General features: G+C 34.3%; 15 protein-coding genes and 3 pseudogenes across 17 annotated transcripts; 9 read left to right on the top strand and 9 right to left on the bottom strand.

Moving 5' to 3' along the window:
* The first annotated feature begins 1908 nt into the window (after positions 1-1908).
* On the top strand, positions 1909-4410 carry LOC129895311 (uncharacterized). Its single transcript, XM_055971012.1, has 6 exons — positions 1909-2056; positions 2166-2279; positions 2406-2705; positions 2829-3283; positions 3380-3688; positions 3880-4410. The coding sequence occupies exons 1-6, from the start codon at positions 1909-1911 to the stop codon at positions 4408-4410; spliced, it is 1857 nt and encodes a 618-aa protein (XP_055826987.1).
* A 9518-nt stretch (positions 4411-13928) lies between these two features.
* On the bottom strand, positions 13929-15314 carry LOC129890473 (acetyl-CoA-benzylalcohol acetyltransferase-like; annotated as a pseudogene).
* Positions 15315-16921: 1607 nt separating this feature from the next.
* Positions 16922-18440, top strand: LOC129890467 (vinorine synthase-like). The gene has a single exon (XM_055966017.1). It carries the CDS (start codon positions 16965-16967, stop codon positions 18324-18326), a length of 1362 nt encoding a protein of 453 aa, XP_055821992.1. The 5' UTR covers positions 16922-16964; the 3' UTR covers positions 18327-18440.
* Positions 18441-22587: 4147 nt separating this feature from the next.
* LOC129895305 (acetyl-CoA-benzylalcohol acetyltransferase-like) lies at positions 22588-23553 on the top strand. Its single transcript, XM_055971006.1, has one exon. It carries the CDS (start codon positions 22588-22590, stop codon positions 23551-23553), a length of 966 nt encoding a protein of 321 aa, XP_055826981.1.
* A 641-nt stretch (positions 23554-24194) lies between these two features.
* On the bottom strand, positions 24195-27760 carry LOC129882719 (2-alkenal reductase (NADP(+)-dependent)-like). The gene is made up of 5 exons (XM_055957145.1): positions 27402-27760; positions 26177-26354; positions 25473-25639; positions 25074-25156; positions 24195-24795 (listed from the first exon to the last, which is right to left on the bottom strand). Exons 1-5 carry the CDS (start codon positions 27624-27626, stop codon positions 24417-24419), a joined length of 1032 nt encoding a protein of 343 aa, XP_055813120.1. The 5' UTR covers positions 27627-27760; the 3' UTR covers positions 24195-24416.
* Positions 27761-31564: 3804 nt separating this feature from the next.
* Positions 31565-33313, bottom strand: LOC129890456 (polygalacturonase-like). Its single transcript, XM_055966011.1, has 4 exons — positions 32851-33313; positions 32491-32780; positions 32150-32378; positions 31565-32047 (listed from the first exon to the last, which is right to left on the bottom strand). The coding sequence occupies exons 1-4, from the start codon at positions 33286-33288 to the stop codon at positions 31829-31831; spliced, it is 1176 nt and encodes a 391-aa protein (XP_055821986.1). The 5' UTR covers positions 33289-33313; the 3' UTR covers positions 31565-31828.
* A 6741-nt stretch (positions 33314-40054) lies between these two features.
* LOC129890450 (polygalacturonase-like) lies at positions 40055-41581 on the top strand. Its single transcript, XM_055966006.1, has 4 exons — positions 40055-40544; positions 40628-40917; positions 41030-41258; positions 41357-41581. Exons 1-4 carry the CDS (start codon positions 40110-40112, stop codon positions 41573-41575), a joined length of 1173 nt encoding a protein of 390 aa, XP_055821981.1. The 5' UTR covers positions 40055-40109; the 3' UTR covers positions 41576-41581.
* A 602-nt stretch (positions 41582-42183) lies between these two features.
* On the bottom strand, positions 42184-44400 carry LOC129890440 (polygalacturonase-like). Its single transcript, XM_055965998.1, has 3 exons — positions 43948-44400; positions 42941-43230; positions 42184-42647 (listed from the first exon to the last, which is right to left on the bottom strand). The coding sequence occupies exons 1-3, from the start codon at positions 44392-44394 to the stop codon at positions 42197-42199; spliced, it is 1188 nt and encodes a 395-aa protein (XP_055821973.1). The 5' UTR covers positions 44395-44400; the 3' UTR covers positions 42184-42196.
* A 2525-nt stretch (positions 44401-46925) lies between these two features.
* Positions 46926-49654, bottom strand: LOC129882713 (probably inactive leucine-rich repeat receptor-like protein kinase At5g48380; annotated as a pseudogene).
* Positions 49655-49761: 107 nt separating this feature from the next.
* LOC129882703 (probably inactive leucine-rich repeat receptor-like protein kinase At5g48380) lies at positions 49762-52266 on the bottom strand. The gene is made up of 2 exons (XM_055957123.1): positions 51050-52266; positions 49762-50836 (listed from the first exon to the last, which is right to left on the bottom strand). Exons 1-2 carry the CDS (start codon positions 51908-51910, stop codon positions 49931-49933), a joined length of 1767 nt encoding a protein of 588 aa, XP_055813098.1. The 5' UTR covers positions 51911-52266; the 3' UTR covers positions 49762-49930.
* Positions 52267-55244: 2978 nt separating this feature from the next.
* Positions 55245-57396, top strand: LOC129882696 (60S ribosomal protein L9-1). The gene is made up of 3 exons (XM_055957111.1): positions 55245-55698; positions 56951-57073; positions 57188-57396. The coding sequence occupies exons 1-3, from the start codon at positions 55324-55326 to the stop codon at positions 57272-57274; spliced, it is 585 nt and encodes a 194-aa protein (XP_055813086.1). The 5' UTR covers positions 55245-55323; the 3' UTR covers positions 57275-57396.
* Positions 57397-62774: 5378 nt separating this feature from the next.
* LOC129882688 (cytosolic Fe-S cluster assembly factor NBP35) lies at positions 62775-66749 on the top strand. The gene is made up of 3 exons (XM_055957098.1): positions 62775-63001; positions 63110-63211; positions 65549-66749. Exons 1-3 carry the CDS (start codon positions 62965-62967, stop codon positions 66469-66471), a joined length of 1062 nt encoding a protein of 353 aa, XP_055813073.1. The 5' UTR covers positions 62775-62964; the 3' UTR covers positions 66472-66749.
* A 935-nt stretch (positions 66750-67684) lies between these two features.
* Positions 67685-72134, top strand: LOC129882669 (pentatricopeptide repeat-containing protein At2g03880, mitochondrial). 3 transcript variants are annotated; one of them, XM_055957079.1, is made up of 4 exons: positions 67685-70162; positions 70279-70444; positions 71182-71295; positions 71416-72134. In XM_055957079.1, exon 1 carries the CDS (start codon positions 68182-68184, stop codon positions 70144-70146), a length of 1965 nt encoding a protein of 654 aa, XP_055813054.1. In that variant the 5' UTR covers positions 67685-68181; the 3' UTR covers positions 70147-70162; positions 70279-70444; positions 71182-71295; positions 71416-72134. The 3 variants fall into 3 exon arrangements, with proteins under 3 accessions (XP_055813054.1, XP_055813062.1, XP_055813046.1); XM_055957087.1 differs by having other exon boundaries at positions 71182-71499; positions 71743-72134; XM_055957071.1 differs by having other exon boundaries at positions 71182-72134.
* Positions 72135-82287: 10153 nt separating this feature from the next.
* LOC129882656 (ankyrin repeat-containing protein At5g02620-like) lies at positions 82288-88306 on the top strand. Its single transcript, XM_055957047.1, has 3 exons — positions 82288-83369; positions 84714-85123; positions 86948-88306. The coding sequence occupies exons 1-3, from the start codon at positions 82910-82912 to the stop codon at positions 87806-87808; spliced, it is 1731 nt and encodes a 576-aa protein (XP_055813022.1). The 5' UTR covers positions 82288-82909; the 3' UTR covers positions 87809-88306.
* A 1009-nt stretch (positions 88307-89315) lies between these two features.
* Positions 89316-96821, bottom strand: LOC129882664 (type I inositol polyphosphate 5-phosphatase 12-like). The gene is made up of 12 exons (XM_055957059.1): positions 96342-96821; positions 94999-95353; positions 94216-94468; positions 93267-94071; positions 92307-92431; positions 92014-92098; positions 91667-91832; positions 91524-91564; positions 91178-91445; positions 90663-90786; positions 90225-90588; positions 89316-89932 (listed from the first exon to the last, which is right to left on the bottom strand). The coding sequence occupies exons 1-12, from the start codon at positions 96696-96698 to the stop codon at positions 89366-89368; spliced, it is 3510 nt and encodes a 1169-aa protein (XP_055813034.1). The 5' UTR covers positions 96699-96821; the 3' UTR covers positions 89316-89365.
* A 4958-nt stretch (positions 96822-101779) lies between these two features.
* LOC129882648 (vacuolar protein sorting-associated protein 20 homolog 2-like) lies at positions 101780-106423 on the bottom strand. The gene is made up of 6 exons (XM_055957036.1): positions 105971-106423; positions 104277-104429; positions 104026-104178; positions 102820-102903; positions 102124-102289; positions 101780-102039 (listed from the first exon to the last, which is right to left on the bottom strand). The coding sequence occupies exons 1-6, from the start codon at positions 106070-106072 to the stop codon at positions 102014-102016; spliced, it is 684 nt and encodes a 227-aa protein (XP_055813011.1). The 5' UTR covers positions 106073-106423; the 3' UTR covers positions 101780-102013.
* A 1820-nt stretch (positions 106424-108243) lies between these two features.
* Positions 108244-112653, top strand: LOC129882634 (la-related protein 6B-like). The gene is made up of 10 exons (XM_055957014.1): positions 108244-108982; positions 109423-109504; positions 109613-109707; positions 109857-109928; positions 110274-110353; positions 110443-110539; positions 111046-111093; positions 111180-111248; positions 111790-111933; positions 112015-112653. Exons 1-10 carry the CDS (start codon positions 108422-108424, stop codon positions 112330-112332), a joined length of 1566 nt encoding a protein of 521 aa, XP_055812989.1. The 5' UTR covers positions 108244-108421; the 3' UTR covers positions 112333-112653.
* Positions 112654-113680: 1027 nt separating this feature from the next.
* LOC129882640 (probable uridine nucleosidase 2) lies at positions 113681-118492 on the bottom strand (annotated as a pseudogene).
* Positions 118493-122728: the final 4236 nt, after the last annotated feature.

The raw sequence follows: 122728 nt of genomic DNA, 5'->3' as shown, positions 1-122728 counted from the left end.
CCACTCCCTTTTTGGCTAAACAATGCAGTACTTTCCATCAGTTTAGGAAGGCATGATTCATAGTTAGTGTGTGCTATGTTCCTTTGACTTTCATGATCCATGACAAGGGAAAAGGCTTTGTTAAGAGTTGGAGTTGGAGACTGCATCAAAATCTGTCCTCTAACTGCAGAGTAGGTTTCATTTAGTCCCATTAGGAACTCTAGTAACCTTTGATACTCATAATGATCTTGAAACTTCTTAGACTCAGGACATGAGCAACCTGGACAAGGCATAATTGAATCATATTCATTCCACAAGCCTTTGAGTTTTGTATAATAATCTGAAACTGACATAGTTCCCTGACTTAGACCATGAATTTCTTTATGGAGTTTATACACATGAGCTCCATTTATCTTGTCAAACCTTTCCTTTAGATCACACCAAACCTTGTGTGCATCTCCTCCATACACCACAGTTCCTAGAAATCTTGGTCGAACTGCATTCATAATCCAAGAGAGGATACAGCATTACACTTCTCCCAAGCATCAGAAAACTCAGGTCCAAACTTAGACTTAGGATATCTACCATCAATGAATCCAAGTTTACTCTTGCCTATTAATCCAATTCTCATTGATCTACTCCAGATCGCGTAGTTCTCTGAACCAACTAGTTGAAGAGAAATTAATGAGCTACCTGGAGTATCATTTTGATGCAAGAAGAGAGGATGATTGTGATCAATATTTGGTATTACCAGCTCAGATGCTGTTGTGTTTGAGTTGAAGTTCTCAGCACCTAGTGTTCCAGTTGCAGCTTCACCTAGATTCACCATTGAACTTGCTTCGAAACTGAAAGTGCTGAAAATTGACTACGACTCAAACACCTTTCAAAGATGAGCACCTGCACTTCTCGATTTTTTTTCCCCAGTACTTAACTATTTATTCCAGGAACTTACCAAATGCTCTGATACCATGATAACTTCAGTGATGGAGTCTTGTTAGACGACTATATGAATCAAGACGAGTTAGACGAGAAGGAAAAATGGAAGTCGAAGTAAAGAAGCTGTAGATGCAGCAGAAGAAGAAGAAACAGAGAAGATATTGCAGAGAAGAAGAGAGGTAGAGAGAAGATCACATTGCTATCAAATGATCACATTATGCATACACACACACTTCATGTGGTGTGAGTGAGTTGCATTTATAGAGTTTGAGTAGTTAGTTACAAGTCACTATCAACCTACAACTAACATCTAACAAACTTCAACTAACTTCTAACAAATTATTAACCATGGTAGCTTGCATATGGTTAACAAACACATTATAAAAAATAAAAAAGGATCAGTTCCAGTAAGATTGAAGCGATTTTTATTTTTTTGAGATATAAGCATTGAAGTGTGTGATCATCAAACACCCTTCGCCCGCAAGTCCAGAACACGACATGTCTCATGCGTGGACAATATAATATGTGTTAATCTAGCAAGCTACCATGGTTAAAGAGAGGTTAGAGTATTGTTATAAGTTGTTAAAAGTAGTTAGTAGGTTGTTATGATCAGTGAAAATGTAGTTAAATGCCAACTTGTTTGAGTGTATAAATACTGTACATATACAAGTTAGAAGTATAAGTGTATGTACTGATGAAGTAAATAAAATAGCTTTTCATTTTTTCAAGATATTTTTCTCTCTATATACTTTTCTGCTCTTCCTTCTCTCTACAACTCTCTTCTTCATTCCTCTGTATATTCTTCTTCACTCTTTCTTCTTCTTCCTCTGGCAGTTTGCCTCTTTTTTCTTTCAGGTCTAACTCCATTGATAGAGTTATCATGGTATCAGAGCCTACAAGGATCGTAGGGTAGAAGAAGAAGATCACAATCGGCGATCTAGACTCCAGTAGAAGAAGTCAAACTGCAAGCTACGGTTTAAGTTGTCAATAGAGATGTATACAGCTGAGGCTACATCAGGATCGATGGAAATTGGTGATGCAAACCTAAATGGAGCACATGAAACCGCTGGTCCAACCAGCTATGAATATCTGATTATAGGTCACAATCACCCTCTGTATCTCCATCCGAATGACACTCCAGGTAGCTCTCTAATCTCCCTTCAGCTCACAGGCTCGGAAAACTATACCATTTGGAGTAGGTCTATGCATATTTGAGTTGTTTGACATATAGGAAAAGTGTAATACTGTAGTTTTGTCCTGGATAATGAATGTTATTACACCTGGATTATTGAGTAGTATTGTTTATGCTGGTGATGCACACAAGGTATGGAGTGATCTGAAAGAAAGATTTGACAAAATTAATGGTGCACATGTATTTTAACTGCACAAGGAAATTCATAGTTTCACTCAAGGAACTATGACTATTACAGAATATTACACACATCTGAGAGGGCTGTGGAATGAGTTTGATTCTATCATACCGTGTCCAGGGTGTTATTGTGCTGAATCAAAAAGGTTCCAAGAACACTTTGAATACCAGAGATTGCTTAAGTTTCTTATGGGACTGAATGAGTTCTATTCAACTGCTAGAGGTCAGATATTGATGCAGAATCCAATTCCCAACCTAAACAAAGCTTACTTTCTGATAGTAGATCATGAAAGCCAAAGAAACTTGGCAAGTTCATATCATGAAAGTGTTACCTCTAAAATGGTTGAATGCACTGCTCTATTCAGTAAAAATGGGGGAAATGGTCCTAATCAAGGTGGCAACTTTGGCCATCAACCAGGAGGTGATGGCAACCCAGGAAGAGGGTACTATGACAACCAATACAAGCCATAAAAATTCCAGAAGTTAACTCTTATGTGTGAGGTCTGTGGCTACAGGGGACACTCTAAGGAATAATGTTTTTAAGTGAAAGGCTATCCAGTTGGATGGAAGTCAAAGAAGAAGAGGGAACAATTCAATTCTAATTCATATGCTAATCAAGCTGAGGTTACCCAATGTGGAGGTCCAAATTCCACAGGTGACACACCTTCACCTACAGCCTTATTCACACAGGATCAGTACCATCATATCCTGCAGATGCTGGCTAGAAGAGGTGAAAATGGAAGAGAACACTCAGCTAAAGCAGCTACAGCAGGTAGTGCTCTATCTGTTTTAGTCTCTAAATATGTAGATAAAAGTTGGATAGTTGATACTGGAGAAACAAACCATATGATTTCTAATACTGAACTTCTAAATAACTTTCACACTGTATCACCATCTAAAAGGAGACAAGTAATGTTACCCACTGGAAATGTTGTGTCAGTCTCACATATTGGTAGTATAAACATTCTTGGGAATCAATCCATTGGAAATGTTCTATTTGTACCTGACTTCAAGTGTAATATTCTTTCTATATCACAACTCACCAAAGAACTCAAATGTATGGCAGCCTTCTTCCCTAACTTTTGTGTTTTTTAGGATCTCTTCAGTGGTCAGGTCAAGGGGATTGGTAAAGAGGATCAAGGGCTCTACATTCTGAAGGAAGGTTCTCCAAAGGCAGAAGTCAATGGTTGTTCAACTCAGTTCCAAGGTGTAGCTCCTACAAACTCCACAAGTAGCAGTGTCATCCCAACTGGCAGACCTACTACAACTACTCTATGGAATCTAAGACAAGGCCATGTACCTGTAGATATAATAAAGAAATCATCCAGTATTGAGGTTCTAGATAATGAATATTCTACTTGTACAGTTTTCCCACTTGCTAAGCAAACTAAACTTCCTTTCCCAGTAAGCTCTCATGTGTCAAATATTGTGTTTGAACTTGTCATTGTGACATTTGGGGTCCCTATAGGGTACCTACTCATGATGGAAAGAAATACTTTTTGACTGTAGTTGATGATTACTCCAGGTTTACTTAGATTTTTCTTATAGACTCTAAGTCTGACACAATTGTGGTGTTAAGAAATTATTTCACACAGGTTCACAACTTATTCTCCACAACTGTGAATACTCTGAGAACTGATAATGGCTGTGAGTTCCTTAGTATTGTATTTCAGAACATGCTGTCTACACTTGGCATTCTTCATCAGACCACTTGTGTTTATACTCCTCAACAAAATGGAGTTACTGAGAGGAAGCATAAAACTATCCTGGAGATGGCCAGGGCACTCAAGTTCCAATCCTCTGTACCCTTAAAATTCTGGGGTGAGTGTGTCACTACTACAGTCTACCTTCTTAACAGAATCCCCTCAAAACTCCTTCAGTTCAAAACTCCATTTGAAATGCTTCACTTACATTCCCCTTCTTTAGCTCACATTAAAGTCTTTGGTTGCCTTTGCTATGCCACAGTCCCACATATCCTTGACAAATTCTCTCCTAGAGCCATACCAGCTGTCCTTATGGGTTACTCCTCATCAAAAAAGGGGTACCTCCTGTATGATCTCCACTCTAAATCCTTTTTTGTAAATAGATATGCAGTGTTCAAAGAAGATATTTGTAACACCCCCTAAATATTATTGATTCATGGATCCTTTCTTTCATGAAGTCCAAATAAATTATCAAAGTTTTCTATTTAATTCAAGCATGAAACTTTATGGATTTTTCATATCATGATTCCAAATGCATAGATTATTAAATATATGAAATTTAATTACCTATCTTATATTAACTTATATTGGCTTTTAAATGCATTAAATTGTTGATTTATCAAAAGTCCTTATATGAAGGCATGAAAAGATTTTGATCATGTTCTAAAGTATTTTGATCATGTTCTAAAAGTATTTTGATCATGTTCTAAAAGTATTTTGATCATTTTCTCTCATGCCTAAAGATTTTGATCATGTTCTAAAGTATTTTGATCATGTTCTAAAGTATTTTGATCATGTTCTAAAGAATTTTGATCATGTTCTAAAGTATTTTGATCATGTTCTAAAAGTATTTTGATTATGTTCTCTCATGCCTAAAGTAATTTGGGCATAACTTTTCATAGGATGGTCCAAATTAGGTGATTCAAATTTCTTAATAACCACAACATCATTACCTACAACTTTCATGAAGAACATATCTTAAGATTCGGATTTTAAGTAGATCAAATAAATTGATCTTTGCAAGATATAGTGCTGTGACGGAATAGAGTGTTTGTAGAATAAAATTCATATCTCGATGTAGAATGCTCCAAATTGGATGATTCTTGAAATAAATGAAACTAGACTTCTATATCTACAATTCTTATGAAGACACCAAATCCTAATAAGGAATTTATCTTATTCAAACGCAGCTTCGAAAACAGATATTTCGTTAAAAGAGATTTCATCTCACCTACCATAGAAAGATCTAGAACCATTTGACATCATCCATGACATCAAAATTCTCCATTGAATTTTCAAGATCATCCTTTATGATTATGTTTATTTATTGTTAGGTCCCTCCTCCACACCTATAAATACCCACCTTATTTCCTCATTTTATTCACCAAGCTTTCTTAAGCAACTCTTCTCTCTATATACTTCTTTACTCCTTCTCAAATATAGTTTTAGTTTTAGTAGTATAAAAATACTACTCTGGTGATTCTTATACTCCGGGTAGTACACAAAATAAACCGGCGAGAAGAAAAGGCTAGGGGTCCAAGAGTATTCCAATTCGAAGTAAAGCTTCCGATTTAAGGTATGTAAGGCTTTCATAGCATTGGATTGAGTTCGTCCATGCGCCCAATATTTAAATTTATTATAATTGAGTTATAGTTGAGTTTTATCCAAATCTTGAATTCTAAAAGAAATAATTCTTCTTCTATTGAGTTTGATATATTTATGCATTAATATTATTATTATTATTGTTATCTCTCATATTATTGGAATTATTGTTCATGGCTACTTTCCCATGAATCCTAATTGATTTGATTTTCATGAATATTTTTACACATATTTTGAGTAAAGATGTTGGCTTTTTAATATTTTCATTGATAAAAAGAGTGATATGAATTAATACTATATATGTATTTTATTGAGTTTTGAAAGAGCAAAAGAATTGAGTTTAAATGATTTTTTGAGTAAATGATGTTTTGAGCAAGATGTTTTGATGAGATATAAATGATGTTTTCGAAGTATAATAATTGATGAAGAGGTAATGAGATGAGTTTGATGATATAAATTAAAGTTCAATGAGACTAGATGATGAGTTTAATATGAGCACATATTTTGAGAGTAGTATTGAGCACCGAGTTGGGTAAGAGTTTAATTGACTCAAACCCCAGAACTACGTAGCCAGCGTAGGATGGAGGCTATGCCTCTTAAGTCCCAAAAAGAGGACTTTGATGAGTGGATCCAAGATGGTGATGTCCTTTACCCTGGCAAGGTATTGGATGGATGTGGCAACGACATCGCTTCGTTGTATCATCGCTAGCTCATAAGTGATGGTTGTCGGTTAGAGAAACTCCCAATTGAGTAAGCATTGCTTGTTACTATTATTTTTATTATTATATTTTAAACTTGCATTACATATTGATGTTGAGATGATGTTGAGTTCTGAGCTGAGTTTTCTTGAGAGAAGTTTCTTGATATTTGTCCTTACCTTCCTGCCATTTTACATACTCGTACATTCCACGTACTGACGTCATTCGACCTGCATCATTTTATGATGCAGATACAGGTGTTAGAGATCCTCAACAGGCGCTTCGTTGAAGATCATTATTTTTCAGCTATTTGGTGAGTCCTTCTTATATTCGGAGGAACTCTTTATCCTTTAATTATTGTTGAGTATTATGTTTCTTTTAAGGTAGCCATGGATATGTCATTGGCACCATCTAAGAGTATTAGAGGCTTCATAGACAGAGTTTAATGATGTAATTGGAGTAGTTCTCCTTTGAAACTACTTCTTCTAAAAAAATTTCTTCTTTCATTAGATGTTGTTAATGGAGAGCCCATATAAGTATTCTTATTAAGTCTTCCGCTGATGAATGAATAAGTGATGAGACCAAGTAGTTCTCTCAGAGGCCAGAGATGGTTTCTGAGTGCCGGTCACGCCTAGGGTACCCTCTCGGGGCGTGACAATATTTTCCCTTTCAAGGATGTCCAAGTATTCTCTAATCCCCTATTTCCAGTTCTCACACTTCTAGACTTGTTTTATCCCTCCCCACGGCAACACTCAGAGTCCATCCAACCACCTTCACCTCCTGCATCACCTCCTGAGTTCCAATCTCAGCCTCCTCCCTTCCTGTCCCACCCAGAAAATCCTCTAGACCTAGTAAGCCACCATCTTGGCTTCAAGATTTTATCACCACCTCTATAGGAAACTCTTGTTCCTATCCTAATGGAGACTTACGCGGCGCGAATGTGAATATAGTTGGACTCCAATGTATGTACCAAACACCAAATGGAAAATCAAGAAAATAAAAATTTAGATCAATAGAGTTATTTAGTTTTGTTCATATCATGCCTGATCTCCTTGAAAATAGTTTAAATTTGATCTAATGGTTATTTAGATGTGTAGAGAGAAGGTTGCAATCCCTCATTTCTTAAATAAATTTTTGGATTTGAGATCTTAAAATGAATTATTTTTTTGGTAGATTTAGCGCAAATCATGTAACAATAGTCGGTCATTAGGTATCGAATGCTTAAAGATAAAAGAAAAATATAGGTTGGTTCTCTTTTTGTTGTTGAAACCGCTTGTACATATCCAAAGAGCTTATGTAATATATATTGTCAGTGCATTTTTTTTAATATTATCAAATCATCTGTACTTGTTATAATAGGTAATATATTTTTATATTAACAATATATATAATTTAAAACTCGTAACGATATTAAAGACTAAAATTGTCGAATGGCAAGTTGGGCTAAATTTGGATAGGACAAATTATGTTGAGTTAATAAATGAGCATGTTATTGATCTGAAATGGTTAAAATGCGAGTCATAGTTCAACCCACCCAATTCTTACTAGGTTTTAATTATTTGTTTGTTCTTTTATAAATTTTTAGTCCCTAATAAAGTTATTTTATTATGGCTAATACAAAATATCAAATAAAAAGATATTTTTTAAAATTATTTTGACAATATTTTTCAGGAGTCAATTTAAACAATATATAGTCATTTACATAAATAATGTAGTATATAACATTAATTATAAGTTTTAGTACATGTTTTAGTTTTATCAAAAATAGCAATATATTTTTATCCGAAATAGTAAAAAAACAAAAATATTTTTCTCTTTCTTCCCCCCTTCTCTCTCTTTCCTTTTTTTCTTTCTCTCTCTCTCTTTCTCTTTCTTCCCGCCCCCCTCTCTCCTTCTATTTTTTTGGTACGATTTCTCTCTCTCTCTCTCTCTCTCTCTCTCTCTCTCTCTTTATCTTTCTCTTTCTCCATTTTTTAAAAATACGTAATAATTAATTATCCTAATTTAAACTTAATTTTGGATTGGATATTATGAAAATGATGATTTTACTATTTTTTAAATTAGATGATTTTTTTTATGTAAATACATATATAATGCATTTCTAACACAATAAAGAAAATAAATAGAAACGATAATTGTAATATATTTTGAATTCAATATATTATTCATATCATAGGAATGTTTCAATGCACGTGGTGAATATATAACTAAAATATTTTTAATACAACAACATATTTGGTTAATAAGAGAAAAAATAAAAAATAATTATAATAAATTTTGAATTCAATGTATTATATTATAGGCATATTTTAATGCACGTATTGAATATATAACTAAAACAATTTTAATATAATATAATAATATATTTTAGCACTGTTAATAAGAGAAAAAAATTAAAATTACTATAATATTTTTTTAATTCAATAAATTATACATATTATAGGCATGTTTCAATGCATGTGGTGGATATATAACTAAAATATTTTTAATACAATAATATATTTCGTTAATAAGAGAAAAAAATAGAAAATAATTATAATAGATTTGGAATTCAATATATTATAATTAAAATGTGGTGAATATATTATTAAAATATTTTTAATACAGATATATTATTAGTATTATATGTGAATTTCAAACATTTCAATTTTATTTAAATTAATTTACATTGTTAAAAATGTATTGAATTAATTAATTATTATTTTTAAAAGAGGGAGAAAGAGAAAGAGAGAGAAAAAAGGAAACAAAAAAGAAAAGAAGGATGCAAAAGAGATGCAAAGAGAAAGAGAGAGGGGGTAATTGAGTGATTTTAGTTATTAATTAAGATAAATATGCTAAAGACTGTAATAAAAAAAGTACCCCAAAAAACTACCCATGGCATATAGACAGTTTGTACCTCCGCTCATACTTGAAGTAGTGCCCCTCTGATTACCTCTAGCTGGTGGTGCGGTGGTAGAATGTTGGGCCCTGTTGTCCCATGTCGGACACTCCCTCTGAAAATGGCCCACTTGGCCATATTTATAACAGCCCTTGTTCCCTTCTCTACACTCTCCCAAGTGGAGCTTACCGCACTTGCCGCATGGTGGTTTTTCCCTCGAACCTTGACCCACGCTAGCCTGGGATTGAGAACCCTGAGGTCTGAAATTCTGGTGACTCTATCCCTGCCGATCATACATGTTCTGTGGCATAGGTGCACTTGCGGTAGATGAGGCATAGTTGGAAGGCCTCTTCTGGAAGAAGGACCTGTTGCCCTTGTTTTGCCTCTATTCATTCTCATGTCCGGCTGATTTTGCCTTCTTGCTCAGATGCTCCTCCTTGTCCTTCCTCTTCTCATCCACCACATGTTGAGCATACACCATCAATCTGGAAATATCCATGTCAGAGATCAGCAATGCTGCCTTGCACTCTTTCTTTACATGTTTTTTCAGTCCGAAGATGAACTTTCTCATCTTCGACCTCATATCTGGATCATTTCTGGAGCATATCTGGATAGTTGGATGAACTTCAGACTGTACTCCTTAATGGTCATACCTTCTTGTTTCAGATTCACAAACTCCTTCACTTTCGCTTCCCTCAATTCTCTGGGAAAGAAGTGGTCAAAAAAGGCTCCCTCAAATTCATCCCACATAGCAGGTTCAACATCCTCACCTCTACCTTGTTCCCATTGGTTATACCAGATCTTTGCCACATCCTTGAGCTGATAAGACACCAACTCAACCCCTTCGATCTCCGTATCATGCATAGCTTTCAAGATTTTCCACATCTCATCAACAAAATTTTAGGGGTCTTCATCAACCTTAGTCCCCGTGAATGCCGACGGATTCATTCTCAGAAAATCTCTAATTCTGTTGGCAGCGGACAGCTCTTGGGAACTAGAGCTAAGAGTTGGCGAATTCTGATTATCAGTTCGGGCAGTTACTAATTGAGTGAGCATAGCAATCGCTCCTCAAAAATCTGCTTTTGAAGTTAGTGCAGGCGGAGTAATAGACACTTGAGGTGCCTCCGTATACCTCATAGGTCGGTCCTTAGCCCTCGATGGGCGTATCTCTGACTGTGGCATCTTTGCATTATCAGTGTTTCTCTGGCTGGAAGTACGCTTGGGAGGCATTATCTGCAATGTATAAATGCATGAATTAGGAAGGGAGTTTCATAGAATTTAACTCTATCACACGAATTTAGAGTATGAAAGAAGTGAAACAATTCTTAATGTCTTATAGCCTCCTGATTATAAGTGTGGTGCACAACACACCCATAAGTAAGACTCTACTAGACACAGCTTCATAGACTCCCTAGGACTCTTGAATTTTGTGCTCTAATACCATGTTTGTCACTCCCCGAGAGGATACCCTAGACTTGGCCGGCACTCGAAAGTCATTTCTGACCTTCAAGCGAACCACTTGGTCTAGTCACACTTTCATTCAATCACATTCTATCAGCGAAAGGCTCTACCATAGGAACACTACCCATGATCTAGGGCCAATGGCCAAACAATATCAAATCGATAACTAGCTAGAATAAAACTAGTCAAAAATGAACAATCAACATTTTCACACTCTAGTCTATGAAGCCTCTATTAACAATCCAAAGGTGCCAATGACAAGTCCATGACTACCAAAAGTCAAAATAAGGGGAAAAAAATCAAAACTACAAAGAAAAATCCTGGTATCCTCTGGAAATAGGGAGGACTCACCAACTAGCTAAAAGTAAGTAGATCTTCAACGGTGCGCCGGTTGATAATCTCTAGTACATGTCTTTGCATCATAAAATGATGCAGGCCAAATGACGTCAGTACGTGGAAGGTACGAGTATGTAAAATGGACGAATGAAACAACATCAGAAAAAATCAAACCAACTCGGAATCTCAACTCAGAAAGAAGAACAACTCAATCAAGTGTTCTAAGTCTAAACAAGAATATGGTTTAGACGGGACCAATCACATACAATTCAACCCAATCCAACTCAGAGTACTATCAAGACTTATATGGGAGTTTCTCTTATCCGACAACCATCACTTATGAACCAGTGATAGTACAACAAACCGACGTTGTTGCCACATCCGTTCATACTTTGCCAGGGTATGAACGAATCAACCAATCATGGATCCAATCCAATCAATTCCTATAATGCCAGGACAATAATTTTGGGGAAGCATCCGACTTTAATGGTTCAATCCCCTCCTATGTTTGGCGACGTAGTTATTGGATTCGAGTTATTACTTACTCTTACCCAATTCGGTGCTCGATACTCCTCCCAAGACTCAATGCTCATAAAACTCCATCCAATCAACTCAATCAAATCATATCAACAAGTCTCATTTAGAACCTTGTCAACTCATCAACTCTATCACAATCAAGATTTTAAATCAACAATTCAAGATAAGCAACATATTTAAAAAAATTAGCATCTTTATCATAATCAACATAGTTAAGAAAAATTAACAATTCATGTTCGACCTCTCATCTCAACAACTCATACCAACATGTAGCACCTCACTTTCTATACTCCACAACATCAACATAAGAAAATTTAGGTTAATAGATGAAAAGGACCTATTTGGACCTAACTCTATCAATAAACTCCATTTTTATGAACAATCAATCTCAAAGAAGATGTAGGGCACATGGGTGGACTCAACCCATGCTTTGAGTAGCCTTACATACCTTGAGAAGACTTGAAGAAACCTTGTTGTTAGGTCTTCAATGGAAGGCTTGAATTCTTGAAGTTCTTGAAGCCAATCCTTGTTGGAGATGGATTTGAAGGAGAAGAGAATGGATTTTCTAAGGCTTTTAGAGAGAGGAAGGGACTGAAATAATGGTCCAAAAATGTCCAAGGTTAGTGTATATATAATTTAGGGAAATGCCCAATTTTCCCTTTCTCCAAAAATCTGGAAAAACCGGCTAAAACTCCCCTAGCACTATAGTGGCGCGCTGCGCCACTGCAGTGCCAAGTCGAGTATAGGCTTAAAACCTGCACATCTGCTAATGGCGCTTCGCGCCAAGGACCAAACTACTGAGGCTTTTTCCAAGCGCTATAGTGGCGCGTCGCGCCACTGCGGCGCTAAGCCCAGGTTTCCTGCAGTTACAACCCAGGCCTAAAATTTCTGCAGTACTAGTTCGTCTTAGGATAGTCATAACTTTTGACTCCGAACTCCAAAAATTACAATTTTGGCGGCGTTGGAAAGAAGACTCGAAGACCTTTAATTTAATAGGTGATGGACCACCCATATCGTCATATTTCAAAAGATATGGTCGTTAGAAGTTGACCCCTTATATGGACTCATTCTAAAACTTAGCTAAGACGAATTCTTTGGACTTAGCTTGGTCTTAGGGATCCTTTATGACCCACATCACCTCTAATGCTCTTCAATTACTTAGGAACTCATCCTAACTCCTGCATACACTTCACAATAGTCGAGTTCGATCCTACACGTATACGAAGAAGGGTCCGAATCTTAGTGAAGAATTTTAGGGGGTGTTACATAACCCATGAATATTTTGGTGATATGACTTTCGGTCATTTTTTATTCGAAACCTTTATGGGACCCTCCGTAATTACCTGATGGAGTAGTACATATAGCCTCGGCATGATGCGCGACGTATTCATAGCATTTAGGGACCATACAAACTTTTAGGATAATAAAGATATAGATATACAATTATTATATACGACTATATACATATTATACATAAAAAGTGTGCTTTCAATATTATATGACCAAGAGAGTAAAAAATTGTACTCATATTGCAATATCCCTGCACTAGCAAGGGCCAATAGATAATCAATCGAGCACCTATAGTGTGATTCATTTAAATTCTTTTCTCGTAATCAATATTCTTCCAATGAACTATCCTTTTTTAAATAAAAAAAACCAACAATAATAATTCAATACATATATACATATTCAGCCATCCTATAAATGGTTAGGTCTGAAAAAAACAAAGTGTACGCAAATTTTGTTTCTATTTTATAAGAGAGGTATATTGTTTTCGATATATCCTTGACCACAATTCAAAATATGATTCAAAGAATTATGTAGTGTTTAAATTTCATAATTGACCATTTGAAAACTAACCTTGAATATGAAATATGCAGTAGATATAGTAATTACCTCCATACGTAACCATAGTGCAACCTTGCCTTAAAAATAACAAAAACATTGTATGTTTTCAATATTTAACCAAAAATAAAAGTGAAAACTTTAACTATGAAGAAAACAAAATAAGAAAATTAAAAAAAAGTATCTCACTTTAAGAATTTCCCTCCGATACAATTCAAACCCAAACGAGGTTCAGGTATATCACCCAACAACACACCACCGTTATAACAGATTAAAATACACTCGTTAATAATTACAAAAATAATTATACAGTTCGTATGTATAATTAAATTAAATTTATACCAGGAGACTTTTGACATCTTTTACTTCGAGTTCACTTTTAGTAAACAATTTATAAGCATCAAATTTGAATTAATTCTTCTTTAATTTCATCAGATTCGGGTTTATCTCTTATGATATTAATGCTATGAATTCCAGGAACTCGAGCTAATTGAATAACACATTGCCCTACTATGCTTGTAGCTACATTTTGAACAATTGTGTCCCATGTATTTATCGAAAAAACTAATTAATTTTAAATCAAATTAAAATAATTAAACATGTTTTTTTTATTTGGGAATTTAAATGATAAACTTGGTTTTAAAGCCATATAACTCCACAGGCTTATTATGAAAGTAACACAAAAAGACGACTCTTAGGGACCTAAAACTCAAAGAAATCCTTGATATCAGTGTCACATTCAAATAAATGCATATTAATTTGCTTCAAATCCCATTTCCACATTCTGCGTCATACAACTAGCAAAACTCTCCATGTCTTGACCCAAAATGCATGAAACATGGTTTTCCCCAACCAAAATCAGCTTCTTGTATAGGAATCTACACAAACTTGAACTTGCGTACATGTCAACTTCATCAGTACTATTTCGCCAGTCTTATGCTAGGAAACTTCCATTATATGTATTTGCAACGGCAGACACTACGTCCTCTGGTGAACTCTTGTTACAAACAATAATAGTTTCCTTCACCGTATCGCGAAGTAATGTCACTAATTCGTACAACTCGGGCATCTTCTTGTTGTGATCCCAGGTACGAATTTTACAGGGATGCCAATTATAAGATTCTCGAATGATTTTTCTACTTGAGGTAAAGAAATCAACCTAGTTCGCAAGTTTACTGACGCCCATTAAGAAACGTCTTAGATGTCCGTGTTTCTTCTTTGAAACAATGAGGGCTATGATCATTTCAACTCTTGAGGGCTTAAAGCATAAGTGATCCACAACTTCTTCTTAGTCTTGAAATGGAATCTTCGTTGATGTGTAGCCTTTTGGATTCTAATGCAGTATCCATACGATCTTCAGGAGGAACACAAGGCAAGAGAAGTTTCGATAAATCTCTTGGTGAGAAAACATGATCCAAATTAAAGCTCATGAAATCGATCTTCTCTATAGGAATCTCCATTCTGCACACTTTGGACCACTCATTAATAATATTAAAAGTTTAGTAACCATCCATTGCAATTATGTGCACGTGGCTCATACATAGAGCCAGGCTACCACACTCGAATTCTGTGATTTGGATAATGACAATTGGTAAGGTGAACAAGTTGGATTCATCTACATCCTAAGTATTTTGAGGCCAACAAAGCAATGCAACGTTGACATCCTTGTGTGCTTTCTCAAAAAATTCATTAAGTTTACTATTTACCTTTGCTTTTACGAATTTAACCCCTTGGTTTAAAAGTCTAGATAAGGATTGCTCAAATTTTTCTTGATCATGAGTTGCATAATTATAAGTGTTCTTGGTAAGAGGAGGATAGAAAAGAAAAAAGGTATATGTTCCAACTTAGATATTTGATCAAAGAAAGATAATTAATTTGTAATTTTGTAGATGATTTGGAGTTGGTGAAGATGGTTTTATGAATTTTGTGGACATGATTTCAACTTCCATGTTTTCTTTTTGAAAAGCCATATATATAAATATAGCAAAAGAGAAATTAAACAAAGAAGTGAAGAAGGCATACGTAGACGCACTCCACTCTTCCCCTTTATATAGAAAAAAATATGGGCTGTAAATATGATATCCAAAGGAGTCACTATTAGAAGAAGGATTTTTTTATGGTGAATCAGTGAGAAAATTATGCTATAAAATATGATTTTCTTACTCAAACGTAATATAAAAATCTTTTATGTTGTGAGTGTAAATGTTAAACTATTAATACTGTTGATTCAGGTACAGTAACATTGCATGGCTAAAGGAATATCAAGACCCTATTTCAAGCACATAATATGTAATTTAATTAAAAATAATTTGAGACAGATTCATGATTTGAAGTTTATAGATTTTAAGTAATTGTTTTTTTGATCGACTGGATTTCTAATAAATTATTTAAATATATTAGGAATTTTTTCATAATCCATTTAAAGTGCTCAAACAAATGTCGATCACGACTCGCGTGATAAAAAGGACAAGTCAAAAAAATATGTGTCCTTACACTCACTTCGTTTCAATTGATGTAATGTATCTATAAAGCATATTATTAAAGATAAAATGAGAAATAAAATTATTATTAAATAATTAAAAAGAAATGATCAAAATCCTAACTATCCATTCTCACCAATCATTGTGGTTTTTCTATTTTAAATCAATCTTTTCTTGAAACGATAACAATGATAGGTGACTAAGTCCAAATAATATATATATATATGGTAGGTAGGATTGAGCAGGACAAGCTCATGGTATAATTAACAATGCCATATTATTGAAAATGGAACAAATAATATTGTAAATATAATAAAAAACATAGTAATATTATGATTATTATTTTTTACAAAAATTAATATAGTTCTAGTTTATTGTAATAGGATAAATTTTTGATCGTATTACAAATTTGATATAATATAAAAACAGATACTCAAATTTAGCCTCAATTAATAAGTAAACATTTTAATTTTTAGAATACACATCTAGACACCTCAACACTTCAAATTTGATATTACACAATATATAAAATGTATTGGAGGTCAATTTTTTAATTTAGGACGTTCAAAATTCACCTTACCATTCGGAGCTCATCCAAGCACTATATTTTTATTTTTAAAAATTCCTTAATGAAAAATAAAAATCTTAAATCTGAAGTCACGTTTTTCAAGGAAGAAGACCTTACATCAATCAATAATCACTTGTTTCAATCCTACCTACAATGCATATATATATATATATATATATATATATATATATATTATTGGGACTCAGTCTCCTACCATGGTGACTTTTTTTAAAAAAAATGATTAGAAAACAGGAAAACCACAATAATTGGTGAGAATGGTTTAACGTAGGATTCTGATCATTCATTTTTAATTATTTAGTAATAATTTAATTTTAATTTTTTTTTATCACGTGGGGCGTGATTTTTACATTATGTTCAATAAAAAATAAGTAAAATCATATTTATGACATAAATTTTTCACAGATTCGCGATAAAAAAAATACTCCTTTGAATATCATATTTAGAGCCCATATTTTTTGCTATATAAAGGGGAAGAGTGGAGTGCCTCAACATATATCTTTCTTCACTTCTTTGTTTAATTTCTCTTTTGCTATATATATATACACACACACATGGCTTTTCAACAAGAAACATGCATGGAAGTTGAAATCACCTCCACCAAATTTATAAAACCAGCTTCATCAACTCCAAATAATCTACAAAATTACAAATTATCTTTCTTTGATCAAATAGCTGATTTGGAACATTTACCTCTTGTTCTTTTCTATCCTCCTCCTACCAACAATACTTATAATTATTCAACTCATGATCAAGAACAATTTGAGCAATCCTTATCTAGAGTTTTAACACATGTTTACCCCATCGCTGGCAGATTATCCGATGACGACTTGATATCCTGTCATGACCAAGGGGTTAAATTTGTAAAAGCAAAGGTAAATAGTAAACTCAATGAATTTCTTGAGAAAGCATACAGGGATGTCAACTTTGCATTGCTTTGTTGGCCTCAAGATACTTGGAATGCAGATGAATCCAACTTGTTCACCTTACCAATTGTCATTGTCCAAATCACAGAATTCGAGTGTGGTGGCTTGGCTCTATCTATGAGCCACGCGCACCCTGCAATGGATGCTTACTCAACTTTTAATATTATTAACGAGTGGTCCAAAGTGTGCAGAATGAAGATTCCTATAGAGAAAATTAATTTTATGAGCTTTAATTTGGCTCATGTTTTCCCACCAAGAGATTTATCGAAATTTCTCTTGCCTCGTATTCCTGAGGAAGATCGTGTGGATTCTAAAGTAGTAGCCAAAAGGCTATACATCAATGAAGATTCGATTTCAAGGCTTAGAGAACAAATCGGAGAGTTATGCTTTAATCCCTCAAGAGTTGAAATGATCATAGCCCTCCTATGGAGGGCTTTCATCCGTGCTTCAGAAAAAAGGCATGGTCATCTAAAACGTTCTATAATGGGCGTCCCAGTAAACTTGCGCACTAGGTTGATTTCTTTACCTCAATTAGCAAAATCGTTTGGGAATCTTGTAATTGAGGCCCCTGTAAAATTCATACCTGGGGTTCACAACAAGGTGCCCGAGTTGCACGAATTAGTGACATTAATTCGCGACACGGTGAAGGATACTATTATTGCTTGTGACAAGAGTTCACCAGAGGACATAGTGTCTGCCGTGGCAAATATATATAATGGAAGTTTCCGATCACAAGAGTGGGGAAATAGTACTGATGAAGTTGACGAGTACACAAGTTCAAGTTTTTGTAGATTTCCTATTCAAGAAGCTGATTTTGGTTGGGGAAAACCATGTTTGATGCATTTTGGATCAAGGCATATTCAGTCTTGCTGGTTGTATGATGCAGAATGTGGCAATGGGATTTGTGTGCAACTGGATTTGAAGGAAGTTAATATGCATCATTTATTTGAATTATGTCACACTGATATCAACGATTTCTTTCAGTTTTAGCCTAATTACATCTCTAGGGTTGGGAATTTTTTTTTCTTGTTATTATTGTTATTGTTGTTGTCATTTTGGATTTTGTAATAATAAAGTTGCATCCGTTATTTTGTCCCAACTTAATTTGTTGGAGAATATTTTATTTTTTAGATATCAACGATTTCTTCCAGTTTTAGGTCCCTAAGAGTCTGTTTTTTTCTTTCTTTCATAACAAAGCTTCTGGAGATTGAGGTCCACAAGTGGTACTTGTAGATACTGTATTTGAGACAGTTGTTTAAATTTCTTATGATATGCTTCTTGAGTACCCTTGTTGTTTTAACCAAATGACCTTCGTGTGATTGGTTCCACAAGTGGTACTTCTAGATACTGTATTTGAGACAGTTGTTTAAATTTCTTATGATATGCACCTTAAGTACCCTTATTGTTTTAACCAAATGACCTTCGTATGATTGGTTCCACAAGTGGTACTTCTAGATACTGTATTTGAGACAGTTGTTTAAATTTCTTATGATATGCTCCTTGAGTACCCTTGTTGTTTTAACCAAATGACCTTCGTGTGATTGCGTCCTGGATTAGCTACTCCTTGTGTTCATTTTTATTTATTACATTTTGCTTCTTGATAGTAAAATTATATAAACTTAGATTAATATTTTAAGATGTATTTTTTTTTAGAAAATATGAATTTGTTAGCGAAAAAACTAAATGTTTATCAGACGACGGGCCTTTTCCCCTTGAGAGTACTTATATCTACCCTTGAAATTCAAGACCAGATGAAAGAAAATATGTGATTTTTATTAAATACTATATAATTTTATATATACGTGTAATTTAAATATTATTTAATTAATTGTATGTGTCAAGAAACTAATATAAGAAAAGTTATAGCCAATGAATTTGCATTTTAAATTCAAATTTATTCTTAATTTTTTTAACTTTATAGAATAAATTCTATCTAAATATTTTTTTAAAATAAAATCTAAATATTTATTTTAAAAATATAATCAAATACAACTCTAATTATTTTCATGGTCAAGGTAATTAATACCCATGAAAATAATTCAGTTCTCAAGGTAATTAATACCCATGAAAATAATTCAGTTCTCAAGTTAATTAACATTATCGAGGCAAGATTTAAATGCTGGTGGGTGGGAATACCTAACGTCCTCACCGCTTCTCTGTACTCAGTCTTAAATTATGTGCCATATTTTTTTTATACTTTTTTTATATAAATTATTAATTAGGAGAATAATTACTATTAAACATAAAATTAAAAAACAAAATTAATGTTATCTTAAATTTTTTAAATAATAAATAATTTAAAATATCTATTTTTAAAAAATTATGATAAATATTTTGAATCAGAGTTTAATATTTAAACGTGGTATGTGGGAAGTAGTACCTAACTCCCTATCAAGCATGTTCATGTTTATTTGAAAAAAACATTGTTTTTGAAAACATTGAATTTATATCGGCGAAATTCATCGGTACTCTCCTAAAGTTGGCATTAACTTTCACTTAGACACCTCAATTATGCGTTGTTCATTTTAGACATCTCAAGTAAGATTTCGATGTGTCATTTTGACACTTTTCTGACAATCACGTAGCATATATATATATATACAATCACCAAAATATATTAAATGTGTGTAATGTACGTCAGCGAATTAAATAAAGACACGTAGTATATATATATATATATATATATTATTATTATTATTATTATTATTATTATTATTATTATTATTATTATTAGCTCCAATGTACGTAAGAATTGCACATGATTTTCATGTTAGAATATTTCCGTAGAGATTTGATTCTGTTGTCTGTTGCAAATATGTTTTTTTGGAAGGCTTTTCAGTTTTCACGTGATACATATATTGTTTTAAGTTTGAACATTTTAATTTTTAATCGAAATAATTTATAATTATAAAGGTTGTTTATAATTAGTAGGATCCATAAGAATAGTTTTAAATAGAAAGTATTAGTAATAATTAGTATTATTGATATTAATAATGCTGAAATTATTTCGTATGCATTGTTTGATATGATGTATTAGAATTAACATGCATTGCATAATTTTTTAAAAATTCTTACAAAAATTCCTTCCACAAATACGATATTGGAAAGGATGTAAACAAGGCTTTGAAGGGCGTAATTGAATTTTTAACCATGCTAAGCCATGCGTTGATAATATCATGATTTATCCTATATTAGTTATGCATAATATAATATCAAATAGAGTGTGTATCATTACTTATACATACGTCAAAAAAGTACTGTATCAAACAGGATATTAATAATATACAGAATTAATACATGCATTTATTTTAATACATCCTACTAGGGCTGTACAAGGCAAACCGATAAACCGCACCAAATCGATAAATCGAACCAAACCGGAAAAAAAACTCGACTAGTGGTTTGGTTTGACTTGGTTTGGTGTTTGGAAAAAAAACCCGACCATTATAAGATTGGTTTGGTTTTAACTAAAAAAGTCAAAACTAACCCAAACCGACCCGATTATAGATATACTACTTTTAAATTATGTTATACATAAAAAAAATTATTAAAATGTAATTTATAAATATTTTTAAAAATTTTTCATAATTTTTGTTTTCTTTCTTACATTTAGATTTGGATTTGAGAAGCCATCTAAATAATATACAAAAAGAGCTCAACTTATAAAATTATATTATAAAGTTAAAACTTCAAACAGTGTTCTGCCTCCATCTTATATATTGATATTTTGTACTAGAACTTTTTTAAGAAGCACTATGTATTTTTTAGATACTATGAAAAATCCAAAAAACCAGAAAAACCCAAAAAAATCCAAAAAATCCGAGAAAAATTGATATCGAAAAATCCGACTTTTATTAGTTTGATTTGGTTTATAGATTTAATAACCCAACACAAATAATTTGGTTTGATTTATAAAAAATTCAAACCAATCCGATCCATGTACACCCTACATCCTACCAAACGACATCGGATATTTATGGTTAACAGTTTTACTTATTGATCGTCAATTTTAACACATGTAGTATTAAACTGCTAACGACACCAATAAATAAAATATATGAGATCGTTTACTATTTTACTTCATATATTTTTCTTTGCACGTTTTAAAAAAAATATTAATTAATAGATAATTTTATTAATTGTTTTTGTTCATACTTTGATCTCAATTTAATATTATCTTCTTTTTCACCACATTAATCTCTCTCCAAATTTATTAAGCGTAAATGTGCAAACTAATACTCCTCCCAGTTCAAGTTATTTATCTGATTTTAATTTGACACATAATTAAAAAAATAAAGTTTTTTTTTTAATTTTGTGGTCATAAATATGCTATGTAGAATGTTGAAATTATAGAATTGTCAAAAAAAATAATAAAGAGATATTTTTTTAAACAAACTAAAAAAAAGTAAGACAAATAAATTAAAATGGAGAATATAATATTATATCTTAACAATTATTTTTAGTAAACACGATAACTAAAATGGAGCAGAGTAAGAAATCATTTTCTTTTACCCATATGGTAGGTGCCCTGAAGAACTCATTTCCTCAAATTTTTTTGTAAGGAATTGTTTGATATGAAATATAAGGTATAATAATCTTACGGATAAAATGCATGACTTTTTATCCTATAAATTATTTCATATATATGATGGAATAACTTATTACGAAATAATTTATTGTGAAATAATTAATTTCAAAATAACTTGTTCCCAACCAAATAACTCGTAAAAATTAACAAAAAAACCAACATTTTCCCAATATTATATATTATATTGCAAACAGAAAGCAGTTTACACCTATCAACTTGTCTCTTCAAACTTATAAAGTTTGGTCTCTTTCCCTCAATATTTTTGTCACATCAAAAAATGGATAGCCTTTGTGTTAATTTTAGTGACCAAATTCAAGTTATAATCATGTCCAAAAAACTCATAAAACCATCCTCACCTACTCCAAATCACCTCCAAAATTACAAATTATCTTTTTTTTGACCAACTAGCTGAGCAAACACATGCCTTTTGTTCTTTTTTATCCCAAAAACAACTCTAAAATTACCACTAATTCTATGATACAACAACTTGAAGAATCACTTTCAAGGATTTTGACTCATGTTTATCCTATTTCTGGTAGATTTGATGAAAACAAATATTCAATTATTTGTCAAGATCAAGGTGTTACATTAATAAAAGCCAAGGTCTATCGTAGTATGGACGATGAATTCCTCCAACAAGCACACACCAACTAGGATTTCGTCATGGAATTTTGGCCACATGACATTAAGATCGTGAACGCTACTAATTTGTTCGTGACACCAATTATGTTTGTGCAAATTACGATTTTTCAATGTGGGGGAATTGCGTTATCGACAAGCACTTCCCACCCTGCAATGGATGGATGGACGAATTTTACCTTCATATACGAGTGGTCCAAAGTGTGCAAGTTGGGAATCCCAACTGAAAAAATCAATTTCATGAGCTTTGATTTGGCTAACATTTTTGGACCTAGAAACATAACATTTTCAGATCAAGCAAAACCTTTGAACACAAAATTAGTGGCCAAAAACCAAATTATGGATGAAGTCTCTCTATCAAAACTCAGAGACAAATTAACAAACTCTGAAGCATTATGCTTTAAGCCTTCCAGAGTTGAAATGGTCACCGCGATTTTATGGAGGTCTCAACTCCGTGCTTCACAGGCAATAACAGGGGAAATAAAGCCTTCAGTAATGTCATTTCCCTTGAATTTACGCGGTAAACTTAAATACCCCGAATCAACTAATCCTTTTGGAAATTTTATTATTGACATTCCTATAACATATGATCCTAAAGGGAATACCAATATGGAATTAAAAGATTTCATAATATTAATAAGAGAAACAATGCAGAAAACTCTTGATTATTGTGGTGAAACTTCATCAGCAAATGAAGTAATTGAAATGGTGGCTAATTTATATAACAAAAATTATGAAGGAAAAGAATGGGGAGCTAATGATGATATTGAGGAATTTACTTGCTCAAGTTTGACTAGGTTTCATATGCAAGAAGCAAATTTTGGATGGGGAAATCCAAAATTAATGCATTTTGGATCAAGAAACAATCAAGTTTTTTGGTTGTATTCAACACAATGTGGTAATAGTATTGGTGTCCAAATGGATCTGAAGGAAAAGTACATGGACTTCATTCAACATGACCTAGAATTCCTAGCTTTTATCAAAGTTTAATTTAGTGTAGGGAGTAATAGATTTTGTTATTTCTAGTCAATCTTTTTCTTTAATTTTTCTATGTCTATGTAGTGTAATTACATTTTGTGATTTTCAAAAAACACCCTTATTTCAAATCATGTCATCAATGATAGAATCAAATTTTTTATAATGGCGATTCAAAATATAAAGAAGTCAATGAGATTTAATATCTACTACATAGGCATAAAAATGGTTTTGACCTTATATATTATTGTACTTTTTTGATGAAGGAAATTTAGTTAAACCCTCTCTCGATAATTTAGTGTAGGGAGGAATAAATTTTGTTATTTCTAGTCAATCTTTTTCTTTAATTTTTCTGTGTATGTAGTGTAATTACATTTTGTGATTTTCAAAAAGCACCCTTATTTTGACCTTCCATTTCAAATTGATGACGCAGAATCAAAATTTTCACAAAGGCGATTCCAAATATGAAGAATTTAATATCTACTATATATGCATAAAAATAATTTTGACCTTATATATATAGTATACTTTTTTGACGAAGGGAATTCAATTGAACCCTCTCCCGATACTCTAACTTCGCCCATGCTTGTATATAAAAGGATCATTCACTATACAAAATGTTACTCTGCTACTGATGAATCCGCCATATTCACGACTTTTTGCCATTCAAAATGTCTTCTTTTATTGCAACACAAAGTTCAGTAACCACAAAACTCATAACAACTTTTGGTCTGTACAAACTTAGCATACTTGATAACATATGTTTGTATGATAGAGAAAACACATCAATCTTGATGATTTCTACAACAAAGTCATTTGCTGGTATTTTCATTACATGAGGAAAATACTTTCCATCGTACCAAACACACTCTATAAGTTTATTCACGAGCAACAAGCACCAATTGTTTTCCAACATTTCTACCAGAGAAGAGGCCGACTAGAGCACCTGGTGCACTTTCAATGCCTTCAGCTATATCCTCCACATATTTTACCTTCCCTTCTTTAATGTGTGGAGTAACCATTTCGACAAACTTTTGGTATAGGGGAAAGTAATCAACAGCCAAAAATCCTTGCATACGGAGTCGTTTTGAGATGAGGCAGAACAAGTTGTGAACTCCTTCATTTTGCTCGAGGTTGTATTGTGAGATCATCCCACATACAGCAATTCGTCCATGGATTCTCATGTTGAGAAGAACTGCGTCAAGCATCTTTCCTCCAACGTTTTCAAAGTAAATATCGATTCCATCAGGGAAGTACCTGATTGATGTTCAGACATGATATAATTAACTAATTAAAAAGTGCGTTCTCTATAACAACTTAAGCTATTGGATGAGATTGTCACATATTTCAACAGACTAAATTAATCAACATTTGGTGAGAAATATATGTTATTTAGAAAAACTAACATCAAAAGAACATAGAATACCATGAAAAAAATGTTTAAGGAGAAAGGAATAAATTCTAGCTTCTAATTGAAGGAGAAAATGTCATTTGTGAGTCTATATATCTCAGGAAAAAAAGAACATGACATTTACCTTTTCAAAGCAGCTGATAAATCTTGTTCCTCTTTATAGTTAAATGCTTCATCAAAACCAAATTTGTTCTTCAACAGTTCAACCTAAAAACATGAAAAAACAACGAAAACATTTAGATGGACCTCAAATCTCTCACTTGGAGAATGGTGTTCTTGAAAATACACTACAGGTCATGCATTTAATAAGCAACAAACATCTTAAACTAAACGAGAAATGATTAACAATGGAAAAGGAGATATCTTCCCTGCTGATTCCACTGTTAAGAGGAATGAAGGGGCAACGAAAGTCAGTTTGACATTAGTTAACACAAATATCATCAAGATCCGAACAAGCTTTGAAATCAATCACATTGAGCAGATCAACCATTTTGGTGAAGAGCATTTCCTGAATAAAGCTTACCTTTTCTTTGCTTCCAGCACTTCCAACAACATAGCAACCTACTAGCTTAGCGAATTGTCCAACGAGCTGGCCAACAGCTCCAGATGCAGCGGACACATACACAGTTTCTCCTTTCTTTGGGGAGCATAGCTCATAAAAACCTCCATAAGCAGTTATCCCGGGCATACCTAAGAATACAATTATATTGGTTATTTTTCTCCCTTTTTACACTAAACATTTTCAAATTGTTTGTCTCATGTGTGAAAAATAAACAGCAACGGATCTCAAAAACTATCAACTCAGAAGTGCAAATTTGGAAAGAAGACATTGAGAAGAAAAAGAAGAATTTTCCAGCTTGAATATAAGTATGAACTACGACAAGGAAAATCAATTCTTCAGACCTTAGAAAGACAAACACCGGATTGTTATTATGTAACACATTATAAAAAAAGAAAAAAGGATCAGTTCCAGTAAGATTGAAGCGATTTTTATTTTTTTGAGATATAAGCATTGAAGTGTGTGATCATCAAACACCCTTCCCCCGCAAGTCCAGAACAGGACATGTCTCATGCGTGGACAATATAATATGGATGTCTAAAAATGAATAAACAGTCTAACAATAAGTACTAACATTCTCAAAATTATGTTTAAAACTCCAAGACTTTAGGATATGGAATACGTCTCCACATGGTACTTCACATGATGTTCTTGACGGAATAACTTACCTAGTATTCCTGTATAGTAGGAAAGAGGCACATCTGTATTGTGAATTTTGAAGAGAGTCTCAGGAGCCTTGATGATGCTGTATTCTTCCCATCCAGTTATTCCCCAAACTAAATCATCTTTCTTGAATTTTGGATGAGCTGAATCCACAACTTTAGCCACTCCAAACCCCACAATAGGCTACGCAACATAAAATAAAAAAGGTTTCAATTGCCATTAATGTAAAAATTATAGAAGACATAATACATAAACAACCACCTAAATTTGGTCTCGCCTGCCAAGTAAGCACTCCAACTTTGAGAGTGCACATCTAGACATATCAACTAGGTCTCAACGGACAACTAAACACTTCAACTTGTCTTCACTGCGTTTCATGGACACCCGACGCTAATACGGCACATAAATTTTGGAAGTGTCTAAATGATCTGTTTGTAAGTTGGGAGTGTTCAAGTTCAACTACACAGTAGAGACAAGTTGAGGTGTTTAGAGATGCATACTCAAAGTTGAAGCGTTTACTTGCTAGATGAGGCCAAGTTTGAGTGTCTGTTTATGTATTCTGCCAAAATCATAGAATCTGAAAAAGTTGTCATCCTTTAAATTGACTTAAACTTAAAACAATAAAGAGAAATATCTATATCTACCAACACAATAGATATTGGTTTACCAACTATTTAAATTACTTCAAGTCATATCATTTATCAAGTTAATTAGTTACTCTTAAATGAAGCAACATGATCAATAAAGATTCATATAATCAATCTCCACTTGAATTCGGGCTTCAGGCATTGTTATAGTTGTCATTGTTGTATTAAGTTAGTTGTTTTTGCACCATATATCATCACAAGTTCAGCAGAATCCAGTAACTTTACCTCTGACCTTAGCTTGTATTTGTGTTTAAAAATCCTTTTTTTTTACCCCTTTTCTAGAAGCTCCCCGTAGTCACTCAAACCCACAACCTTAGGATCGGAGATGGAGAGTGCTTACAATCTAAAACCTTCCATAAACTCAAAATTTTAACTCCAACTCTGACTATCACAATCAGGGACGGAGCTAGAGTTTTACCTATGAATTCAGCACAATCTAAGTAACTTTGGTCCGAAACCTTATATTTGTATTAAAAAATCAAATAATTTATATAGAACCAATAAAATATCTATTCTAGAATTCGGAACTCAAACTCAAATTTTTTTGATAAAAAAAAATAAAAAAAGAGGAATTTAGACTTACAGAGCCAGGAATAAAGGAGTCGGTATAGCTGCCTTCCATTTTCTTCATACGAGGTCTCATATATGGGTCACAAGACAAGTAAAGATTTTTCACCAAAAGAGTGTTGGAATCTTCTGGAATTTTCAATTTGATAGTGCTGATCTTCAATTCCATATCTGATTCTTTAGGGAATCCATTTACATAATCTTTTAGTAAGATCTGTTTGTTACTAATCACTTCTCCCATTTTCACTCTGAATTTCTTCCTTGTGAGTGACAACACACTCTCTAATTGAATTATTGCTCTCAATACGATTAGGTGCTTTAACTAATGGCCGTCTTGTTCATGATGGGGATAATGCCTTGTGGGGTTCTTTATGCATGTACAAAATTTCTGACTTTTTCTTCAAAATCAAACTTTTGTGAAAGTAAAAGAAATTATTAAAAAAATTAATGTGCATACCAACTTTTTTTTATTTACAAGAACCCGCGCATAGCAGAAGCTTTAGTGAATCGGGCTGCCCTTTATAAGGTATTTTTAATTTATAAACGGCTTAAAATAAATTCATCTAAATAAGTTTAACTATTTATTGGGTTTATTTTAAGCACAAAATGACTTTAAGTTGATCAGTCAAACACTCAAAAAAAGCTGAAAACAGTTTATAAGCATCTTATAAACCAATTCAAACGGCCTATATATCTCAATGTTAGCTAGCGTTTGATCCAAATTTCTAAATATTTTTAATAAGTGTAAAATTTTGTTGAATGTATTTCTCCATAAATTTTTTAAAGAATATTTGATTATTTTTCTTAAATTTTTTCTCAATTTTTTCTCAATAATACTTGTGACCAAACGTGCGCTAAGAATCTCTTTATTCAATTGAAGATAATAAAGTCTGCTTTAATTTATACCTCCATAATAATTTGATTTGATATAAAATTTAAGATTTTTTTAAAAAAAATTATGATCTAAAATTAGTTATAAATATTTGTATGATTATAAATTATTTTATTAAAAATAAAATAAATATTTTAAAATTAAATTATTACTAATTATAAATATATGACATTTTTTTACACCGACAAAAAAATTTGAAATTATCCCACAGAATCATTTTAAAGTAGCATATATATCTCCTTTTCAGTCATTTTTTGTTGTAAGAAATTATGTGGATTATGCAGCAATCGTCATTTGCCATATACAGTAAAATCTCTATAAATATATATGTTTGAGATTAAAAAAAATTGTTTATCAAGATTATTAATTTATCGATAAATAAAAATATTTATTATTTTAGAGAGTATTTTACAGTATGTTCCATAAGGATGAGATTAATTTTGGTTTTGGTAGGAAAAAAAAATCAACGAATCATATTTTTTAAAAAAATAGTTATTGCTCTAGTATTATTAACTGATTAAATATATATAAATTCTTGATGTATTTTAGTAATTATTACTTTATATTTTTTTGACCTTTAATAATTTATTTTTAATTATTATCTAATGCATTTAGCGAGAATATTACTTTAATATAACTGGCCCAATTCGAAATGAGAGAAAAATATTCATTTAGCGAAACTATTATTTTATGGAATATTTATTGTATCATATTGATGTTATCTTTTTTATTTTTTTATTTTTCTATTGAATTCCTATTCTTTCTCTCTTTTCTCCCTATGTTTTTCACTTCAATCTTTGTAAAATTCCTCCAATATAAACACCATTATTACCAACCCTACAGCAATCATCAACTTTTTAAAATTTTTGTTTTTATAAGGTCCCGCGATACTAAAACACTTATTTGAAGGTGAATTTTTAGTCATTCACGCGCGTGAGATCACATACTATATTCTGGAAATGAGTGATTAAAAATGGTTATATGGTATAATAGGATCACTGTAACTTTTAGGTATCTACTTAATAAAAAAGTGTAAGTTAAGGGAAGGACTTAATGTACGTATTTCTCTTTTTATGTTTTGATATAATTATTTAATATCTGAAATATATTGATTTGACTAATTTAAATTTTTATCGTCATAAAAAGGCTTATAAAAATGTAACGATCAAAAATAGGTCATGAGTGGCACCCACACTTAACCTCCTAAGTGGGAAAACCAACGATACAAACCCCAATTTATATTAACGATTCAACTCATAAAACACGATGATATTGTGGAAGCTCAAACCTTATTAAAGTAAGAAATAATAAAATCACTAAAGTCTATAATATATGTTCTCCAAAATCTGAAAGTCATCACATCAAAAACATCTAAATTCTAAAACTAAGTCTGAAAATATCAAACAATAGAATAAATAAATAACATAATGTGTCCGAAAACTAAGGATAAGATGTCATGACCGAGAGAATCCAACACGAGCTAGAAGGATAGCTCACCCCGGAATCTGATATACTGGAAACTGGCTAGAGCTGAGGGCGAGTCGAAGTCAATGGTACACTCGCTGCACTCCACAAAATAAAATAAAGAAAAAATCAAGTAGGGGTCAGTACGGGGCAACATGTACTGAATAGTTATCATCGGCCGATTCGAAATAGAAATCAATATGCATAACGTAATAGCAGAAAATCAACCATAACACTTAACAAGTGGCAACCAACAAGATCAATATCAAGTGACGGCACAATGATTACATAATTAGTCAATAATATCAAGAGTGTATATGTGGACTCAGGCCTCCACACCACGATCTTTTGGAAAAAGAGTTATTTGAGATTGGGTAGTATTAAGTCATTTTAATATATTTTCCTTTAATATTATCGTGTCGAAACGTGACACTCGATCCATAATATCTTGTCGGAATGTGACACCCGATCCAAATATACCGTGTCGAAATATGACATCCGATCCAAATATATCGTGTCGGAATGTGACACCCGATCCAAATGTACCGTGTCAAAATGTGACATCTGATCCAAATATACAGTGTCGAAATGTGACATCCGATCCAAATGTACTGTGTCGAAATGTGACACCTGATCCAAATGTACCTATCGGAACGTGACACCCGATCCAATAATATAATTAATTTATCATTCTTTCTCATCACTTTTCACTTCATTAACAATATTTCATGAAGTCTTCTTTATCCAAGGCATCACTTTGATAGAGCAAGTTCAAGATTATGGATTTCACGGTCTTGGGATTTCAGACCATTCACAACAACATATCAATCAACCAAACCACAACAGTTAAATGTATAGAAAACTTCACAACATTACACAATGACTATCAATCACTAGTAAGAGTCTCTCTATTATATAGAATCAACCATAACCTACCTCAACCGAAGAACCAAAGTCAAGCAAAGCTAATTCACCAATGCCTTTGCTTTTCTTCAATGCCTCTAACCGTTTCCAATCTATCAAATATATAATATTTATAAGTAAACTAGTCTGAAGACACAAATATTATATATGTTTAACCTAGACCCAACAACCGACTTTATAATTAATTTCCTAAAACTCAAATATGGGGTTAAGCCTCAATTCCTCCAATTTCACAACTCCAATGATATTAATATAGTATAATATAATATACCTAACATTTGATTATCTATTTCAATATATCAAAACTTGAATTATAATTCGATAATTAAATGAAAATCTGTAAAATTATCGAAGCCTGATAAAAAAAAATACGAACAATATACTTCAACTATAGCAACTATCACAATGCAGAGACTATGAATTATACCTATTACAAAGTTATTATATAAGCCATTTTCTTATTTCAATTCCTTCCAATTCTTAAAGGCACCAGAAAAGATTCAACTTATGTGGCCACTGTCTAAATTCTACTCACCCTCAAATTAGTATAAATATAATCGTAGGAATAAATTCACTACCTGGAGTTGTCAAGGGTTCTGCTTCACCGCTTGGTATGAAAGTAAAGTTGTAACTTTCGTGCTCGTGTTCCGCCACCTCTAATTAATAACTATTGATAATATTATTTAACATGTTAAATCCTTTTTCACTTAAATTTATTTTTTTACATGGGTCAAGTGGTATAGAATTTTAAATAAATTAACAATTTAGCCCACCAACTAAATAAATTATCTAAAATTACATTTCAATTAAATAATCGTAATTATCGAATAATTCAAAATACTCATTAAAAATTTATGAGATAATTTTTTTATTAAATAAAAAATTCTAGTGCACAAAACGATAGGGTCGTTACAAACAAAGGGAATATAAGCTTCCATCGGTGTTGTACATTTCATTAGACATTTAATAATGTTACATAAGGAACAATTGAACAACAAGTATAAATAAATACATTACAAATTAAAAGAATACAAAAATATAGTTTAAAAGTTGGAGCTTTCGAGGCCAGCCTCCAAACAAGTAACACAAACAATAAAATTACATTATTAGAGTGTCCATATTCTTCATTAAAATATGCATTATATATATATACTTGTTCTAATTTATAAGCAATGAGTTAGTTCTTGGAAACCAGAAGCTCTTCCTCCAGCATTAACACATGAAGCTTCAGCTCTACCATCTTTATAACTAAGATTCACATCTTCAAGTGTTATTCCAATACATGGATTTGTTTTACTACAATCTAATTTCACTGCTACTTCTGTAGCTGATGTTCCATGTATGTCCTCATACGTTACGTCACTTATCTTTACACCAGAACTCTAAATAAAAAAATAAAAAATGAATAATGTAATTAGTACATATATAATTAGATTAAGATTAAGAACATAATCCAATTTTATCATTATTGTGATAATTAATACCTGATTAGGACAGCTTTCATGATTAGGACAATAATTTTGGTCTATGATTATTGGATTTTGAACATTAGTCATAACAATATGTTGAAAGAGAACATTTCTAACAAAGCCATTGCTAGGTCTTGCCCAAGTTTTTACTCTAACACCATTCTCGGTTCCCGTGAAGGTAACCGTCTTAACTGTCACATTTTGTACTCCTTGCTCTTGCGATTCCCAACCTAAGCTTCCAATGCTGCAGACAAATATCCAGATTTGGACATACATTTTAGTTGAAAAGATCATAAAATCGAAGTAAATCTACTAAATATGTATATATTAATCATTGATATGTTTGTGTTCCAAACCTGATTCCATGGCCAGGGCCACAAGCAATGCCTTCGATCCATAAGTTAGAATTTCCAGGGCCAATAGAGATACAATCATCTCCAGTACCAATATGTGAGTTCATAATGCTCACTCCTGACGATGATTGTACATGAATACCATCAGTATTAGGGCTATTTCCTGGAGATGACACCTTCACTCCTTGTAGCTTCACGTTATGGCAACCATCTACCAAAATATGAAACATTTGGCTATTTTGTGCAGTTACTCCGTTGATTACAATGTTGTTTGAGTTGAAAAAAGCCAGTGCCTGCACCAAAATTTAACGTAAAATATTTTTAAAAATCCACTAAACATTTTACGTGAAAAACTTAACGTACCGTAGTTCCTTTAGGGCAATTTTTGCCTGAGGCCATCTTGCAAGCCCAAAGACCAGCACCTTGACCATCAAAAATTCCACCATAGATAGAAACACCGTTGACTTTTTCAAACTTTATCCAATTTTCGTCATTGCCAATTACATTATAATCAGAGGGAGCTAACAGAGTGCCATCGATACGTATTGTAATAGCATTACTCTTACATGTTTGACCATTGAAGTACGCATTGCGAATCAAGTAATTTCCACGTGGCACGTAAATAGTGGCTGCGCTAGTAGAAGCACAAGCTGCTCCCCATGCACTCAAAAATGCTTTTGATGAGTCTGTTTGGCCATTGGATTTTGCTCCAAAATTTTGAACATTGTAAATGGTATTTGCTGCTAATGATAAGTTAAAGAGAAAGATGAAGAAAATTGGAAAAAATGCTAAGAGACTCATTTTGCTAAAAAAGATTTTTGAGGGATTCAAAGGATTAATTGATGAGGAATTGGAGTTGTTTAGAGGGATATTTATAGACTTTGGGGGTACTCTCATTGATAAGTAGAAATTAAATAAAGATTTTTTTTAATAGTTGCTTTTAGACTAGAATGAAAGTTAGGTTATTTTTCCAATTTGGTCATGTTTTGATTTGGGGAAATAAAGACTTTAAATCATAATCCAGCATAGGCAATCACATGGCCAAAAACAAGAAATTGTTGGCACCTTATTTTAAGGAGAAAATGAGGGGGGGAAAGTTTCTTATACGTTTGAATATTAATTAAATGACTTTAAATGTTAGCAATGTAGTTGTGCTTTTGTTACATACAAACATTATAAAAAATAGAAAAATATGCCCATGCTTTCTGTTATCTAGTGCAATATTCTGTTTACAATTTTTGGCAATACATTCAAAAGTAATAAAGTGATCGAGGCTCTAACATCACATGTACTGAATTAATTATGATTAAATGTTAGGAACTAATTAATTAAAGAGATTCTAACACAAATAGCCGATCAGATTTACTATTTACTTTTTTAAATAGAAAAATTACACGAATAAATAAATATATACTAGTTAATTAGCTAACATAGCTATAGTTTGAATTAATTATGGCTCGCGACAAACATCTAATTGTAATTACAGTTTGAGTTTTGCATAATTCACGTGATTTATACAAACACTGTGTGCAAATCGAATTGTATATCGAAGTATACAAACACTACAAATTGTATAGTGAATTATACAAACGTTGTGCATGAATTGTATAGTGAAATATAAAAACGTTATACAAAAATTGCAAATTGTATAGCGAATTATACAAACGTATACAAATGTTGTGCGAATTATACAAACGTTACTATAACTATAACTACGAATTGTAATTAGTAAACTATAGTTATAGAGCATAATTAAGGTATTTTTGAGTGGCTATATACGAAAATTCCCTTTTTTTAATTAGTATATATAAATTATATACTGATTAAACATGATATACAATATTATATATAGATTAATCATACATATATTCCTTCTGTTCACTTTTACTTGTCAACTATTCCAAAAATGAATTTTTATTTTTAGTTGACACTTCAAACATATCAAGAAAATTTTTTCATGTTTTACCCTTAATATTAATTATTTATTCTCCAAATCATTTTTCAAGACTTGGGGGTGTTTGGATTGACTATTAATTTTAAGTAGCTTATAAGCTAAAACTAAAAGCGGTTTTTAACTTATTTTTGTACTTTTTAGCCTAAAATAAAATGCTTAAAAATATTTAATTTTTTGTCTTATAAAAAGAGTTAAAAGTTAAAAGCCACTTGAAATAAGCCAATTCAAACACTCTTAATAAAAAAAAGGCAGCCCGGTGCACTAAGGCTCCCGCTATGCGCAGGATCCAGGAAAGGGTCTGACCACAAGGGGTCTATTGTACGCAGTCTTACCTTGCATTTCTGCCAGAGGCTGTTTCCAAGGCTTGAACCCGTGACCTCCTGGTCATATGGCAGCAACTTTACCAGTTACTCCAAGACTCCCCTTCTACTCTTAATACTATACATCAATTAATAAAGACAATGTGTTAAAATAACCACATCAATAATTATTTTTTAATGAATATGCCGAGTTTAAATTATATGACAAATAAAAGTGAACTAAGGAGGAAGTATTATAGTTCCCTCAACTATTTTTAATTCAAACCAATTGAGCTAGATGGATAGTTTAATTAATTCTTCTCAAAGACTAGGGTCAAAAATTAGGTGAATACTGTTACAATAAGGAACTTAATTCTTTGTGTTCATTAATGTTACGTTCATGGAATATTGATTTGGTCTATGTGAAAGTATCTATAGGCTACTAGCTATAGCTAGTTACGCAAAACCCCACATGGTTGAGCTGGCATAACTTATACACATGTAATAACTATATTTATCCACATGAGTTGTGGTGAGACTGCTCTACAATTAATTAAAGATCTCGAGTTCAAGCTCTGAATTTGAAGAAAATATTGTTTGGAGCGTCACTCCCTAATGGGTCATATGGAGAAAACCTTGTTGGGAGCGTCTTCTCTAATAGAACCTGTAATACGCGATTCGAATTTTTCAATACGAACAGACAAGGGGTGGGAAATCAAAAAAAAAAAAAAGAAGGTTAAATATCTACATTAAACATGTTAACGAATTTGCTATACTTCAATACTTGTTGAAAAAATTAGTAAGCCAAACGAAAGCGGACTTTAAGATCTCTCTGATGGAAATAATCCCTAACTTTGAAAAAGTAAAGTTAGCACTACAAATTCACATCATTTTTGTGCCTTTTTACATACTTTAATAGAAGCCAACCTAAAACATGGGATCCCAAAAACAAGGATACGTGCATGCATGAAATTAATTGGCATAATAGTTACTACATAAACAAATATTTAAATTTGGTCTCAACTAATAAGTAATCATTCCAACATTAAGTCACTATTAGAAATAAGGTTTTTTCCACACTAATTAATGAAAAATTTATTATAAAACATGATTTTACCACCCCCATTCCCACTGAAAAGGCTCAAAGGAAAAACGCATCGTGCAAAATAGATTCCCATTGAAATACAGGAAATAGCCATTGTACATTTTTTCTTTTCTCATCGATTTAATCAAAATATCTGTGGGAATAATAGCCATTGAATGTTTTTCAATGGAAAATTTCAATGAAATAATATTATAGTATATTTTTAGTAGTGTGTATGCATATTTAGACACCTGAAACTCGTCATCATTGCGCCATTTAAACACTCTAACTTAAAATGATTATATAAACACCTTCAAAATTTATGTATATCGTCAACGTCGGGTGTCCATGAAACACAGTGGCATTGGTGGAGTGTTTAATTGTCAAAATCAAGTTGAGGTGTCTAGATGTACACTCTTAAAATTAGAATGCATATACTTGCTCGTTAAAGCCATGTTTAAATGTATGTTTATGTATTACAATAATTTAGGTTTTTCGTTTATACTTAGGTTGATATTATTACAATTCCAATAAATTTATTAGGGGTTTCCCCCAATTATTTATTAGGTTGATACTATTACAATTTGAATGGTTAGAGAATAAGGAGCTTTTTGTTTATACTTAGGTTTACTTTAGGCTTAAGAAATTGGCACATGGTTAATTGACAATTAAATTTGGATGGATCAAATGATTGATCTAAATTCTAATTAATAAATAAGGGGTCACTAGCCAACATTTTGATTGATCTAATCAAGTTTTAATTTATTTGTTTAATTAATTACCAGACAGAACTAAGAAAACCTTTTTCTTAATTATTATTAATATATATTATATATCAAACAAAAAAATTACTTTTATTTAAACAATTTGAAAAAAAATAAATTATAAGTCACTTCGTTCACCTTTATAATTAGTTATAGATGTATTTCAATTTCCAGGTAGCAGTCGTGTCACAATCTTTGAACATAGTGATAGCAATTTTTATTATACAAGTTGAAGCATTTACTAATTATTTTAAAAAATAATTAATAAACCCAAATAAAGTGATCTTTGAGATTTACTCCTCCCCGTCTCAATTTGTCTATTTTACTTTCTTTTTTCGTTCATTTCAAATAAAAACGCTTCGTCTTTCTCTTTAAGAAATTCTTTAATTACAACATTTCATATAACCTAATTTAAAGTCACAAAATTCAAAAAAAATCTTAATTTTTATGTTAAGTCAAAATATGACAAACAAATTAAAACAAAAAGTATATATATAGGTTACTAGATAGGCGCTATTTGACTGCTAGAATGGGGCGGACGTACAATATTCTAGCTTAGGGATGGAAAAATCAAATTCAACCCGCCTGATTTAATTCAATCCGTTTAAGTTTGGATTGATTATTGACCCACCCATTTATTAGTTTAATTCATTTCAACCAAATCCATTTTAGCCCATTAAAAATTGGATTGATATGTAAAATTGGCTCATGAGAAATTTTGTTAAAATATTTTAATTTTTTTTTCAATTTGATATGTTATATATAGTCATAATAAAGAAAAAAAATATTAGGTACTAAAATAGTTTAAAAGAACAAATAAAATAATTAAGATTAGTAAAAATTGGGTTGGATTTGGTCTTGATCCGTTATATAATCCATTACCTAACTCATTTTGATCCAACACGTTTTGACCCAAACTAATTTGGGTTGGGTTGGATCTAGATCCAATTATTGTCTTAACTCATTATGACCCGCCTAAACTTAACTCGACCCGCCCAATTTCCACCCCTATTCTAGCTTAATAATTTTGACTCAGATTATATATATATTTTATTTTTAAAAAAAAATATCCACTAATTAACTACAAATAATTGATTTTAACGAACTAAATCAAATAAATTAAAGTAAAATCTTAAGCTCATCAAATACATAAAATTTAAATTCTGAAATCGCTTTCTCATTGCGGGCTCGTAATTGTAAAGTTGCATTGCTCATTCACATCATATATACATATGAAACAGAAATAGTTTGCCTATAGCTCCGCCAAAAAAAAGGGGGAAAAGTAATAATAAATAAATAAGAGAAATAAAACAAAATTGATATTTTGAGATATTATATATCTTTTCCATGTAACAGTTGCATGCATAATAAAGGAGACGTGAAAAAGGGGTTACTGCATATTTCATGCATGCACGTATCCTTATTTTTGGGATTCCATGTCTCATGTTTGCCTTTTACTCCCTCTATTTATATTTACTTATCCATTTTAATTTTTAAACTATGCACATCCTTAACAAATAATAATTAATATGAGGGTGAAACAGAAAAAAAAATTATTGTCTTTTAATTTCTTGATATGTTAAAAGTGATAAATAAAAGTGAAAATTTATTTTTGAAATAGTGGGTCGGTAAAAGTAAACTAAGAAAGTATATATTAAAGAAAGAAAAAATGAGATAAACATATAATGTGAATTTGTATGGCAACTTGACTATTTGGAAGCCTCTAGCTAAGGCACATAGAGTTAGGACAATTAGCATCAGAGAGATCTTAAAGTCCACTTTTGTTTGGGTTCTAAGTTTTCAACAAGTTGTAGTCAATTATTTATAATGTTTTGTGTGGATAATATGCAAACGATATATCCAATTTCAAAACATTATGTTCAAAGATAGTGACCATGACTTTTACCTTGAAGATATATAAAAAGCATATTAAATATAATGTATGCATGACTATTTCATTTAAAAAGCTTTGGTTCTTAAGGAAAATATATTTTTATTTACTTAATTATATTTTCAATACACTTTCTCACTTGATTCTTTTTCATGAACACTTACAAAATCTTTTCTCGACATGTATAACTTCAACATGTACGAAATTTAGCTAGGAAATACTAAATTGTTTGTGTGTGATCATATATAGATAGAGTTGTTGTCAAAGAGACCATATTTTTATTTACTTAATTATAATGTAACACGCGTTTTAGGGTGTTGGCCTAATTCTTCATGCATGAGCCAAACACACTGAAATTCTTTTCTTTTATATAATGTAATATGTGGCGATTAGGCTCGAACGCAAGATCTTTAATTCGTCTGTTATAGTGTCTTATTGAAGTGTGTGATCATCTTATCTAGTGAAATGTTTAAACTGTTAGACAGAGAATACTTTTATTTACTCTATTATATTTTCAACAAAATTATGCTTTCACATTGGTCCTTCATAGCTAAGGTTTTACAAGAAGTTATATATGTCAATTAGACCATGTGAATTTTTGCTTAAATTCAACTATAGACCAAAACAATACATGAACCACAAGGAATAAACTCCTATATCCATAAACAACATTCAACTTACATAAGTTAATCCATTCAAACTTGTAATCCCTAGTATATATCCACCTATTTTTTAACTCTAATTCCCATTAATTAATTGGTTCCTAATAATATTCAATCGTATATAATTAATTCCACACATGTGGTGTTAGTGTTTTGCTTATAACTGCAAATGCATTGCCAAAAATGATATGAGTTTTAATATATTAATATGTCAAATAGAAGCAACAATTCTATGAACCAAAATATCAGTCATATTTTATTTCCTCTTAAAAAAATTGTTGGACAAGTTGTAATTTTAAAAGGAAAGAAGAAGGTTTACAAAGGGGAATGGGCAATATTTTTCTACCATTTTAATGTTTGTACACAACAAAGCACAACTATACATTGCTAACATCATAATAAGACAGTTAGGACTCGTTTGGTACGAGAGATAAGAGATAATTAATTTTGGAATTAATTTTAGGAAAATTTATCCCATGTTTGATTAGAATAAAATTACAGAAAAATTTATCCCGAAATCAATTATCTCAAAATTATAGTTTTATTTTTATCCCACATTTAAAATGAAACAGCAGTCCTGAAATAATTAATCTCGAAATAATTAATTCAAAAATAGCTTATTTCCCAAACAAAACGAGCCCTAGTTAATATACAAATGTATAAGAAATATAACCTGGAACCCCCTACCCCTCTTTAAAATAAGGTGCCAACAATTTGTTGATTTGGCCACATGTGATTACATATGTTGGATTATGATTTAAAAAGTCTTATTTCCCCATATCCCAACATGACCAAATTATATTGGATGGAAAACCTAACTTCAATTGATCAAAAAATCTTCTTCTTTTTTATAACACCTATAAATATCCCTCTAAACTACTACAATTCCTCATCACCTATCCATTTTGATCAATCAATTAATCCTTTAAATCCCTCAAAAATCTTTTAAGCAATTTGCCTTACGCAAAATGAGTCCCTTAGCAATTTTCCCACTTTTCTTCATCTTTCTCTTCAAGTTATCATTAGCAGCAAATACAATTTACAATGTCCAAAATTATGGAGCAAAATCAAATGCCAAAACAGATTCATCAAAAGCATTTTTGAGTGCATGGGGAGCAGCATGTGCTTCTACTAGCGCGGCCACTATTTACGTGCCACGTGGAAGTTACTTGATTCGCAAGGCATACTTCACTGGCCAAACATGCAAGAGTAACGCTATTACTATACATATCGATGGCACTCTGTTAGCTCCCTCTGATTATAATGTAATTGGCAATGACGGAAATTGGATAATGTTTGAAAAAGTTAACGGAGTTTCTATCTATGGTGGAACTTTTGATGGTCAAGGTGTTGGTCTTTGGACTTGCAAAAACTCCCACAAGAATTGCCCTAAAGGAACTACGGTACGTTATGTTTTCCATGAAAAATGTTTTCCAAATGTTTAGTCGAAAAATGATTTTATATTTTACGTTAATTATGTGTGTAGGCATTGGCTTTTTACAACTCAAACAACATTGTAATCAACGGAGTAACTGCACAAAATAGCCAAATGTTCCATATTTTAGTAGATGGTTGCCATAACGTGAAGCTACAAGGAGTGAAGGTGTCAGCTCCAGGAAATAGCCCCAATACTGATGGTATTCATGTACAATCATCGTCAGGAGTGAGCATTATGAACTCACATATTGGTACTGGAGATGATTGTATCTCTATTGGCCCCGGAAATTCTAACTTATGGATCGAAGGCATTGCTTGTGGCCCTGGCCATGGAATCAGGTTTGGAACACAAACATATCAATGATTAATATATACATATTTAGTAGATTTACTTTGATCTTATGATCTTTTCAACTAAAACGAATGTCCATATATCGATATTTGTCTGCAGCATTGGAAGCTTAGGTTGGGAATCGCAAGAGCAAGGAGTACAAAATGTGACAGTTAAGACAGTTACCTTCACAGGAACACAGAATGGTGTGAGGGTAAAAACTTGGGCAAGGCCTAGCAGTGGCTTTGTTAGAAATGTTCTGTTTCAACATATTGTTATGTCAAACGTTCAAAACCCGATAATCATAGACCAAAATTACTGTCCTAATCATGAAAGTTGTCCTCATCAGGTATTGATTTATCACAATTATGATAAAAATAAGATCAATCGCGTGTGTTCCCTTACCTTAATCTAGCTAATTACATTACTCGTTTTCTTTTCTTTTAGGGCTCGGGTGTAAAGATAAGTGATGTAACGTATCAAGACATACATGGAACATCAGCTACAGAAGTTGCAGTGAAATTAGATTGTAGCAAAACGAATCCATGTATTGGAATAACACTTGAAGATGTGAATCTTAGTTATAAAAATGGTCGCGCTGAAGCTTCATGTGTTAATGCTGGAGGAAGAGCTTCTGGTTTCAAAGAACTTACTGGCTGCTTATAAATAATAACAAAAGTTATAAGTGAAACATGCATTTGTAATTAAATATACAGAATATAATGAAGAAATACAATCTATACAAATATTGAATGATTAATGTAATGAAATTTTTATTTGTTCTGTTACTTTTTTGGAGACTGGCCTAGTTAGGCTCCAACTTATAAACTGTAGTTTGTATTCTTTTGTATAATGTATTACTACTATATATACTGGTTGTTCTATTGATTTTTACTCGTCCTAACTCCTAACGTATAAATTCTATATAACGATGAACTAATGTGATAGCAATAACCTTGTCAACGTTCGTTCTGTTCTGTTTCATTGATTCAATGAGCTGCAAGGAGCTGAAAATCGCGACTTCTGATTTTAGTGAAGACTATTGTGTACAAAGCATAAGCACGCGATGTAATTGAAACTTCAAATAGGCCAAAGTAGAAAGACAATCTATTAAAATGAATTGTGAGACAACAATTTCACATTGTGTTGCTAGGCCAGAGGCGATTCAAATCGCGCTAGAGGCTCAAGTAAACACTTCAAATTTTCAACAAAGTTATAAAAATGACAAAGCTAAGCTAAATATACTAAGAAAATTGAACCTTTGTTTTTTTTTTTTTGAATTTTCCCTTACAAACAACTAGTAGGTTGAATTATGCCAGTAGTTGTTCCTGCAACATTAGCACATGAAGCTTCAGCAGCTGGTTTATTCTTATAACTCAGATTTACATCTTCTAATTTTATTCCTTTACATGGATTTCTTTTACTGCAATCAAATTTCATCGCGACTCGTGTTGCTGAGCTTCCATGGATATCTTGATATGTAACATCACTTACTTTCACACCTGAAACTTGTCCTGGACAATTTTTGTTATACGGACAATAATTTTGATCGATAACAATTGGATTTTGAACATCAATCATCGTAACGTGCTGGAAAAGAACATTTTTGACAAATCCATTACTTGGTCTGCCCCATGTTTTGATCCTCACACCATTTTGTGTGTTCATAAATATTACTGATTTGACTGTCACATTCTCTACCCCTGCTTCTTCAAAATCCTTGGCTAAACTTCCAATGCTGCACAAAATTCACCGCACATAACATTAAATTTAAACAGAGTTTTAAGTTATATACATCATCAGCTTGAAGAAATTTTACATCGTCATGTCACATTTACCTATTGTAACAAATTACTTGTCTTATTTCCCAGATTACAGGTCTCACATTTCAAAGAGGCTTACCTATAAATATCATCTGGACGACCTGACCATCATGTCATGTTTACCTATTATAGCTGGTTACGTGTCTTTTTTTCAAGATTACAGGTCTTAACATTTGGGACCAGGAGAAGTGGTTACGATTAATATTACCTGATTCCATGGCCAGGGCCACACGCGATATTTTGGATCCACAAATTAGTTGTTCCTGGACCGATGGATACACAATCGTCTCCAGTACTGATTATCGAGTTCAGGATTGAGATGTTAGATGATAATTGAACATGAATGCCATCAGTATTCGGGCTTTCATCCGGGGCATAAACCTTGACACCCTGCAATTTCACATTTTTGCATCCATTGATGACAATGTGAAACATTTGGCTATTCAATGAAGTAAGCCCCGTTATCGATACATTGTTAGAGTTAGAAAATCCCAGAGTCTGCAATAATACCAAGAAAACAATAACAATTTTCAATTTAGTTCAAAAGCACAACTTAATTAATACTGATTTTTTTAAAAAAATAATAATTAATTAACTATTAATACCAAGGTAAAAAATGCTTTGACAGTTATTCACATAAAGTACACATTTATCCTTATTTGAAGGAAACGTTACACTCATAAAGAAAACTGCTATTTTTTAAGAAATGAACAATCTTTGATCACTCATCGTCTCTATATCATATTATCTAAAAGATTACTATATATAACAATTTATTTTTTTCCACCTAAATAATAATAAAGTAGGTTGCTTGCTATAACATAATAGAATATACTGGTAGTACATATAGTTACATTTTTTATACTGTCAGTGTCAGTGTATATAAGTTAAATTTCTTTTGTAACACATACCGTGGCACCACTAGGGCAGTTCTTGCTAAAGAGGTACGAAATTTTGAGTAATGTATAATACGTTACACTATCAGGTTATCTGAAAGATAGTTACATGTAATAGTTCATAAAAAAGTGAGATTAGTACATAATAACAAAGAAGGTTACTTATTGTTGCAACAAAACAAAAAAGTTACTTCCTTTATACTACGTAATTTGTAAAACAAAGCAGGTTAAGTAATTACTGTCAGTATCATAACTTATAAGACAAAGCAGGTTAATTACTGTCAGTATATATAAGTTAAATTCGTCTTGTCATACGCACCGTAGCGCCCCTTGGACAGTTCTTGCTAGAACCCTTGCAAGTCCACAAACCAGATCCTTGTCCATCAAGACTACCACCAAGAATTGAAACACCATCAACACCTTGAAATAAAATCCAATTTTTGTCATTTCCAATCACATTATAATCCAAAGGCGCTACGAGTGTTCCATCGATACGAAAAATTATGGTTTTGTTCTTGCATTTTCCTTTAAAATGTACTTGTTTAACTAAGAAATTTCCTTTTGGAACATAAATTGTTGCTGATTTTGAAGAGCCACAAGCTGAATCCCAAGCAGATAAAAATGCATTTGATGAGTCTGTTTTCCCATCTGATTTTGCACCAAAGTTTATAACATTTAAAAACATAACATCAGCTATGGATTTTGTGAAAAAAATTGAAAAAATTGAAATTAGAAAAAATGAAGAAAAGGGATTCTTGATTTTCATGTTTCTTGATGAAATATGAAAATTATAAAATTAAAGACTCAAAAACACGGAGAAGATTATGAGTAGTGTGGTTGAGCAGTTTCTAAGTTGTGTGAGCTTTAATTTATAACTTTTCAGTTTTCCACTTAATAAAAGAGTGATCTTTTTGTGGAATAAAAAAAGCAAGAAAAACTGTTTTTTTCTTCTTCTTTTTTTTTTAGTGCAACTTACTTTCAAAAATGAAAACTTTGGACTTTGGTCACATGAAAACTTTGGTCACAATTTGTACAAACTAAAAGTTGTTTTTTTTTTTTTGCAAGAAGCTAAAGAAAGCAATTTGAGCTTATGTGGGATTGAAAGTCTTTTAATTTGGCATATAATATGGTCAATGACCTGTGAACTATTTTCCTTTTTTTGGTTTATTAAACAGAAAAAAAGTTTAATCGGGTCTTAAATTATCTATTGTGATTTCTACAAAATAATTTTCATTTTTAAAAGTTCCGAACAAAATTAGTTATTAATTTTTTTTATTTTATTCTTAATAGTAATTGTTCTTAGAGACTATAAAAGTAATACCTAGTAAATATTTAATAAAAAAAGATTATTTTAAGACATAAATAAAAATGAAATAGTCAAAAACTACTTTTAATTAATATTTTTGTTAGGGACATTTAATATAATAAAGAAATACGACAGATAATTTGCTTTTTTATATGAGAGAAACTGAAAGTTGGTTATGAAAAATTAAACGTGAAATTGTTCAAGCAAAGAGAGAAGAAAATAAAGCTCCTTTTTTTCACATAAAACGGTTTTTTATTAAGCTTTAATTCAGTTAATTGACTTTTGTTGGCATGAACAATTTATATCCTATTTTATAGTGGTACATGGGCACGACAGGCTTACACCATTATAGGAAAAAACATTTAGCTTTCGAATTAATACACCTTATTTTTTTAAAAAAAATAATATTTATTTTTGAAAATTAAAATGTTTGATTAAGTTTTTGGCAGTATTTTTGAGTAGTAATAGAAATTGTTTTTCATAAGCTAAAAAAAATAAATTATGTTTACTCCAAAAACACTTTTGTAACATTGATCAAACAAAAATTACTGATTTTTAATATTGGAAAAAGAAAAAGTTCTTTTTTCGAGAGTTAAATGAGTTTTTTTTTTACTGTAATTTTTTTAAATATCTTTTAAATTATTAATTATTGTGACTTGTAATACTTTTTATGTAATTTCCAAATATATAAATTTTATATAAAAAAACTTAAAAATTATATGTCTCAATTCATAATCAAAAGTAAAAAAAAAAACTGAATAGAGATCGAACACGTCAAGTCATATAAAGTCCTTCCAAAACATACCGGCTTCAAGTTGCTTAAACTTAACAAAAAGAGGAGACCAGGTACACCGAAAAAGTGCACCTATTTTAATCATTTGGTGCTCAGAAATCACAATCTCGATTAATTCAAATTTGTATCGTATATAAAAAAGTAAGTTTATTGTGGAGATTTTTATTGTTCTTTATCAAAAGTAATTTTATTTTAGAGATATTTGATTAAGGGTAGAAGAATTATTCCTTCAAACCTCTCGGTATATTTGTAAATAGCTTGTTTGGATAGTTGCTACCTATTGTATTAGGTTGTATAAAATAATGTTTGTCGTGATTGTTACTTAATTTTTTTTGTATGGTATAGTTAAATTCATTCTTACAACAACAACAATAATATACGTAGTGTTATTCTCACAAGTGGAATCTGGGGAAGGGTGTTGTGTATACGCAACCTTACTCGGTTACTTCTACCTTGTGAAGGTGGAGATGTTTTCAACAGACCTTTGCTCAAGTAAAATGTATCAAAAATCAAGTATGTAAAGCAAGTACAGTAATGAAGAAGTCATGTTGAAACTAACTAAGAAGAGAACAAGTAGCAACAACAAATAATACGATAACTGAAGCAAAGAAAATAATAGGTAAAACTAAAATTGAAAAATAAGATAGTAGGAAAGTAATAATAACAATACGAATAAAGGAACTAGACAATATTCGACTATATGCTAACCTTAAACATACCCTAATCCTAGACCTTTATATCTATCCTCGATAAGTTGCATGTGTGTCATGTTTTGTTTAATCACCTCTCCCCAAAACTTCTTCGGACTACCTACCCACTATAATCAACCTCTCACACGTCCTCATTGGGGCTAACGATGAAAACTCCTATTTTATGTAATATTCAATTTGGTGTGATCGTGTTGTTACTTTGTTTTCCTCATTTTTTCTTTGATTAATTATTCAATAATTCTATTTTACCATTTACCCTACCTTTTTAAAAATAACTCTACCCTCTACTCTACTTTTCTTAGATTTAGTTTTATCTCTTAGATTGTTTATGTGTGACATTATGTAACAATGAAAAATGAAATAATCAGTTCAATGTTGTATTCATCAAACAATACAGTATACAATATATATGATACGATACATTATGAAACGATGTGGAACAACAATCAAACTAGCTGCAAATAACTCAATGCAGCATTAGTCTGCTGAGGCTCTTTTAGAAACATGCTATCAATATGGCTTTCCAATGTTGTAAATTATATACAAAGTCTTAGGCATTACAGTTGCAGCAGAAGCTATCAGTGTACAGATGCAAAGTTTCTTTGATAATATCAAATTAATTTGTTCTAACCAAATAAACAATAGTACTAGTCTTATATATAAACTTCAAATGCCAGTTGATAAGGGAGTTTTCTATACCTAGTCGTCGTTTCGACCCTGAGAAATTGTCTTGAGTCTGTCATAAACTTCCAGCATTGTTGGCCTTTCATTAGGAAAGAACTTCACACAGTCACAAGCTAACTCTAGAAATTGAAGGATCAAATTGTTGATTCCTTTCCCAAGCAAATCTTTATCTGCATCAAGTAGACAAGGCGAGTGATCAAATAGATCTCTCGAGATGGTCAAGTCATGTGGTTCCTTCCCTGTTACAAGCTCAAGAAGCAGGATGCCAAAGCAGTAGATGTCTTGCTTGTAAGAACCTAAACATGAATATTCAGCTACTGGGAAACGGCTCCAACTTAACGCTGTGCCATTCTTACTCCAAAATTTGGCTTCCCAAAAGTTGGATATTTTGGGCTCAAAATTTTGATCTAGCAAGATACATCGCGTGCTTATGTTTCCATGTGTAATGTACAATTCATAACCATGATGAAGTCAAGCTAGATCTTTTGCTATCTGAAGTGCAATTTTAACTCTTAGAGGGAAATCCAAAATAGTGGCCTTATCTTTGTTCGAGTGCAGCCATTCATAAAGACATCCATTAGGCATGTATTTGTAAATGAAAAGTTTTGTTTCCCTTTCAGCACAGAAACCTATAAGAGGCAATAAGTTTCGATGCCTCAGACCACCAAGAGTTGTAATCTCCGAGACAAACTCGTCCTCCAAATTCTCCCAGTCATTGAGCTTCTTGATGGCAAGTGTCCAGCCATTTCGATGAATTGCTTTGTACACTTTGCCCAACATTCCAATTCCTACAAAATAGTCTTCATTAAAATCAGAAGTCGCGTTTTCCAGCTATTTAAGCTCATTCTTGAAACAAACTTCTCCAGCTTTAGTATTTGTAAAACAGCAAGTTAAATCATTGGAACATACACAAAACAGAAATTTGAGAAGCTTATTTCTATCACATTTGATTATCGATCGAACAAAGAATTTATAACATGATGGACTTGCAAGGACTACTCACAAAATTAGAACTACAAGCAGTGCAACAAAAAGTTGTTACTCAACAATATGCAGGGGAAAAATTATAAATTGGATATTTACCTTCTGTTGGCTGCTTAATTCCTCTTCACTTCCTGAAGTTAAGTGTTCCTTTTTCCTCAGCTTCCATATGTTCAATGAGACTATCTTGCCAAACTGAATTAAACAAAGGACTAGAACCAATGTAAGGAAAAGTACCCAACCAATTACAAACGCTTTGATGAACGAAGAACGATCTATATGTTTCCATATCCAAGAATCCTCACATCCTTTCAAGGGCTTCCCACAAAGCTCTGGATTGTTTGCAAAACTCTCAGCTGTAATTTATTCGCTAACAAATGATGGTACTGGTCCAGTCAAGTAATTGTTGGCTACACTGAACGTCATAAGGCGAGGCAAATAGCCTATTCGTCTTGGAATTTCACCTTCTAGATTATTATTGTCCAACTTTAGAACATTAAGGTATGCACAATTAGCTATATCAGGTGGTATATAGCCAGAAAACGTGTTAAATGAGAGGTCTAGTATTGTATCATATTTAAGTATCACTGAAATATCAAAAGGGATGGTTCCATACAAGTTGTTGCCAGAAAGATATAAGCCTGTCAAGCTTGTACAATTTCGAATGCCTCGAGGAAACTCACCTATTAATCCTAAGGCAGAAAGTCTGAGGTTCATTACCTTATTCTCATAACTATTCCAGCAGTTAACTCCCATGAAACCGCAGATGAAGCCTTCGTTAGCATTGCTGAAATCCCAAGAGTCCAAAGAATTGAAAGGATCTTGTAATGAATCTTTTATCGATTTCAAGCAATAAAAATCACTCTCTGCAGCACTGCAGAGACAAATTCTGCTAAGTAATATCAATAGAAAGCCAAGAAAGGTGCAGATGAAAAAGAAAGTTCCTGTTCTGATATTGGTTTTCTCCATAGTTTACACATATTGTAGCAATGAAAAAGCTTCAGTTTTTGTCTTTATTTATCAATGATTCTTGAATTCGTGGTTCGATGTTCTCAGCATAGAATTTTCAAATATGGAAGTTGGATTAAGTGAATAGACTAAGAAGAATGGATGGCATTCTAGGGGATTATAAAACAAGAGAATTTCATTAAACAAGAATAAACAGAATTTATAAAGAGGAATGAGCAATATACTATAAGATTTTGAATTAAAAAAAAAAAAGGCAGCCCAGTTCATTAAACTCCTGCTACAGTATATTGTACGCAATTTTACCCCGTATCTCTGAAAGAAACTATTTTCACAGCTTGAACACGTGACCTCCTGGTCACATGGCAACAACTTAGCAGTTACGCCAACGAAAAAAAAGAAAGCCATCGTATAGTTTCTTTCCAAGAGTTTTCTCCACCTGAAAAGCTTTCAATATATGATATGTATATTGTTGTGTCAACCTTACTCATGTGGCACAATGAAGTCAACTACTAAATACAATTGATTTGTTCTTATTTTTAAGTATAACCTGTTGTTGGCATTTTTGCCTCTATAATCCTTTTTTAGAAACTGGTTGATTTATTCTATTAGTATGCAGATTTAAAGTCTTCTTTACAATATGCAAATAAAATCTATCTGAATACAGAAACTGCAAGATGTTAATGCCATGACTTGAAAACTGCAGTCAGTGAGGCTTTCCGATGTTGTACATTATATACGGTTTCATATATATTACGGTTACAACAGAAGCTATCAGCATACAGACTCGAGACACGGATTTCATGCTTTAATTAAGTGTATTCCTAATTTGTTTTTCTCAGTAACCATAAAAACAATAGCACTAGTCATATTTACTTGAAATATCGGTTGATAATGGTATCTTTTGTATCCAGTCCCTTCGACCTTGAGAAATATTCTTGAGCATGTCATAGACTTCCAGCATGGTTGGCCTTTCATTAGGAAAGAACTTCACACAGTTACAAGCCAATTCAAGAAATTGGAGGATTAAATTGTCAGCTCCTTTCCCAAGCAAATCTTCATCTGCATCAAGTAGACAAGGCGAGTGATCAAATAGATTTCTCGAGCTGGTCAATTCATGCGGTTCCTTCCCTGTTACCAGCTCAAGAAGCACGATGCCAAAGCAGTATATGTCTTGCTTGTAAGAACCTAAACCTGAATATTCAGCTACTGGGAAAAGACTCCAACTTAATGCAGAATCATTCTTACTCCAAAATTTTGCTTCCCAAAAGTTGGATATTTTTGGTTCAAAATTTTGATCTAGCAAAATACATCGCGTGCTTATGCTTCCATGTGTAACGTGCAATTCGTAACCATGATGAAGCCAAGCCAGGCCTTTTGCTATCCCAAGAGCAATTTTAGCTCTAAGAGGGAAATCCAAAATCTTGGCCTTATCTTCATTAGAGTGCAGCCATTCGTCAAGACTTCCGTTAGACATGTATTTGTATACAAGAAGTCTTTGTTGCTTATCGGCACAGAAACCTATTAGAGGCAATAGATTCCGATGCCTCAGACCACCAAGAGTTGTAATCTCCGAGACAAACTCGTTTTCCAAATTCTCCCAGTCATTGAGCTTCTTGATGGCAAGCGTCCAGCCATTTGGAAGAGTTGCTTTGTACACTTTGCCCAACATTCCATTTCCTACTAAGTGATCTTCACAAAAATCAGAAGTTGCATTTTCAAGCTCTGTGAAGCTCATTCTTGTAACAAACTTCTCCAACTTTAGTATCTGAAAAGCAACAGGCTTGAATCATTTGAACATATACAAACAGAACAGAAACTTGAAAAAAGCTAATTTCTATCACATTTGATCATCGATCAAATAAAGAATTCATAAGATAATGGACTAGCAAGGACTAACACAAAATTAGAACTACAGAAGAAAAAGGTAACTTGAAGACTATATGCAGGGTAAAAATTATAAATTTAGCAAGATCATTACCTTATGTTGGCTGCTTAATTCCTCTTCACTTCCTGAAGTTAAGTGTTCCTTTTTCCTCAGCTTCCATATGTCTAAGGAGACTATCTTGTTGATAGCCTTGGTAGGAAATTTAAATAAGCAAAGGACTAAAACCAATGTAAAGAAAAATACTCCACCAATCACAAATGCTTTGATGAACGAATCACGATCTATATGTTTCCATATCCAAGAATCCTCACATCCTTTCAAGGGCTTCCCACAAAGCTCTGGATTGTTTGCAAAACTCTCAGCTGTAATTTGTTCGCTAACAAATGATGGCACTGGTCCAGTCAAGTAATTGTTGGCTACACTGAACGTGTTAAGGCGAGGCAAATAGCCTATTCTTCTTGGGATTTCACCTTCTAGATTGTTATTGTCCAACTTTAGAACATTAAGGTATGCACAATTAGCTATATCAGGTGGTATATAGCCAGAAAACGTGTTATATGAGAGGTCTAGTATTGTATCATATTTAAGTATCACTGAAATATCAGAAGGGATGGTTCCATACAAGTTGTTGGCTGAAAGATCTAAACTTGTCAAGCTAGTACAATTTCGAATGCCACGAGGAAACTCACCTATTAATCCAAAGCCTGAAAGTGTTATGCTCAGTACCTTATTCTCATCAGCATGCCAGCAAGAAACTCCTCGAAATTTACAGATGAAGCCTTCAGTAGCATTGCTGAAATCCCAAGTGTCCAAATTATTGAAAGGGTCATGTAATGAATCTTTTATTGATTTCAAGCAACAAACATCAATCCCTGAAGCATTGCATACACAAATTCTGCTAAGTAGTACTACTAATACAAAACCAAGAAATGTTCTGAAAGTGGTTTTCTCCATATTTTGATTCTTGACACACTTTTTAGCAAATCAAGAAGGAAAATATCACTTTTTTTTAACACTTATTGTAGCAATGGAGTCAGTCAAACTAGTAAGGCTAAGAACTCAACTTTCTTGTAATTTGTTGAAGCAATTTTAATAAAAGTTTCAATTTTGTGTTCTATCTATCGATGATTCTTTGACTTTATGGTTTGGAGTTCTCAGGGTAAAAGTATCAAACACGATAAAGACTAATCATTTAAAAATGAAAATGACACTATTGGGGATTATAATGAATTGTGGTAGAATGACTACCATTCTTTCGATCTTCATCAAAGATCTTGAATTTAAGTAATATGAATTCAAATTAGGAGAGGCGGATATGGGGTGGGGGTGGAAGAGTATTTAATTGAATTTGTGATAAAAAATTATATTGTGTATATAAGATTTTTAATTTTTTTTTATAGATATATAAACATTTTGAATCCCCTGAATATAAGACGAGAGGCCTAGTAATTTAGGGACTTCAAAATTCACTTTGAAGTTTTAATTCAAATACAAACTCCAATATAAATGTCAATTAATTTGATGAATTACTCTTCTACTTTGTATATATGTTCACATAAAGTATATAATTCTATCTTTTTTTCTTTAGCATAAAGTGCTGGAGTTTAGTGAAGTGTGAATGAAAATAAGAATTGGGAAATGTGGGGAAACTGAAGGAAAAATAAAAAGTTATTTCTCCTCATTGGTTGAAGAAAGGAAATATTGTGTCCTTATACAAGAAAATACTTCCTTTAACTCATAAAAAATTAAGTAAAGAGTGCCCCTCGCGCCGCCGTTGTCATCGCTAGGCTCGGCTACGGTATGGTGCTGTATCACTTAACAAATTACCTAATTAACTAATAAACGAAATTTGAAATTCGCGGATTCGAAAAGAACCTGTTCCTTTTAAACAGATATTTTCCTTCGCGAATTCGAAAAGGACCTGTTCCTTCTGAAAAGACACTTCCCTTCCCAAAAAAAATCATGCTTGTTTTGAACATGTGAGTTCGCAACCTTGTTGGATATAAATAGAGAGGCGTCTTGTTAGTTTTCAACATCGAAAATTCTCCCTCTTCTGCATATATTTTCTTACAAACAAAATTATGTCTTTGTATGATTACGTTGCTGCTTGTTGAAGGGATTAAAATCTTTAAGAACACATAGTAAATTCTGTGATGTTGAATACTATTTTTTTCTTTTTAATTATTTCTGATTTACTAACTTTATATCGAGGAGGTAACATAAAATTTACCTCTTACTATGCAATAATTCATTATAATTATAAGTTATGATTTGAAAAAGGTAGAGCGTATGTTAGGTGAAAAATAACAAAAAAGTTACAACTAAGGACTAAAACCTGTTTTATTTTATTATTTCTGTAGTTGCTTTGAAATAATATGTTGACTGCTTCAAAATGAATTATTAGCCAGTCAATGTCTGCTTTTGGTACTTTTGAGTGTATTGGTGGACTTTTTGACTTTTATAACTAAACAGACAAACAAGGAATTAGTCCGTGAAAATGATGTTGTTACCTTGTTTAATAATTCCAAAAGTCTAGAATTTGGGAGTTGAATAATTTCCTGGAAATCCTATCAGCTAGAGATACAAGTTTCTAAGACTTCTTGTGATACTTGTGGAATTAACAATGGTATTATATGATATACGTTTATTCTGTCTCAATTTACGTGATGTTATTTATTGGACACAAAATTTAACTCTCTTCTTACTTAGTGCTACTTAACACTATCTATGCTAAATGTAAATTTGTACAATCTTTGAGAAAACAAATAATTAGAGGTGTTGTTTGATTAATATATGCTTTTACTGAGCTGAGAGTCTTTCGGAAACAGCCGTCCTACATTGGTAGAAGTAAGGTCTACGTACACTTTACCCTCCCCAGACCCTACGTTGTAGGATTTCACTGGGTTGTTGTTGTTGTTATTATTGTTGTTGTTGTTTGATTAATATATCATTTATTAATTGTTTAATTTTTATCTATATACGCGCCTCTTGATTCTATAATAATTAAAGTTACGGGCAAAGCTGAAAAATATAATTAATTTTCTCTTGATTGTTTAAATTGATAATTATTTTGAAACAAGTATTTTTAGTATACATGACAACTAAAAAGAGACAGAGGGAATAGTAAACATTGTGTTTGGAAAAGGGCATTTTGAGTTGGGATAATTACGCCATATGGCCATTCGGCAAAAGTAATTATCAAAAAATGGCCATTCGCTGTATACGCATGTATAGTCAGTGTATATTTCATGTATAGTCAAGCTATATTCAGTTTTTGAGTGTATCATAATGTATATTCAGTGTATATCTCATATATAAATAATGTAAATAAAACATGACTATATTTGTTGTAAACTAATTAGTTCATTGTATATATTTGAAATTGTCCCTTTTGAGTTTCCCTTATAAAAAATTTAAGCTCCAACACATTATGCTCGTTGCCGAAGCTTTTCCTCTGTTTAGGTAAGAATACTTTTATTTGAACAACTTTATTTTTTCGCATTAAAAGTGACTAAGCTTATTAAGAATGTGACTTTAAATATGAAGTTGTGGAGAATGCATATCAACTAGAAGATTAATAGGTGGGAGAACATTGTCTTGATGTTTGTCTGTACTAGTAGTTGTTGTATTACTCTTATAGTTTCTTGTCTTTCGATTTCTGTTATTATCTGTTGGTTCTTATTTTTTGACTTTTGAATTGTTTTTCTTGAGTAGAATGCTTATCGAAAACAACTTTGGTAAAGCTTGTGTAAACTTTACCCTTCCCAAATTTATTATATGGGACTAAATCAAGTATGTTATTGTTGCTGTATTAAAGAGTGGTTAAATATTACCACTTCCATTTTGAGATTTGGCTAATTTTGTAATGGCATAATACATGACGTGCCCTTTAATTTGGGCTCAGCTGATATCTATGTGCTCTAACTTTGAGTATGCAAAAGTAGACACTTAAACTTATAAAAATTGAATAAGTAGACACACATGTCCTGCGTGACATAATATGTAAGATGCCACGTAAAACTTCATATAAGACGCATGTGTCTACTTGGTCAACTTTATATAAGTTTAAGTATTTAATTATGTACACCCAAAGTTGGAGGGCATCACGACAGCTAACGCAAAGTTAAATGACACGTTTATGTATTATGTTATTTTTAATATTAGCGGTGGATGAAATGGGCCAATCTATAGCAAAAAGTATTATCTTGGGCTGGACCATATGTTGAAGGCCCATTTATCTCAATAAGCCCAAAACATCATTTCTAGGGTTATTAAATCCGTAATTCACCATCTTCATCAAATCTCTCTTTAGGGTTTTTCCATTATTTCACAGAAACGCCGCCGACGGAGAGAGAAGAAAACGAAAAATGAAGACGATTCTCTCATCGGAAACAATGGACATCCCAGATGGAATAACAATCAAAGTGAAAGCAAAGCAAATTGAAATTGAAGGGCCAAGAGGAAAACTTACCCGAAACTTTAAGCATCTGAATCTCGATTTTCAGCTCATTAAGGATGAAGAAACTGGGAAGAAGAAGCTTAAAATTGATGCTTGGTTTAGTTCTCGCAAGGCTACTGCTGCAATTCGTACAGCACTTAGTCATGTGGATAATCTGATCACTGGTGTTACTAAAGGGTACCGGTACAAGATGCGTTTTGTGTATGCTCATTTTCCTATCAATGCTTCCATTAGCGGAGGGAATAAGTCCATTGAGATCCGTAACTTTCTCGGCGAGAAAAAGGTTGTATATTTTCCCCTTTTGTCATTTTTTTGGGTTATGTTTTAGCTTTTTGTTGATAATTTAATTGAAATTCTGTTTGCTTAGCTCTATTGTTGGTACTTTTAAGATTTGATTATCCATGGTGCTGTTGCATACCTCTTGGGTTTGTTTGGTTAAAAAGAAAGTGTTTTTTGTGGAAATTAGCTTAGTTGAAAAATGTATCTGGAATATTTTCATGTGTTTGGTTTATACGGTACCTGTATGAACTATAATGTGCATTATAAGGTATAAAGATAGTGTTTTTGATGGTATACTCAAGCTATGTTACTCTGATTCTTATAAATGATGCTGCACCTGGGTCCGATCCTACAAAACTGCACTTCTTTTGAAGGACCTGACATGCACCTGTCCGCATTTTTGGAGAGTCGGAGCAACAATAGTACTCAAGTATTAACAATGTCTTAAGTTCTGATTTAAGCAAGTGATATGTAGTAAGAGTTGAGATGTTTGGAAGGGAAAATGACTTCTCGAACTATAATGGGTGGAACTCAATTTGTTCCTTTGGTGGAAACTTCTTCTTGGAGCAAACAGTTTCCACTATATAAGATACAAACGCCTACCAAATACACTTTGATCATGGCTATTTCATAAGCTGCTTGGTGATGACTTTTCAAATAGGAAGACAAAACACCTTAAGAAGCATTCAATGAGTCTGGTGCCTTTATAGTTCATGCAGCTGTAATAGTTGACTCTATCCACCCCTTTAGCAAGTGTAGTTCACCTGGCAAGACTAATAATCTAATATCATTGGCTTTAACTACCCCTTAAATGGTTTACTGTATACACAATTTGTCTTTGATGAGCTTCAATGTCCTTATTTTATTGAAATGTCTGTTTCAAGATTATACAAACTGTGAAGATATTATATCTTTTAAAGAAGGTATTTTGAGTATTTTTCTTTAAATGTTTATTCCTAGTTGGTCATGGTAAAAGAGAAGTCATACTAGATTGATTGATATGTTTGACTACTCTCCTCTTCTAACAATAAAGAATGTAGAACTGATCTAAAATGTAGTTCTTTGCCCTCGCTGGGTTACTATGCTTAGCTTGTAGTGATTTGAACACTGTTGTCCTCATTACATTATTGTCTCAGATTTCAGCTTGATGGACATCTAATTAACTGTGAGAATGTTTAATTTTTTGTCCTACATCTGTTAATGTAAATTAATTGTAAGGCTATAGGAGACTGATTTCTTTACTGTGACTGTATCAGGTGAGGAAAGTCGATATGCTTGACGGTGTTACTGTTGTCCGCTCAGAGAAAGTCAAGGATGAGTTGGTTTTGGATGGGAACGACATTGAGCTTGTTTCACGATCAGCTGCCCTGATAAACCAAGTAAATCTCCCTTTCTTTCTGTTTGTTACATTTTTACTGTAATGTATGTTTACTCTTTATAGAGAATATCAAAGTCTTGCATACTGAGATCATCTTTTGTCTTTTTTTGGACAGAAATGTCATGTGAAGAACAAAGATATCCGTAAGTTCCTTGATGGTATCTATGTCAGCGAGAAGGGAAGAATTGCTGAGGAAGAGTAGGTTGTTAGCCATAGATTTCACTTTGGATCTGTTTGTTCTTCATATTTTTGGTTTAAGCATTGGGATTAGATTGAGACTCCTTGCAACTTTTTTGAGTTAGATCAAACAATTTTTGATTTTAAGATTTTCTTGCTGAAGTTACTTTTGAGAGCGCAAGCAGTTGTTTGTTCTTGGAGTAGGGCATATGAATGTTTTTCTTGAAAGCAGTTTGGTTATAGTAATTCTCAATGCTGTGAATTGTCATAAGTGTCTTTCTTGGGTTTCTATCCTATTGCACTATGTAGGGGTGGCAATTGGGCAATTTGGTTAAGTTTGGACGGTCATAATTGGTTAAGACAATAATTTGGTCAACATCCAACTCAACCCAAATTAGTTTGGGTCAAACCGTGTTGGGTCAAAATGAGTTAGTTAATGGGTTATATAACAGGTTAAGATTTAATTCAATTCAATTTTTACTAAGTTTAATTGTTTTATTTGTTCTTTTAAACTATTTTAGTATTTTATAAAATTATTTTTCTTTATTATGGCTACATATAACATATCAAATTTTAAAAAAAGTTTTTTAAAAATATTTTAACAAGATTTTTTTTGAGTCAATTTGAGTTACATATCAATTCAATTTTTTATGGGTTGAAATGGGTTGGGCTAGCGAATTGATGGGTCAATAACCAATTCAAATTTAAATAGATTGGATTGAGCGAGTTGGATTTGATTTTGCCACCCCATACATCCCCTAGTGCATCCCCCTCCTAAGACCTCATGGCACTATACTTGTTAAGATGGGATGATTCTAGCAACTCTTTCATGTGAAGAGTTTGTTTACCACCCAAGGGCCGTTACTCGGTGGTCAACGAAGTGAGTTGAGACGGAAATATCAGATTATTTCTTTTTTTAATCTGTTGAAGTTGTTATTTGATATTTATATTAGTGGGTTGAGGCGGAGATATCAGATTTTCTTTTTTTTAATCTGTTGAAATTGTTATCTGATATTTATACCGGTGGGAGGTAGTAGTGCTTATCTTAGGAATCTACGATTGCGTTTTTCTTTGTAATGCTAACTGAGTGGATATGCAGATGCAGTTGAACTCTTTTGAAACTATCATTTCATGTTCAAAGTCAGAAATATGCCACCAAAGCTTTGATAATAGTATCTACTTGAACAATTTGGGTCATTGAAATGATGAAGTTTATACAATGTAAAAAAGTTTAGCAAATTCACTAATTTATTTTAAACATTGAATTTGACATTACCATAACAACAGTTTCAAAAAAGAAAATTCAATTTCAAAATTTGACATTCCTTTAAGAACAATGTATTGATGGAAAATGCAAACGAAAAGGAAAAGTATAATTTTTTTTCTTCAAATAGAGGGGAACCAAAGAAAAAAGGGCCAACTAGACGAATCACGTGAAATAAAAAACAAAACAAAAGTTATGTTAATTTCAAATATCTATCTTTCTCACCTAAATTTATATTTATATTTATAATAATATCTGTCTTAATATAATTCATGTACACACACTAAAACTAATTGAAAGGTTATTTGAAACAAGTATTATGAAATGAGGACAATAAAATATACGGTATTTAATATATTTAATCAATTTTCAATTGAAAGGTTATTTGAAACAAGTATTATGAAAGAAAGACTATAAAATAAATATATCCGAAATATGTATAGAGAGTGATTAATATACTATTTAATTTTAAACCAAAAAAGAAGAAGTTCACGATGTATCATGCATGACACGTTATCCACGATGCATTGATATACCTTTTAACTACTTATAAGCTGCTTGAACTATCTTCGTTAACTATTTATTTGATTGCAAACTTATTTATGAAATTGCGTCCTTGCAACTTTTTTGAGTTAGATCAAACAATTTTTGATTTTAAGATTTTCTTGCTGAAGTTACTTTTGAGAGCGCAAGCAGTTGTTTGTTCTTGGAGTAGGGCATATGAATGTTTTTCTTGAAAGCAGTTTGGTTATAGTAATTCTCAATGCTGTGAATTGTCATAAGTGTCTTTCTTGGGTTTCTATCCTATTGCACTATGTAGGGGTGGCAATTGGGCAATTTGGTTAAGTTTGGACGGTCATAATTGGTTAAGACAATAATTTGGTCAACATCCAACTCAACCCAAATTAGTTTGGGTCAAACCGTGTTGGGTCAAAATGAGTTAGTTAATGGGTTATATAACAGGTTAAGATTTAATTCAATTCAATTTTTACTAAGTTTAATTGTTTTATTTGTTCTTTTAAACTATTTTAGTATTTTATAAAATTATTTTTCTTTATTATGGCTACATATAACATATCAAATTTTAAAAAAAGTTTTTTAAAAATATTTTAACAAGATTTTTTTTGAGTCAATTTGAGTTACATATCAATTCAATTTTTTATGGGTTGAAATGGGTTGGGCTAGCGAATTGATGGGTCAATAACCAATTCAAATTTAAATAGATTGGATTGAGCGAGTTGGATTTGATTTTGCCACCCCATACATCCCCTAGTGCATCCCCCTCCTAAGACCTCATGGCACTATACTTGTTAAGATGGGATGATTCTAGCAACTCTTTCATGTGAAGAGTTTGTTTACCACCCAAGGGCCGTTACTCGGTGGTCAACGAAGTGAGTTGAGACGGAAATATCAGATTATTTCTTTTTTTAATCTGTTGAAGTTGTTATTTGATATTTATATTAGTGGGTTGAGGCGGAGATATCAGATTTTCTTTTTTTTAATCTGTTGAAATTGTTATCTGATATTTATACCGGTGGGAGGTAGTAGTGCTTATCTTAGGAATCTACGATTGCGTTTTTCTTTGTAATGCTAACTGAGTGGATATGCAGATGCAGTTGAACTCTTTTGAAACTATCATTTCATGTTCAAAGTCAGAAATATGCCACCAAAGCTTTGATAATAGTATCTACTTGAACAATTTGGGTCATTGAAATGATGAAGTTTATACAATGTAAAAAAGTTTAGCAAATTCACTAATTTATTTTAAACATTGAATTTGACATTACCATAACAACAGTTTCAAAAAAGAAAATTCAATTTCAAAATTTGACATTCCTTTAAGAACAATGTATTGATGGAAAATGCAAACGAAAAGGAAAAGTATAATTTTTTTTCTTCAAATAGAGGGGAACCAAAGAAAAAAGGGCCAACTAGACGAATCACGTGAAATAAAAAACAAAACAAAAGTTATGTTAATTTCAAATATCTATCTTTCTCACCTAAATTTATATTTATATTTATAATAATATCTGTCTTAATATAATTCATGTACACACACTAAAACTAATTGAAAGGTTATTTGAAACAAGTATTATGAAATGAGGACAATAAAATATACGGTATTTAATATATTTAATCAATTTTCAATTGAAAGGTTATTTGAAACAAGTATTATGAAAGAAAGACTATAAAATAAATATATCCGAAATATGTATAGAGAGTGATTAATATACTATTTAATTTTAAACCAAAAAAGAAGAAGTTCACGATGTATCATGCATGACACGTTATCCACGATGCATTGATATACCTTTTAACTACTTATAAGCTGCTTGAACTATCTTCGTTAACTATTTATTTGATTGCAAACTTATTTATGAAATTGCGTCCTTGCAACTTTTTTGAGTTAGATCAAACAATTTTTGATTTTAAGATTTTCTTGCTGAAGTTACTTTTGAGAGCGCAAGCAGTTGTTTGTTCTTGGAGTAGGGCATATGAATGTTTTTCTTGAAAGCAGTTTGGTTATAGTAATTCTCAATGCTGTGAATTGTCATAAGTGTCTTTCTTGGGTTTCTATCCTATTGCACTATGTAGGGGTGGCAATTGGGCAATTTGGTTAAGTTTGGACGGTCATAATTGGTTAAGACAATAATTTGGTCAACATCCAACTCAACCCAAATTAGTTTGGGTCAAACCGTGTTGGGTCAAAATGAGTTAGTTAATGGGTTATATAACAGGTTAAGATTTAATTCAATTCAATTTTTACTAAGTTTAATTGTTTTATTTGTTCTTTTAAACTATTTTAGTATTTTATAAAATTATTTTTCTTTATTATGGCTACATATAACATATCAAATTTTAAAAAAAGTTTTTTAAAAATATTTTAACAAGATTTTTTTTGAGTCAATTTGAGTTACATATCAATTCAATTTTTTATGGGTTGAAATGGGTTGGGCTAGCGAATTGATGGGTCAATAACCAATTCAAATTTAAATAGATTGGATTGAGCGAGTTGGATTTGATTTTGCCACCCCATACATCCCCTAGTGCATCCCCCTCCTAAGACCTCATGGCACTATACTTGTTAAGATGGGATGATTCTAGCAACTCTTTCATGTGAAGAGTTTGTTTACCACCCAAGGGCCGTTACTCGGTGGTCAACGAAGTGAGTTGAGACGGAAATATCAGATTATTTCTTTTTTTAATCTGTTGAAGTTGTTATTTGATATTTATATTAGTGGGTTGAGGCGGAGATATCAGATTTTCTTTTTTTTAATCTGTTGAAATTGTTATCTGATATTTATACCGGTGGGAGGTAGTAGTGCTTATCTTAGGAATCTACGATTGCGTTTTTCTTTGTAATGCTAACTGAGTGGATATGCAGATGCAGTTGAACTCTTTTGAAACTATCATTTCATGTTCAAAGTCAGAAATATGCCACCAAAGCTTTGATAATAGTATCTACTTGAACAATTTGGGTCATTGAAATGATGAAGTTTATACAATGTAAAAAAGTTTAGCAAATTCACTAATTTATTTTAAACATTGAATTTGACATTACCATAACAACAGTTTCAAAAAAGAAAATTCAATTTCAAAATTTGACATTCCTTTAAGAACAATGTATTGATGGAAAATGCAAACGAAAAGGAAAAGTATAATTTTTTTTCTTCAAATAGAGGGGAACCAAAGAAAAAAGGGCCAACTAGACGAATCACGTGAAATAAAAAACAAAACAAAAGTTATGTTAATTTCAAATATCTATCTTTCTCACCTAAATTTATATTTATATTTATAATAATATCTGTCTTAATATAATTCATGTACACACACTAAAACTAATTGAAAGGTTATTTGAAACAAGTATTATGAAATGAGGACAATAAAATATACGGTATTTAATATATTTAATCAATTTTCAATTGAAAGGTTATTTGAAACAAGTATTATGAAAGAAAGACTATAAAATAAATATATCCGAAATATGTATAGAGAGTGATTAATATACTATTTAATTTTAAACCAAAAAAGAAGAAGTTCACGATGTATCATGCATGACACGTTATCCACGATGCATTGATATACCTTTTAACTACTTATAAGCTGCTTGAACTATCTTCGTTAACTATTTATTTGATTGCAAACTTATTTATGAAATTGCGTATATAAATAGACATAAATGAAATAGTTATAATAAGTACTAAAAAAATAAAAGTCAAAGTCGGCATAAAAAGCTTATTTTCTTATCCCACTTTTTTACGTGATTAAAATCCATAGCCCTAATAGACAAATTTACAGCTATTTCTGTGAACCTCAAAGGCGGCACCAAAACCTAGTAAGTTGCATAAAGTCCAAAAAACCTCTAGGCTGATTAAGCAGTGATTAAAGTTTAGATTTTTATTTTTGGGTGCTGTATTAGAGCTTCTTGTTCTGTTGCTAAGGGGAAGAAGATGGAAAACGGTGAAATCCCAGAGAATGCTCCTGAACGTATGTATATATTCTTGATTTTAACCTTAAAGTTTGCATCTTTCTTCTTTGATTTCATTGTTTATAGAATCTTTTTTGTTTCCCTAATTTTTTTATTTTTTTTTTCAGATTGCCCAGGTACACAATCTGAAACAGCAGGAAAATCTGATGCTTGCCAAGGATGTCCAAATCAAGAAATTTGTGCTACTGCTCCTAAAGGACCCGACCCAGGTCACTGTTTTGCTTGTTTTCTTGCATAATTTGATTCTGCAATGATACTATTTTGAGCTTGTTTTTCTTATCTTTGAGATATTGGGTGTCAACTTTGTGACAGTAGGATGTTATTTTGTATCCTCCCAAAATATTATATGTTCTTGAGTAATTCCGGGGTGCTAAGGTCTAGGCAGATGAGAAGAAATCACCTCCCCAACTTGTTTGGATTGAGGCGTAGTAATTGTTGAGAAAAAAACCACCTCCCCTTCCCAACTTGTTTGGAATTGAGGTGTTGTTATGAAGTGAGTTGAGTCTCATGAGGTGTCATGTTCAAATCCCATCTTCCTATATTTACTAGCTTTAGTGGAGGTGGTAGGTATCCTGTGCAATTAGTTTAGGCGGCGTCCAAGCTGACCCAGACACCAAGCTGACCCAGACACTAAGGTTATCAAAAGAGAGAGAAAGATACTATCTTTAGTGGAGGTGATAGGTATCCTGTGGAATTAGCTGAGGTGCACGCAAGCTGACCCAGACACTGCGGTTGTCAAGAGAGAGAGTGTAACACCTAGCTTTTTTCCTTCTGGGGAATTCCAACCCTAGTCTCCAGTGGTCGTCATTATAGGTTCATACCCTTGGATACTATCACGTTCCTATTTTAGCATTTATTTTTAAGTAACGGTGGCTTGCTCATTGTTGTCCTTTTGATGCCGTCACTGATCAAGTGATGAAGTCATTACATAATGATGGCAATTGGGTTTTGAGTTCAGATTTTCACTCTCCATGGGGCAGTCAACAGAATTTCTTTAGGAGGATTAATATTTTCTCAGCAGTTCTCTCTTTTTGGCTTACTGTATAGTTTTTGATGATATATATTAATATACCCTCAAGTTGTATAATGTCACAATGATGACCTATGCTGCACAATTTCTGAGAAAGCAAAACACGTTCACCTGTTAATGTCAATATGTTTGTTTCAAATGATGAGAAAAAAAATCCCTATGTCCCAATTAGGTTGACATTATGAAAATGACAAAAGCTTCTGACTTTTAGAATAGGGAATATACTCATTAGAATTGCTTAATAGTATTACTTTCTTTTTAATATTCAGGGAACTTAAACTAAGTTAATGAAACACAATGGAGGGACTATTTTGTAACTATTGGCAATTTCATTATATATGAAGCACTAGTAGCGGTTGGAGTGCTCTTGTTGCTGAAGTACAAGATAAGAATGACCTATCAAAAAAAGAGAGGTTAAGATAAGAATGAAGATACGTCACTGTTGGGAGCTTGCTGTTTGGAAAACTAAAGTTTTTCTCAGTAATTTCTGTTCATGTTTGGTATTTATGTCATCATGTTTTCTTGGTGTCTTTGGCTATAATCATGCTCATAAAGTACCTAAAAGTCACAAAGGATGGAAGCTTAAATTCGTTTTATGGATCTTAACGAAATCATTAACTCAGGAATGTGTTCAAAAATTTAAACCATTAACTTGGGAATGAGTACAAGAAAGGAAAGAACTTATAATAGAAAGTTCATGGAAAGACATAAACTTGGCATATCATATGCAAACAGAAACAAAGCGGTATACAGAGCTTCAAAGTGCATGTTTTGCTATGATTCCTAGGATGGTAGTTTACACTCTGTGCAGCAAGTAGCCAACTTAAGAAGTTAAAGGAAGTTTATTTTTTTCTATTTTTCTCAAGAATCTTTGATGGAGAATGAGCAACAAAAAAATTATACTGCCCTGCCATGACTCGGTTTTGTTAATCCAAAAAAGAGAAAGTGAGGATCATCTTCACCACAAACAAATGTGCTTTACATTCACACTCTAGATTGCCCAAATGAAATTAAGCACTTCTCAGGCAGAGTCATCTATCTTCTGTTGGATGTTGCCGTTTCTAATTATAAAATTATTGTTTTAGTACCTTAATTTGATTTTATGATAATATTTTTTATTTGATGATTTCGTGTAGATATGGTGCAATTCATGTAGCTTTTTCTTGTATATGTGTATTGCAGCTAGTGGCAACTGGCAAAGGAAATTTTGGGAATTGTAGACTGCACTTTCTAATGGATAATTTGTTTGATACTGAGAGCTAGTTTGCTAACTCCTTAGGTTCTTGAAAATTGAAATAATAAAGTAGTCGATAGTGTAATTCTAACTAGATTGTATAATTACCAAGTTGGGACATCACTGATGGTCCAGTACATGCTGTATATTCCAGCTGTTGCTTTTCCCAAATGCTTCAAAAAATTTACCTGCCATTTTTTTGTCGTGTTATAGCAATTTTATTTATCAATTTATACACTTGGCGCTCACTTTCGACGTTTTTGTATTTATGGTTTCGTACAGACTTGGTTACAATAGTAGAAAGAATGGCAACTGTGAAGCACAAAATACTGGTTTTATCTGGCAAAGGTGGAGTTGGAAAGAGTACTTTCTCCGCTCAACTTGCTTTTGCATTGGCAGCTATGGATTTTCAAGTGGGTCTCCTTGACATTGATATTTGTGGCCCCAGCATCCCAAAGATGCTTGGTCTCGAAGGACAAGAAATTCACCAGAGTAATATTGGATGGTCCCCTGTTTACGTCGAGTCTAACCTTGGGGTCATGTCAATTGGTTTCATGCTCCCTAACCCCGATGAAGCTGTCATATGGAGAGGGCCTCGCAAGAATGGTCTAATTAAGCAATTCCTCAAAGAAGTTTATTGGGGAGAGCTTGATTTTCTTGTGGTTGATGCTCCACCTGGGACGTCAGATGAACATATTTCAATCGTTCAATTCCTCCAAGCAACTGGAATAGATGGTGCAGTTATAGTCACAACCCCACAACAGGTATCTCTGATAGATGTAAGGAAAGAAGTTAGTTTTTGCAAGAAAGTTGGGGTGGAGGTTCTTGGTGTTGTTGAGAACATGAGTGGTCTTTCCCAGCCACTCTCGGAATTCAAATTCATGAGAATCACAGAGACTGGTGAGAAGAAAGACATGACCGAGTGGGCCATGTCTTATATCAGAGAAAACGCCCCAGAGATGCTGAACCTGATTGCTTGTACTGAAGTTTTTGATAGCAGTGGCGGAGGTGCTGCAAAGATGTGCAACGATATGGGTGTCCCTTTTCTTGGTAAAGTACCACTGGATCCGCAACTATGTAAAGCAGCTGAAGAAGGAAGATCATGCTTTTCAGATGATAAATGTCTGGCAAGTGCCCCTGCGCTCAAGTTGATTATAGAAAAGATGTTGGCTCAGAAAATGATGTTAACAGAGAATGCAGCATAGTATTTATTGCTCTTTTTAGCCTCTCTGTACCTTTTCTCTGATCAAGTTCCAGGTACTTGTGACCAACATTTTGTTCCTAAGGGAGCTTTTATCACTCTAGATATGGATGTATTATACAGTTTCTACTGATTTTTGTACAATGATTTGTTAAAACGGACACGTTTCTCCCAGTGAAATCGACTCTGAATAATGTGGATGATGTTATCACCTCCGGGTATACGAATCTTTTGTGATATCAGTTCAGGTTGACTGCTATGAAATTTTCTTTTCCACTCCAACAGGTGCTTTGATGGGTTATGCTTTTAGTAGTGTTATGTGATGGTTACTGGTTATTGTGCAGTTACTCTTGGGAACATTTGTGTTGGTGAAAGGTAACAATACTTGGTCGATAAGTTGTTGTGTGCAAGTTGGTCTAGTCATTAATATTATTTAAAAATCTTGTATTGAAGAGGTCTTATGTTACCCAAGAACAAGGTTGCTATCTTCTTGCGCTCATTAGATTTTTGGTAGATTTTCATATATACCTATGCTGGAATTTGTTGCACCTGAGTTGAGGTCTTTCGAAAATAGTTTTTCGAAAAGACTATGTACGTTTTATCCTTTCTAAATTATATTTGTAAAATTTTACTGAGTATATTATTGTTGCCGTTGTTTTCATAATTTCACTAAAAAAGAAGATAGCATGGTTTGTTCCATCATAACTCATTAAAATAATTATTTAAATATATTTGTCTTTTAACTAATTTTGCTTCTTTAAATTTGTCGTCTTTGTCAATATTTAACAAATTTTGATTTTTTTTCTTTTGAAGAAGTGTCTTCTCAATTATTACTCAAATAAAAAAATGAGTACATCAAAAATAAAAGATAGTGAGACAAGCTTCATTCCATCAAAATTCGCTGATTTTTCTAATTGAAATACCAATTGAAAAACCTTCATCAGTATTTTACAATCATAAATATTTTCTTCAAGATCTTAATGAACTAGCTGATTATCTATCTCAATTACCACAAACTATTAGCAAAGCCGCTCTTCAACTAATTAAGCTTCTTGAATAGAAGGTAAAAAAATAAAATTGACGGAGACCAAAGTGTTAAATCATGATAAACTTAAACGGACCAAACCGCTCATGAGTATAATTAAGGGATTAGTTTAAACATATTCAAAACATGACGGACCATTGCTGACATTTTCACAAGTTACTAATACATGATTTATGTTCATTGTCCAAAAGCCGTTCCTCAATATCTCCAAATAGCGGCAGCTGGAGACTGCTTGAAGTCAGACAACATTCTTAGTTTCAACACACAAATTCTTGAAATTGTTTACACTGAATCTGTGTGTCACTCTCTCATTTCTGTGAAGTATGAGGACAATTTTCTTTTTTATGATTTGTTAATCTCTGCTATGCCTACAACCTGTTTGATTATATTCTCCAGAGAAAATTGCTTTTGCAAATTTGCCTTTCTTTATATTGAATAAGGTTAAACATAAGTTGATTGTCAGAGGGGTAAATTTAAATCTCACAGAAGGGGGAAAAAATCTAAACTTGGAGAATTTATTGCACTTATATGAACTGCTGAAAAAAATCTGTTCTTTATCCATTTGGAATGTACAAAGAGAATAAGGAGCTGCTAATTGCAATTCTTTACATTTATTACTATTGTCGCTACTGAAATGATTTAGTTTACAGTCCTACAGCATAAAATTAGATGAAATCTGTACTGAGATTCAAAGTAAACGTCATACCAGTAAGCAGGTTAGTTTTTTCTGGTCCATCGTCACTACTTCTGCTTCAACATCTGCGTTGTTGCTCTGGTGCAGCAATCCAGTGTCAGAATGAAAGAGTACCAAACAAATCTAGTGATTTGCTCGATGAGTTCACTACTTACTGCTATGCAAGGGATCTTCCCAGGGCCATGAACTCATTGAATGCCTTGCAAATTCACAAGATATGGGCTGATGCTGTCACCTACTCTGAACTCATTAAGTGTTGCTTGGCTCGTGGTGCGGTGGAACAAGGTAAACAGGTCCATCAACATGTGTTCTCCAATGGTTATGAGCCTAAGACGTTCCTTGTTAACATGCTTATGAACATGTATGTGAAGTTTAACATGTTGGATGAAGCGCAAGCTTTGTTTGATCAAATGTCTGACAGAAATGTTGTCTCCTGGACTACCATGATAGCTGCCTACTCTAGTGCTAAGATCAATAACAAGGCTTTGGAGTTTTTGATCTTCATGATGAGAGATGGGGTGAGACCTAATATGTTTACGTATTCCTCTGTTCTGAGAGCTTGTGATGATCTTTCCAATCTTAGGCAGCTCCACTGCAGCATACTTAAAGTTGGTCTGGAGTCTGATGTATTTGTCCGAAGTGCTCTTATTGACGTTTACTCCAAAATGGGTCAACTAGAGTGTGCAATGTGCACCTTTAATGAGATGGTGACTGGGGATCTTGTCGTCTGGAATTCCATTATTGGTGGATTTGCTCAAAATAGTGATGGGGATGAAGCTTTGACTCTCTTTAAAAGAATGAAGAGAGCTGGATTCTCAGCTGATCAGTCGACCTTGACAAGTGCTCTTAGAGCTTGTACTAGTTTGGCACTATTAGAAGTGGGAAGGCAAGTCCATGTTCATGTACTCAAGTTCAAGCAGGACCTAATCCTCGAGAATGCACTTTTGGACATGTATTGCAAGTGTGGCAATTTGGAAGATGCCCACCTAATATTTACTCAGATGTTAGAGAAGGATGTAATCTCCTGGAGCACCATGATTATAGGCTACGCCCAAAATGGTTTCAGCAGAAAAGCACTGGAATTGTTCAAGGAGATGAAAGTATCAGGGATCAGACCAAACTACATCACTGTTCTTGGAGTTTTATTTGCTTGCAGCCATGCAGGACTGGTAGAAGATGGACAATATTACTTCCACTCAATGAAGAAGCTCTTTGGTATTGATCCAGGAAGAGAACACTACGGCTGCATGATTGATCTTCTTGGAAGATCTGGAAAGCTAGATGAAGCGGTGAAACTAATCCATAAAATGGAATGTGAACCAGATGCAGTGACATGGAGAACATTGCTTGGTGCCTGCAGAGTACATCGTAACATGGATTTAGCTGAGTATGCTGCCAAACAAATTATAAAGCTGGATCCAAGTGATGCGGGAACTTACATATTACTATCTAACATATATGCACGAACTCAAAAATGGGAAGACGTTATGGACTTGAGAAATTCCATGAAGGAAAGAGGAGTGAAGAAGGAACCGGGGTGCAGCTGGATTGAAGTAAACAAACAAATCCATGCTTTTATAATGGGAGACAGCTCGCATCCACAAAAAGAGGAAATTAACAAAGAGCTAAATGAGATTATTTGGAGATTAAAGGAGGTGGGATATGTTCCAGACACAAACTTTGTCTTGCAAGATCTTGAAGATGAACAGATGGAAGACTCACTTCTGTACCACAGTGAGAAAATAGCTGTTGTCTTTGGTGTAATGAGCCTGTCTAGAGAGAAGACCATTAGAATCAGGAAAAATCTCAGGATCTGTGGAGATTGTCATTTATTTGCCAAACTTTTGGCCCAGATAGAGCATCGAAGCATTGTCATAAGAGATCCAATCCGGTACCATCATTTTCAGGATGGTATTTGTTCTTGCGGAGATTATTGGTAGTAGGGAATGGATTACAGTTGAGTATGATAAGCTACCTAGTTAATATGCTTTTGATAAGGCTTATAAACTTCACTATCTACATTAAACACATCATACTCACTTCCTCCCATGTTTTATATGTTTTTCTGGCAGATTTAGTGACATTTGCAGAAATAGCGGTAATGATGAAGCACAAAGTACTGGTTTCATGCAGCAACCATTGGGTTCATAAGAGTGCACTCTCTGCTCAACTTGTGTTTGCATTGGCAGCTATGAATTTCGACGTTGGCAATTCGAATTCTTGAAGACATCCCTGAAGGTAAACGGCTGCTGGCAGAACTCCCAAGTTAAAACAAATGCATCTATTAGTTGGACTGTTCAGGCCTATGTGATCTTTTGAAGATTTTCATCCCTATTCAATTTCCAAAAATTGTCGAAAAAGATCCTCCTCCTATTTCAGATTGCCTAGGTCCCCTATTTAGTATCTTCTAGAAATTTGATGCTTGTCATGATGTCCAAGTCAAGAGCTTTGTGCAACTGCATTATATGGCCCTAATCCAGGTCCTCTCTTATTCCTATCTTTCACTAGCCTTTAAATAACTTGATCTATACACAAAAGAATGTACAATTGGGAAAGCTGATTTCTTAACTGCCATTCGCTTTGAATTATTTGTTTGACTTCAAAAACCAGCCCGCTTACTCTAAAGGTTATCAAAAGGTGGGATGAAAAGATGGTATTCTAGACTTATATTGGATAATTACACAGCTGCAACACTTTGAGGACCGGTATTATGCAATCTACTTCCAGTTTCTTTATCTGCAACATAATTATGTCACACATAATTTTGGTTCATTGGATGCCCCATTAACGTGTTGTTAAACATTTCTTTTGGAAAAATGCTTTGCTAAAATGTATGTGGTTTAATCCTATAGCAGTCCATTTACATACTGTGTGATTTAATTTATATGTGGGTTAAGAGTTATAGGCTTGATTCGTCTATATAGACAACTGTGTGCTCATTTTCCACATGTTTGTTTCTTATGATTTCCTTGCAGATTTAGGGCGATTTTGGAAATGGCAAACGTTGACACTGAACTGGTTATATCTATCAGGAAAGGATCGATAAGAGTACATCTTCTATGTAACTGGCATTTGCATTGACAGCTAAGGTTATCCATTTCGGCTCCTTAACATTGATATTTGTGGCCCAAGAGTCCGCAATTAGCTTGGTCTAGAAAGGCAGGAGATTTACCAGACTGATCCGGTTTGTTTCTGCTGTCTATATTCAGTCTAATGTCAGGGGTCACACATGCAATTTTCATGGTACAAAACCCAGATGATGCTGTAATGCGGCGCAAGAATGGTCTAATTAAGTAAGTTCCTTGAATGAAGTTCATTGTGAAAAGCTTGATTTCTTGTGGCTGATGCCCCATATTAAATGTGCAATTCCTCCAAGCAACTGGAACAAATGGTACATTTGTATACCCCTCAAACATGTATTCCTTACAGATTTGATGATATAGTTTCCGCAAGAAATTTGGCCTGAAGGTTCTTGATGCAATCTAGAACTAATTCAATTATATATGAACTTATCGTCAACTTATTGTTGCTCCCAGAACTTTGGTTCAGCGGTTAGAATACAGTTCATGATATGTGGATTTGGCGCATGTCACAAATTCTAATTCTGTACGAGGCTCAAAAGCTTGGTATTTAAGTGAAGAAAAGCAGAAGAAGCGTAGAGAGGCGGAATCATTATTACATCTTATTATTGCTGCTCTAGTGATGTTAAATCTAATCTAGATGGCCATGATTGGTACTATTTGGTAACCAATTATTAATTGGAGAATCTAGAATTATTACTTGAAATGTGGTTTGCCAGATTAGTAATGTAATGGATTCTTGTTACAAAAATTATTATTGTTGGCAAATTTTATTTTTAGAAAAACATATATTTTGAACTAATCATAATTGATAGAACAGTGGTTCACAATTCTTTACTACCCCAAAATAGGGACAATTCATACAAAACCAATAATTTATTGATTGACCAGGCCAATGAAATGCTCCATGTCTAAAAAACCAAAGAGGTCCATACCAGACAACAAAGGGTGGATGTCAGTGAGTTGTCTTATCAATTTCATTTTCCAGAATCACTTTTTAGCGCGAGAATTTCATTGCATACATTATTATTATTAGTTTAAAGATCTTATGTATAGTCATTAATAATTGAGTCATTTTAGAGGGGAAGTACAATTGATTCTCTTGTAGAAGGGTTTCATAGTAAAAAGATTTGCTTTTGTGTCATCTTTGGAGCTTTCTGTTTTCGACTTCGATTCGTTACACTTAGTAAAAAAAGCAAAAAAAATGACTTACCTTCTTTTTAAAATATGAAAAAAGAAATAAAGATTAAAGTTTAGACGGCTTATCGTTTTACATATAGAAATGATCAGGAAGAAAGAACTAAAATATTTACCAAAAAAAGAAGAGGAATCTTTTTGAAAAAGGACAGGCATGTCAGAAATGAAACTCCTAAATTCTGTAAAATTTGTGAAATTGAAATCAGTCCCACGAGGGTCGATGTCTTGTCTTTGATGTTATAAAACACAAGTAGGAATTAATATATAATTACTAGTATAGATAATTGGTATATTTGCACACACTAAGAGATTGTTTGATATGATGAATAAATAGTATCAAAGTCAATTATTTAGTGAAATAATTATGGATATAACAAAGTAATGACTAGGAACTCGACTTAGTGTCTTTGTTCGTCTAAAGTCGGTTTACTATTTTTACTCATAACTTTAGAGATATATACACAAAAAACCAAAACAAACGAGCTTTGGTGATCATACTATTGGTAAAAGATATGATTAAATGGAGATAAATACGGCAATATTGATTTTATTGCGTAGAGAGAGAAAATAACAAGGTAAAAGATTTGATTGAGGGATATATTCATTTGTTGATATTATTGTATATTCAATTAAAGAGAGAGAAACGTATAAAACTATATTTTTGATTGAGAAGCCAAAAATCAATAATTATCAATTCCTTAAAAATCGGGACATAATCAATAATAAGGAACAAAAAACTGCTCATAATAAAATATATAAATAAAATTTAAAATAATTAATTTATTATTATGTATGTAAGTAAAAACTTAGTTTTATAAATAAAAAAAAGTATGTGTATATGCTGTTAATATGTATCTTAAATTGCACATTCTTATAATTTTCTCCAAAAAATACCACACCATAATAAACATATTTTAGTACTATTTTAGCCCAACATTATTTACCAAAGAAGTGGGAATCTTTTCAATAATCCAAGAAAAGACATGCTTACAATCAGGCGTGTCAGAATGGACTCCTAAAATTCTGTAAATTTTGGTAAACTAGTATTAGTCCACGATTTTTTTTTTTAGTAATTCAGTTGGTTGATTATTTAAATTTTCGCTTATATTGATCAAAATTTTGTGTTTTTTGGTTCATAAGGAGGCGTAAATGCTACTTAAACAATTGAATTTAGTGATAGATACCTATTATAGCTAAACAACAAAAAATCGTCACTAATTCTACTTAACTACGAATTTGCAACAAATTTTCATTAGCTACGAACAAAATAGCTAGCAAAGTTCGTAGCTAATTTGAGCCTTTTTTTTTTAAGTAGTTTTTTTTTTTTTTTTTTTTTTTTTTTTTGGGAACAGACCCTACACGAGGCTCCCACCTCTCGTGCACAGTCAGGGGTTGAGCAGCACCCCCAAGCCTTAACATAAATAATCAAAATAAAATACAAGGAGGGGGACATAAACCTTACCTCCGATCCTATGGTGGTTCATAAGTCGGCTAATCTATTAAGGTCGGCTAACTCATCCCCGATACAAAAAGAGACTAACTATAACTAGAAAGCATTAAACCTGTGAGAGGACTCCTCTCGGTACAAATCAACTAAGAAAGCATAAATGAGGGAGACTCTCCCCTTCCACGAGAATACAAAAAAGTAACCTACACTAGTCCTATTCAAGAACAAGTATACGAACCTTCTATCTCGCATGGGTTGGGGAAATTCTTTTCATCTTTGCTCTTTTTAGACATGTCGTACCAAGTAGGTCCAAGGAAAGTTGCAGCAACACCAATCGTAGCCAAGTTGGAAAATTAAAGATAAACATGTTCAAGAAGGTTGTTTTATCCTTTTTAATCTTCTTCTCCTGAAGCTTGCCATTCCTATCTTGTCTAGCTTTATGTAGCCCTTGGTTTCTTGTGGAAGTTGTTGAAGGTTGTAGAAGTGTTGTGTATTATCAAGTGTATGGCTGTACTTAGATAATGTATCAGCTGGAAAATTTGCTTCCCGAAAAACATGTTTGCATTGGAAGTATTCTAGCAGTTGGACCAGTTGTTGGAGTTCATTAACGTAGTTTTGAATGTTCCAGGGTGGTTTGATGTCCAGATTCAGCCACTTGATCACAAGTTCCGAATCTACTTCCAATATTACTCTATTATAACCATGTTGAATGCACCAATTAATGCCAACACTGGTTGCCTGCACTTCCGCTTGATTATTTGTTCCAACTCCCAAAGGAGAGGCAAAAGCATATATCAAATTACCCTTATGATCCCTTACTATGCCTCCTGCTCCTATCTTTCCTGGGTTGCCTATGGCACTCCCATCAGTGTTAAGTTTAACTATGTTAGGGGGGGGGTTGAGCCATTTAACCTGGGTTACTTTTATGTCATGCTTACAGTTTTCTATCCAAATAATTAGATCTTTCCAAGCTGGTGGCCATTGGATATATGGAAAAACTGTGGTAATAAGCCTGTATATTTCTTTGATTATATTGAACTTCACCCTAGTAGTACTAGATTTCTTTCCTCCATATTTACTTGCACACCTGTTCTTCCAGACATTCCAGCAAATAAATATAGGGAGGGCTTGCAACATGAGTTTATGTACAGCATTGTTTGGTTTGTAGGTCCACCATCTCATCAAGATGTCTCTAATGGAGTTGTGGTCCTGCCTGATTCCCCCCCAGTTGGAGAAATATGTCCAGATGTGTTTAGCAAAGCTTCCAGAGACAAATATGTGATCTATGTTGTCCAAACCAGGCCTGTAGCAGCATGAGCACTCTGCAGTTTCTCTCCCAAAAGAAATCAGTTTATCATTGGTTGGCAGTTTGTGTCTCAATGCTCTCCAAAGCAAGAATGAAGCCTTGAAAGGGATGTTAGTATGCCATGTCATCCTATCTATCAATGTGTTGTTTTTTTTCTTTCTCACATTTTCCCAAGCTGATTTACAAGTGAAATTACCATGTGATTGCAGCTTCCATTGAGCTTGATCTAATGTGTTTTGTTGGTACATGATTTTAGTATTGAGAATTGTGTGTATCATGTGTTGAGGGGCCTGTTGCCTGATTTTCTCTTCATTCCATTTTCCAATTGTCAAGAACATGGAGACAGTGGAGTTATTGAATCTTGGAATATATTCATAGTGATTGGCTAGAGGGCCAATACCCAACCAATCATCCCACCAGAAACTGCAGTTCCCTGAACATAAGGTCCACTTAATGTGAGGTTCTATGTCACCTTTGTTCTTCATCATGTTCTTCCACATGAGAGATTGACCTGTGTGCCACTTTTTTGTGACAGGGTGAGCTCTTTGGCAGTATTTAGCTCTCAAGAAATCCCCCCATAAAGATCTCTTAGTTCTGAACAACCACCAATGTTTGTATTGCATTGCCAGACATATATCTTCCAAGTTTTTTACACCAATACCTCCCTCCTCATATGGTAAGCTAAGGGTTTCCCAAGAGGCCCAATGGTACTTCCTTTTCTCCTTATCCCAACCCCAGAAGAAGTCAGCAATAAGGCATTTTATTTGTTTCAAAGTGGTTCTGGTAGGGGTTATGGCAGATAACAGATGTATAGGAAGTGATTGAAGCACTGATTTGATCAAAGTGGCTCTCCCCCCATAGCTTAGCATCTTTGTCTGCCACCCTTGAATTTTAGCAATCACTTTTGAAACTATACCAGTGAAATATATGACCCTTTGTCTTCCTATATACAATGGACATCCCAAGTATATCATAGGCCCATGAGTGCATTTATAACCAGTGATGTTCACTACTCTATCCATTATATCATCAGGGGTATTGGTAGGGATTAAGATTTGGCTTTTGTCCTTATTAATAAGCTGCCCAGAAATGCCTTCATACATCTGAAGAGTCTTCATGATGAGTTGAAGGGAATACTTGGAAGTTGAGGTGAAGATAATAATGTCATCTGCAAAACTCAAGTGGTTAATTTGAGGACCCTTTTTCTCCATTTTAAAACCAGTGTATAGATAGTGCTGATGAAGGTTGTTTAACATTCTGGTCAGTACTTCTGCACCAAGAACAAAGAGAGCAGGAGAGAGTGGGTCTCCCTGTTTGAGACCTCTTGTTGAGTGGAAAAAACCATGCCTGCTGCCATTTATGATGACAGAGTACCAATTGTTAGACATTATTCTCCATACCATGTTTATGAAGGTTTCCCCAAATCCCATCTTTCTCATGACAAGACAGATAAAGGACCATGAGACTCTATCATAAGCCTTGGCCATGTCAAGTTTAATAACCACATTATCTCCAATTTTGGGTTTGTTTATGTTATGCATAATTTCTTGAGCCAGCATAATGTTCTCAGATATGCTCCTTCCTTGGACAAATCCAGACTGATTATCAGAAATAAGATGTGGAAGGATGGGAGCCAGTCTGCTACTAAGGAGTTTGGATATTATTTTGCTACTAAAATTGCTGAGAGATATAGGTCTGAATTCAGATAGTCTATTAGGATGTTCAACTTTTGGGAGTAGAACCAGACATGCATGGGAGACGTATTTTGGGATGTCATGGCCATTAAAGAAAAACAGAATCAGCTCCAAAAGGTCCTCACTGATAATGTCCCAGCATACCTGGAAAAACTTGCCACTCATCCCATCAGGACCTGCAGCAGAAGTACCATTCATAGAGAAAATCACTTTCTGTAACTCCTCTTTAGTAGGTACCTTTTGCAACATGTGGTTTTGATTGTCACTGACCTTTCTAGGTATGTACTTAAGGAAATCTTCCTTGATTTTCTTGTTGTCTGTAGTAAATATCTTTTCAAAGTAATGACATGCAGCCTTGGCAATTTCCTCATTTCCCTGGATACTATTACCCTGATCATCCTCAATTTTGTGAATATACAGTCTTCTCCTTCTCCCTCTAATGATAGCATGGAAGTAATTGGAGTTGGCATCCCCTTCCTTAAACCATTGTAGTTGAGTTTTTTGTTTGAGGATGGATTGCTCTATCTTCAGATACCTGATGTATTTGGCATTGATCAAGTTCAACTTGGTTCTATTATCTTCGGAGTTATCACTAATTATTGCATCCTCAGCCTCTCTAACTTTTGTCTCAAAATCAGTGATGGAAGAGAAAATATCACCATATTCTTGTCTTGACCACTTACTCAGAGTGCTTCGCACTCTTTTCATTTTTTCCTGAAATCTTCTCATAGGATTTCCTGCGGCAGGTTTTCCCCAGCACGTTTTCACTACATCGAGGAAGCTATCATTATCAACCCAGCAGTGTAGAAACTTAAAATACTTAGGGGCACTGTTCTGTCTCTCTGCACACTCCATGAATAAAGGGCAATGGTCTGATCCAGTGGAAGCTAAATGAGTAATAGTAGTCATGGGCATCATGTCTAACCACTTGTCATTTACCATAGCTCTATCTAGTCTCTTCCAAATCCTGGCATCATTATCTCTGTTGTTACACCATGTATACTTTGCACCATGAAAACCCAAGTCTATGAGTCCACAAGCTTCAATAGTACTTATGAATTCAAAACTTTTGTTCATGTTGTAGGGTATGCCCCCCAGCTTCTCTTCAATGCCAGTGATTACATTAAAATCCCCTATTGTACACCATGGTTTGCCTACACTGGAATATAGCAGTAGTTTATCCCAAAGATCTCTTCTCAAATGATCTTTACATTTAGCATAAACAAAGGTTGTGAGATAGGTAATATGCCATGTAACATGTTTGATCTCACAGGTAATCTGCTGCTCATCCTGATCTATAATGGAGCATGCTACATCTTTATTCCAAAAGAGCCAAATTTTGTTGTTGGAATTATGAATAGCACTGTCCATATTAAGCTGAATTTTATGTGAATTGAGGTGTGATTGGTTTGAGAATGGTTCAAGAATTGCCATCATAGATATTTTGTGATAGTCTTTGAGTTTTTGAAGTCTATCTAGTGAACCCTGAGTATCAATACTCCTTGCATTCCAACATAGGGTATTAATCATTGAGACTTATTTGATTTGTACCTTGTTTTGATGCCACTTTTGCAAATAGCATTATCAGAACTTGTTGTGTTATCTTGTTGCTTCTTTTTCCTATTTTCTTGCTGACCCTTGGTAGAAAGAGCCCTCCTTTCCTCCTCTTCTTTTTGAACCTCATCATATTGGTCAGGGTCTTCCTCATCCTCAGAATGTGTGACTCTGTATTCATCTGTTAGTTCTTGTGGAGTAATTTCCTTGTTAAGGGCACATTTTCCATTATTCGGTTCCTGAATTTGCAAAGCTGTCACATGGATGCCTGCATGTTCCACCACCAGTACATCATGTAAGCTCTGTTGTCCTGATTGCATTTCTTTAATAATTTTCTTCTTCAACGCATCCCTTTTCTTCTTACTAAGTGCTAATGTAGACTTGTTGTTAAACGCCTGAGGACTCTCATTTTGCCTTTTCGGATCCGGAGGTTCCTTATCCATTGTGTAGCAGTCCTCTTCTTGTTGTGAGTATTCATTGTACCTCTCCTTTCTGGTTACAGTTGTAGTAGTTACCTCTGTGGTAGCAGGAGCTCTAATGTCTTTCCTATGGTCAACCAAATTACTTTCCCTCCCTCTGGTAACCCCTTCCAGCAAGTTAGTGGGTTCCTCCTGTATTCCCCCATCCTCACCTCCATAAACTATAACAGCTACATCATTCACAACAATAAAATTATTGGGGGAGCCATGAGGCTGTGGGAGAGATAAGTCAATACCTGGCTCCTTCATTTTTGTAATATTGCAGTCATCCTCAAGTGTATCATTTGTGTCTGCATTTAAACCAATAATCGGGACTTGGGGGTGTGGGAGAGAAAAGTCAATACCTGAATCCTTTCTTTTTGTCGTATTGCAGTCATCATCCAGTGTGTCATTTGTGTTAGCATCTAAATCATTAATGGGGACTTGGGGGTGTGGGAGAGATAAGTCAATACCTGAATCCTTCCTTTTTTTTTGTTGCAGTCGTCATCCATTGTGTCATTTGCATCCGTATCTAAGCCATTAATGGGGACTTGGGGGGATGGGAGAGATAAGTCAATACCTGTTTGCTTTGCTAGATTCTGCTTTGATTGAACATTCTTTTGTTGTTCCTTCTGTCTCGGTTTTTTCTGAATTTGCCATTCTTGTTGTTCCTCCTTGTTTTTGTTCCTATTTTGGTGTTGTCTCTGTCTCCCAGCTTGATTTTCTTTTGTACCTGCATTAGTTAAAGATATATTATTCTCAGGCATTTGTACAGTGGTTAAGGGACATACCTGGTTGTCATCTTCTTTCCTGGTTTTATTATTCCTTGCTTCTTCAGCTTCTTTCCTTTCTTCATCTCTCTTCTTGACATTACATCTTGTCATAGTATGTCCTTGATGCTTACAGTAAGAACAGTATTCAGGTAAACCTTCATATTGTATAGCTTGCCATTTGCCTTTATTGTGATCCTCTTCATCAATTCCTAACCATACATGTTGAGGCCTTTCCTTGGTGATATCCATTTGCATCCTTACTTTTGCAACACTGCCTCTAGTTTTTTTAAGAGATGCTGCATCCAGGTACAGGGTTTTACCAATCGGGTCTAAAAGGGTGGTTATAAACTCTTTATTGTAACAATGCCACGGTAGTTCTGGTAGTATGACCCAAACTGGTACGATAGGAGTTTCCTCCTCTGGCCTGAAGGTTGGAGTCCACAATTGTAGTCGCATAAGTTGCCCATCAATATACATTTTCTGTTTATTCCAGACTGAAATATGATCTTCCTCATTATCAAGATCAATGTAAATGTGTCTTGCATTGAAATGAGCAATTTTGACACCTCCGGTGAGTTGAGTCTGCTGAATAAAGCTTCTTCTGATAAGCTCTATCTTGGGCATTGTATTGGTGAATTTTCCTATTAAAGTATACTTACATCTAGACGCAAGTTTCACAAAAAAGTCTTCCTTTTTATAGATTATAGCTGGTAGGCCCTGTCTTGTGGTGTAGACAGGAGGTGAAATATTAATAGGCGCTTCAGTTCTATTTTGGTTAACTCTTAGTCTAGTCGCATAAGTTTGTATAACTGTAAATGGACTTGGTTCTGGGACAGAATCTATTTTGGAGCTCTGCAACTGAGGTAGCTGTTTTGGTTTTGTGGGAGGTTTGTCATTTGAATTCTGGATATTTGGTTTATACTGAGGGTTGTGTTTAACAAAGTTGGATGTTAGCTTGGTAAGATCATGAGGGAGTTGAGTCTTGTTAGATGCTGAATTGTTATGATTAATCTTGGTACTGTTATTACATGCATCATTTTTTCCTATGTTGTCCTGAGTATCAGTTTCTATAGCGATAGGATTCAACTCATTTTCACCCTTATTTTCCTTATTTACCTCTTTCGACTTATGTTCAATCGGAATAGATACACTCTTACCTGGATTGATTTGGATATTGCTCCTTGTCGTTTCTTCACTCTCGATATTCGACTGTTTCGAGATCCTTTCCTGTGAGGCGTTTCCAGCACCAGTTGATACGCTCGCCGAGTCCTCCACATTTTGTGTACCTGTGTCGAATCTCTTCAAATTCAAGAAGTTCTCATCTGAGTTAGAGAACTCTTTATCAGAGGAACCACTCTCAGTATCCGAGTCACCTTGGGTATCCCCATATTTTCCGATTGGGAGTGTGAAATCGTTTGAGATTTGCTGTGAATCAGACTTCGCGTCTTTACCCTGAGTTTCACCATTGCTTCTATTTTGTGACCAGGAGATGATTTTTTGTGCCCAAGCTAGCTGTTCCTTCGAAATCTCTACAGGGGTCGCAGTGTTGTAGCCGAAGCTAGGTGTTGATTCCAGTTGGGTCTTGTTCCTAGGTGAGAGACGCTCCTCTTGGACTGTCGCCGTTTGAGTATAGAGCGAAGGAAGAGTATTGTACAGAGAGAGATTGCTAAGCTCGTTGAAGCTCTCCTTTTGGCGTTGAAATCCGGATTCTTGTAAAGAAATGCATTTTTGAGCACAGTTCAAATCTTCTTTCGAAATTGCTATATCGTTCTCTTCCTGCAGATTCGAAGAAATATGATTTGAATTAGGGGATAATACCTGATGGGTTTGGATCAATTGAGGATTATGCAACTTTTGGGACTGATCCGGTGGTTTGAAGAGTTCCACCGGCGTTGACGACGCCATTCCGGTAGGGCTACAGTGTAGCGGCTACAGAGGAAAGAAGAGAGAAAGTAGTGACGTACTAATAACTGCCTTATGATTTTTATCCATTCAAATCCTCATATTGTGGGACCCAACATAAAGGATGGCCCCACCAATTATCTTATCATCTAATGAGTCATGAGCATGCATAAGAATATGGCAAATATAACAATGGCCAATGAACCCCCACTGCTCTCTGTAATGTAATCTGTCTTTTAGTGCACGTTTTGATGTTAACAGATAACATCAACAGATAACACCAACAACTTGCCCATTGTTTTATAATCACGGTTTTTGAGTCGGTTTACACCTATATTAATTAATTTCATGAAATATTAATGATTTATTATTTTTGCTATTTCTGTTTGTTTGTTTTATTTCTTTTTTAATTGGTAGCAAAACGAATGATTTTTTACTTTCTTGACGACTCTTAATTTTCAATTTTTTATATGACAAATTTAAAATTATAATAATAAAGAAATAATGACATTTGGTATATTTAATATATATTTTTTAAAATTTCATGTCAAATTAAAATTAGATAAACAAAAATTGAAACGAAAAGAATACACACTGCTTTTTATTTGAAACTTCGCAATTCTCAATTACTTTATTAATCACTGAGCTACGCCCCAGTGCTGCTAAAACAAAATGTTGAACAAGTAAGCCTCTTTAAGTAACCAACTTGTATATTCTAATGTCCTATGAAAAAAAATGAGAAAAAAGTAAAAGGAGGAGTCTTATTCTGTTGATTTATTTCATCTGGGGATTTTAATATTAGTAAAGACCAACTTTAAAAGAGCCTGACAAAAACAAAAAGTGGGCAAAAACCATTGGATTCAGTGACCCTTTTGTTGCTTTATACTGCTCTTTTGTTTTTACTTGTGTTTTCTGTTCTTGATATTTTTGAGGAATTTTCAAGATTTCATCTGATTTTCAGCTTTTGGGGTTTCATCAAAAGTGAAGTTGAGCTCTATAGTTGTTGAAAGATTGTTTCTTTTTTTGTCTGATTGAGTTCTTGATATACTGTATAGTTCTGTAAATCCACTGAAAAGATTGTTTCTTTCTGGACTTGTGATTTGCTGGAGAGCTCCAAGACTTATAGTATAAAGGGTTCTTAAATTTGCTTCAATTTCTTAGTACACCCCTTTCCAAATTGAATTGATAATGATGAAGAGTTTCAATCTTTGTAGTTCTTGAAAGTGGAAAAAGTTGGTATTTTTATTCTAATATACAAGAATTCCACTAGGATTTTGGGGGTTAAATTCTTTATGATCATGGAAAAACAGGTTAGTTTCCAGGGTGCAACAATGGAAAAACAACAAAGTTTTCGAAACGGGGCGATGGAGAAGCAGAAGAGCTTTAGAGGAATAATGGAAAAACAGAAAAGTTTTAGGATAGCAATGGAGAGGCAAATGAGTTTTGGTGGTGAGAGGAAAAGGGGTAAGGATTCACCGGGAAAACGAGGGGATTCCCTGCTGCATCTTGCAGCTAGAGGAGGAAATTTAGGAAAGGTGAAAGAAATTGTTCAAAAGTTTGATGAAAAAGGGATAAAAGATTTGTTATGTCAGCAAAACCATGAGGGTGAGACTGCTTTGTATGTTGCTGCTGAGAATGGCCATTGTTTGGTTGTTGCAGAGTTCTTGAAACATTTAGACCTTGAAATTGCTTCTATTGTGGCAAATAATGGTTATGATACACTCCATGTTGCAGCAAGGCAGGGTCATCTAGGTGAGTCCTCTATTAATTATAGAGCAAATCAACTTCGATTCTTGACAAATCTAATTAGGCTAATTTATGGGATAGAGAATGTAGATTTTTTCGCATCTCAAGTCAGTTTTGATATTATCTGTGGTTCTCAGAATATCTTTCCAGATTTGGTTTCAAAGAAAATAAAAAATTGCCAGTAAAAATGTGGACTTCATGAATGAGATGGATAAATTGTGCTTTATTTAGTATAATTGTGGACTTGAACTTGGTACTTCAAATGCAATTTATTACTGATAATAGTGATGGTAACTGAAGGTAGTCTTGCCGTAACTGATAAAGTTGCTATCATATGACCAGGAGGTCACAGGTTCAAGCCGTGAAAACAGTTTCATGTAGAAATACAGGTTAAGGTTGCATACAATAACCCTTCTGGTTTGCCCTTCTCAGATTCCGTGTATAGTAGGAGCTTTAGTGCACCAAGCTGACCCTATACTAATGGTGACTAGAGTCTGCAACTCCTATCCTATATCTTAGTTTCCAAGATCAAACCATTTTCCCCCTTTTAGGAGTATCGTCTTCATCGTACAGTGTTCAGAAATTCTGTATCTCTTGAATTCTAAATTTCGGAACTTTGTAGTTCTACTTTACTTATTATCAGGATACAAATGTCACTCAAGGTTGGCACTGAGATGAGATGAAAAGAAGGCACATTTTCCTTCACAAGCTATCTGCTAGAACGTGACAAAAATGTTTCCACTTTTCAGAACTCTTTGGTAAATGCAAGGTTGTCAGATTTCGCTGAGAGCTTCACGACACTTGGTCTTGGTGGATTGCTAATCTCCGTCTGTGGACATACGTCTGATGATCAAACCACATAAATCGTTGTGTTTTCTTTAGTACATTTCTCCATGTAGTCTCAATAGTCTTTGAGGGTTGTTTTATCAAACTGCAAAAATCAACTGGAACCTCGATCCTAACTCTTGGCCTTTGTAACTCGATCACATTAGAGCTTATATGTTTGTGGGGACCATAAAAAAGATACTTTAGTAGTCAAGTCTTGATTTACTCCCTCTGTCCCAATTCAAGTGTCTAAGTTTGACTGGGCTCGGAGTTTAAGAAACAAAGGGAGATTTTTGAATCGTGTAGTCTAAAACTTGCCGTGTAGGAGTTGGAATTAGAAAACTTACTAAATATAGAAAGAGACACTCTTTTTGCGACAAACCAAAAAAGAAAGTAAGACACTTAAATTGGGACGGAGGGAGTATTATTATTGTTTCAACCTTCTTGTGGATACTTGTTAAACTTGAATTCAGTATGTTCCTTTCTTACTTGCACTTGTAAACACTTCTTTGTATAAAATTGCAGATGTACTGCAGGAACTGCTGAATTCCTTTCCAAACTTAGTCATGACCACAGATTCGTCCAATTCTACAGCGTTACACACTGCAGCTGCACAGGGACATATTCATGTAGTAAATATGCTTCTGGAGATTGATTCTAACCTTGCTAAGATAGCTCGGAACAACGGAAAGACTGTGCTCCATACAGCTGCAAGAATGGGACACTTGGAGATAGTTAGATCCCTTCTTAGCAAGGATCCTGAGATTGGCTTTAGAACAGATAAAAAAGGCCAGACTGCCCTTCACATGGCTGCAAAGGGACAAAATGTTGACATCGTGCTCGAATTAATCAAACCAAATCCTGCTGTGTTGTCCTTGGAAGATAACAAAGGAAACACAGCACTTCATATTGCAACAAGAAAGGGACGGGTACAGGTTTGTTTGTTTAACCTGTTTTTTTTCGTAAAGCAACTTCCACAAACTTGAGATTTGTTATGTGTGAGGCAATGTGGATGTGTTCTGTATCTTGAAGAAAAATGCTGGTAGATCAGGAGAATACTGTTTATTTGGTTTATCAAGATTGGAAGTTACAAACTTGAGGGATGGTGGGCAGGGGAAGGGAGAGTTCATTGTCGTGCCACAAAATAGTTATTGAAAGAGAGAATGATAAAAAGAAGGCATAATACATAAATATGACCCTTAACTTGGCTTCAGTTGGCAACTATCACCTCTAATTTTACTAGTGCACAAGTAGTAACTTTAACTATCCAAAACTTGAACAAATAGACACATTCGTCCTACATGGCATCATACATGACAATTTTATGTCTTACGTGGCGTCCAACGTGTATTGTGTCACGTAGGACATGTGTGTCTATTTGTTTAATTTTATACAAGTTTAAGTGCCTACTTGTGCACGTCCAAAGTTGGAGGGCATAAATGTGAAATGAGGCCAAGTTAAAGGGCATATTTATGTATTATGCCTAAAAAGAAACACCCGAATTATCACATTTTTGCGAGTTTCCTACCTGAACTATTAGGTGTTCACTTTTCCTACCTGAACTATCACCAACTATTTATCAATACACACCTCAACTATCATTTGAGGAGTGTTTTCATAAATAGTTGGTGATAGTTCAGGTAGGAAAAGTGAACACCTAATAGCTCAAGTAGGAAACTCGCAAAAACGTGATATTTCAGGTGTGTTTTTGACCATTAACTCTTATTGAAATGACTTAGTGATAAGTTCCAGTTTCCTTTCTGGACAGTTATGTACCTGGAGAGAAGGAACATTCAGAAACACTTAAATCTTTTACTACAATTATCATGTCCTCAAGCATGAGATCTGATGACATTCTATGATTTGCACGGACTTGGTCAGCGTCCGCTACTTTAGTTTTATATAAAAATTTAGACATACAGCATTCTTTGTAAATGTACCATCTTTTTGGCCCAACTGATGTGATAAGTTCCTAATTCAGAAGTAGCTTATTTTTATGGTTGTGTTATGCCATAAGAGAAACCAAAAAGGGGTACTTCATGTATAACTTAATGTAGAAGTTGAAGGAAGATTTGATAACTATCCCATTATCATAATCTTATTTACTAGTTCTCTGAATGCTGAAGAAGCTTTTGAAATGCAGGAACTTCTAAAAAAAATTCCAACAAAAACTGATAAATGGATTCATTTATTTGAGAGAAAACTATACTTCTTCGTCAACACAACGCCCTTTTCCTTCCATAAATTCCCTGTATTTTTTCTTTCTCACTAAATCTGGAATCTGCAAGAACTGAGGTAAACAGCTAACTATTTTTGATGCCTCCTTAAAACAAGATAGCTGACCTAATTCAACCAAAAGGACGAAGGAGCAAAATGTTATCCTTTTATGTTTCTTCCAAATCCATCTCTTCTGGGATTCTGTCTGTTTACATTTTTTTTTTGATAACCGTGGTGTCAAGACCAGTTTGCGCGCACCTCGACTAATTCCACAGGATACCCGTTACCTCCCACCAACAACATTTACCAGGTAACCCTGTTCACCAAGGCTAGAACAAATGGGAAGAAGTCACCTAGTGTTTTTTGTTTCTGCTGGAATTTGAACCTAAGACCTCATGGTGTTCAACTCGCTTCATTGACCACTAGGCGACACTCTTGGGTGCTCTCTGCTATGTGTACTTGCAGATGATACAATGTTTCTTTTACATGTTCAGTCAAGGAAAACAACATCCTATATAACACTATGCTATGTGTAATTGCAGATGGTACAATGCCTTATATCAATTGAGGGCATTGATCTTAACGCCCTTAATAAAGCTGGAGAAACAGTTCTTGATATTGCAGAAAAGTTTGGAACTCCGGAGCTTGTTTCTATTTTGAAAGAGGCCGGAGCTACCCATTCCAAAGATTATGGGAAGCCCCCCGGTCCTGCAAAGCAGCTCAAGCAGACTGTCAGTGACATCAAACATGATGTGCACTCACAGCTCCAACAGAGTAGGCAGACTGGCTTCAAAGTACGAAAAATTGCAATGAAGGTGAAGAAGCTCCACATTAGTGGTCTTAATAATGCCATCAACAATGCAACCGTTGTTGCTGTCCTTATCGCTACTGTTGCTTTTGCTGCTATCTTCACTGTACCTGGACAATATGTTGAAGATAAAACAGATGGATTTTCGCTTGGAGAAGCACACATAGGGAGAAAAGCAGCTTTTATAATCTTCTTCTTGTTTGACAGTATGGCATTGTTTATTTCAGTTGCTGTTGTTGTGGTCCAGACGTCTGTGGTCGTGATTGAACAGAAAGCAAAGAAAAGACTCATGTTTTGGATAAACAAGCTAATGTGGGCAGCTTGTCTCTTCATCTCAGTCGCCTTTATCTCTCTAAGTTATGTGGTAGTTGGATCTAAGGAAAGATGGCTTGCCGTGTATGCAACTGTGGTTGGTTGCATAATAATGCTCACTACGATTGGCTCCATGTGCTATTGTGTGGTTCAAAATAGGCTAGAAGAATCAAGGTTGAGGAGCATTCGTAGAACTGAGACTAATTCACGTTCTTTCCCATTGTCTGTGGCATCAGATCCAGAGCTATGCAGTGAGAACTACAAGAAGATGTATGCAGTATAGGTAGAATAACTGGGCAGCTTTCTGCCTATGGTGTCAAACACAGAGCTCGGTAACTGAAACTATAACCAAATGTATGCACTTCTTAACCATGAAGTTCAAAAACATTGACATGGCACCAGATTCAGAATGGTGAAAGTATGGAAGGGATCTATACTTCTCAGGAACAAATGACTAGAAATTTTCAATAGATTGACAATACTATCGGAGCGGTATCAGTCCCTGCAGCATCTTTCTTGGAAGTTCAACTGAAGCATTAGCAGATCTTTCAGTTTATTTACCATAAAAATGAGACAGCTCGCGGCGCAGGCTTTCTGGAAGTCTACATGGATAAAACAATTAGTACATAGATTGCAACTTGGTGACAAGAATATGGGGATGGCTGCTATTTATTTTTATGCCTATATACCTGATCAACTTCTTAGTTCATCAAACAAAATGGTGTCATTGTACAATTTATGATAGCTTTTTTCTATCATCATGAAAGTTCCTTCTTTTCCATCTGCCATCTTTTGTTAGAATTCTGCCAGCATGAAGAGAAAAAAAAACTGAGAATGAGCTAGTTCGAAAGTTGAGCTCGTAAACAAACATTCAAATTTGACCTAAGCATTTCAACTTTGAGAGTGCACATCTAGACACCTCAATTTGATGTCAACTGACAACTAGATACTCCAACTCTTTCTCATTGTGTTTCGTGGACACTCGATGTTGACATGACACATAAAATTCAGAGGTGTCTAGATGATCATTTTGTAAGTTGGACTGTTTAACTGACACAGTGGAGATGAGTTGAAGAGTCTAGACGTGCATACTCAAAGTTGGAGTGTTTACTTGCCAGCTGAAGCCAAGTGTGAGAGTATGTTCATGTATTATGCCTAAGAGTAATGAGCACAACTTTGTTTTTTCTTCTCCATCCAGAATATCTTGATTTTAGACGTGACGTGGTAATTCCAATGAGGTACCAGAATCATTACATATCCAGCATTATTTATGTGAATTGACATTCATATATGTAAGGAAAGAAATTCCCCCACCGGCTTTTCGCTGAATGTATCTAAAACAAAAGGGAACAATAGTTGAGAAAAAAGGAATGTACAATACAGAATTCTGCATTTCTACAAGCAAGTCTTTTTGGTGAAGCACATACTGCTTTCTAATGAACACAGCACAAAAAATTATCGTATAATTTTGAGATAAATAATAACTACAAAAAAAATAATCAGGGAACCTAATTCTAGTAAAAAAAATGGAAGAGCGAATTGATGCTCTATATCCAGATTTCTGAACTGGATTATTCTAGCACTAATCATCTACGAGTGTATATATATACATCAAGACCTACCACACATTTTCAGCAAGGGAATCCCAAAATTTTACATCAGAACATTGACTTGGAACCCTCTTGTCGGGAATCTTAGTAGCTCAGTTAGTTGGCTACCTGAATTTTCACTTTGTTAGTGAGGGTTTGATTCCCTACCTTGTAATCCTCTGCCCCCAATTGTGAGGGGAAAAAAAAGAACCTTGTTTTCTTTGGGTTTATAGGTTTTCATGCCTTGATGGTCATTCATATTTATTCATGTCAGAGGCACTCTCCTGTTGAAGAGCAGACCTGTGGTGGGAGATCCCTTCATTTCTTCTGGAACCATTGGACACGCTCTCCTGTTGAAGAGCAGACCTGTGTTGGGAGCTCCCTTCATTTCTTATGGAACTATTTGACCTCTGGTAGGTGCTTCCTTCATTTCTTTTGGAACTGTTTGACCTGTGTTGGGAGCTCCCTTCATTTCTTATAGAACTATTTGAACTCTGGTAGGTGCTCCCTTCATTTCTTCTGGAACTGTTTGACCTGTGATGGGAGCTCCCTTCATTTCTGGTGGAACTGTTTCTTGATATCATGCATATTGCATCAGTTGAAAAACGGCGGCAGACGTGTACTTGATGTGTTCTTACCTTCGTTGCGCCATTGGATTTCACATTGATCATTAAAATCACTTCTTCTCCTCTTGTTTCCTCAGACCATTTGCTTGGTGGAATAACATCAGGAATATCTTCTGAATTACGGAACTCTTCCTGATGTACCAAGATCTCTTCATCTTCACCAGATTTGATCATGCCAGCTGCAGGTCTAACCTGAATCAGATAAAATTATAAGATGGCATTGCTTGCAGAAGAGGCCTACTTTCAGTACAAAGAAGTATAAAATGCTAATTTCCTGTTTTAGTAAAGAAAGTATAGTATTGTGATCTCAGACTCTTGGAGTTAAGCATATGCTTTTTGCATCATTTACAGTGTCACTACATGTTACAAAATGTACTATTCAAACGGAATTTCGCCTTAATCCATTTTATGATGAGAAAAGGAACATCCAATCCAACCATTGAATAAGAGGTATTGTTCAATAATACATGGACCTGGAAATCACCTCAAGCCAACGGGGAAAGCAAAAGGAACCTCTGGGACGATAGCCTGATGTTTGCTTGCTCTTGTTGATAGCTGATTGATATTGGCAAGTGATTTGGAAAAAAACATTATCTTTTCTAGTACTTCTGTTGGTAATTATTAAGCTGAATGTTTCTTGATTCTGAAGTAATATCTGGCTGGTACTGACGTCTACTTCAGGTATATAATACATTTCTTCCAGTAAAGACCTGATTTTATCGTTAGACTGGAAAATCCTCCCAAACTCTTGTCTCCTTACTGATCTATCAACAAGGGAAACTTCGACATTAAATTTGCACCGCACAGGCTTGTGATCACTATCTGTCACTTCCATGCAAGCATCGTACCTGTCACATAAGTGAAATCAGTTTCTACACTAACCAAGAAAGACCTACTTGAAGAAAGCCCTGAGAAATCCTACTGTAAAATGGAAGCAGCTACAGGGCACCCTAAACTGCACTGCATAGAAGGAGCTGTCCGGCTATCTCGATATAGCACTCTGTCACACCAAGCTGGAATTCGTTTCTTTTCCCCAGAATCATATCCTAAAGTGGAAAGAGAAAAAGTCCTTCAGTACTTTTAACATCTCATGCATTAAGCAATACAACAATCCAAAAGGGAAATCTTAAACTGGTTCTTGGACATATGTTTATCATAAGAACACACTATAAGCAGTTTAACTACTCTCTCCGTTTCAATTTGTTTGTCTGGTTTTGACTTAACACTGAGTTCAAGAAAATAAAGTAAACTTTTGAATCTTTTGGTCCTAAACATGCCATGTGGAAAGTTGCCAAAAAAGGAAAGAGACATTCTTTTCAAAACGGATTAAAAAGAAAAGTAGGACAAATAAATTGAAATGGAGGGAGCAATATTTAGCGCAGTGTAAGAAAGTAAGATGTTGAGTCACATGTTATAGTCATTACAAATAAATCACACCTAATAATCCTGGTTTCCCCTTTTCAAACTTGTAAGTTGGAGGAAATCTGATGATTGCTTCACGCATCCCTTGGAAAACTTTACCAGCTTTCATTTCAGCTCTTAATTGATCTTTCTCTCTAAGCCATTCAAAGCATCTTTGTGAGACAAAGTCCCTTGCTTCATCATAAGATATTCCAAAAAGACGATAATTAAGATCCCCACAGAAAATCACCATATCAGCTTCAGCAAGGTCAGGCTTTCCCTTCCCGGGACTAATTGCTGCAGCCTGAAATGGAGAAAGTCAAGCTTTCGTTCAATAGAAGAAAGTAGTATGAAACAGATGAATACAAATACCACGTCATACATCTGTACCACGAAGCATTTGAGCAGCAGATGACACACCAGCTGCAAGAGAGAGGATCCATGGCAGACCAGAAGAGTAAAGCAGCCACAGTAAATATGTGGAGAAGACAAGAGAGAAAGTCAAAAACAGGTATCGCAGCATACCAGCAACATTGTCAAGAAGGTTAGAAGATCGAGTGAAAGCCATTGTTCTATATATATGGTCAAAATCAGCATTGCGGCGGTTGACTGCTTCTAAATGAGCTGCAAAGTGACAGTTCACGAAGCACATAATCCGATCAAATACTCTTAACCTCAGACCAACTCCACCCTGCATTATAATTGTACAACCATGAAATTGTGGCAGATATTTAGTGTCTCAATTATCTTCATTACCTCACCTTGAATGACAACAAATTTATTTTATCCAAATTGAACACTTAAACAGCTTGACGAATTCTGATGACAAGATCAATGTTTTGTTATTCCTCATAACAGTAAGAGATACTTACCTTATTACCAATGGCACGTCCTAAACCACATGCAACTGCTGCAACGTCAAGGTCTCCCACATGTACTCTAAGAGTTTTTCTCACCCTAAGTTAAGATTAACGATCAACGTTAAATAATGTTGTTGAAAGTAATATTTTAGTAGTATGAATAGGCAGGAGCCAAATGGAAGAAATACTTCACCCAGTCCAGTCAAAAAGATGTTCTATGATGCATGTTTTTTTTATGAAGTACAACTTGCACTTCAGCTTTAAAATGGAGAATAGCTCATTAAAGCAACCACACTAGTTCTTACCAGATAGCAATAATCAAGCCAGCTAGTTGCCTTGATCCTACCCTTTCAAAAGTTGATCCTTCGTCCAAAGTCTTCCCTATTGCTTCCAGCCACCATTGCCCACTGGAAGTTCCTTCTAGTCCTACCTACAGTGCACAGTAGACAAGATCAAGATAGCATAAGGTGTCACTATCCACATGGGTCCAAACATGAGTATCCTCAATCATCAATTCTATCAAACACAAAATTGAATTAATGATAGACTTGGAACTATCAAAAGAGATGCAAAGAGATCAAATCTTGTAATTAAATTGAGCATGTAGATCATCCTGTACATCATCAAGGCTTCTGTTCTAGTAGTATAGTGGGAGTATCCACCCAATATGTGTGGGTTTGATTCCCACTTCCATGATCCTCCTATGTAATGATGGACTTGGACAACCCTGATCACCTCTTAAGCTAGTTTTTGAGGTAGAAAAAGGCCAAGGTACTTTTTCTTTACATGGTATATGTTGAGTATGTGACTATCTCATCTAAAAGATTAAGTTGTTAAAGAGAGCATACTTTTTCATGGGATAAACACGTGTAAATTGTTTTTGATAGTGGGTGGCGGTGAGACTCGAAGCCAAGAACTTTGTCTGCTCTGATACTATATTGAAGTGTGTGACCATATCATCTAAAAACTTAAGATGTTAGAGAGAGCATATCTTACTTATTTTTGAACAGTTATTAGAGCTACTCATCTCAACTCTTAGTTATATTAGACTCCGATGTTATGTTGTCCACGCTCCAAATGTCTAGCTCTAGCATGCAGGAGATAGAATGTTCCACATTTATTGAGGGAATGGGCTGTTATTTACTTATATATATATATATGGTGTTGGACAATCATCACCTCATGAGCTAGTTTTTTTTTCATTTGAGTTAGGCGCAAGGTTCATTTTCTTTACAAGATGTAAGGGATGTACTTTGATAGCTTACAGTTTCTTTTGCAGCAGACATTGCAAGAAAACCTGCTCCCATTTCTACTTCTTGCAACCCAATTACTACAATCGCAACATCCAAAATGGAAGAACTCAGCCAAGTTGCCAGTGCTTCCTGTGAGGTTTTTCCTTCAGCAACATTCCACGTGCCAACCAAGATCTTAAAATTTTCTTGTCTGGTGTATAAATGTCTTTTCTGTGCTCTTTCTGATTGCAATATGTGATCAATAGGTCCTGGAGTGGCAAGGGTCCATCCACGTATACCTCCGTGATTAGCCAAGCTAAAAACATAATCACCCCCAATTGCTATTTTTATTACAGGCTCGTTGTGAGCAACCCAATCAGCTAGCAAGTTCCCTTCAAGGTCCAGGACCTGTACCATACCGCTTATATAGCCAATCCATATTCGAGAACCATGAGCACATAAGCATAGAACAGCGCAAGGATGATGATGGAAATCTTGCAAGCGGTTTCCATTCCCATCCCACTGCACAAGTAAGCCATTTGAACATCCACTCCAAATCATTCCATCAGATGAAAGAACAATGGCTTCTGTTTTCCTACTATCTTCCCCTGACCCCTTTGTTGCAACTCGACGTACAGCACCGGCAGCTCCCATTATAGCATTGCGTGAACGCTGGAAAAAGTTACCTCCTTGTGACTTTTCTTTTTTAGATTTGGAGACAGACTTGACATTACTCTCATCTTCCAATGCTTGGTCTGGCACAGATGACATATCAACTCCATTCTCAACATGACCATCTACATTATACACTTTCAGGAGTTCCCTGGTTCGTGCATCCCTGCAGTTTTTGAACTATCAGGGTAATTAGTGGCTAAGCAATTAACAAAAAAAAAAGTCTTTAAATCTTACCTCTTCTCTTATGTATTAACATAGAACAAATACATATATCATATTCATCTGGAAGCAATGTAGAGGAACATACCATAACGAGAAGGATAAAGATCCCGATGCCCACACTTTTCCTCTTACATGATCAGAGAGCAAACACTTTACATCAGAAGATGAGATGTTACATACACCATTAACTGTAACTTGGCTTCTAAGGTTAACCAATGACCTTTCCACAAGTAAAGAAGCAATGTGTGTTTCATCAGATGATAGAGAAAGAGACTTCTGTACTGCTTCCCGGGGCCAAACCTTTATGATACCACCTTCAAATCCAGACCATATATCACCTAGACCGAGAAGAGAGTAGTCATGATATATTGGTCCTTTGAACAATGTCAGGAGCAAAATTAAAGATAGCAATAGAACTTTGAAGCACAAAATTATGTCCTTGTTCATCTCATAGGGACTTTAGAAACTGTAGCAATGTTTCAGCTTCATCTACATAGTTTTCTTTACACCAAAAATGAAATAGTAAATGTACAATTCATTTTGACTCTTTGAATTGTGCAACTTGTATCTTCAAAACAAGTAGCAAGAACATTAGTATCTTGATCAATTTTTCTTGGTACTAGGAAAGAAGGATCATATGGTTGACGAACAAATAAGATCCTTTTACTCAAAACAAGATTTAATTTTCCAAGGGTAGTAAGTCGTAAGACTATGGACAAGATACTTCCAATGACATATCTCAAGTTTAAGATAATAAAATCGAGAAGACCACTTCTTTCAGTGAAATGTAAGCTAACAAGAATTTCAATACTGTGATCAGAATGATAAACACTGATTAGGATCATAAGCAAGGAAAAACAGATATTACCATAAGAAGATAGCATCAACGAAAGAACAGGCCCACGATGAGCATTCCAGGAGAGGCCTTCCTTGAAAGAGGAGTCAACAGAAATAGGCTGGTCTGTTCTCCAAGACCTAATCTTGCCATCCTTATGCCCACTCCAGATCAATTTATTCCCAGAATCAAACATTAAGCATAATGCGGGTGACATATCAGCTGACTCATAAAATGGTGATGCATCCTCATCCCCTCTCCTTGCCCGTCCTCCAATTCCCATCCCACACTCATATTGATCTGAAAAATTCCACACTCTAACGCCAGATTCTTGTCCTGCCCATAATTGTGTCTCTGAACAAGCAATGGTCCTCAAAAATTTCCCAACCTGCGTTAGTATTTAAAATTTAATAGAGAAAATGCAAAAGGATGATAAGGAGAAAAAAACTACAGAAGCTCATGCATTACTCATCAAAAACTTCCCATCAATTTCAAATATTGTTCAATTGATTTTCGATTTCTTTTTTGCACATTCAAAAACTGTGCTCCCAACATGTGTACCTTTGTTCTACAAACAAACATAATACATTCGTTGTGTTTGGTATGCTGTTTCTTGAAGAAGTCATTCTAGTACTTCCAAAGTGTTTTCTCCAAAAAAACATGTTTTTCACCACAGAGACAACATCTTCATCACTTATGAATGGATGTCATTGTTTTCCCTGATTCGGAAACTTCTCTTTTGAGCAGAGAGTCTATCGGAAGCACCCTCTCTACCCCACAAACATAGGGGTAAGTTCTATGTATCTTCTACCCTCCCCAAACCCCACTTGTGAGACTAAACTCTAGGCATGTTGTTGTTGTGATAGTGTACATGTCAACTTGCATGCACCTCGACTAATTCCACGAGATACCTGTTAACCCTTACCAGCACTAGAAAAAAGCTAACACATATCACGGATGTCACTTTTATTTTACAAGTATTTCTAACTCTTACCCCCATATCACTTGTTTTAACCAACATTTATATCTTGTTGTTAACCTCAATGCTAACACTAACATTACTAACAACAACAACAACAACAAACCCAGTAAAATCCCACAAAATAGGGTCTGGGGAGGATAAAGTGTACGCAGATTATACCACTACCTCTCCAAGGTAAAGTAATTGTTTCCAAAAGACCCTCGCCTCAAGAAAATCAACACTAACATTACCATTTAAAGAAAAATGATAAATAGAACACCATTATCACACCCTGTCTTCATCCTAATACAATTACTACATGTGAGATAGATTAATAAACAACAAAATAACATTTTTGCCCGATTTCATTCATAAAAAGACTTGTCCATGATGAAACAAATACGCATTTAGTCACCTGTGTTTCTTTGAGGGGATGTGGCCTTATCTCAAGGTAAGTTGGACGTGCAGGATGCAGAGGCGCACGAGCTGGTACTTTAAAGTTTCCTATTCCACCACCACTTCCTTCAAACTCTGCCAAAGGCGATTGATGATGATGATTATCATCATCAGCTCCAATGCCTTCTTCATCTTTGTATAATAATTCTTCTTCTTGTAAATTGTTGTGAATAATGTTATCATCGAAGCTGCGATTGCGGAGATGGACGTGGGGACGCATCTTGTGATGCGTCCCTGTAAATGTCCGCAGCTTCGGCTTGTAATAAACCTTTTCTCGAGCAGGTTCATGTACATCATCATCTTTGATTTCGTCCATGTAATCCAATTTCAATTCTCAGTCTGATTCATGAAAATATTTATCAAAAAAAGAAACAAATTAAAATGGTGAATCAGAGAAAAAATAGATGAGAGTGAGTGAAGCAGAGGGGAAGTGGATGGATATGCATGAGAAGAGGAACAGAGTTCGGGGAATTGTGGAGAATTAGTATTTAAATTTCAATTATCAAGTTTTTTAGTTTTGGTTTTTGTTTTAGTTTTAGTTTTTGTTTTAAGTCTTAATCTTAGCCGCGTTCGACCATGAAAAATATGAGTACTTGAAAATTGAAGTCTTGTTTCGATTTTTTGTGAGTAATTTGAAGTGAAAAAAATAAAAATAACTTTTAGGTGTTTTTTAAATTTCAAAAAATATTAGAATTGGGTTAAATTCAGAAATTTATGACAAAACGTGTTTTCCAAAGTTTTACTCCATAAAAAAAAAGGAAAAATCATGGTCAAACACACACTAAATCATTCAGATCTAATGTTACAATCACTTTACGTCAAGGATATGAATGATTAAGATATAAAATAAAGTCTTAATTTTATTAAAATGTCTAGTATTTTTACATAACTAACAATTCATCAATTACATTTGGTCACTGCTTCTATCATCATCCACCATTATCAACTACCGTTGTCGTCAACCATCATCCTCAGTCACAACCATCATTGTTGTTAATCACCATAATCAAAAGTCATCGCCACTAGCCACCACTTAATTATAATCATCTTCATCAACTATTATTACCACAAAAATCACTAATCACTACCAACAATTGTCACCATCACACTTCACTATATATCGTCAATCGCCGTCATCATTCACCACCACCATTAGTTATCATTATCATCCACCACAATTATCAGCCTCCATCAACTACCACCATTAACCATTATTGTTAGTTGCCATCATCACTAGCTGCCACCCAGTTACCATTATCACTAGCTACTACCCACATCACCATCATTAGCAAACATCATTCTCCATGGATACTCACAACCACCAATGCTAGCTATCACCATCATCAACCATCATACAATTTATTTAAAATAAAGAAAGTTTTACATATTCTATACCAAAGGCGTATCCAGGATTTCGACAGTATGGGTGCACTGTTACGAAAAGATGAATCTAAGATATAAATTTTGATCCGTTTGACTTTTAGGTTCTTAACACTGAATTCGTTTCCGTGCTAAAAAAAATTAGTAATTTCCAATGTGATAGTTAAAGTTTTTGAAAAATTAAAGCAAAAAAAATAATTAATTGAAACGCCTTACCGATAACTACTTGAAGAGATGTTACTAAACTTTAGAAAGAGAAAAAAAAATAGATATAAGATTTACATTTCTAATCTCACTTAAAGAAGTGCACCCAAGCATCATCACGTTATATGATACTTTGAACGTGGGTTTACACACATATATATATATATATTTAAGTATTTTTTTTTTAAATATAACACTACTATATATGATCTAGGGAAGGGAGCATGAGTTCACGTGAACCCACGGAATCCCCCTAGATACGTCCCTGTTCTATACTTGAGGAAAAAAATAAATAATTTTAATTATTTAATATTTATTTCTTAATAAAGCATCTTAATATTCACGTGTGTAGTCAAATTCAAATGTTTTGGTAATATAAGCAACTAAGGCCTTAGACTTGGTAGAAAATTATGTAAGTCATTTAATAAAGCAATAGTTCTAATAGAGATATTGATAACACATGTTTACCAAGAAATGGCCCGAAAATAGATCTTGATCTATTTGAGATAGATCCTTTTAATCATAACCATTTTTTTTTGTCTCTCGTGCTCTATTACCAACTTTTAATAAACGTGATTGGTCCAGATCATCTTCTCAAATTATATAACTAGCAAAAGTGAGTAATTATTCAATATAACTATTACAGTTCAAATACTCATAAGATAGGGGGGCCTACCCCCCAAACTGTGCTTGAAAGCTTCCCTATAAAAAGAGCTCCAAAACAAAATGCAAGTTTCCTTCTAGGAAAATTCCTTGATTGAATGGTTAGGCCGAGGGTGATATTGAATGATCGATTCACCATTGAAAAAATTAACCTTCAAAAGAGGAATATTGTGGTGTTCTAACATCGGCATTATTTCTTTTATTTATCTGAATTATGCAATAATAATAGTAAGTAAAAAAAATTTATAGCTTTTTAAAACTCATTCTGAAAAAGTGTGTAGGCCTTTATTTTAGTTCTCTTTTGGGAGCTTAAAAGAGTTTTTCGTTAGCAACTGGAACGTTAGCTTAAGTGATAGAGAAGGGTGGTAAGAGACGTATCTTTGTAATATGTAATTACGAAAAAAATAAAGGTTACTACTTCCTGTCCACCAATGGGCAAACAATCTCTCTATCTCTTTGAGGCAGCAGGTTAGACCATTAACATTTTGGTGATATGACTTTCAGTCATTTTTTTTCGAAAATTTTATGAGACCCTTCGTAAGTACCCAAGGGAGAAGTACGTGTAGCCTTATTACGATCCACGACATATTCATAGAATTTAGGGGCCACACAGGCGAAATTAGGCGATTTTCTTATTTTTTTTGTGTGGTAGCTCATTAATATTTTGGTGATATGGCTTTTGGTTAATTTTTTTAGAAACCTTTTTGGGACCCTCCGTAAGTACCATACATGTTGTCTCGACATGATCCACCACATATTCATAGCATTTAGGGCGGCACAAGCGGAATTACGCGATTTTCTCATTTTTCGTGTGTGTTAACCTATGAATATGTTGGTGATATGACTTTCGGTCAATTTTTTTCTAAACTTTTTATGGTACCCTCCGAAAGTATATGGGGGATCAGTATGTGTAGTCTTGATCCGATCCATGACATATTAGGGCCATAAGGGAAATTATGCGATTTTTTTATTTTTCACGTGTGTTAGTCCATTAATATTTTGACAATGTGACTTTCGGTTAATTTTTTTTGAAACTTTTTGGGACCCTTAGTAAGTACTTGGAGGAGAAGTACCTGTAGCCACGATACGATCTACGGCATATTAATAGCATTTAAGGGCCGCACAAGCAGAATTAGACGATTTTCTCATTTTTCGTGTGTGTTAGTCCATGAATATTTTGGTGATATGGTTTTCGATTAAAAAAAATTTTGAAACCTTTATAGGACCCTCAGTAAATAACCGAGGGATCATTACTTGTAGCAACGACACAATCCACAACATATTCATAGCATTTAGAGGCCGCCCAAGCAGAATTAGGCGATTTTCTCATTTTTGTGTGTGTCAGCCAATGAATATTTTGATGATATGACTTTCAGTCAATTTTTTTCCGAAACCTTTATAGGACCTTCTGTAAGTACCCGAGGGAGTAGTACGTGTAGCCTTGACACGATCTACGATATATTAATAATATTTAGGAGCCGCACAAGCAGTATTAGGCGATTATTTTATTTTTAGTGTATTTTAGCCCGTTAATAATTTGGTGATATGACTTTTGGTCAATTTTTTTCCATAATACTTATGGAACCTTTCGTAAGTATTCGGTCAGTACATGTAGACTCGACACGATCCACGATATATTCATAGCTTTAGCGATCGTACAAACGAAATTAGGCGATTTTTTAATTTTACGTGTGTTAGCCCATGAATATTTTGGTGATATGACTTTCGGTCAATTTTTTTCGAAACCTTTATGGGACCCATCGTAATTACCCAGAAATGTTGTACATGTAAGTGTAGCCTCAGAACGATCCACTTCATATTCATGGCATTTAGGGGCCGCATAAGCGAAATTAGATGATTTTTTCATTTTTTGTGTGTGTTAGCTCATGAGTATTTTGGTGATATGGCCTTTGGTCAATTTTTTTTAAAATCTTTATGGGACCTCCATAAGTACCTGGAGGGGCAGTACAGGTAGCCTCGACACGATGCATGGCATATTCATAGCATTTAGGGAGTCGTACAAGCGGAATTAGATGATTTTCTCACTTTTGTGTATGTTAGCACATGAATATTTTGGTGATATGACTTTCGGTCAATTTTTTCAGAAACATTTATGGTATCCACTGGCAAGTACCTAGGGGAGCAGTACGTGTAGTCTCGGCACAATCCACGGCATATTCATAGTATTAATCCACAGCATATTCATACCATTTAGGGGTCGCACAAGCAGAATTAGACAATTTTCTCATTTTTCGTGTATGTTACCCATGAATATTTGGTGATATAACTTTTGTTAATTTTCGAAACCTTTATTGGATCCTCCGTAATTATCCAGAGGAACAGTACGTGTAGTCTTGGCACGATCCACGACATATTCATAGCATTTAAGGGCCACACAAGCGGAATTAAGCGATTTTTCTCATTTTTTTCGGGTGGGTTAGCCCATGAATATTTTGTGATATGACTTTCGGTCAATTTTCTTTCGAAACCTCTATGAGACCCTCCGCAAGTTCTTGGAAGAGAAATACATGTAGCATCGGCACGATTCACGACATATTCATAACATTTAGGGCCCCACAAGTAGAATTATGTGATTTTCTCATTTTTCGTGTGTGTTAGCCCATTATTATTTTAGTAATATGGCTTTCAGTCAATTTTTTTCCGAAACCTTCATGGAAACCTCTGTAAATACTCGGAGTACGTATAGTTTCGGCACAATCTACGACATATTTATAGCATTTAAGGGCTGCATAAGCATAATTAGATGATTTTCTCATTTTTCGTGTGTGTTAGCTCATAAATATTTTAATGATATGATATTTGATCAATTTTTTTCCGTCTACCTACACTTTACCCTCCCCAGACTTCACGTAGTGAAATTGCATTGGATATATTGTTGTTGAATGCTTGGATTATGGTAAGGAAATTAGCATATGCTGGAATTGGCACGAGTTCTAAGGATGTTTCAAGTCGAAAGAGTTTACAGTCATTAGTTGTCTAGTGCCTTGTGGCACAATTGGACAATCTAAAACGTGAGCTAGGTCTTACAAGAATGTTTCAGCATCACACTGAAACAAAGACAATTAGCTTTCTTTCTTGCATAATACAACAAAAGTAACAAAATTATAAGAAACTGGTAGGATATGTGTATGAAGACAATTGTAAATGATCCACTATGTGTCAACAACTCACAAAAGCACTGTACAAATCTGACCCGGAGAAATACAACCACAATCTGCACAAATTACAAGAGATGAGGCAGAAACGTCGAAAGATTACAACTTCTTAGCATAGAGAAGATTTTTATAGCATTCTGAAACTTGACATTCTTTTTGATAAATTTCATCAAATTCGAACTTATGAATCAACCAACTTGTGCTGGGATCAAGCAGGTATTGGTTCCTCCAAAACTGTGCAAATTTGAACAAAAAACTCAGAAACATCGATAATTTAGAAAAAAGTGTGTATGTGTGTGTGTGAATAAAAATAGTAACCTTTCTTTTGCACAGACACGCCAGCTGAAGTATCTTGAGTATCCTCCATAACAGCTTCTGTAACAACAGGTGCTTTTGTTGGTACGTCAGCTAGATCCAGTTTCTCTTCAACATTTTCACCAGAAGATATTGCAGAAGGAACTTCTGGCAGATCTTGAAGTGTTAACTGTACAAATTTTCCACCATCAGGTAAAATATTAGAGAAATTCTTTAGAAAATGATACACCACAAGATTCAAAAGTTCTCTTTTCTTTCTTAAATTCCATGCTCAGTCAAACTAAGACACATAAACTGAAACGGAGGGAGCATAATTATATCAAGGGATGAGAACACAATAGCTTTCAAGGTTTTGAAGGCATCTAGACCTCTAGGTGGAATTATAACAGTGTCTTATTCAATATCTGCAAGTTTTTGCATCCCATCAAATATCATACTAGAACTCCATAATGTTGTAGTGCTATAGTGAAGGTGATCATTTAATGCAGTTGATTATCTCTCAACTGGAAAAGGGAAGTGTAGCCAGAATAAGTAGGCAAATTAAGATGCTTTTTGGTGAAAAATATTAAGATAATTAGTAGTTTAAGCAGAAATAGCCGCAGCAAAGCTGTTATGGTGTCATCAACAGAACGAGCATATAGTCGTAAAGAAATGAACTAAGGTTTAGCAGCAATTGCCTACATAAAAAAATAGACAGACCTGAGATTCCAGATTCTCAAATTCTGCTAAAACCTCCTCCTCGTCTTCAGCAGATAGCTTCTCTCCAAGAATAGCATTGACTTCCTACAAACAGATACGAGCAGTCACGCACAAAAAAAGACAAGATAAGAAAAGGAGCGGTCTTCACTGTCAAGCTGATCTCTCATAATACCTAGTCAAATTATTTGCTCAAAGACTAAAATGCATCAACATTGATCCCTTTCTCCACGTAATTTCTTTTTTAACAAAATTGTTTTGCAAACTAGTTCAACGCAGTGCAAAAAGGGTAGTCAAAGGGAGCTCGGTGGACAAGTGCCTAGTGGCAGAATCTAATTTGGAGCAACTCCTTGGGGCCACCTCAAGCATAAGTAGTCATGCAGGACGTTTCTTGTTCAAGTTAATCTATCCTCGAATATCAATACCTTTCCTCACCCAGAAACACTAGGAATATACAATACATAGGTAAGAGTGATTACAGGGATAATATCGAGAAACTTACTTCCTGATGGAAAGAAAATCATTTCAGGATATATATTGAGGCTCGACAGTTCCATTATATGAAAAGAATAAAAGATTATGCAAAGAGAATATCCTCATCTGGAAATAGCCACCATGGAAGCAAAAGAGTTGAGAATCTCAACCAAAACACGAGATTCTCAACAAATAACATCTTTACATGTTTTCCAGATTTTTAGATTCAGTAAAATTTATTTTCAGATCATGTTGGATCTTTTATATTCAGATTTTTATCTCTGATCACTCTCTCCATCTCCAACTGTCATCAACTAGACTTAGTTTGGTTTTTATTCGTGTCTTTAGATACATATAGAGCCTTAATCGTATAAAAAGTTCTAGCTTGTTTGAGGTTCTTATTCTACAAGTAGAACGCCTTTAATACTTTGTTTCATACATGAATTTTATCCTATTATAATCTCTCCTCTTAAAATTCTCTCTCCCTCCACTTATCCTTTCTTTGCCTGGTATGTCCGTCTTTGTCCCATCCCCCTTGCTATAATCTCTTTCCTGTTACCTTTCTTTCTTCTCCCCTTTCTTATTTCTTCCCCTTACCTTTCCCTCATCTCTCTTTGGGTACTACATCAAAACTACTATCACTATACAAGCATCAAAATGAACTCCCAAATCTCACAAGACTAAGTAGACAACCAAATATAAATGAGCAGGGGATGAGATATCCAAAGAGCTTACGTCTTGATAAGCTTTTGCCTCTGCAGTATCATCCATTAACTTTTGAACATCCTCTAGGTTGACCTCACTTTGTATTGCTTTGATTGCATTATTCCCAGTTTTCAAACTCTCAAAGACAGCCTTTTGCTTGCTTGTCAGTTCAATATCTGCCAACTAAAAGAATTGCACATAAAATCAGAAAACAATTTAAATTCTTATAAGAAATAGCACGGTAGTAAAAGTATGGAACTGAATTACGAAGAATTACTTACTTGCTGCTCAACATTTATGAGCCAAACATCAACTTGCTTTAATAGTTCTTCTTGCACTTTCTTCTTTTTTAAAGCTAATAGGGCCCTCTCTTTTTTCTTTTCACGTAGCAAGTCTTTTGCAGCTTGTTTCTCAGCTTCAATAACAGCATCCAGCTGAAAGCAAAGAATAGCAGAAGGGATTAGCAGGTCTGAAACCAACATGTGCATCCAGTAGAATATTCCTTAAGGACATCTTGTAAATCAGCCCTAAGTGGAGACTTTGGCACCAAGAAAAAGGAGAGAACCTTTAAATTCTTAATGTGGACAATCAACTTGATCCTTCAGTTGCATCGTTTAATAGAATTCCGAGAAACTTCCCCTACCTCATGTAAAACCAACTTATACCCATTGTTGGGTTTTCTTTCCTTTATTACTTTTCAATTTTTTGGGGGAGTGTTAGCATTCTGACTTAGTGCATAATCAAGGGATGGGTCACTCTCCTGTAAAACTTCCCAGGACAATTAAATTAGCTGCACGTCCAGTTTCAATGATACCTGACAATGTCCTTTTTAATTTTTCAGTCATTTTTAATAGAAAATATGATATAAACAACTAAGTGCCATTATTTCAAGAGTTGGTTGATCTTGGGACTTGAGGTTTTGCACAGAAGGTAATTGCTCTGAACTAAAGGTGGTAAGTCAACTTATATCTAGGCTATATGGTTTTGAAGATTTAGGCGATTCATAGATTCTCTTTTCTGGCTTGGAGAAAAGAAAAGAAAGTTCTCCATTAAGTCATTTATAACCTTTTTGCATCCAGAATATAGTTGACAGACTGTTTCCTAGGATGGTAATTACAGAAGACAAAAGCTCCATTGAAGGCTCGCTTTTCTTATCATCAGCATCAAATGAAACAGTATTTACTCAAATTTCTACAAAAATGAGAAACCATTTTATGAAAGCTACTATTTTTTTAAAATCAGAACCACCTTATGATAGATCTTTTATGTGTTGAAAGTAAGAACAAGCTGTCAAAATCTATTCCTACCCTATAAAATGACCACTGATATACGGGATATGTAATTTATATTGTTACTAAAATATTCTAGGTAATGCCAAGTTCAGTTGCTAATCGTTTCTCAATGCGGAAGAGCTGGTCGATTCATTCAGAAATATAGAAACTTTGGTATACATCTCCTCTACACATAACGTTATGGTTAAGGAAGAACCAACAACAACAACTATGCCTCAGTACAAAAACAAGTTGAGATCCGCTATATGAACCCTCAATAACCATTTAAACTCATTGCATGCCAATATTATAACAACAACAACTACAACAACATACCAAGTGTAATCCCACAAAGTAGGGTTTGAGGAGGCTAAAATGAGGTAGAAAGATTGTTTATGATAGAAACTCGTCTCAAATACAAATATAGAAAACTAATTCTTCCTAAACGTAGTTATTGTTGAAAGACTTGAGAAAAAACATATAGCTCCACAACTTCATCTCAACATGATTGCTGAGTCCCAATGTCATAATTTCAATTTATAATTCTCCACAAAAAAAAAAAATACAAAAACTACCCATGATCTATCTTTCTTTTGTTCGATTTCTCTGCAAATAATCGACTAAATTAAGCAATTTAAGTTTAGCCCACCAAAAAGAGAACTGCAATTAGAATTTCCAAAAGGGGGAAATGAAGCTCCTTATACCTGTTGTTGATATTGAGCAAGCTTACGCCTTTGAGTCTTCAAAGAAAGAATCGCTTTATCAACTTCGGTGATCTTCGGTTTCTTCACAAATATATTTCCCATCTCCCAAATTCAAAACCCACCAAAACCCACAAAAAAAAGACGAAATTGAAGAATCCCCCCAAAAAATAAATATATATATATATTTTAAAACAAGAATGAGATCTCTTGCATCTCTGAGCAAAGAGCCTTTAGATATTCCTAATTGACCTCCCTATAAGCTGAAAAAACAATATGAAAATATGAAATCAGGGGATCGGAGAGTCCTCAACGATGATCAAATGGACAACAGGGGCAAATTATATCAACGGAGAAATGCAGAAAATCTATTGGAAAAGAAGAAAAAATGATTAACTGTTTGTGAGTTCTAAAATTTCTCTTTAATCTTTTGGGGAGCGTGAGGGTAGAAGAAGAAAGGGATTCTTGTTAGGATTAAAATTAAAATATGAATACCAATGGAGATTTTAACAAAATAGTCCCTTAAATTTTGGGGTATGACTAATATCATCATTCAAAGTATACTATTATACATATTTAGTCCTTAAAATTTAACGAACAAATAGTTTTGGTCTCCGTTAACTAACAATTCCAACCGTACCAAATTAGTTGCAACAACAATAACATATTTGGTATAATTTCACAAATAAAATTATACAACTTTATTTTTATTTTGTGATTATTACACGAACGATATTGTTTTGATTGATGAGACACAAGAAAAAGTTAATAATAGGTTGGAGGTTTGGACACAAACTCTGGAGTTCAAAGGGTTCAGATTGAGCAGGACCAAAATGGATTATCTGGAGTGCAAATTCAGTGTTACGTTGGATGAAGCAGACAAAGAAGTGAGACTTGCCACACAGATTATTTCCAAGAGAAAAAGTTTTAAATATCTTGGGTTTGTAATCCAGGAAAATGGGGACATCGACGATTATGTCACACATCGCATTGGGACGGCTTGGATGAGATGGAGGCTAGCCTATGGAGTCTTGTGTGATAGATAGGTACTACTTAAACTTAAAGATAAGTTTTACAGAGTGGTGGTTAGACTGTCCTTGTTGTATCGGGTGGAGTGTGTGCCAATCAAGAATTCACATGTTCAGAATATGCATGGAGATGCGGATGTGTGGTTATACTAGGAGCGATAAGATTAGTAATGAGGTTATTCGGGAGAAGGTGGAAATGACCCCTGTGGCTGACAAGATGACGAAAGCGAGATTGAAATATTTTGGGCATGTGAAGAGAAGGTACACTGACACTCTAGTGAGGAGGTGCGAGAGCCTGATTGTAGAGGGTACGAGGAGGGGTAGAGGTAGGCCGAAAAAGTATTGAGAAAATGTGATTAGACAGAATATGACGTAACTTCATATTACCGAGGGCATGACCCTAGAGAGGAAGAAGTGAAGGTTGCATATTAGGGTAAGAGACTAATAAGGGTAGAGTGTTGTCTTCCTTTGTTATCTACCATCGTATATTGTGTACTGTGTTCCAATTATCACATTCCTTGTTGGTAGTGTTCCTTTCTTGCAGGCGTTACATTACTTTTTATATTTTACTGTTTTTCTTCACTGTTTTCTTTCTCTTTTACTTGAGTTTGATGCACTTGAGCGGAGCGTCTTTCGAAAACAACCTCTTTATGATGAAAAGTCCCATTTATACAACAATCGATTTGGTGTGATTCTTATCTTTACCTTATTATTTTCTTCTCATTTTGTTTATATTTATTATTTAATAATTTTATTATATCATTCACTTTGCTTTTTCATAATAGCTCTACACCATATCCTATTTACTGGTAGGTTTACCATTCAAATTCTTGAAGCGTGACATTGTGTAACAACGGAGAATGATACAATCTATCCAAGCATTGTATTCATTAAAAGAATGCAATACCATACAATACAACATAACAGTACAATACAAGAAATTACATAGTGTTAACTAATAATTTTCATTCATATATTACATTCTCAACATTACATATTATTAATTTCTACATTACTTAACATAATTTTTAAACCAAAGGAAAAATATTCCGAGCTCCCATGCAAACCAATTCTTTATTGAACGGTAATCCGATGATGGTATCTAATTCACGCGTTTTTTCTTCCTCTTTCTTCCGCATGTCCAAATATTTACAAGTTAAAATAAAATCAGTGAATGAAAAATAAGTATAAATAGTTAATTGAAGTAACAAACTTAAAACCGAGAACTCTTCTCCATTCTCTCCCCCCATTTTTCTTCTTCATTTTTGGTTCTTACTTCCATTGAATCTCCTCCTTTTTTTCCTTTTCCCTTTCCCCCGTCAATACCTCAGGGGAAAGAGAAAACGAAAACAAAGTAATAAGAAAAGCAAAAAAAGAAAAAACTAAACAAAATAATATCTATATACATAATCATTTCTGCATTGTTATGGCTATAGAGCATGATACAATATTTCTCGATTCATTGAATTCTCCAGCAACATCTTCATCAGCTTCGCTTGATCTGGACCATCCATTCGAATCAACGCCTTCTTCTTCTTCTCCATCTCAACCGTTATCTCCTTCTTTAACCAAACTCAACGCTCGTGCAGCTGCATTTATTCCACGAAGTTCGTCTTCTCCATCATTATCATCCGCCATGTTGGCTAAATCCTCTTCCTCGCCTTCATTGGCGTCAATGTCTCGTTCTCCATCCTCCCGGACAGATTCAATGAATCGGCCTGGGAGTAGGATCGGGCCAGGACCAAGGCCCGTTAATGGACAGACAGTGGTGCATGTGATTGCAACACCGTCTTCTACTTTTCATCAGATTACTACACATGTTCCTGTACAGAATTATATTTATGCATCTCAATTGCCTGGGCAATATCCGTATGGTGGCGGCATTGGAAGGGGATTTGTTGATCATGGCGGTTTGCCAGCGGTGGTGGTTATTGGTGCCGATTCCGAACGGTTAAGTGATGAAGCTTGTCAAAAAATTATTAATCAGGCAAGCATAAATCTCTATGTAGATGTATATCAATTGTGTTTCTTTATGATTAATTTGTTTCCTTGTTTTATAATACTAATGGTCTGTTCGGTGGGCGTTTGGACATAAAAACTATGAAATTTGGGGGAAATGGTATTGGAAATTGGATACGTGTTTTTTTGAGTGATTTGAAATGAACACTTTTTTGGAGGTTTTTGAACTCCGCAAAATTGTAACAATTCTATATCCAAATAGTTTTTTGGAAACAACAACAACAATATATCATGTATAATCCACAAGTGGAGTCTAGGGAGAGCTGTCTTGTGAAGGTAGAGAGTGTTTTCGATAGAAAAAAATGGTTAAAGCTCATACTAACAAATATGTAGTTAAAGAATAATCCATTTAAAGTAATGTTCCAAATAGAAAAACTTCAATTTTTTTCTTTGTTACATTTTCTGCAGGTGGAATTCTATTTTAGTGATATAAATTTGGCAACAACTGATCATTTAATAAGGATTATGTTCAAGGATCCAGAAGGATTTGGTAAGATTTCCAGAGTAATATAATCTTGTTTTCATTGATATTTCAAAGTTCAAATTTTCTGATGAATCTTTTGGTTTCTTATTTTTTTTCATTTTTTTTATGCTATAGTACCCATGTCTGTGGTTGCATCATTCAAGAAGATTAAAGCTCTTACGAGTAGTCATGCCCACGTTGCGAAAATTCTGCAGTGCTCAACAATGCTTGTGAGTTTCTCTTCTTCACCTCCTCATTTCCCCCCTCCCATCTATCATTCACATCAGGGGCAGAGCTAGAGGGGAGAAAGGGGTTCATCTAATTTCTTTGTAGTTTTAGTCATTTTACTTACTTATGTAATTGAATTCTCTGCTTCTAGGTGGTTAGTGAAGATGGAAGAAAGGTTAGACGCCAATTTCCTCTGTCTGAAAAGGACTTGGAAGAGCTGCAAGTAAGTTCATTTTTCTATGGAGAGTTTTCACTTTCCATCTTGAGCAGTACAGTCATGATGTATTTGTCAATATTCTCATTCAGAGCCAGGAATTTGAACAAGGGGATTCAAAAGATCTTAACTTGCCTCCTAAAGAAATTTTGAACTACTTCCCTTATGTAAAGACTCAAGGGGATTCGAAAGTTTATATATATATACGGAAAATTTTTACCTTTTCCCTATTTCCTCAGCATAATTCAATTGAACCGCCTTCCTTGACTATGGCTCTGCAAGGATAGCCACTGTTCTCATTGTCTTTCCGTTTTCTGGCTGTCACTTTTAACATTTTGATTCTGCCTCTTTTAGTCACGCATAGTGGTTGCTGAGAATTTACCTGATGATCACTGCCACCAGAACCTCATGAAGATTTTCTCAGCTGTTGGAAGGTATAAATAAGATGGTTTAAGGAAGTTTGGTTTTAGAAACAAATCAACAGTTTTCGTAAGACTGATCATTGCTTAATTGATTCCGTCAGTGTAAGAATGATTCGGACATGCCAACCACAGTCAAATGGTGGGGTTTCTGCAGCATCTAGAACCGGAAAGTCAGATAGCACACTGTATAGTAACAAGGTGCACATCGAACATTTGATTTATGAAATGACGAATCTCCAAGTTGGAGTTGTAAATATAACTTGTGTACATCTTGATAATGCACACACTGCTAGCTGCAAAACAAGGAACCAAAATAGGGCAAAATTGCTAAGTGCTACTCCCTCCGTTTCAATGTATTTGTCCTACTTTCCTTTTTAGTTCGTTTCAGATTGAATGTCTGTTACATTTTTTGACAACTCTTTAATTTCAACTTTCCATGTGATATTTTTAAGACCACAAAATTAAAGGACATTTTGGTACATTCTACATATCTTTAGTTTAAGGTCACAAAATTCAGAAGTCTTTTTTACTTTCTTAAACTTCATATCAAGTCAAAATCAGACAATTAAATTGAAACGGAGGGAGTACAATTTTTTGGAAGGACGGTGGTAGAATGGAGTAGCTTTTCATTGTCTATCTTAATCTTTGGAGTTTGGAGTACCATTTTTCATTTCTAGAATCTGAATTGAAATACCTAAATGCAGTTGCATGCATTTGTGGAATACGAAAGTATTGAATTGGCTGAGAAGGCGGTAAGTAAATTAAAGCTTGTTCAATATGATACCCGGGCTCACCTCTCTGTTCCAACCCTTTAACCTTTTGCAATCTTATTTCGTAGGTTATGGAGCTAAATGATGAGGATAACTGGCGAAATGGTCTGAAAGTCCGTATACTGAACAGATGCACGGTATGTATTGGGCATATACTAACCTGATAGTTAATGTACAGCTGCATCCTTTTTATGACTGAAATATTTGTTTGGGGCCAAACTTTAGGACCAACTGCAGCCTTTGAAACTCGGGGATTATGGGCCCACAGCTCTACCCTTCTCCACTTAAATATCAGACTTAGTTCGCAAGGTGTAAGGGCCCTCGAACCTGTGACCTAAGTCTCAAGTCCCTCAACCTTTGAACTAAACCATGGGGGCAATTTAAACTGCATCCTAAAAGCAGGATGGTTTTCGACTAGCCTTTTAGTGAAATACAGATGTCATATAGATTATGCAAGTTCAACTATAAGACTTTTAAGGTCCAAATAAATGTGAGTCCTCTCATGTAGGTATATAAATTGATTTCTGTATAGATGCATGTAAGACAACTGTGTGTTGAACTTCTTAACTGTTGAGAAGGTAGAGCTTCTGGTTCCACTTATAGGACGACTCGGATAAGCCATTTTTAGTCTTGAATTCTTTTCTATTAAGCATTTATAGATTTCGGTTGAACTCACAGGGAAAATCTGGTCAAACTCGAGGGAAGAAAGTTGGTTACGAGGGTGAGCTAAACTTCAAGGAAGATGATACTTCATCAGAGGCCAGCGAGAAACATAGTGACGACCTGTGGCACCACTTTGATACTCACCTGAATGACCTTGCAGTAAGTGTTGTTATCTTTCAAAAATAAATATGTAATGTAGTGAATGATTCTGAGTTTATTTGATGGTGTTTTAAATGGAAGGAGGAGCATGGCATCGATGGGCAGAGGAAAGGGCTCAGTCGCAGTTGGGTTAAGGGAGTTGGTCAGGGACGTGGATGTCCTCAGTTTCATCAAACCAATCGTGGAGGTCATTTAGGGACTCCCCCGTCAAGTATGAGACGTGCCTACAGTGTGGGGAGTGCACTGTCAAGCATCAATCGTTTTAGTCTAGCAGGGCAACCCTCGATTCTTTCTGATCAGTCAGCACCAGTTAAGCAAGCTTCTGTGCCTCGCATGCCAGATGGCACCAGGGGCTTCTCCATGGGTCGAGGTAAACCAGTTGCTATTAAAACAGCATAATGAGTGTATGTGGTCTCGGGTGGCTACTGTGTGAGCATTTCCAAATGGAGAAGTGGGAATGTGCTCTTTTTTTGCAGTATCGATGGCAGGGTCTTAGAGACACTGTCAATCCAGTTGGAGCTGGTATAGTTGAAACGGCGGATTGAGTCTCAACTTGTTTTCCTGTTTATGTTTGTTAAAGCAGAGATATTGCAGGAAAGCTGTGCTTTTTGTTATGTTTCTTCACTAGGTTTCCGTCGTGTTTATGAAGCAAAACCTGAGGGATTAAAGTTATGTTATACAAATGTAGCAAAGAATCTTCCTCTTACCTCTCCCCTCTAGCTTCATCTTAGTTTTTGTGTATACTAACAGAAATTGAATATATTATCAATAGTTCTATCCTATGTAAATGTATGTAAGTACATTTAGCATTATTATCCACAATCCAGTAAGTTATTTTCACTTCATTAGCCTCTTGATTCATCAATTGATTAGATCAAAGTATAAAGGGTTGCTTGAAGTCTGAGATCAGTCCAAGACTAAGGCCGATAGCTGCCATGGACTACTAGGGAGCTCAAAAACTTGGACAAAACTGTTAGAGTGGGTTAGAGTCCCACAACTAGTGGTCCACTTATATGAGCTTGGGCATCTCCCTTAATGAACTAGCTTTTGGGATTGAGTTAGGCCCAAACGTAATATATTTACATGGTATCCTGGACATGAACGAGGGTGTTAGAGTGGGTTAGAGTCGCACATTAGTTTGGGGAATGGATATGTGGTCTCCTTTTATGGACTTGGACAATCCTCCCTCATGAGCTAACCTTGGGGGTAAGTTAGACCCAAATGTCATATCTTTACACCAAGATTAAATACATCATAACACTTGTCTAGCTGTAAATTATATTTGCAAGTTAATATTTTGTACATGAGCTATGTTGCTTAAGATACAGAAGCTTACTGCTTACATACATTTATCCTAGTTCCTTAGAGTAGTACTCGGTCTATAGTTTAAGACAGAGGCGGATCTAGGATTTTGAATCTCTGGGTGCCACATTATTTTGAACAGTAACCTATGGCAAAATTTCCAACATATAGTAAGAAAATACTTAATATTTATTAGCAAATTTGCATATAGAATTTAGACTTGTTTTGTTGGTTTAGTTAAGATTTTACTTATAAGAGATCTAGGGTTCTAATCTACTGAGTCACAATTCTTTTTATAATAAATTCGCTAACGATGTCTTGCATGGTAAAAAGAAATTTTAAGAAAATATAACCCACAACAAGGCTCAAACTTTCATCCTTACGGTAGTGAACCTGAATTTTAACCACTAGTACCACAAGACTCATTATTTCTAAAGGTGTCACGTTTAATATTTATACTTTCCTTATAAATTTACATACAAAAATACATGTATATACAGATTTTCAACCGAGACCACGGGGTGGCTTGGCACCCCCTCGGATGCACATAGATCCGCCCCTGGTTTAAGATTCCGTTCCTACTAGCCTAATCGAGATGCCACAGTCACAACAAAAAAAGCAAGTCATTTTTTTATGGTGACCGATGGGTAACCCGAATTCATAGCATATATACTGCAGCCTTGCCATCAACCACCTCTTTAGGGGGAAGTTAAGTTTCTGAATGAGATTTCCGAGTATTGAGTGCAGAAAGACAAATAACATTGTTGAAATAAGTGTTCTTACAGTATATGAATACTTTTTAAGAATTGACGAGTCGCGCCATCACCAATTTGAGAACATTAGGAGCATCAACAGTTACTGCCACTTTAACTGAGTGTTTTTCAGACCATTCAGTGACTTCAACAAACCTTGTAAATCCAATGGCAGATGAAATATGTAAGTTACAGGGAAATATAGAAAACACTTAAAAACACACATTTTGTTTCATCTACTAAATAGTAAATAACATGTAAAAACAGAGGAAAAAAAGAGGGAAAAAAATTAGGTATTATGAACCAAATACCTTTTCTGTTTGTTATAAAAGATTTGTGAGATCCCTTGTGATGCCAACAGTCTGATCGCGAACGACACCTTCTGAATAGGTGACGAGTGATGGATTAACAGCAGAAAGTAAGGCAGTTGGATCATGAAGGAAAACACCTACATATAGCCCCATTTCCAGTAACATCAAGACAATGAGTAGGCACCAATGAGAAATATGGAAACAACTAACGTTGCACGTGACAGACCTCTCTTGTTGTATGCATTATGGTGATAATCGAAATAGACATCCAAAAGCTTGCTGAGGTACTTGGCAAACTTTCCATTTGACTTTGCCAATTTTCCACGATCAGAATCTACCAAGAGTAGATAGACGTTATTTAATGAAGTTAACTAAAACAGGCCCCTAGGAGCTCAACTTCTACCTTTTAATACAGAAAGGAGGAATATAAAAATAGAAGCACAGTAAGGTTCAGGCTTAATCAAGCAAAGAAGTGTAAACAGAGCTGAATATAACGGAAAATAACGACCGCACAAAGCAAATGAAGTAACAGGTAACAGTAAAAATTGGAGAATAAGATACTTATTGGATTATTGCCCTGATCCTCTACCGCCATATTTTTTTATCTAGGATGATGTCCTCGGTAAGTTGAAGATGATTCATGTCCTGCCTAATTACCTCCCTCCGATTTCTCTTTGGTCTATACCTCTACCTCTGCTAAAACCTGCTACAGCCAAACTCTCACACCTCTCACACCTCTTTACTGGTGCCTCCGCGTACCTCCTCTTCACTACTCTCTTAGACTTTGTTTCTATTAATCATATTCTATTTTAAATAACAACAGACACAGTGGCTTGAAATGCAACTTAAAGGAACAAAGAAAATATTACCAGTAAGGACAACTTGATGTGTAATATTTAATCCAACAGCAAGAACATCAGCACCACTTGTAAATACAGTATCAGCAGCAAGAATAAAATTACTGGTATGAGGAAAAAAAATTCAAAAAGTAATTACTCCGAAAAACTGAAGCACACATATGGACGTATCGATTGGCAACTTACATTGGCCTCAGCTGCTGGATTCACATTTCCATTTACAGCAAAAGCACCACTAAGAACAACAATTTGACCAATGTTTTTAGAAAAATCAGGATCCAACTGAATAGCCTGTTCGTATACAAAATATGATAGAACATTATCTTTAGAGATAATGGTCAAAAATACACACCTGAAGTATCATTTTTTTGCGAGTTTCATACCTGAACTATCAGGGATTTGCATTTCCTACCTGAACTATCACCAACTATTTATCAAAACACACCTCAAAGCTGACTAGACTAGCTGTTTGAAAACAATCGCCAAAAGGTGTGTGATAACTTAATTTGTTCATAAGTTTTCGTCCACATGGCAGTCAACTCATTAATTTCGAGACATAGTTCAGGTAGGAAACTCGCAAAAAAGTAATACTTCAAGTGTGTTATTGACCAATATCTCTTATTATTTATAAGTTTGATATATAAAATTCAGTTGGGAAACATGATACTTACAAGTGCTATATTAGTCAGGGGGCCTAAGGCCACAACAGTGACCTTTCCAGGGTAAATACTGGCTTGGTGAATGAGAAACTCAGCTGCAGTCTGTTCAATAGTCTTTCCTTTGGGTGGAGAAATGTTTTGGTTCCCGAGTCCATCTGTGCCATGAACATATCCGCTACTTTGAAGTTTCGCGCCTTCCTTTACATGAAATTAAACAAAGTCCCCGCAATGTGAGGGGGAAAAGTTCTAAGCTAGCTCTGAATTTGCTGAATGAACAAAGTGCATAATTAGAAATTCTGTCGAAGTTGGAAGAAGGAATTGCTCGTAAATTACTCAAAAATTCTATAAACAATCACGATTACGAAGACCAAATTTGTCTGTTCATTTTTTTCAGTAAATCTTATAGTCTCTTCTCCGTTTCATTCCTTTTCTAGCAACTCTTTAATTTGAACTTTCCACGTGACATGTTTAAGTCAACAAGATTGAAAGACATTTTGGTACATTCTATGTATTTTTAGTTTAAGATCACAAGATTCAAAAGTCATATTTACTTTCTTAAACTCCGTGTCCATTCAAAACCAGACAAACAAATATATCAGAATCTTCTGACATCTAGCTTTAGAAGGTAAGCAACAAGCGCAGTAGCCTGAACATAACTGTAGCATTCTGTCTGATTAAGCACATGAATTAGAAAATACGTCTAGCACAGGAAAGAAACTCGTAGTTTGATTAATTTCTACAAGAAGCAACATGTGTTGTTCGTATACAATAACAATGAGAATTCCATCTGAGAATGCCTCATGAAAATTGGAAAGTTCATACATCATTTGACAGCAAAATAAGTCGAGATGAGCAGTAAGACAGAGAACTGAACAAGGATTTAAGCAGTAGTACATACGGTGATTGTAACGTGTGAGCCTTCAGCCACTGGTATATCTGTCCTCCCAGCTATCTCCAACTGAATCATCAAGACCCAAAATCAAATTCCATGCTTATGGCAAAAGAATTAAATGATATGTTCCATTTTATACGTCACTCTTTCCTTTTTAGTTTGTTCTAAAAAGAATGACACATTTCTATATCTAGAAACTGAACTTTCCATGTTACCATGAGAGACATGCTCTTATAGCCAAAAAAATGTTTTAAGACTACAAGTTCTAGGGGTACTTTTAGTTATTAAGTATGTGTGAAAAGTCTTTCTTCCTCCGTGCGTTCTTAAACTCTGTGTCCAATCAATCATCGCTTTATAGAATGAATAATTCTGATTGAGAGAAAAACTTACTCCAAGAACTTGTAAATTATAGTTGAAAAATATATAAATTGAACAAAAATGAATGAATAAAAGGCTGAGGCGCGGATATCTCGCTTTCTTCAAGGAAAGTCAAGGGTACTAAATGCTAATAGTCTTAGTACTTAGCTCTAAGAAAGGTAGGAACTTTACCAGATGTAAGGCATTTCTGGTGGACAGAGTTGTGTGGACGTTACCAAATATTGTTCTGAGCCCAATTACTTCAATTTCAGGAGATTGAAGTGCCACGAAAATCGCGATTGCATCATCTGAACATGATCATAATTCATAACAGCTCAATCAGCTCAACAGTTGAATTGGTAATGACAAAGGGGCAGCCCGGTGCACTAAGGCTCCCGCTATGCGCAGGGTCCGGGGAAGGGCCTGACCACAAGGGTCTATTGTACGCAGCCTTACCTTGCATTTCTGCCAGAGGCTGTTTCCAAGGCTTGAACCCGTAACCTCCTGGTCACATGGCAACAACTTTACCAGTTACTCCAAGAAAAGACAAACAAATGAAATCTTGAAATGCTCAATTCAGCTCAAACTCTACTTACTATGCAGAAACAAAAACAGAAAAAGAAAAGAACTCACAAATGAATATGCGTAATTTCCATTTAATCTGAGTAACAACAACATACCTAGTGTAATCCCACTAGTGAGGTCTGGGAGGTAGAGTCTACGCAGACCTTACCCGGTTATCCTTACCTCGTAGAGATGGAGATGTTGCTTTCAATATACCATCGGCTTAAACTAAAGCATTTCCATGTAGTTGAAAAAGGGAATACAGAAACAAGAGCAGTAACCACAACTAAATATGCGAAATGAGAGCAGTACACAACATACAAATGAAAGAACAGTAATAACAACAAAACAATGTGATAATCAAAACACAAAGCAGTAACCATAACTAAATATGTGAAATAGCAGTATACAACATACAAATGAAAGAACAGTAATAACAACAAAACAATGTCATATATAATGAAGCACAGAGCAGTAACCATTACAAAATATGTGAAATGAGAGCAATACACAACATATAAATGAAAGAACAGTAATAACAACAAAACAATATGATATATAATGAAGGACAGAGCAGTAACCATAACAAAATATGTGAAATGAGAGCAGTACACAATATACAAATGAAAGAACCGTAATGACAACAAAACAATGTGATAAGTGAAGCACAAAAAACACAGGTGATAATCAAAATCGGAGAACAGAAAACTATGAGAATAGTTAATCTGAGTAACAAATAGTACATAAAAGTTGATGAAGTGAGATTGTTGTTGATAATTCTAAATAATGGAAAAGAAAAATTACCAATTCCAGGGTCAGTATCAATGATGATTTTCTTGATTTCTGCTGCCATTTTCTTGATTATTCAAATATGGGAAAGTTAATAGTCTTTTAAATTGTGTATACACTATACAATTATTGTCAAGTTGACTCTATAATGATTGTATTAGAAAACTAAGGCTGTTGGAAACAGTTGGAATATTAGGATTGAAAATTGTCACGATATTTTTTCATTTAAAAAAAAGAGAGGAGAAAATGATCTTTGATTTGAAAATTAATGTTGGTTTTTTGTTGTTGAAAAATAATCTATATGTTATAAAATAAACTAGTTTAGCAAAATAAGAAGAGAGAATAAGAGAAAGAGAGAATGGAGAAGATCAGAGAATTCCGTGTATTCTTTCATTGAAAAATATGGCCATTTTATAGCCAGAGAAGAGAAAAAGTAGTGGGCAACTTGCCCCTTTTTAAGTGAGTCCCATAAAGTGGAACATTCACTTTCATAACACTCCCCCTTGGATGTCCACATGTAATGTGTCTCATTAAAAATTCTACAAGAAATAATATACATAGTTCTCCCAAACACCCATAGATATTGTGTCTCGTTAAAACCTTACTAGGAAAAACCCAATGAAAAAAAGCCTAGTGAAGGAAAAAGAGTACACACTTATGGTAATACGCCTTGAGTGTTGCCTCATTAAAAACCTTACCAGGAAAACCCAGTGGAATAAAACCTTGGTTAAGGGAAAAAGAGTACAACGCGTATTTTACTCCCCCTGATGAAAACTTCATTTGATATTTTGGAGATGACGCATTCCAATCTTATATCTTAGCTTCTCAAAAGTTGATGTTGGTAATGCCTTTATGAATAAATCTGCAAGATTATCACCCAAACGAACTTGTTGTACATCAATATCAACATTCTTCTAAAGATCATGTATGAAGAATAATTTTGGTAAAATATGTTTCGTTCTGTCTCCTTTTATGAAGCCACCTTTCAATTGAGTTATGCACGCGACATTGTCATCGAATATAACTGTGGGTACTTTGACATCATTTTTCAGGCCGCATCTTTTTTTGATACGCTGTTTCATCGATCTCAACCACACACATTCTCTATTTGCTTCATGAATTGCTATTATTTCAGCATGATTTGAATAAATAACAATAATAGACTGCTTTGTAGATCGTCATGATATAATAGTTCCTCCGTATGTAAATAGATAGCCTGTTTGAGATCAAGCTTTATGTGGTCTTGATAAATAACATGCATCTGCATAACCAATAAGGTCTGCACAACCTTTGTTAGTATAAAACAAACCCATATCAATGGTACCCTTTAGGTATCGCAAAATATATTTGATACCCTTCCAATGTCTTCGCGTTGGGGATGAACTATACATTGCCAGCAAATTAACAGAAAATGTTATATCAGGCCTGATTGCGTTAGCAAGATACATAAGTGCACTAATAGCACTGAGATATGGTACTTTAGAACCAAGAAGTTCTTCATTCTCTTCTAGAGCTCGAAATGAATCTTTATCCACTTCTAGTGATCGAACAACCAGTGGAGTACTTAATGGATATGCTTTGTCCATATAAAATTATTTTAAGATTTTCTTAGTGTAGGCAGATTGATGGACAAAGACCCCGTCTGCTAAATGTTCAATTTGCAAACCCTGATAAAGCTTTGTCTTTCCAAGATCTTTCATCTCAAATTCTTTCTTTAGATATTTAATCGTCTTTTGGACCTCTTTAGGGGTTCTAATGAGATTTATGTCATCAACATAAACGGCTGAGTATAACAAACTTTGATTTCATTTTCTTGATAAAAAAACATGGACAAATGACATTATTTATATAACCTTCATTTATCAAGTACTCACTAAGATGATTATACCACACACGCCCTGATTATTTTAAACCATATAATGATCTTTGCAATTTGATTGAGTACATCTCCCGAGACTTAGTACATGCTTCAGGTAATTTTAATCCTTCTGGATTTTTATGTAAATTTCATTATCAAGTGAACTATAAAGGTAAGCTGTAACTACATCCATTAGATGTATTTTAAGATTTTTATGTACAGCTAAACTGATGAGATATCGAAAAGTTATTTCATCCATAACAGGTGAATATCTTTCTTCATAGTTGACCCCAGGTCTTTGAGAGAATTCTTGTGCAACAAAGGGTGCCTTGTATCTTACAATTTCATATCTCTCATTTCATTTTCGCACAAAACCCCATTTATAGCCAACTGGTTTTACACCTTTAGGAGTTTGGACTACATGTCCAAAAACCTCACATTTTGCAAGTGGGTCTAATTCTGATTGAATTTCCTTTTGTCATTCTGACCAATCACATTTACATCGACATTCTTCGACGGATTTAGGCTCAAGACTTTCACTATCTTGAATGAGGTTAAGTGTAATATTATATGCAAAAACATTATCAATCGTAGTTTTCAATCGATCTAAATTTATCTCATCACAGATAGAACTTACTGAAAGTTCTTCATTCACTGGAGTCTCGGGTTCACTGATTTCTTCAGAAATATCAATATTACTCAAATCTTGACCTTCTTTAGGAGGTTCTTTTATAGTATCATTTTTATTATTTCTCACGCTTCTCTTTCTAGGATTTTGATCCTTTAAACCCAATGGTCTACCACGCTTCAGGTGTGTTTGGGATTCAGAAGTTATGATTATAGTAGATGATCCTTTTGGGATGTCAATACAGATAGGCACATTCACTATAGGGATATGTAACTTAGTTATCCATTTCAAATCAGTAAATGCATCTCGCATTTGATTTGCTATTTTTTGTAAGTGAATGATCTTCTAGACCTTCTGCTCACATGTGCGGGTACGTGGATCAAAATGATATAGTGATGAAACTTTCCACGCAATTTCTCTTTCGAGTTTCTTTTTCTCTCCCCCTAATTGCGAAAAAGTTATTTTATCAAACCGACAATCTGCAAATCGAGCAGTAAATAAGTCTTTTGTCAATAATTCAAGCTAGCGAATTATGGAGGGTGAGTCAAACCCAACATATATGCCCAACCTTCATTGATGGTCCATTTTTGTATGTTGTAGTGGTGCTACAGGCACGTATACTGCACAATCAAAAATTCGTAGAGGGGCTATATTTGGCTTACGACCAAATACTAATTGTGACAGAGAGTATTTATTATAATTTATCGATCTGAGACGTACAAGTACTGCTGCATGTAAGATAGCATGACCCTAAACAGTAATCGGCAATTTTATTTTCATTAGTAGAGGTTTTTCTATCAATTGTAGGTGCTTAATAAATGACTTTGGAAGGCCATTTTGAGTATGAACATGAGCAACAAAATGTTTAATTTTTTCCCCAATTGATAAGAAATAATCATCAAAAGCTTGGAATGTAAATTTTCTAGCATTATCAAGGCGAATAGCTTTAATTAGATAATCTGGAAATTGCTCCCTTAATCTTATTATTTGTGCCAACAACTTCGCAAACGCTAGATTGCGATATGATAAGAGGTACACATGAGACCATCTAGATGATGCATCTATTAGGACCATAAAATATCTAAGCAATCCACTAGGTGGATGGATAGGTCTACATATATCTCCATGTATACGCTCTAAAAAATTAGGAGATTCGATGCCAACCTTCAAAGTTGATGGTTTGGCAATTAATTTATCTTGATAACAAGCAACACATGAAAATTCATCATAAATAAGAATTTTTAGGTTCTTTAAGGATGTCCAATTGATTTTTTAAGAATTCGTCTTATCATTATTAATCCAAGATGACATATTCAATTATGCCACTACACAAAGTTTACAATCAAATGTGCTTCAATTGCACTAATTTTTGCATAATATAGGCCAGAAGACAAAGTTGGTAATTTTTTCAAAATATATTTCTGGCATGAGACACTCTTGGTTATACCAAAGTATTCAATATTCATTTTATTTAATGTCTCAACATTATATTCATTTCTGCGGATATCTTTAAAACTTAACAAGTTTCTTGGAGATTTAGAAGAGAATAGTGCATCTTCTATAACAATCTTTGTCCCCTTAGGCAGAAATATAGTAGCTCTTCCGGAGCCTTCAATAATTTTTGAATTACCCAAAATTGTAGTAACATTTTCTTTTCTTCTAAGCAAGTAGGAAAAATATTTCAAGTCTTTAAAAATGGCATGAGTTGTTCCACTATCAATTACACAAATATCCTCGTGATTGATCATTGATCCAAACAAAAATTGAGGCATATCCATATTTTTCTTCAAAAAGAAATAAAGTAAATGTTATAATTAAAACACAAC

Source organism: Solanum dulcamara, chromosome 1 (genome assembly GCF_947179165.1).
Source record: "Solanum dulcamara chromosome 1, daSolDulc1.2, whole genome shotgun sequence".
In the NCBI taxonomy this organism is placed as follows: Eukaryota; Viridiplantae; Streptophyta; class Magnoliopsida; order Solanales; family Solanaceae; genus Solanum; species Solanum dulcamara.
This window is presented reverse-complemented; position numbering and strand designations above follow the sequence as displayed.

Coding starts and splice junctions, on each gene's coding strand:
- LOC129890467 (XM_055966017.1), top strand. CDS start 16,965: ATGGCTTTTCAACAAGAAACATGCATGGAAGTTGAAATCACCTCCACC.
- LOC129882703 (XM_055957123.1), bottom strand. CDS start 51,910: ATGGAGAAAACCACTTTCAGAACATTTCTTGGTTTTGTATTAGTAGTA. Junction 50,837..51,049: donor AATTAAGCAGCCAACATAAG/GTAATGATCTTG, acceptor GTTGCTTTTCAG/ATACTAAAGTTGGAGAAGTT.
- LOC129882656 (XM_055957047.1), top strand. CDS start 82,910: ATGATCATGGAAAAACAGGTTAGTTTCCAGGGTGCAACAATGGAAAAA. Junction 83,370..84,713: donor AGCAAGGCAGGGTCATCTAG/GTGAGTCCTCTA, acceptor ATAAAATTGCAG/ATGTACTGCAGGAACTGCTG. Junction 85,124..86,947: donor CAAGAAAGGGACGGGTACAG/GTTTGTTTGTTT, acceptor GTGTAATTGCAG/ATGGTACAATGCCTTATATC.
- LOC129890440 (XM_055965998.1), bottom strand. CDS start 44,394: ATGAAAATCAAGAATCCCTTTTCTTCATTTTTTCTAATTTCAATTTTT. Junction 43,231..43,947: donor ACTGTCCAAGGGGCGCTACG/GTGCGTATGACA, acceptor GTATTATTGCAG/ACTCTGGGATTTTCTAACTC. Junction 42,648..42,940: donor GGCCCTGGCCATGGAATCAG/GTAATATTAATC, acceptor AATTTTGTGCAG/CATTGGAAGTTTAGCCAAGG.
- LOC129882664 (XM_055957059.1), bottom strand. CDS start 96,698: ATGGACGAAATCAAAGATGATGATGTACATGAACCTGCTCGAGAAAAG. Junction 92,099..92,306: donor GGCTTGATTATTGCTATCTG/GTAAGAACTAGT, acceptor ATCTTAACTTAG/GGTGAGAAAAACTCTTAGAG. Junction 91,446..91,523: donor AAATGCTTCGTGGTACAGAT/GTATGACGTGGT, acceptor TCTCCATTTCAG/GCTGCAGCAATTAGTCCCGG.
- LOC129882719 (XM_055957145.1), bottom strand. CDS start 27,626: ATGGGAGAAGTGATTAGTAACAAACAGATCTTACTAAAAGATTATGTA. Junction 25,640..26,176: donor CTACTATACAGGAATACTAG/GTAAGTTATTCC, acceptor TTGTATTCTTAG/GTATGCCCGGGATAACTGCT. Junction 24,796..25,073: donor TTATCAGCTGCTTTGAAAAG/GTAAATGTCATG, acceptor AACATCAATCAG/GTACTTCCCTGATGGAATCG.
- LOC129882669 (XM_055957079.1), top strand. CDS start 68,182: ATGAAATCTGTACTGAGATTCAAAGTAAACGTCATACCAGTAAGCAGG.
- LOC129882696 (XM_055957111.1), top strand. CDS start 55,324: ATGAAGACGATTCTCTCATCGGAAACAATGGACATCCCAGATGGAATA. Junction 55,699..56,950: donor ACTTTCTCGGCGAGAAAAAG/GTTGTATATTTT, acceptor TGACTGTATCAG/GTGAGGAAAGTCGATATGCT. Junction 57,074..57,187: donor CAGCTGCCCTGATAAACCAA/GTAAATCTCCCT, acceptor TTTTTTGGACAG/AAATGTCATGTGAAGAACAA.
- LOC129890456 (XM_055966011.1), bottom strand. CDS start 33,288: ATGAGTCTCTTAGCATTTTTTCCAATTTTCTTCATCTTTCTCTTTAAC. Junction 32,379..32,490: donor GGCCCTGGCCATGGAATCAG/GTTTGGAACACA, acceptor ATTTGTCTGCAG/CATTGGAAGCTTAGGTTGGG. Junction 32,048..32,149: donor ATGAAAGCTGTCCTAATCAG/GTATTAATTATC, acceptor TTTTTTATTTAG/AGTTCTGGTGTAAAGATAAG.
- LOC129895311 (XM_055971012.1), top strand. CDS start 1,909: ATGTATACAGCTGAGGCTACATCAGGATCGATGGAAATTGGTGATGCA. Junction 2,057..2,165: donor CCATCCGAATGACACTCCAG/GTAGCTCTCTAA, acceptor GTAATACTGTAG/TTTTGTCCTGGATAATGAAT. Junction 2,706..2,828: donor CTTTGGCCATCAACCAGGAG/GTGATGGCAACC, acceptor AATGTTTTTAAG/TGAAAGGCTATCCAGTTGGA.
- LOC129882634 (XM_055957014.1), top strand. CDS start 108,422: ATGGCTATAGAGCATGATACAATATTTCTCGATTCATTGAATTCTCCA. Junction 109,505..109,612: donor CAAGGATCCAGAAGGATTTG/GTAAGATTTCCA, acceptor TTTATGCTATAG/TACCCATGTCTGTGGTTGCA. Junction 111,249..111,789: donor GTATACTGAACAGATGCACG/GTATGTATTGGG, acceptor TTGAACTCACAG/GGAAAATCTGGTCAAACTCG.
- LOC129890450 (XM_055966006.1), top strand. CDS start 40,110: ATGAGTCCCTTAGCAATTTTCCCACTTTTCTTCATCTTTCTCTTCAAG. Junction 40,545..40,627: donor ATTGCCCTAAAGGAACTACG/GTACGTTATGTT, acceptor TTATGTGTGTAG/GCATTGGCTTTTTACAACTC. Junction 41,259..41,356: donor ATGAAAGTTGTCCTCATCAG/GTATTGATTTAT, acceptor CTTTTCTTTTAG/GGCTCGGGTGTAAAGATAAG.
- LOC129882648 (XM_055957036.1), bottom strand. CDS start 106,072: ATGGGAAATATATTTGTGAAGAAACCGAAGATCACCGAAGTTGATAAA. Junction 104,179..104,276: donor TCATAAATGTTGAGCAGCAA/GTAAGTAATTCT, acceptor CAATTCTTTTAG/TTGGCAGATATTGAACTGAC. Junction 102,904..104,025: donor AGGCAAAAGCTTATCAAGAC/GTAAGCTCTTTG, acceptor ATCTGTTTGTAG/GAAGTCAATGCTATTCTTGG.
- LOC129895305 (XM_055971006.1), top strand. CDS start 22,588: ATGGAATTTTGGCCACATGACATTAAGATCGTGAACGCTACTAATTTG.
- LOC129882688 (XM_055957098.1), top strand. CDS start 62,965: ATGGAAAACGGTGAAATCCCAGAGAATGCTCCTGAAC. Junction 63,002..63,109: donor CCCAGAGAATGCTCCTGAAC/GTATGTATATAT, acceptor TTTTTTTTTCAG/ATTGCCCAGGTACACAATCT. Junction 63,212..65,548: donor TCCTAAAGGACCCGACCCAG/GTCACTGTTTTG, acceptor GGTTTCGTACAG/ACTTGGTTACAATAGTAGAA.